Here is a 132732-nt window from a genome sequence, read left to right on the forward strand (position 1 = left end):
CTCCCGTGCCCCGGACACTCAGCCCCGGGTTTACCCCACTTCCTTGTCTCCAGCATGTGCTCTGACCACGGAATGTACTTCCCTGCTCTGCAAGGCTCTACGGTTCGCTCACTGACCCCTGGCTCAGGCTACCAGTAGAACACCCTACTCTGTATCCCAGAGGCCTAGAAGGCTCTCTCAGGACTTTGGAGAGGTCGTCCTCTAGACGCCAGGGCCTCGGCAGGCTCCACAATCAAGTCTCTGCTCAAGAGGTGCATCCGCAGACAGTCTTCGCGCAGAGTCGCCGCGGTTTCCTGCTTCAGCAGTGCTTGAACGGAACCCGGCTGCTCGTCCCCCCCTCATCCTGGCCGGCCACTCAGAGCCAGCCCTCGTCACCACTTGACAGCACCCTCCGACCGGCCCAAGGTCCCCACCGCGACTCCAGCGCCGCTCAGCCATCGCCACCGCCACCACCACCTCCCCTTTTCAGCCGCCCACCATGACGACAGCATCCCCCTCGCAGGTGCGCCAGAACTACCACCAGGACTCGGAGGCTGCCATCAACCGCCAGATCAACCTGGAGCTCTACGCCTCCTATGTCTACCTGTCCATGTCGTACTATTTTGACCGTGATGATGTGGCTTTGAAGAACTTTGCCAAATACTTTCTTCACCAATCTCATGAGGAGAGGGAACATGCTGATGAAGCTGCAGAACCAGCGAGGCGGCCGAATCTTCCTTCAGGATATCAAGAAACCAGACAGTGATGACTGGGAGAACGGGCTGAATGCAATGGAATGTGCGCTGTGCTTGGAAAGAAGTGTGAATCAGTCGCTACTGGAACTGCACAAACTGGCCACTGAAAAAAATGATCCCCATCTGTGTGATTTCATTGAGACTCATTACCTGAATGAGCAGGTGGAAGCCATCAAAGAATTGGGTGACCACATAACCAACCTGCACAAGATGGGGGCCCCTGGATCAGGCATGGCAGAGTACCTCTTTGACAAGCACACCCTGGGACACAGTGACAGCTAAGCCTCAGGCTGGCTTCCCACAGCCACACGGGTGACTTCCCTGGTCACCAAGGCAGTGCATGCATATTTGGGTTACCTTCATCTTTTCTATAAGTTGTAACAAAACATCTACTTAAGTTCTTTCTTTAGTACCATTCCTTCAAATAAGGTAATTTGGTACCCCAAAAAAATAAAAATAAAAAGGTGCATCTGCAGACCACAAGGCTGTCCTCAGCTTCCCCTTCTTCCCTTTGCCAGACCAGCTTTGATAACTAGGATAACACTAAATCTTGGGTTAAGGGGAGATGGAGAATTTCCTGGCCCATACTTGGTGTGAACTGCACTGATGCATGCTTTCTTAATCTAGAGTTTCCTGGTGCAAAGACCTCTACACCAACACCTCCCGCCTCCTTGTTGCATTGCCCCAGCACTTGCTCACCCTGATGTAGGCATCTGGTCACTGTTACTCAAGGACTGTTCACACGGAGAACAGGAGTGATCCACAAAAGCTGGATGTCCTGACACCACAACAACCCACTCTGACATCTGCCATTCTATAAACATCTTTCCACTGCTAACTGGGCATCCCTGGTAAATCTTCCTGTAATGTGGGAGACCTGGGTTTGATCCCTGGGTTGGAAAGACCCCTGGAGATAGGCATGGCAACCCACTCCAATATTCCTGCCTGAAGAATCCCCATGGACAGAGGAGCCCGGTGGGCTCACAGAGTCGGACACAAATGAGCAACTAATCACAGCATTGCTAACTAGTGTCCAAAGGCAGCCTTTGCTAGAGAAGAATTTCAGAAAAGAGCCTTTACTTTCCGTAGTCAGGTCCTTCTGGGAACTGTTATCATGGCAGTCAGATTCTTCCTACAGCAAAAATGTCACCGCCACCAATCCTAACTCACTCCATGAATCCTGTCCACAAAACCCCTCTGCCCCTAATGTTGAATAACCCTTCTTTTGAAGTGTCCTGAAACTGCTCATTTGTCCCCTGGAAGCCAACCAAGAACAACCAAATGTACCAAAGATTTACAGTTACAATTAGGAAGATTTTGATCGCACAAGCCTCACCTCAGAAGGCTTACCAACTAACACTCTCTCAGATTTCCCCTTTTAATCACATAAAATTATTCTCCTTTCTAATACATTTGAACCCTTGTTGAAACAAAAGTGGCAGAAGATGGTTCTTCACCACAAGTTTGGTTTGTTTTTGACATTTCATTTATAAGGGGCACAATTTTCTCAAGAGTGTGTCACAGGCTTGTCGCTTCCCCAGGTTGATACCATAACCACTCAAATGTCTCCTGGAGATCAGCTGAGGAGTCTAAGAACTTTTAGATCTGATGCTCAACTTTCTAATAATACTCTGGTGGTTAATGGAGAAGGAGCTTCAGGAAGGCATCTGAGAGCTGCTGTTCTCTGGACTTCAGTTCCAACATCTCACCCTCAAACTCCTGCTGCTGCTGCTGCTGCTGCTGCTGCTGCTGCTGCTGCTGCTAAGTCGCTTCAGTCGTGTCCGACTCTGTGCAACCCCATAGACGGCAGCCCACCAGGCTCCCCCGTCCCTGGAATTCGCCAGGCAAGAACTCTGGAGTGGATTACCATTTCCTTCTCCAATGCATGAAAGTGAAAAGCGAAAGTGAAGTCGCTCAGTCGTGTCCTACTTTTAGTGACCCCATGTACTACAGGCCACCAGGCTCCTCCGTCCATGGGATTTTCCAAGCAAGAGTACTGGAGTGGGGTGCCACTGCCTTCTCTGCAGACTTGACCCTTAATCTGCTGCCAAACAAGATGGTATCAGTTCTACCCAGACCCCAGAGGGCTCGGCCTTCATGTCCCTCTTCTTCCATCTTCCAGGGAAAGAATGTTATAAGGCAATGGGAATAAATCTCATAGGTCCTTAGATATGTGAGAGAAGAACAACAGAATTAGGCATTTATAGTGCTTGGACATGTCCTCATAATAAGTAGCTGCAAAACATTACAGAGAACCACCTCCTGAGGATTCATCTGACAGCATCGTGCTGTTGAGGGCCCCTTCTGGAGCAAGCCAGAGGATATTTCTCACAATGTGAGAGTAAATAAATTCAATGAATAAACTTGCTCATTTAAATGGGATACAGCTTTCTTCCTGAAAGAGAAAAATAATTCTTCTTAAGACTGCTGCACAGGAAAAGTTAGATAATCATACCCCTTCCTAAGCTCTCTTATATAATTCAGGGCAAAGGCTAATATGTAGCAATAATATCTTTAAGAATTTTTTTTTTTTTAAGACAAAAGCATTCATCTTTCTCCCATGTAACAGTCCAGCCAGTCTGAACCGGTAGCTCTGCTCCATGGGTCCTTATGGGATCTGTGTTCTTCCATATTTTCACTCCAACACACTCTAAGAGTTGTGCTCATCTGCAGGGTTGAAGCTGGGTCACAGCTACTTCCATTCCCAAGTCAGAGTAGAGGGGAAAAAAGAATACCAGAGTCAGCCATTTTCTCTTAAGAAAATGCAGTATGGACTTCCCTGGGGGTCCAGTGGTGAGAAATCCACCTGCCAATGCAGGGAACACAGGTTCGATCCCGATTCCAAGAATATTTCACATGCAAGAGGCAGCTAGACCCACGTGTCACAGCTCCTGAAGCCCGTGTGCCATAGAGACTGTGCTCTGTAATGAGAGCAGCCTCCATAATGAGAAGACCCTGCACCACAACTAGACAGCAGCCCCCACTCACTGCAACTAGAGGAAGCCCACACCAACAAAGCCCCAGCACAGCCAAAAATGAGTACCTACATGGTTTTTAAAAAGAAAGCAGCGTAAGGTTTACACAGCTTTATTCAGATTTCATCGGTGAAAATTCAGTCACCAAGTAACACCTAGCTGCAAATAAGGCCAGGTGATAAAATTTCTAGCTGGGAAGCCATGGTGAAGGAAAAAACAGAATTGGAATGAAAGTCATGTCTGTTTCTCTGGCCATCTAAATTCTGTCAGTACCCTTGTTCTACAAACGACAACTCCCCTCGGACACAACCCAGGATCCCACTGGATATCCAGCTTAAAGTCCAGACCCTTCAAGTGATGTACTATCCAGGGATAAACAGACTAAAAGAAAGTGACCCGCTCTCCATATACTCACAACAGATATATGAACCAGAAACACCATGATAAAACTGCCATTCAGGAAGTGAAAGTTTAGAAAGTACACAGAAGTACACTTTGGTTCCATAGTGTAAACATGGAAATTAACAAAAGATTACTGGGCATCCTTTCAATCTGAGAAGTCCAGCAGGCCCTCCTGCAGTCACCAGATTCTATAAGTCTGTGTTCTTAGACTGTCTGACTAAGCCTTTTACAACCCTGTAAGGATAAGGTCCGTCTAGTCAAGGCTATGGTTTTTCCTGTGGTCATGTATGGATGTGAGTTGGACTGTGAAGAAGGAGTCTGACTGAACTCCGGGAGTTGGTGATGGACAGGGAGGCCTGGCGTGCTGCGATTCATGGGGTCGCAAAGAGTCGGACACGACTGAGCGACTGAACTGAACTGATGACAAACCCCAGCTAATATTACACCCAATGGTGAAAAGCTGAGCACTTTTCCTCCAAAGACAAGGATACCCATTCTTAAATACAATACTATTTAATAAAGTATTGTAAGCTGCCGGGGGCCAGCGTGAGGAACTCCGCCCATGGCAAAGGTCATGAGGAAGGAGGCTTGGCATGCACAAAGGCATGATCAAGCCTCAGGAAACCCCTGTTCCCGAGCATCTAACCCCAAAACCAGAGTCTGTCTTATGCTCTCACCTACACCTCTGACTTTACGGGGGGCTCTCCCCATAACCGTTTCTCTCGGAGAAGGAATAAACGTGCAGCTCCAAGGCAATAAAAATTCCTGGGTGTGACAAGAGTGTTTCAGCTTACAGACTCCTCTGAAAGTTATCTAGCCCACCTGTATAGGTTCCTCCGGCCACATGTGATTGTTTACAGCCACCCAACCTGAGAGGCACGAGATGTTTTAGACTTACTAAAGGCAAATTCTTTTGGGGAGTTAGAAATTATTAGTATAGTGGGTTGATTAGGAATTATATTGGTGAAGGGTTTTTCATTTGTTGTGCCAATAATTGCTGCTAATTCCCTGCTCTGGGTGGGACAAGGATGTCTCAGGTCAAACCTCTCTGCTGACAGACTAGCTTGTGTGACAGGATTATCCATACTCCTGCCACATGATTGTTTACTACCTCTCAACCATAAACAGCACAGAGAGTTTTGGAGTATTTTGAGAGTCTTAATTAGCATAGGGCTTTTTCTTCTTGTTGAGTCAATGATTGCCGCCAAGCCTCCATATCCTTAGGCACCTGGGAATATATTAATCAATGTATTTGGACTATAGAAAAGGAAATATAGTAGTTTTTAAGGTTAGCAATACTAGACTTTTTGAGTTAATGGATTTTCTCTTTTGTAATAGATCACTGTACTTTGTTATAAATCACTGTGTCCTTGCTACATAAAAATGTAACTGTATCACTATCTTAAGACTAAATAGATCTTAAGGGGAGCATTGGTGAAAGGATTTTCATTTGTTGGGTTGATGTTTGCTGCTAAATCTCCATATTCCCTGCCCTTATAATGAATATAACTATCATATAGGAGAAATAAGTATTAACCTTTAAACATGTAGGAGAAATAAGTATTAACCTTGAAGATTAATCATGTTAACCTTGGGTTAAATAAATTCCTTTCTTGATTGTAACTCACTACACCCTCACCCTATAGGAATGTAACTTTATTTGGAGGGTGGTGCCTGTTTTAAGAAAAAACACCCCTGGAAGAAATAAGTTTTTTGGTTATCAGAAAGAAAGGATCATAAAATCCCTAAGACCTTTTTATGTGAAGCACCTGATTTTGATAAAGGTCAGACTGCTGATCCCCCGCATGACTCTCTATTCATCCCTATATGTAACAAAAGATATATAAGCAAACCCAAAAATAAAGAAATAGGATCAGTTTCCAGAAAGACTGATTCCCCCATGTCGCTTCTTTCTTGTCCCCGTTTTTCTGGCTGAATTCCCATCTGGAGCATGGATGCTATTCCATGTAATCCAAGTTATTCAGCCTCTTTTTTTCCACTAATCTTCCTACTACACTATCCGTTTCTGATCTCTCTTTATATCTGTAATTAAATATGTATTTTTCCAAAGACGCCGACGCCATCCCCCCACCTTTGAATCACCCTGGATCCACCGGGGCTGGGCCCCGGCAGTAAGCCCTAGCCACAGCAGTCAAACAGGAAAAAGAAATATTAAGAACAGGCATCCAAATCAGAAGGGGAAAAGTAAAAGTGTCACTATTTGCAAGTGACATGATACTATATATAGAAAATCCTAAAGTCTCCACAAAAAGACTATTAGATCTAATAAATGAATTCAGTAAAGTTGCAGGATACAAGATTAATATACAAAAATTTATTGTATGTCTGTACACTAATAATGAATTATTAGAAAGAGAAAATAAGAAAACAATTCCATTTACAACCACATCAAAAAGGACAAAACCTAGGAATAAATTTAACCAAGGAGATGAATGACCTACACTCTGAAAACTAGTAGACATTGTGAAAAGAAACTGAAGATGATAAAGATAAATGGAGAGAAATTCAGTGTTAATAAATTGTAAGAATTAATCTTGTTAAAATATCCATACTGCCCAAACTAATCCACATATTTAATGTAATCCCTATCAAAATACCCATGATAATTTTCACAGAACTAGGACAAATAATCCTAAAATTTATATTGAATTACAAATACCCCAAATTGCCAAAACAATCTTGGGAAAAAATAACAAAGTTGAAGGTATCATGGTCCCTGACTTCAGACCCTGCATCCGAGGTCAGTGGCGGCGGCTGGGAGGAGCTACCCCGTATCCGAGGTCAGGGGTGGCCGGGAGGAGACACCCCGCGTCCGAGATCAGGGGCGGCCAGGAGAAGCCACCTCCCGCCTGAGGCCAGGGGCGGCAGCTGGGAGGAGCCAGCCATGCCAGAGTCTAGGGCCTGCTGCAGGGAGGAAGAACCCGAGGAGTGGTGGCTGCGCAGGCACAGGAGGGCCTAGAGGAGCTATACTACGTTGAAGATCAGGAATGGTGACGGTAAGGAGATACTCCTCGTCCAAGGTAAGGAGCAGCAGCTGTGCGTTGCTGGAGGAGCCATGAAGAGATACCCCACACCAAGGTGAGAGAAACCCAAGTAAGATGGTAAGTGTTGCAAGAGGGCATCAGAGGGAAGACACACTGAAACCATACTCACAGAAAACTAGTCAATCTTATCACACTAGGACCACAGCCTTGTCTAACTCAATGAAACCAAGCCATGCCTGCGGGGCAACCCAAGACAGGCAGGTCATGGTGGAGAGGCCTGACAGAATGTGGTCCACTGGAGAAGGGAATGGCAAGCAACTTCAGTATTCTTGCCTTGAGAACCCCATGGACAGTAGGAAAAGGCAAAATGATAGGATACCAAAAGAGGAACTCCAAGGTGATTAGGTGCCCAATATGCTACTGGAGATCAGTGGAGAAATAGCTCCAGAAAGAATAAAGGGATGGAGTCAAAGCAAAAACAATACCCAGTTGTGGATGTGACAGGTGATAGAAGCAAGATCCAATGCTGTAAAGAGCAATATTGCATAGGAACCTGGAAGGTCAGGTCCATGAATCAAGGCAAATTGGAAGTGGTCAAACAAGAGATGGCAAGGGTGAATGTCAACATTCTAGGAATCAGCAAACTAAAATGGACTGGAATGGGTGAATTTAACTCAGATGACCATTACATCTACTACTTCGGGCAGGAATCCCTCAGAAGAAATGGAGTAGCCATCATGGTCAACAAAAGAGTCTGAAATGCAGTACTTGGATGCAATCTCAAAAACGACAGGATGATATCTATTCATCTCCAAGGCAAACCATTCAATATCACAGTTATCCAACTCTATGCCCCAACCAGTAATGCTGAAGAAACTGAAGTGGAACAGTTTTATGAAGACCACAAGATCTTTTATAACTAACACCCAAAAAAGATGTCCTTTTCATTATAGGGGACTGGAATGCAAACGTAGAAAGTCAAGAAACACCTGGAGTAACAGGCAAATTTGGCCTTGGAATGCGGAATAAAGCAAGGCAAAGACTAAGAGAGTTTTTCCAAGAAAATGCACTGGTCATAGCAAACACCCTCTTCCAACAATACAAGAGAAGACTCTACACATGGACATCACCAGATGGTCAACACTGAAATCAGATTGATTATATTCTTTGCAGCCAAATATGGAGAAGCTCTATACAGTCAACAAAAACAAGACCAGGAGCTGACTATGGCTCAGATCATGAACTCCTTATTGCCAAATTCAGACTGAAATTGAAGAAAGTAGGGAAAACCGCTAGACCATTCAGGTATGACCTAAATTAAATCCCTTATGATTATAAGGTAGAAGTGAGAAATAGATTCAAGGGCCTAGATCTGATAGATAGAGTGCCTGATGAACTATGGAATGAGGTTCATGACATTGTACAGGAGACAGGGATCAAGACCATCCCCATGGAAAAGAAATGCAAAAAAGCAAAATGGCTGTCTGGGGAGACCTTACAAATAGCTGTGAAAAGAAGAGACATGAAAAGCAAAGAAGAAAAGGAAAGATATACCCATCTGAATGCAGAGTTCCAAAGAATAGCAAGAAGAGATAAGAAAGCCTTCTTCAGCGATCAATGCAAAGAAATAGAGGAAAAGAACAGAATGGGAAAGACTAGAGATCTCTTCAAGAAAATTAAAGCTACCAAGGGAACATTTCATGCAAAGATGGGCTCGATAAAGGACAAAAATGGTCTGGACCTAACAGAAGCAGAAGATATTAAGAAGAGGTGGCAAGAATACACAGAAGAACTGTACAAAAAAGATCACAACCCAGATAATCATGATGATGTGATCACTAATCTAGAGCCAGACATCTTGGATTGTGAAGTCAAGTGGACCTTATAAAGCATCACTACGAACAAAGCTAGTGGAGGTGATGGAATTCCAGTTGAGCTGTTTCAAATCGTGAAAGATGATGCTGTGAAAGTGCTGCACTCAATATGCCAGAAAATTTGGGAAACTCAGCAGTGGCCACAGGACTAGAAAAGGTCAGTTTTTATTCCAATCCCAAAGAAAGGCAATGCCAAAGAATGCTCAAACTACCGCACAATTGCACTCATCTCACACGCTAGTAAAGTAATGCTCAAAATTCTCCAAGCCAGACTTCAGCAATACGTGAACTGTGAACTCCCTGATGTTCAAGCTGGTTTTAGAAGAGGCAGAGGAACCAGAGATCAAATTGCCAACATCCGCTGGATCATGGAAAAAGCAAGAGAGTTCCAGAAAAACATCTATTTCTGCTTTATTGACTATGCCAAAGCCTTTGACTGTGTGGATCACAATCAACTGTGGAAAATTCTGAAAGAGATGGGAATACCAGACCATCTGACCTGCCTCTTGAGAAATCTGTATGCAGGTCAGGAAGCAACAGTTAGAAATGGACATGGAACAACAGACTGGTTCCGAATAGGAAAAGGAGTACATCAAGGCTGTATATTGTCACCCTGCTTATTTAACTTCTATGCAGAGGACATCATGAGAAACGCTGGACTGGAAGAAACACAAGCTGGAATCAAGATTGTTGGGAGATATATCAATAACCTCAGATATGCAGATGACACCACCCTTATGGCAGTAAGAGAAGAGGAACTCAAAAGCCTCTTGATGAAAGTAAAAGAGGAGAGTGAAAAAGTTGGCTTAAAGCTCAGCATTCAGAAAACGAGATCATGGCATCCAGTCCCATCACTTCATGGGAAATAGATGGGGAAACAGTGGAAACAGTGTCAGACTTTATTTTTTTGGGTTCCAAAATCACTGCAGATGGTGACTACAGCCATGAAATTAAAAGACGCTTAATCCTTGGAAGGAAAGCTATGACCAACCTAGATAGTATATTCAAAAGCAGAGACATTACTTAGCCGACTAGGGTCCATCTAGTCAAGGCTATGGTTTTTCCTGTGGTCATGTATGGATGTGAGAGTTGGACTGTGAAGAAAGCTGAGCGCCGAAGAATTGATGCATTTGAACTGTGGTGTTGGAGAAGACTCTTGAGAGTCCCTTGGACTGCAAGGAGATCCAACTAGTCCTTTCTGAAGGAGATCAACCCTAGGATTTCTTTGGAAGGAATGATGCTAAAGTGAAGCTCCAGTACTTTGGCCACCTCATTTGAAGAGTTGACTCATTGGAAAAGACTCTGATGCTAGGAGGGATTGGGGGCAGGAGGAGAAGGGGACGACCGAGGATGAGATGGCTGGATGGCATCACTGACTCGATGGACGTGAGTCTGAGTGAACTCCGGGAGTTGGTGATGGACAGGGAGGCCTGGCATGTGGCAATTCATGGGGTTGCAAAGAGTCAGACACGACTGAGCGACTGGACTGAACTGAACTGACTTCAGACTATACTACAAAGCTACAGTAATCTAAACATCATAGTACTGGCATAGAAACAGATACATGGATCAATGCAAAAAATAGAGAGCCAAGAAATAAACCCACATATCTACTGTTGATTAATCTACAATAAATGAGGCTAGAATATACAATGGAGAAAAGATAGTCTCTTCTTTAATAAGTGGTGCTGGGAAACCTGGATAGCTACATGTAAAAGAATGAAATTAGAACATTCCATCATACCATATACAAAAATAAATTCATGTTTAAAGACATAAGTGTAGGGCCAAAAGCCATAATAATTCTAGAACAGAACTTAGGTATAGCACTCTTTGATATGTCATAGCAATGCTTTTTAGACCTATCTCCTCAAGAAATGGAAGCAAAAGCAAAAATTAATAAATTTTACCAAATTAAACAAAGATTTTGCACAGCAAAAGAAAGCATTGGTAAAATGAAAAGACAAGCTACAGGATGGAAGGAAACATTTGCAAATTATATAACCAATAAGGAGATGAGATCCAAAATATAAAAACATCTCATGCAAATTAATATTATAAAAACAACTTGATTTTAAAATTGGCAGAAGACCTGAATAGACATTTTTCTAAAGAACACATACAGATGGCCAACAGGCACATGAGAAAAATGGTCAACATCACTAACTTTCAGGTAAATACAAATCAAAATCACAATGAAATATCAACTCATTGTCAAAATGGCTATTGTCAATAAGACAACAAATAAATGTTGATGAGGACAGAGTAAATGGAACCTTGATACATTGTTGGCGGGAGTGTAAATTAGCACAGCCACTATAGAAAACAGTATGGAGGTTCCTCAAAAGACTAAAAATAGAACTACCATCAGTTCAGTTCAGTTCAGTCCAGTTGCTCAGTCGTGTCTGACTCTTTGTGACCCCATGAATCACAGCATGCCAGGCCTCCCTGTCCATCACCAACTCCCGGAGTTCACTCAGACTCATGTCCGTCGAGTCAGTGATGCCATCCAGCCATCTCATCCTCGGTCGTCCCCTTCTCCTCTTTCCCCCAATCCCTCCCAGCATCAAAGTCTTTTCCAATGAGTCACCTCTTTGCATGAGGTAGCCAAAGTACTGGAGTTTCAGCTTTAGCATCATTCCTTCCAAAGAAATCCCAGGGCTGATCTCCTTCAGAATGGACTGGTTGGATCTCCTTGCAGTCCAAGGGACTCTCAAGAGTCTTCTCCAACACCACAGTTCAAATGCATCAATTCTTCGGCGCTCAGCTTTCTTCACAGTCCAACTCTCACATCCATACATGACCACAGGAAAAACCATAGCCTTGACTAGATGGACCCTAGTCGGCTAAGTAATGTCTCTGCTTTTGAATATACTATCTAGGTTGGTCATAGCTTTCCTTCCAAGGATTAAGCGTCTTTTAATTTCATGGCTGTAGTCACCATCTGCAGTGATTTTGGAACCCAAAAAAATAAAGTCTGACACTGTTTCCACTGTTTCCCCATCTATTTCCCATGAAGTGATGGGACTGGATGCCATGATCTCGTTTTCTGAATGCTGAGCTTTAAGCCAACTTTTTCACTCTCCTCTTTTACTTTCATCAAGAGGCTTTTGAGTTCCTCTTCTCTTACTGCCATAAGGGTGGTGTCATCTGCATATCTGAGGTTATTGATATATCTCCCAACAATCTTGATTCCAGCTTGTGTTTCTTCCAGTCCAGCGTTTCTCATGATGTCCTCTGCATAGAAGTTAAATAAGCAGGGTGACAATATACAGCCTTGATGTACTCCTTTTCCTATTCGGAACCAGTCTGTTGTTCCATGTCCATTTCTAACTGTTGCTTCCTGACCTGCATACAGATTTCTCAAGAGGCAGGTCAGATGGTCTGGTATTCCCATCTCTTTCAGAATTTATGATCAGGCAATTCCACTCCTTGGTATATATGTGAAAAAAATGAAGACACTAATTCAAAAAAGCTATAAGTACCCGAGTGTTCATAGCAGCATTATTAACACAGCCAAGATATACAAGCAGCATAGGTATCCATCAGCAGATGAATGGATAAAGAAAATGTAATATAACTACACAATTAAATACTACTCAGCCACAAAAAACATAAAATTTTGCCATTTGCAACAACATGGATGGACTTGGTGGGTATCATGCTTAGTGAAATGAGATAGAGCAAAGCAAACACTGTATATTTTCACTTACACGTGGAATCTAAACTATAAAACTAATGAATCAATACCAAAAAAAGGCAGAAACAGACTCACAGATACAGAGAACAAACTAATGATTATCAGTGGGGAGAGAGGTCATGGGATAAGATAAAGAAGGGAATTAAGACATATGAACTACTGTGTATAAAATAAACAAGCTACAAGGATACATTACACAGCACAGGAAAATGTAACCATTATTCTGCAACAACTTTAAGTATAATCCATAAAAATATAATCACTATATCATACACATGAAATTAATGTTAATACTATAAATCAACTATACTTCTAATTTAAAAAGTAATGTTTGGGTCATCCCCATGCACCAGCCCCAAGCATGCTGTATCCTGCGTCAGACATAGACTGGTGATTCAATTCTTACATGATAGTATACATGTTAGAATGCCATTCTCCCAAATCATCCCAGAGAGATATTATGGGGAGGGAGGTGGGAGGGGGGTTCATGTTTGGGAATGCATGTAAGAATTAAAGATTTTAAATTAAAAAAATTAAAAAATAAAGTAATGTTTGCTATCGAAATCAACAGAAATTATTCTTGTTCGTAAAAAAGCAAATGAATTTTGTCCCTTTATAGGATAAAAATCTCTGCAAAAAAAATTGTCAGTTCAGCTCAGTTCAGTTCAGTCACTCAGTCACATCCAAAACTTTGCAACCCCATGGACTGCAGCACACCGGGCTTCCCTGTCCATCACCAACTCCCAGAGTTTACTCAAACTCGTGTCCATTGAACTGTTGATGCCATCCAACCATCTCATCTTCTGTCAGCCCCTTCTCCTCTTACCTTCACTCTTTCCCAGCATCAGGGTCTTTTCAAATGACTCAGTTCTTCTCATTAGGTGGCCAAAGTATTGGAGTTTCATTTCAGCATCAGTCCTTCCAATGAATATTCAGGACTGATTTCCTTTAGAATGGACTGGTTGGATCTCCTTGCTGTCTAAGGGACTCTCAAGAGTCTTCTCCAACACCACAGTTCAAAAGCATGAATTCTTCCATGCTCAGCTTTCTTTAGAGTATAACTGTCACATCCATACATGATTACTGAAAAAACCATAGCTTTGCCTAGATGGAACTTGTTGGCAAAGTGATATCTCTGCTTTTTAATATACTCTCTAGGATGGTCATAACTTTTCTTCCAAGGAGCAAGTGTCTTTAATTTCATGGCTGCAGTCAACATCTGCAATGATTTTGGAAGCCCCAAAAGTAAAGTCTCACTGTTTCCATTGTTTCCCCATTATTTGCCATGAAGTGATAGGACCAGCTGCCATGATCTTAGTTTTCTGAATGTTGAGTTTTAAGCCAACTTTTTCACTCTCCTCTTTCAGATTCATCAAGAGGCTCTTTAGTTCTTCTTCACTTTCTGCCATAAGGGTAGTATCATCTGCATATCTGAGATTCTTGATATTTCTCCTGGCAATCTTGATTCCAGCTTGTGATTCATCCAGTAAAGCATTTCTCATGATGTACTCTGCATGTAAGGTAAATAATCAGGGTGACAATATACAGCCTTGACATACTCCTTTCCCAATTTGAAACCAGTCTGTTGTTCCATGGCCAGTTCTAACTGTTGCTTCTTGACCTGCATACAGATTTTTCATGAGGCAGGTCAGGTGGTCTGGTATTCCCATCTCTTTCAGGATATTCCACAGCTTGTTGTGATCCATACAGTCGAAGGCTTTGGCATGGTCAATAAAGACAGAAGTAGATTTTTTTCTGGAACTCTCTCGCTTTTTGATGGTCCAATGGATGTTGGTAATTTGATCTCTGTTTCCTCTGCCTTTTCTATATCCAGCTTGAACATCTGGAATTTCACAGTTCACATAGTGTTGAAGCTTGGCTTGGAAAATTTTGAGCATTACGTTCCTAGCATGTGAGATGAGTGCAATTGTGCAGTAGTTTGAACATTTTTTGGCATTGCCTTTCTTTGGGATTGGAATGAAAACTGTCTTTTTCCAGTCCTGTGAGCACTGCTGAGTTTCCCCAATTTCCTGACATATTGAGTGCAACACTTTCACAGCATCATCTTTTAGGATTTGAAATAGTTCAACTGGAATTCCATCACCTCTACTAGCTTTGCTTGTAGTGATGCTTCCTAAGGCCCACTTGACTTCACCTTCCAGGATGTCTGGCTCTAGGTGAATGATCACATCATCGTGATTATCTGGGTCATGAAGATCTTTTTTGTATAGTTCTTCTGTGTATTGTTGCCACCTCTTCTAAATATCTATTGCTTCTGTTAGGCCCATACCATTTCTGTCTTTTATTGTGCCCATCTTTGCATGAAATGTTCCTTTAGTATCTCTAATTTTCTTGAAGAGATCTCCAGTCTTTCCCATTCTATCCTCTATTTCTTTGTATTAATCACTGAGGAAGGCTTTCTTACCTCTCCTTGCTATTCTTTGGAACTCTGCATTCAAATGGGTATATCTTTCCTTTTCTGCTCCATCTATTGCTTCTCTTCTTTTCACAGCTATTTGTAAGGCCTCCTCAGACAATCATTTTGCCTTTTTGCATTTGTTGTTCTTGGGGATGGTCTTGATCCCTGTTTCCTGTACAGTGTCACAAACATCCATCCACAGTTATTCAGGCACTCTGTCTATCAGATCTAATCAGACAGTGAATCTATTTGTCACTTCAACTGTATAATCATAAGGGATTTGATTTAGGTCATACCTGAATGGTGTAATGGTTTTCCCCACTTCAATTTCAGTCTGAGTTTGGCAATAAGGAGTTCATGATCTGAGCCACAGTCAGCTTCCAGTCTTGTTTTTGCTGACTGTGTAGAGCTTCTCCATCTTTGGCTGCAGAGAATATAATCAATCTGATTTTGGTATTGACCATCTGGTGATGTCCTTGTGTAGAGTCTTCTCGTGTTGTTGGAAGCGAGTGTTTGCTATGACCAGTGTGTTCTCTTGGCAAAATTCTATTAGCCTTTGCCCGGCTTCATTGTGTATTCCAATGCCAAATTGCCTGTTACTCCAGGTATTTCTTGATTTCCTATTTTTGCATTCCAGTCCCCTATAGTGAAAAGGACATCTTTTGGGGGTTAGCTCTAGAAGGTCTTGTAGGTCTTCCTAGAACCATTCAACTTCAGCTTCTTCATCATTACTGGTCTGGGCATAGACTTGGATTACCATGATATTGAATGGTTTACCTTGGAAATGAACAGAGAACATTCCATCGTTTTTGAGATTGCATCCAGGTACTGCATTTCAGACTCTTTTGTTGACTGTGAGGGCTACTCCTTTTCTTCTAAAGGATTCTTGCCCACAGTAGTAGATATAGTGGTCATGTGAGTTCAGTTCACCCAATCCAGTCCATTTTCGTTCACTGATTCCTAAAATGTCAATGTTCAATGTTATCAGTTCAAATCATTTTAATGTTTTATGGGTTACCTCGCAATGAGTTAAATGAAATCTTTGACATGTGCTCATTTTATATGAGTGTTGTGATTTTTATTGAAGTTTACCTCTTGAAAATAGTGGAATCTGGGCTCTGCCTGAAGTATGTTCTTTGCTCTGCCCTGCAGTACCTTCCAGGAGGAACATCTCTGCCCACTGTGCAGGTGGTCAGTGAAGATGCCTTCTGTTTCCTGTCCCTACTCAGTGTCCACATCTGAGGTGGACGTTAGAGTATCTGCTCTCTTCGGTGCTGTAGGTTTTCCATCTCCCCACCATCAGTTCAGACTAGGGGAGCCTCAGGGCATTTTGGAGGGCTTCTCAGGTGGCTCAGCAATAAAGAATCCACCTGCCAATGCAGGAGACATGGATTCCATCTCTAGGTAGGAAAGATCCCCTGGAGGAGGAAATGGCAACCCACTCCAGTACACTTGCCGAGGAGATCCTATGGATAGAGGAGCCTAGCAGGCTACAGTCCATGGGCTTGTAAACAATAGGACATGACTTAGTGACTGAACAATAAAAACAACAACAATAGGGCTTATTGAAGCTAGTATCTGAGTTTCTTTGGCAATAAAAGTCCCCCAGGAACTTGGGAAGTTTTGTGTATTGATTTTGAACCAGCATTATGTACTTGGAGCCTTAACTGAAGTTGTATTCCAGAGCGAATATTTACACCTGTCTTGTGTTTACTAGTTCATTGCTTGTGTCAAGGATTTCTCCCCCATTTTTTGAGGACTACCTTGATGCCCACAATATTATCTGAAATAATAGGCTTGAGCTGGGATAACAATCTTTTAGCCTGATTTTGCTATAAAGCAGGAGTGTTTTATTTAGCTGATAAGACACTGAGTAAGTTTTGTCTCCAAAGTTTGAATTTGGAAGCATTTGGATTTCAAACCTAAGCCCATTTGCTTCCAAATATGCTTCAAAATGAACCAGTTCTTGCCAGCTCATCCCATTTTTATTACACCTTGTTAAATGCAACTAGGACAGGCTCCTGGCAACCCCTTCCGCTAAGCAATAGGCACCAAAATCTCATGATCTGACTTCCAAATTATCATGGGTGGGAGCCACATGCACCAACTGACTTAAGTCATCTGATTCCAGTTTTCCAGAAATAATGTTCCTCACCATCCACTGCCCAACCATTAAGCCAATGCCATATGGCTTTAACTTTTTATTACAGCAACACTCTGCCTGCAGAATTAATTTCTGTATTAGGGTTAAAAGGCTGTCATAATTGTTTTTACTGGAGTCACTTAAGTAAGATAATGGTCTAGCCCCTCATGTGGTGTAGTAGCTTTGCTTTCATGGACATTTAAGGTCACAAATTCATTTTATTTTTTGTTTAGCAATATTCTAAGTAGATGTGGGCAAGTTTTTCCCTGGAAAGGGCTAGATAGTAAGTATTTCACACTTTGCAGGCCATAGCATCTTTGTTACATCTATTCAACCCTGCTGCAAAGGCAACCACGTAAGTGAAAAAAAATAATGAGTATGGCTAATGGGTATGGCTAAAATAATGAGTTCCAATAAAATTTTATTTATAGACACTGAAATCTAAATTTCATATAATTTTCATGTGTTGAAATATTATTATTCTTCTGAGTTTTTCCAACCATTTAAAAACATGAAAATAATTCCATAAAGAGCCAAGGGCTATAGTTTGCTGACCCCTATATGACCAGGTTGTCCTCCTCTGCATGGTTGAACCTGGGTCATGGGCATGGCAAGGATCAAGCTCATGTGATAGGAAAAGAGGGACTTCAAAGCAAGCAATATTTTTATTGTTGTTGATAATAAATAGAAATGTATATCTCACAGAGGCTGAAAGTCTCAGATCAGGGTGCCAGCATAGTTGGGTGACATCCTCAGCCAGGGGGCAGATTTTTCACTGTGTCCTCCATGGTGGAAGGGCTAGGAAACACTCTGGAGTCTCTTTTATCAGGACACTAATCTCATTCATGAGGTCTCTACCCCCTTGACCTAAGCACCTTCCAAAGGCTGCATCTCCTACCATCACTTTGGAGATTAGCATTTCAGCACATGAATGGGGGGAGGAGGGGAGGGGAAGCAGACACAGACATTCAGTCTTTAGCACACAATGAACTATGACTAGACACTTGCCAGAACAGTTAAGTTTTTAGAAGGAGAAATCCCCAAAGTTGATAAGGTGGAGCATCTGGAATTCTCATGCACTGCTAATGAAAAGGTAAAGTAGCAAATAACCACTTAGGAAAATTATTTGATTGTTTCTATCAACACAAAATATGTATATATCCCGCCTGCATGCTAAGTCACTTCAGTCGTGTCTGACTCTTTGTGACCCTAGGGACTGTTCCCCACCAGGCTCCTCTGTCCACAGGATTCTCCTGACAAGAATACTGGAGTGGGTTGCCATGTGCTCCTCCAAGGGATCTTCCCAACCCAGGGATCTAGCCCACATTTCTTATGTCTCCTGAATTGGCAGGCAGTTCTTTACCATGAGCACCACCTGGGAAGTCTTAGCAATTTCATCTCTAGGTATATATCCAAAATATATATGTATTTTCACCAAAAGATGTGTACAATAATGTTCTTGAATGCAACACTCTTAGTTGCCAAATAGTAGAAACTTTCCACATGTTCATGAACAGTACAAGGGATACACGGTCACATACAAGATGCTACAGTCGTATGCTGGAATGCAGCAACAGGACTGAGTAAAGTACTGCTACTAACAATGTAAGTAAATCTCTCAACATGATGTTGTCGAAAAGAAAACAAAGTGAGGCAAACTGCCTGGTTCCATTTTATATAAAGTTCAAAAACAGGCAGAAGCGACCTGCAATATTCGAAGTCAGGACAGAAATCAATTTTAGAGAAGAGGGAGGAAGTAGTCACTGAGGAAGGAGTGGGGAGTGCTTCTGGGGTCCTGGGAAGAGCCCGCTTCTTGACCTAAGTGGTGATGACACAGATCTGTTCCCCGTGACTGCATCCTCACCTCTCAGCTGAGCCATCATCCAGAGTAGGCCTTATCTGCACCCGTCTCCTTACAGACTCTTCTTACGTAAGGAGCTCAGGTCTGCCTCCTGGGTTACACTTCCTCCTTCCTCGTGTGGGAAGATCTTCCAGTCCAGGTGGTACACCTGCTTCGCTTCATCAATCACAGTCAGTAACTTGAGGGCACGTCTGAGCCACATTTCTAACTGGTCCATCCCTTCCAGCCCTGAGTGAAAGCCCCTGCCCGAGAACAGGCTCCACACTCCCGGGACAGTGCCTCTCTAGTTGAACATGTGCACCCTCCTTCATCCCATCGGATCAGAAAAACTGTGTGGCTTTGGAGGCAATCAACCCAAATTTGTTTTGAACGAACACATGCACCTGGGACAACAGATGCCCTTGGCATGGGACCACTGCCCCAGCTCACTCCACTGAAGCCACGAGGGACAACAAGCTGAGCTAATAGATTTCACAGGTTCAAGACAAGAACATGGGTGCAAAGCCAGTGCTCTGGTTCTAAGGCCACAGGCAGAAGAGCAAAAGTGCTAGGGAAGAGCATGAGCACAAGCTGTTACGTCTAATGCAGGCATCATACCCAGTTATGCCAGCAGAGAACATCACTTTCCATTGGCTAGAACTGGGTCACATGGCCCCTGGTCACAAAGGACACTGGAAAACAAAGATAAAGCTAGGTGTCCGTGTGCTCAGAAGACCAGAAGAATATCTGATAATCAGCTGTCCCCACTCACCCGCAAGATGACTTCCTAAGAGCATTGTTAGGGTCACCAGCCTGATGTACTTCCTATAAAGTTGCTTGAGACCCATGGCCTGAATTCTATAGGTCCCTAGCTCTAGTTTTGCCTTAATAATATCTCTTCCATTCTCCCAGCTAAAAGACCACAACTATGCGAGGTGAAATTCTCTCCACCTCTATGTGTCCATCTTCTAACAACCACATCCATCCAGAGAGAAGCTAAAGATTCTTGGCTCTAGTCTAAGAATATACTATACACAGAAGGCAATGTTAAAGCTATGAAGGTTGACAGATTTTCATGTCCTAGATGAGCCCTCACATATAGCAGTTAAAACTGCATAATAGCTACTACATACGAGCTAGTGACCCATGGGATCGTGTGTTCCCATGCAGTAACCTCTGCTTTGGCACCCCAAATACAGCTGGATTTTTTTCCTACCCGCCACGCACTAGGAGTCCTACTCCCACAGCCTTTGAAGTATGAAAGTATTAATTGCTCTACCGTGTCTGACTCTGCAACCCCATGGACTTTAGCCTGCCAGGCTCGTCTCTTCATGGAATTCTCCAGGCAAGAATACTGGAGTAGGTAGCCATTAACTTCTCAAGGGGATCTCCCTGACTCAGGGATCTAACTCAGGTCTCCTGCATTGCAGGTGGATTCTTTACTGTCTGAGCCACCAGGGAAGGCTGCAACTTTTGGACTTACAAATATCCTGGAACAAGTTTCCACATACAATACAGAAAGGTGTCCCACTGGCCTGTCAATAGCTGAGATAATGGTGCAGGTGAAGCAGAAGCCCTCCAGATCTTCAACTGGAATATCCCCCAATTGTTGGCTTTGGTAGTGGGGATTCAGGTAATGGGAGGCTGCCAGAACCCACAAAGTCAGCCTCTACCAGACAAGAGCCAGTCTAAGCAGCTGCACTGACATTAGTCTAACTTTGAGAAATTGGATAGAATGTAGATGGTTGGGATCTGATTTTCTGGGAAGGTCACAAATGAGATGAAATCTTCCAAGTGGTAAGAGAACTACTGGTCAAAACTGAATTGTGGCAGGGAGGGAACCCTGAAAGTGTAACTAGTTCATGGAAAGGGCCAGATCTGATGGAATTATATTTAGGAAGCAGATCCTTTTTCCCCCATTTTTCAGCCGTGCCGCCTGGCATGCAGGATCCCAGTTTCCAAACCAGGGACTGAACCCATGCTCCTCACAGTGGAAGTGCAGTTCCAACCACAGGACTGCCAAGGAAACCCTGGAAGCAGGTAAATTTTCTCTTTACTGCCAACAGACAGACTCTGTGGGCTCTCCTTTCCCTGCCCCTTGACAAGACCTGGGGCAGACCTCAAAGTTTTGGGGTCATTTAAGGACAGCCTCATTCTCATATATAGGAAGCTCAGCCTCGTATGACTTGAAACGCTAGTCTTGTCCAGTCAATCCACTACGGCAGGCCAATCCACAGCTGCTGAACACCGGGATGAACAATTCCCTGTTGGGCCCACCACCTCTGACCATCCTGCTCTGGGCTCCCATCCAGCACTGCAGCATGCTCTAGTGAAGTATGTGTCCACTCTCCTCCTGAGCCTTGGCTTTCTTACTTATTTGTAAAGGGTTCAGAGCTTTTTCCTGTCATACCACCCATGCCTCCAACCCTCTCACCCCACTCCTCCTGGCAGATTCTAATTTACTTGGTAAGAGGCAGAGCCCAGGAATCTGAATTTTTAATAAGCCCTTAAAGTGATTCTGATGCAAATAATCCATGGAACAGGATCTGAGAAACAGTGCTCCAGGGAACAGCTGGCATAACAACGAGGACACACATCCCTGTTTTCCTCGGTTCCTGTTCTAACATTAAGCCTTTTGGTTATTTACACACTCTTATCACACAAACGGAGAAGGCAATGGCACCCCACTCCAGTACTCTTGCCTGGAGAATCCCAGGGAGGGTCTGTGGGGTCTCACAGAGTCGGACACGACTGAAGCGACTTAGCAGCAGCAGCACCACACAGATAACCTGTGTGACTACTTCCTTGAGCAACTCACTTCTTTTCCACCTCTCAAGCCTCTGTAATGGCTGGATCATCACAATTCCTTCTGACCTTTAAACTTTGTACCACGCTCCCTGGTCTTACCAGGCTCTGGCTTTGCTGCAGCCTGCGTACCACTGCGGACGGCTACTCCTGTAGCTTCCTTAGGCAACAATTGCCCATCCTCCTACACCCCACTTACCTTGCACTTGAGAAATGAGGTTGGCATCTTCATTTCTCCCAAAACCACGTCCACACCATGGCTCATACACTTTCTTCAGCGGGCCCTACTCCCTGGAGACTCAGGCAATCTGACCCCCCTCTATATCCTGTCTCTGGGCACACTCTGCATCTGCCTTTGCTGCCACTATTATGGGCCAGCTTCCTTCACCGCCAGGGCACCCAGCTCAGAATATTTTTCCCATACCAAGTTCCAGGGAACCTCCCATCTACAGAAGCCTCTGTGTTGTGCTGTGCTTAGTTGCTCAGTCATGTCCAACTCTTTGTGGCCCCATGGACTGTAGGCTGCCAGGCTCCTATGTCCATGGGATTTCCCAGGAAAGAATACTGGAATGGGTTTCCATGCCCTTCTCCAGGGGATCTTCCCAACCCAGGAATCGAACCCAGGTCTCCCATATTGCAGTGGATTCTTTACCATCTGAGCCAGCAGTGAAGCCCAAGAATACTGGAGTGGGTAGCCTATCCCTTCTACAGGGGGATTTTCCTGACCCAGGAATTGAACCAGGGTCTCCTCTATTGCAGGTGGATTCTTTACCAGATGAGCTACCAGGGAAGCCCACAGAAGCCCCTACCTTCATATTATCCATCAGCTGTTTCATTGTGTCCCATCACCTGCACCCTTTTAGATACAATCTCAACTCCTCTCTTCCTAATGTTTGCCACAGACTGCTCATTGCCTCCACATGCAAAACCCTGATCCTGGATAGATACAGCTACCCCTTCTCATCTGTGTTTGCACCCCAAATGCTAAATATTAATAAAGAAGAAACTAATTCATAGTGTAGACTGGTCCCAACCTGTAGTTACCAACCTCAAATGGGCCTATGTCACTGTTCAGGGATGCTATACCACTGTTTTCCATATTAAACATTCAAATCCTGTTCTTTCATATCAAATGCCCAATCCTCCACATCCCCCTTCTCCTTCATCATTTGACCTCCTAATTCTCTAGAAAAATAAATAGATAAGCCCTCCTATACCTGCAACAAGATTTTCCTATTTCCACACATATGTCTGTACACTGGGTGGCAGGTGGTACAGCAAAAGTTAAAAGACCAGAAACTTAAAACAATCTTGGGGTGGGATGGTGTGGGTAGGAGAGAGGTTAAAAAGTGTAGTATGCTTATAGTTGATTTACACTATTATGAAACCAACATAACATTGTAAATAAAGCACTTATTCTCCAATTAAAAATAAGTTTAAATAAAATAAAGGAAAACAAAAAATCAATACATAAAAAATAAAATAATCTTGCTTATATATAGACTGCTCTATCAAAACCTCATGGCAACCACAAACCTAACATCTATGATAGATGTGTGCGTGCATGCCAAGTCGCTTCAGTCATGTCTGACTGTTTGTGGCTCTGTGGACTGTGGCCTGCCAGGCTGCTCTGTCCATGAGACTCTCCAGGCAAGAATACTGGAATGGGTGGCCAGGCCCTCCTCCAGGGGGCCTTCCTGACCCAGGGTTGAACCCACGTCTGTTATGTCTTCTGCATTGGCAGGCAGGTTCTTTACCACTAGTGCCACCTGGGAAGCCCCCTACAATAGATACACACACACACAAGAGAAAGGAATCCACACACAACACTGAAGTCAAATCACAGGAGAAAAGAACAAAAGAGGAAGAGAAGAAAAAAGACCTACAAAAACAAACCCAAAACAATTAACAAAATGCAATATATCTATAATTACTCTAAATGTATTAAATGCTCCAGCCAAAAGACATAGACTGGATAAATGGTACAAAAACAAGACCCATAGGAACTTCACTGGTGATCCAGTGGTTAAGACTCCATGCTTCCAAAGCAAGGAGTGCCTGTTTGATTCCTGGTCAGGGAACAAAGATCCCACATGCTGTGTGGGGAAATAATAATTCATAACAACCTAAAAACAAGAACCATACATGTGTTACCTATAAGAGACCCACTTCCAGTCAAGAGGCACATACAGTCTGAAAGTGAGAGGAAGGAAAGTGGTATCCCATGCAAACAGAAATCAACAGAAAGTTGGAGTAGCAGTATTCATACCAGACAAAATAGACTTTAAAAATAAAGACTGTTACAAGAGAAAAAGAAGGACAGTACATTATGATCAATGGATCGATCCAAGAAAAGATATAACAATTGTAAATATATATGCACCCCACTTAGGAGCACCTCAATATATAAAGCAAATGCTAAAGCTATAAAAGGAGAAATCAACAGTGACACAATAATAGCAGAGAACTTTAACACCTCACTTACATCAATGCACGGATCATCCAGAAAGAAATCTGTAATAACTAACATCATACTGAACACTGAAAATTTTAAATAATTTCCTCTAAGATCAGGAAAAAAACAAAGATGCCCACTCTTGCCACAATTATTCAACACACGTTTGGAAGTCCTAGCAATGATAATTCGAGAAGAAAAAGAAATAAAAGGAATCCAAAGTGGAAAAGAAAAAGTAAAACTGCCACTGTTTGCAGATGCCTGGATTTGAATGTTTACTATCAAGAACCAAGCAGTAGTGCAGTGTCCCCAAGGAGTAACACAGAACCATTTGAGGCTGGTAAGCACAGGTTGGCACCAATCTACACTATGAATTAGATTCTTCTTTATCAACATTTAGCACTTGTATGATACTATATGGGGCTTCCCAGATAGCGCTAGTGTTGAAGAACATGCCTGCCAACGCAGGAGACTTAAGAGACACATCTTCAATACATGGGTCAGGAAGATCCCCTGGAGGAGGCACAGCAACCCACTCCAGTATTCTCGCCTAGAGAATTCCATGGACAGAAAAGCCTGGTGGGCTGCAGTCCACAGGGTCACAGAGAGTCAGACACAACTGAAGTGATTTAGCATGCATGTACACACACATGATACTATACATAGAAAATCCTAAAGATGTTACCAGAAAACTCCTAGAGCTCATCCATGAATTTGGCAGGGTTGATGTATACAAATTAATATGCAAAAATCTGTTGCATTACTATACACTGATAGCAAAACACTGGAAAGAGCAATTAAGGAAACAATCTCATTTACCACTATCATCAAAAAGAATAAGATACCGAAGAATAAACCTGCTAATAAAGCAAAAGAGCTCTATTCCAAAAAACTGTAGACACTGATGAAAGAAACTGAAGACATGACAAACAGAAAGATATACCAGATTCCTGAACTGGAAGTATCAGTGTTGTTAAAATGATCATACCACCCAGGATAATCTACAGATTCAAGGCAATCGCATTCAAAATACCAATGGCATAGTCACAGAACTAGAATTTAAAAATTTAAATTTATGTGCAAACACAAGACTCTGAATAGACGAAAGAATCATAGGAAAGAACTGAGCTGGAGGACTCAGCCTCCCTGACATTATATTGCAAAGCTATAGTCATCAAAAAAAGGTATGGAACTGGCAGAAAAAAGACAGAGATCCACAGAACAGGATAGAAAGCTCAGAAATAGGCGCACAAACTTGCGGTCACCTGACCTATGGCAAAGGAAGCAAGAGTACACAGCAGAGAAGAGACAGTCTCTTCCATAAGTGATGCAGTGAAAACTGGACAGCTACACGTAAAAGAATGACAATAGAGTGTTCTCTAACACCATACACTAAAGTAAATTCAAAGGCATATGAAAATATGGTCAACAACACTAACTATTAGATAAAGGCAAATCAAAACTACAATGAGTTATCACCTCACAGCAGTCAGAATGGCCACCATAAAAAAAAAAAAAGCTACAAATAATAAATGCTTGAGAGCGTGTAGAGAAAAGGGAGCCCTTCTACACTGATGTTAGGAATGTAAATTGGTGATGAACAGTATGGGGGTTTCTTAAGAAGCTAAAATTAGACCCACCATCTACAAAACCCACTCCTGGATATATATCCAGTGAAAACCTAATCTTAAAAGATATGTGTACCCTAATACTAACAGCAGCAAAATTTACAATGACCAAAACACTGAAGCAACATAAATGTACACTGGCAGATGAATGGATGAAGAGAGCGCGCGCGCGTGTGTGTGTGTGTGTGTGTGTGTGTACACACACAGTCAATGGAATACTACTCAGCAATAAAGAAGAATGAAAAAATTCCACTTGCAGTAACATGGGTGAACAGAGGATTATCATACTAAGTGAAATAAGTGAGCCAGCAAAAGACAAATATCATATAATACCACTTATAGCTGGAGTCTTAAAAAATTAAACAGATAAATTTATTCATGAAACAGAAGTAGATTCACAGACATAGTAAAGAAACTTATGGTTACTAAAGCAGATAACATGGGGATAAATTAGTAGTTTGGATCAAAATATACACACTATTATATATAAAATAGATAAAGTTCCAACTGTATAGCACAGGGATCTAAACTCAAAATTTTTTAATAACTTATAATGAAAGCTGTGATACATATACCCAAAGGAATATTACTCAGCCATTAAAAAAATACATTTGAATCAGTACTAATGAGGTGGATGAAACTGGAGCCTATTATACAGAGTGAAGTAAGTCAGAACAAAAAATACCAATACAGTATATTAACACATATATATAGAATTTAGAAAGATGGTAATGATAACCCTATATGCAAGACAGCAAAAGAGACACAAATGTATAGAACAGTCTTTTGGACTCTGTGGAAGAAGGCGAGGGTGGGATGATTTAAGAGAATAGCATTGAAACATGTACATTATCATATGTGAAACAGATCACCATTTCAGGTTTGATGCATGAGACAGGGTGCTCAGGGCTGGTGCACTGGGATGACCCTGAGGGATGGGATGGGGAGGGAGGTGGGAGGAGGGTTCAGGATGGGGGACACATGTACACCCATGGCTGATTCATGCCAATGTATGGCAAAAACCACTATAATATTGTAAAGCAATTAGCCTCCAATTAAAACAAATAAATTTAAAATGAATAAAATAATATTTAAAAAATAACATATAATGAAAAACAATCTGAAAAAGAATATATATGTTTAACTGAATCACTTTGCTATACACCTGAAACTACACAATACTGTAAATTAACTATTTTCAATTTTAAAAAGAAAAGATATTTTGGAGTCTTATCCCCTAGTACTTAGGAGTGTGACCTTCTTTGAACAGAGTCTCCATGGAGGTAACCAAGTTAACATGAGGTGATGCCTTGGTCTAATGAGACTGGTGTCCTTATAAGGAGTTTGACAGCAGGGGCGTGCACACGACAGGGAGACGCCATGTGAAGACGAAGGCCGACATCACAGTGATTAAGCCGCAGGACAAGGAATGTTCAACCATACCACACACCACCAGCATCTAGGAGAGAGACCTGGAACAGATTCAGAGTCACAGGTCTCAGAGAGAACCACCCCTGCCGACGCCTTCATCCTATACTTCCAGCCTCCAGCCCTGTCATTTTTCTCCATCATCACTTTAAACGTGATACAGCTCCCAGAACAGAGGAAGTGAAGTGAAGTCGCTCAGTCGTGTCCGACTCTTTGCGACCCCATAGACTATAGCGTACCAGGCTCCTCTGTCCATGGGATTTTCCAGGCAACAGTACTGGAGTGGATTGCCATTTCCTTCTCCAGGGGATCTTCCCAACCCAGGGCTCAAACCCAGGTCCCCTGCATTGTAGACAGACGCTTTACCGTCTGAGCCACCAGGGCACTCAACAAATATTTAGAGAATGACGGGGTCCAGAACTCTTGGCCTTTTAATTCATTCTGTCCCCGGGAGTCCTAAGCCAAGTCTTTCAAAGACAGCCTGAGCTGCAAAACTTGATCACTCATTCCACACCCTCAGGAGAATTCCTCCTGTGGCTGCTCCTGACAATTTCAAAGTCTGGTCTCTTTGATTTTTCTAGCAACCAATCATCTCTTCAGTTTTCAGCTTCTGATCCTCAGGTGAGCCCTAGATTAGCCCTCACCTACCCTTTCCCACCACACTGGCCACTCTCTGCCTTGAATTTCCAAGCACAGCCTCAGGTCCCCTGCATTCCAGTAGCTGCTCTGATGGGCAGAAGGGGACATGAAGCCTGACCATGTGAGTGGGACTGACCAGCAGCAGAAGAGATCTTTCCTGGGCGAGAATTAGGTGGCAGGACTGATGTGGATCCTTGTTTTGTTTTCCTAGTCTTTAACCACCAAAGGAGGGGCTTGGTACTTGGATCCAGAATGAATTACACACGGTTCATCACAGCCAAGAGTGCAGCCAGAAAACCTTATTCCATCAGAGTCATGTGTGAATCCAAGCTGCCCCCCTCTCCCCCAGAGTGGAAGTGGAGGGGGGGCACCCACACCGCAGCTCCAGGCTGGGTGAACCTGGCTCTGTGCAGACTTGACACAGAAGTCAGGCTGAAATAGGCAGGAGGGCAGTAAATCAGCAACAGAGAGAGACCAGGCTGCGGTGGGCACATCCTGGTTAGGGTCCAGGAGGCTCTTCTGGGCACAGGAGGTGGGGTTCAGTACAGCCTGCAGACATGTGCAGAGCAGGGAAGGTGGGTACACAGGACAAGAAAGGGGCACAGGGAGCCTGGCGAGCCAGGAGGGGCCGAGTGGAGGAGGGTTTTCTGTTACTGTGGCCCCTGGCTTGCCGCCTGATCAGTCGGCCTTCTTAGCTGCACCTGTTGACCCCTTACTTCCTCCACCAGTGAGGTCAGCCCAGAAAAATTCATCTTCTACATTTCTTTCAGACTAGCAATGGCAACTCACTCCAGTACTCTTGCCTGGAGAATCCCATGGATACAGAGCCTGGTAGGCTGCAGTCCATGGGGTCGCTAAGAGTTGGGCATGACTGAGCAACTTCAGTTTCACTTTTCACTTTAATGCATTGGAGAAGGAAATGGCAACCCACTCCAGTGTTCTTGCCTGGAGAACCCCAGGTCGGCAGAGCCTGGTGGGCTGCCATCTATGGGGTCGCACAGAGTCAGACACGACTGAAGCGACTTAGCAGCAGCAGCAGCAGCAGCAGCATTCTATCACTAGACATTATTACACTGTAAAGTTGCATTGCCTTTAACACAACATACTGACCATCTCTGTTTATGAAAGTCTTCACTGAAAGTGTTTCTTCTTCTCTTCCATGTTGTTTAAGATGAGAAATTGGACAAGGCCCTGAAATCTGTCATCTCCTTGGCGACTGGATTACCAAACCCTAACATGTTCCCTTTCAAGACTGCAGTTATCACCATAGAAAACGGGAAAGCTATCCAGTTTGACGAACAGTTGATGAAAAAAGCACTGCAGCATTCTCAGAGTGCTGGGTCCTCATCAGTAGATAATTTAGCTTACTTGATTCATTTTCATCAGCAATGTTCTACAGCCAGCTGACAGTGTTACTTGTGTCTTTTTAATTGGATAGTCAGCAGGTAAGAAGGTCTGAGCAAGCAGCAAGGACACTGACAGCTTAAGAGCCCTACTGATTGCTTCTAAACCATACATAACTAGGAGAAGGAGAGGAGGCTTTTGAAGGAGATTATCATCTGAGCTGAGACTGGGGGCGGGGGTGAGGGGGGCACGTGGGAAATGAAACGGGGTAAAAAAGGAAGATAAGCCAACTGAAGAAGCAGGCTAGGAGAAAGGAGGAAAAGGATGATCCAGGAAGCAGCCATTTTATTTCCCGGGGGAATTTTTCACTAATTATATTCCCATTCTAAACAGGCAGCTGTGCAAATATGTTGCCTGAAGTTCAGATGTGTTTAGTTTCATAAAGGCAAATGGAAAAAACATTCAAAGGATTTACTTAGCGGGTCTTCTTCCAGCAATGAAGGGTAACCTACAGAGTATCAATTATACCTTATTAAAGCCTGTTTCCTCTGTGATTAAAGAACAATGCATGTTGGGTGAATAAGAATTGTATTGTATACAATGTACAGCTAGGTTTTTCTTTTCATGATGCAAAGAACTTAACCTGGGCTTCTAAGTGTACTAAGAAAATCTCCCTAAGGAAAACAAAACAAAAAAGAAAGAAAAATAAATTATACAGGGAGTGCTTAATATAAAAGAAACAGTACAGGCTTTGGAATAAGAAACCTGTGGATTCAAATCTCAGCTGTTTTACACCAATCAATTAACTTTATGTGGATTTCTTAATCTCTGTTACCTTGTCTTTAAAGACATTAATATTGCCAAAAAGCATTTGAAGATTTTTAACTCAAATGTGTAAAGTGCCTGGTATGAAGCCACCATTTAGTTGCTGTCTACTACTATTCTGATTTTCACTACTGTCGATTTTTAAATGCATTTATGCTTTAGAATCCCAGAGCTGTTATCCTGGCTAAAACAGTTACAAGTAAAATTGCATAATCCGCCCACCATCCATTATGCACCCAGCCAAGGACAGATGGACATGTGTGTCACATGTGGCAGCCAGGAAGGTCTCTGTAAGGTAAGACTGGAGGGGAAGGGCACCCGCGGCAAGAATCCAACGTGTGCACCCACACAGCCATCTCTCCCTTAACCACAGAGCAGCATGTTTTGTGGGATACCAAGTCTTCACTAGAATCATAAGTAGAACTTGAAGACATTCACCAACCTGATTTCTCTTAAACAGAGAGCCCAGAGCTCTGAGTCCTTGGGACAAGATTCCCTGCAGCTTAGTGAGCACGGATCAGTTTCATGTGGCTCAGAGATTCAGGCCACGTTGAGTTAGGCCGTGGTTATGTCCACATGACTTTTTAATTCCTCAAGGGTGTGCTCTGACCCTCCTGAGCTGAGGCCTCATCCCTTTGTGTGTCTGCTGCTGTCATCGTCTGTACCAGCTGCCTCTTGTCTCCCTCTTGGCTGTGCTTCTCCAGATCTAAGGGTACGTCTGGTCTGTGGCTGACCTCTCCTCTGGGTTAGTGTCTTCTCTCTCTGTCTCTCTCTCTCTGTTTGTCTGTCTCTCTCCCTGCCCCTCCCCTGGATTCCAGGAAGTCCCCTGAGGTAACCACCACTGGGGGTTCCTCTGATAAAGAGACTGCGTATACAGTTCTCAGTTTCATTTATCATTTATTTTTCTTTCTCTTGAATAATTAGTCTGGGATAAGGAGGTTCTATATTCAGTCTTCACATCGAGATTAAAGTATGACTCTTGTTTCTATCAAATCAGAGTAGTTTTCTTGCTCTTCTTTTTTATGTAAATGTGAAACCTACAATCTAGTTACTTTTAATAAATTTCATTTAAATTATTATTACATAATAACATATTAAAGTAATAACACTTTATCATTTTCCTCCCTCTTTTTGTACTAAACTAGGAAAAAGACAAGGATTAGGTGCTATTTGAGTTTTTCCCTTTTTTTTTTTTTTTTTTTTTTGAGGAGAAATATTTGTGATGCCCGAGACCAGTAGGTAAAAAGTTCTTTTCAGTGAAATACTTATGCTAGGAAATTATACCATGAGCATTTTTTTCCCCCAGAAACATGGTCTGGAAAGTTCCTTCTTTGTCTATCTCAACATTACTCCTGTCAAAAAGGAAGAGAGCATAAAAGGCCAAAAACATTAGTAACTCACTGGCTTATAGCCATGCTATTGCCAAGACCTCCTGGAAATCTGGTTTAATATTTCTTGCTCTTTTCTCTCCAGGATAAATATAATTTTAGGTGCATAAATCTCAAATAATAAACAGCACTCACTCCTCGTTTAAGATATTGGTCTTTGTCATGTCCCCTTGCCAACAAAGGAAATGTTGGTCATGAAGTTTTCATCTGATCCATGGACTATACATGGATTTGCTTGGTCCTAGGAGCTCCTGTAAAATGTAAATCAACTAACTTGTCAGAGGAGGACTGTGTTTGTCATAAAATGCCTAAAGCTCATAAGGAATAGTAAATGGAATATCCTAGGCCAAATCAGGAAAGAAAAGTCAGATCTTCTGTCTCAATGGATACTGGCCATGATGTTTCTCAAGAGCTCTAGGTTGTTAAAATGACACGGAGGAGAGGCTTGACCTGGGGATGATGAAACATCACAGGGAAGGAAAGGATGGTTCTGTGCCTTGTGTAAGATTAGTTGGAACGGACCCTTCTGATTCAGGCCGGGAAAATCTCTGTCTGGCTCTGCTGCTGTCCTGAGGCATCACAGCGTCCTCAAGATCTACTCTGATTTGCAGGCCTGGTCTTCCTTGACCTCCATGTCTCCTGAGCCCTTGCTGAAACCGTCCTTTCTGGAAACTCCCCCATCCTTGCCCTGCCCACCTTGCAGTGTCCATGGTCCTCTTCTCCTTCCTGCACACACCTCCCCTGGGCATCACGCCAGGTGCCCCTGCCCACGCCTCCATCGCCAGGCGGCCTCCACATCTGCGTGTCCACCACCCCCACTGGCCTCACCCCAGACTGTTTCAGTGGCACCTCACACCAAAACACACTCAGCTGCTTCTCCCTCAGAAACAGACAACATTGGGGTGTTTTCCGGTGAATGACGTGCCTCCCATCACCTCCTTACTGTACAGCCAGAAGTCCAGAGGCCCCTCCTTACCGCTCCTTCTCCACTTCCCCTCAGCCCACACTTATGTCCCTGCTTCTGGTTTCCTCAAGCCCCTCAGCTCTCTTCAGCTCCACCACCACCACCCCGTCCAGACCACCCTTGCCTTTCCCTGGGACTGCAGCAAAAACCTCCCAAATGAGCCTAAAATCTTCCCAGACTCCACCTGTATTCTCACTCCTCTCTGATACTTTGATTTTGCGGCCAGAACGACCTTCTCAAATGCCTGTCTGATCTCACGACTCCTGCGTCCCGCCCTCTACTTCAAACTCTCCCTGGCTCGCTTGTCCAAAGGCCTCCAAGGGATGCTCTCTGCCCACTTCCTTCTGACCTCCCTCCACTCTCCTCTTCACACTCCACCTCAAGCCACAGGATTCCTTCAGTTTCTCAAATGTGTACCTATCGTCACCTCTTCCCCAACGCTTCACCTCCTCAAAGAAGCCTTCCCTGATACCCCAAGTCTGCTGAGTGCCCAGGTGCTCCTACAATGAGTGCCAGAACAGTGGCATCCACACAGCAGTGCTTATCACGGATCTTTCATGCATGTTTATCTGAGCAGTGTCTAGCTCAGTGCTCTGGCACCTTCATGAGGGTAAAACCATCCCATACAATCTTCACTTTCTCTCCATACATTACACAGGCCTGGCTTATAACAGAGACAAAATTTTTCAAAGGCATGAAAGTGTTTAGGATCCAAATCAGTTCTGTTATTTTTCAGTGTAGAAGAGAGGTTGGCAAACTATGGCTTGAGAGCCAAAGAGAGTCATCCCTTGTCTGATCCTGTAAGTAGAGCTTTACTGGAACTCAGCTTACATGCTGTCTATGGCTGCACTCTCACCACAGAGGCAGAAATGAGTGGCGGCAACACAGACACCGGGGCCCACAGAACACGCCCCATCTGGCATTTATGGAAAACTTTCCAACTCCTAATCTGGAACCCTGAAAGTGAAAGTGAAAGTCGCTCAGTCATGTCCAGGCAAGAATGCTAGAGTGGGTAGTCTTTCCCTTCTCAGGGGATCTTCCCAACCCAGGGATCAAACCCAGGTCTCCTGCACTGCAGGTAGATTCTTTACCAGCTGAGTAACAAGGGAAGCCCAAGAATCCTGGAGTGGGTAGCCTATCCCTTCTCCAGGTGATCTTCCTGACTCAGGAATCAAATCAGGGTCTCCTGCATTGCAGCAGATTCTTTATCAACTGAGCTATCAGGGACACCCACTCTAGAACCCTGCTGCTGCTGCTACTGCTAAGTCGCTTCAATCATGTCCGACTCTGTGCGACCCCACAGACGGCAGCCCACCAGGCTCCCCCGTCCCTGGGATTCTCCAGGCAAGAACACTGGAGTGGGTTGCCATTTCCTTCTCCAATGCATCAAAGTGAAAAGTGAAAGTGAAGTTGCTCAGCTGTGTCCGACTCCTAGCAACCCCAAGGACTGCAGCCTACCAGGCTCCTCCATCCATGGGATTTTCCAGGTAAGAGTACTGGAGTGGGGTGCCATTGCCTTCTCCTAGTGAGCTCAAAAAAAAAAAGAGCTGGAGAGGGTGTTCTAAGACTTGAAACTATATTTTCCAAGCTAACCTGTGTTTCTTTTGTTAGGTGTTTGAAATGATCGGTAATTTGGAGATAATATCCTTGTAAACAAACCTGTTTATTCAGGAACAATTCATGCTGTGAGTACATATTCTTACAAAATGCAAGTCTCTTTCTTATAATAAAGAAAGAGAAACCACTGCACCTTTAAAATTATCTGCCCCGTGAAAAATAAAATAGCATCTTTCTTTTGTAAAGAAGAGAAGTTTTAGCATAAGGAAAATATGCTAAACATACCCTCTGATTATACATTTCTTTTGACAAAATCTAAATGTAGATGTGCTAAAATTCAGTCAGGAAAATCATGTCCCATTTTCTTAGTATTTCACTTGAAATGCCTCTTAATTTACAAAGACATTTTTCATTACTGTCTATATTACCACATGTCTAAGACAAATCATGTGTCAATGTAATATAACTAAACCTATCAATATGACCAGGACTTTCATATCTAGTGTTAATTATGGGACTCTAGACCCAGAATAAGGAGGTGGATCATCTGCTCTGCTGGGCCCTGGTCAGAATTCAGCACTGTCTGAGGCACAGTACTTTGCGCTGATGTGAACACAGTCAGAGAAGCAACCCACAGTCACAAAGAAGTAGAAATGAGACCATACGTTGAATGCTTTTAGGAACCATGCTCTTTCCCGCAGAAAGAGGAGATCCACGGGGACGTGAGGATTGTCCTCAACCATATAAAAGTTAGCCGTGTGACGGAGGAGTTGGATTTGTCTGTGTGTGTCCTTAGGTGGGCAGAACCGGAACCAAAGTGTGGAAACTGCAGGGAAGCAATTTCAACTCAACGTAACAACTTTCTAACCACCAGTCTTACCCACTCTCTGAGGAATAAGGCAGGCCCATCACTGCAGGTGCTCAGAGAAAGCAGCCAGACACAAAAGAACAAACATTGTATGATTTCCCCTTATTCAAAATATATAAAACAAGCAAATTCATAGAGACCAGAGTTGATTAGAGGTGACCAAGGACTGGGGAGGGGAATGGGGAGTTCTTGCTTAGTGGGCGCAGGGTTTCTGTTTGGAGTAATGAAAAGATTCTGGAATTAACAGCGATGAGAGTTGCACAGACTGAACACAATTATTGCCCCTGAATCACACACTTTAGAATGGCATGTTTTTTAGTAATATATATTTTACCATAACTTTAAAGTGAAAGTTTTAGTTGCTCAGTCATGTCTGCCTCTTTGTGACCCTATAGACTGTAGCTCCCCAGGCTCTTCTGTTTATGGGATTATCCAGGCAAGAATACTGGAGTTGGTTGCCATTTTCTCCTCCAGGGGACCTTCTTGACCCAGGGGTTGAACCTGTGTCTCCCACATTGTAGACAGATTCTTTACTGGCTAAGCCACCAAGTGTGCTGTGCTTAGTCACTCAGTCATGTCTGACTCTTTGCGACCCCATGGACTGTAGCCTACCAGGCTCCTCTGTCAATGGAGATTCTCCAGGCAAGAATACTGGTGTGGGTTGCCATGCACTCTTCCAGGGGATCTTCCTAACGCAGGGATCAAACCGGGGTCTCCTGCATTGCAGGTGGATTCTTTACCATCTGAGTCACCAGGGAAGCCCTCAATGGAAGCCCTTTTAAAATGAAAGCAAAATAATTGCCTTTTCTTTGTGATTGGAAATTAATTATTAACTACTTTCCTAAACTCATATGGCATTAGATTAGACAATGCCTATATTAAAAGACGCTTACTCCTTGGAAGAAAAGTTACGACCAACCTAGAGAGCATATTCAAAAGCAGAGACATTAGTTTGCTGACTAAAGTCCGTCTAGTCAAGGCTATGGTTTTTCCTGTGGTCATGTATGGATGTGAGAGTTGGACTGTGAAGAAGGCAGAGTGCCGAAGAATTGATGCTTTTGAACTGTGGTGTTGGAGAAGACTCTTGAGAGTCCCTTGGACTGCAAGGAGATCCAACCAGTCCATTCTGAAGGAGATCAACCCTGGGATTTCTTTGGAAGGAATGATGCTAAAGCTGAAACTCCAGTACTTTGGCCACCTCATGCGAAGAGTTGACTCATTGGAAAAGACTTTGATGCTGGGAGGGATTGGGGGCAGGAGGAGAAGGGGACAACCGAGGATGAGATGGCTGGATGCCATCACGGACTCGGTGGACGTGAGTCTGAGTGAACTCCAGGAGATGGTGATGAACAGGGAGGCCTGGCATGCTTCGATTCATGGGGTCGCAAAGAGTCGGACACGACTGAGCGACTGAACTGAACTGATACACGTAAAACTTGCAATTATGTAAATAACTAGATGCACATACATTGTCACATGCCAAAACACAAATCCGTACCAGCCTCTAAGGGAATAGGCTGAAGTTCCACGTGCATTTATCTCATCACCAATTATCAACTTCTTATATTCATGTAGATGTGTTTGGAAAGTCTAAGATCTTTTAAAGTTGCTGCAAATATGGTCTAGACTATTCTCAGTGCGTAAATATACATTTGACCTCTAGTAACTATATTTGCACCCCACTCCAGTACTCTTGCCTGGAAAATCCCATGGATGGAAGAGCTTGGTAGGCTGCAGTCAGACATGACTGAGCTACTTCATTTTCATTTTTCACTTTCATGCATTGGAGAAGGAAATGGCAACCCACTCCAGTGTTCTTGCCTGGATAATCCCAGGGACAGTGGAGCCTGGTGGGCTGCCGTCTGTGGGGTCGCACAGAGTCAGACACGACTGAGGCGACTTAGCAGCAGCAGCAGCAACTATGTTTGCTTATCCCTTGAAAACTATTTTTCTGAGAAGCTAATCTCAATTATTATTATTTTTAATTTTATTGAAATATAGTTTATTAACAATGTCATTTTAGTTTTAAGTATGCAGGAAACTGACTAAGATATATATATATATATATGTGCATATATATACATATTTATATATACTATAATACATATCTGTTCTTTTCAGATTCTTTCCCATTATAGGTTATTATGACATTGAATATAGTTACCTATGCTATAAAGTAGGAAATTGCTGTTGATTTTATATATTGTAGTATGTATAAGTCAAACCCAAATTCCTACTATATCCCTCCCCACATTTCCCCTTTAATAATCATAAGTTGCTAAAATATGTCTATAAGTCTATTTGTTGTGTAAAATAGTTCAAAATAGTTAATTTGTATCATTTTTTAGATTTTTTTATATAAGTGATATCATATAATACTTGTCTTTCTTTGATTTACTTCACTTAGTATGATAATCTCTAGACCCGTCCATGTGACTACAAATGGCATCATCTCATTCTCTTTTTATGGCCAAGTGACATAGACGTGATCAAACAGGAGATGGCAAGAGTGAACGTCAACATTCTAGGAATCAGCGAACTAAAATGGACTGAAATGGGTGAATTAAACTCAGATGATATTATATATACTCATTATATCTACTACTGCGGGCAGGAATCCCTCAGAAGAAATGGAGTAGCCATCATGGTCAACAAAAGAGTCCGAAATGCAGTACTTGGATGCAATCTCAAAAATGACAGAATGATCTCTATTCTTTTCCAAGGCAAACCATTCAATATCACGGTAATCCAAGCCTATGCCCCAACCAGTAATGCTGAAGAAGCTGAAGTTGAATGGTTCTATGAAGACCTACAAGACCTTTTAGAACACACACCCAAAAAAGATTTCCTTTTCATTATAGGGGACTGGAATGCAAAAGTAGGAAGTCAAGAAACTCCTGGAGTAACAGGCAAATTTGGCCTTGGAGTACAGAATGAAGCAGGGCAAAGGCTAATAGAGCTTTGCCAAGAGAACGCACTGGTCATAACAAACACTCTCTTCCAACAACACAAGAGAAGACTCTATACATGGATATCACCAGATGGTTGACATTGAAATCAGATTGATTCTATTCTTTGCAGCCAAAGATGGAGAAGCTCTATATCGTCAGCAAAGCAAGACCAGGATCTGACTGTAGCTCAGATCATGAACTCATTATTGCCAAATTCAGATTTAAATTGCAGAAAGTAGGGAAAACCACTACACCATTCAGGTATGACCTAAATCAAATCCCTTATGATTATACAGTGGAAGTGAGAAATAGATTCAAGGGCCTAGATCTGAACTATGGAATGAGGTTCGTGACATTGTACAGGAAACACGGATCAAGACCATCCCCATGGAAAAGAAATGCAAAAGAGCAAAATGGCTGTTTGGGGAGGCCTTACAAATAGCTGTGAAAAGAAGAGAAGTGAAAAGCAAAGGAGAAAAGGAAAGATATAAGCATCTGAATGCAGAGTTCCAAAGAATAGCAAGGAGAGATAAGAAAGCCTTCCTCAGCGATCAGTGCAAAGAAATAGAGGAAAACAACAGAATAGTAAAGACTAGAGATCTCTTCAAGAAAATTAGAGATACCAAGGGAATATTTCATGCAAAGATGGGCTCGATAAAGGACAGAAATTGTATGGACCTAACAGAAGCAGAAGATATTAAGAAGAGGTGGCAAGAATACACAGAAGAACTGTACAAAAAAAGAGCTTCATGACCCAGATAATCACAATGGTGTGATCACTCACCTAGAGCCAGGCATCCTGGAATGTGAAGTCAAGTGGGCCTTAGAAGGGATCACTACGAACAAAGCTAGTGGAGGTGATGGCATTCCAGTTGAGCTATTTCAAATCCTGAAAGATGATGCTGTGAAAGTGCTGCACTCAATATGCCAGCAAGTTTGAAAAACTCAGCAGTGGCCACAGGACTGGGAAAAGGTCAGTTTTCATTCCAATCCCAAAGAAAGGCAATGCCAAAGAATGCTCAAACTACCGCACAATTGCACTCATCTCACATGCTAGTAAAGTAATGCTCAAAATTCTCCAAGCCAGGCTTCAGCAATACATGAACCGTGAATTTCCAGATGTTCAAGCTGGTTTTAGAAAAGGCAGAGAGGTGGGAGGGGGGTTCAGGATGGGGATCACGTGTACACCTGTGGTGGATTCATGTTGATGTATAGCAAAACCAATATAATATTGTAAAGTAATTAGCCTCCAATTAAAATAAATAAATTTATATTTAAAAAAAAAGAAAAGAAAAGTCAGAGGAACCAGAGATCAAATTGCCAACATCTGCTGGATCATCGAAAAAGCAAGAGAGCTCCAGACAAACATCTATTTCTGCTTTATTGACTATGCCCAAGCCTTTGGCTGTGTGGATCATGATAAACTGTAGAAAATTCTGAAAGAGATGGGAATACCAGACCACCTGACCTACCTCTTGAGAAACCTATATGCAGGTCAGGAAGCAACAGTTAGAACTGGACATGGAACAACAGACTGGTTCAAATAGGAAAAGGAGTACATCAAGGCTGTATATTGTCACCCTACTTATTTAACTTATATGCAGAGTACATCATGAGAAATGCTGGGCTGAAAGAAGCACAAGCTGGAATCAAGATTTCCAGGAGAAATATCAATAACCTCAGTTATGCAGATAATACCACACTTATGGCAGAAAGTGAAGAGAAACTAAAAGCCTCTTGATGAAAGTGAAAGAGGAGAGTGAAAAAGTTGGCTTAAAGCCCAACATTCAGAAAACAAAGATCATGGCATCTGGTCCCATCACTTCATGGCAAATAGATGGGGAAACAGTGGCAGACTTTATTTTGGGGGGCTCCAAAATCACTGCAGATGGTGACTGCAGCCATGAAATTAAAAGACGCTTAATCCTTGGAAGAAATGTTATGACCAACCTAGATAGCATATTCAAAAGCAGAGACATGATTTTGCCTACTAGGTCCATCTAGTCAAGACTATGGTTTTTCCTGTGGTCATGTATGGATGTGAGAGTTGGACTGTGAAGAAAGCTGAAGGCCGAAGAATTGATGCTTTTGAACTATGGTATTGGAGAAGATTCTTGAGAGTCCCTTGGAATGCAAGGAGATCCAACTAGTCTATCCTAAAGGAGATCAGTCCTGGGTGTTCATTGGAAGGACTGATGCTGAAGCTGAAACTCCAATACCTTGGCCACCTCATGTGAAAGACTCATTGGAAAAGACCCTAATGCTTGGAGGGATTGGGTTCAGGAGGAGAATGGGATGACAGAGGATGAGATGGCTGGATGGCACCACCGACTCGATGGACATGAGTTTGAGTGAACTCCGGGAGTTGGTGATGGACAGGGAAGCCTGGCGTGCTGTGATTCTTGGGGTTGCAAAGAGTCGGACACGACTGAGCAACTGAACTGACCTGAATATAGAAGTAGGCCTTCTTCAATGAACAATGCAAAGAAAAAGAGGAAAACAACAGAAGGGGAAAGATTAGAGACATCTTCAAGAAAATTGGAGATATCAAAGGAATATCTAACCCAAAGAAGGGCACAATAAAGGACAGAACTAAAGACATTGTAGAAGCAGAAGAGATGGAAAGAGTAAACAGAACTGTGCATAGAAGGTCTTAATGACCCAGATAACTCTGATGGTATGGTCACTCACCCAGAGCCAGACATTCTGGAATTTGAAATCAAGTGGGCCTTAGGAAAGCACTGCTATCAATAAAGCTAGTGGAAGTGATGAAATTTCAGCAGAGTTACTTAAAATCCTAAAAGATGATGCTATTAAAGTCATGCACTCAATATGTTCGCAAATTTGGAAGACCTAGCCATGGCCACAGGACTGGAAAAGCTCAATCTCCATCCCTGTTCCCAAGAAGGGCAGTATTAGACAAGGTTCAAGCCATCAGACAGCTGCACTCATCTCCCATGCTAGCAAGGCTAGGCTCAAAATCCTGAAAGCTAGGCTTCATCATTATGTGAACCAAGAACTTCAAGATTTCAAACTGAGTTTAGAAAAGGCAGAGGAACCAGAGATCAAAATGCCAATACTGCCTGGATCATAGAGAAAGCAAAGGAGTTCCAGAAAAACATCTCTCTGTTTCATTGACTATGCTAAAGCCTTTGACTGTGGATCATAACCAACTGTGGAAAACTCTTAAAGAGATGGGAATACCAGACCATCTTACCTGTCTCCTGAGAAATTTGTATGCTGGTCAAGAAGCAACAGAACCTTGTACGTAACAACTGACTGGTTCAGGATTGAGAAAGGATCGACAAGGCTGTTTATTGTCATCTTGTTTATTTAACTTATACACAGAGCCCATCATGAGAAAGAGCAGCCTGGATGAGTTACAGACTGGAATTGAGATTGTCAGGAGAAGTATCAACAATCTCAGATATGTGATGACACCACTCCAATGGCAGAAAGTGAAGAGAAACTAAAAAACCTCTTGATGAGGGTGAAGGACAAGAGTGAAAAAGCTGGCTTAAAACTAAATATTAAGTAAACCAAGACCATGGCATCCAGCCCTATCACTTCATGGCAAATAGAAGGGGAAAAAGTGGAAGCAGTGAGAGATTTCCTGTTCTTGGGCTCTAAAATCACTGCAGATGGTGACTGCAGCCATGAAATTAAAGACGATTGCTTCTTTAAGCAATGAAAAGCAATGACAAACCTGGACAGTGTGTTTAAAAGCAAAGACATCACTTTGCCAACAGAAGTCCATACAGTCAAGGCTATGGTCCTTCCAGTAGTCATGTACGGTTGAGAACGCTGAGTGCTGAAGAAGTGATACTTTCAAACTGTGGTGCTGGAGAGTCCCTTGGACTGCAAGGAGATCGAACTAGTCAATCTTAAAGTAAATCAACCCTGAATACTCATTGGAAGGACTGATACAGAAGCTGAAGCTCCAATACTTTGGCCACCTGATGTGAAGAGCCAACTCACTGGAAAAGACCCTGATGCTGGGAAAGATTGAAGGCAGAAGCAAAAAAAGGTAACAGAGGATAAGTTGGTTGGATGTTATCACTGATGCTATGAACATGAACTTAGGCAAACTCCAAAAGATGGTGAGGGACAGAGAAGCCTGATGTGCTGCAGGCTATGGGGTCACAAAGAGTCGGACACACCCTGGTGATTAAACACACAATATTCCACGTATATATGTACCACATTTTCTTTATGCATTCATCTCTCAGTGGACATTAGGTTGCTTCCATGTCCTGACTATTGTAAACAGTGCTGAACATTGGTGTGGATATATATTTTTGAATTGTCCAGGAGTGGGATCACTGGGCCACATATGTAACTCTGTTTTTAGGCTGTTAGTGAACCTCCATGCAATTCTCCATAGGATCTATATGATTCACATTTCCATCAACAGCGTAGGAAGTTTCCATTCTCTCCAAACCCTCTCCAGCATTTATTGTTTACAGACCTTGATCATAGCCATTCTGACTGGTGTGAGATACGCCTCATTGTAGTTTTCATTTGCTTTCTCTATAATTAGCCATGCTGAGCATCTTCTCAAGTGCACGTTGGCCAACTGTGTGTCTTCTTTGGAGAAATATCTATTTAGGACTTCTGTCTACTTTTTGACTAGGTTGTTTTTGTTTTTTTGATATGGAATTGTGTGAGTTGTTTGTATAATTTGGAAATTCATCCCTTGTCGGATGCATTGTTCTAAATATTTTCTCCCAATCCATAGGCTGTCTTTTCATTTTGTGGATGGTTTCCTTTCCTTCTTATTTACTAAGTCTCATGTTTTTTCTTTTGTTCATCCATAAACATAAAATATGAAAACACAAGTCTTTCGCAAAACTCTGTCTATAAGTAAGGCCACTACTTTTGACTTCAGCCTCTGTAGTCGGTACAGTATTGAAATACTTGCACACCCTTTGCAGAGCCACAGCCCTGATGCTCCTTGGTGCCCCAGCACCACCCTGCCCCACCCCCCCGACCCGTCTACTGAGACCACCCTGAACCCCATACAGTGCAGAGCTAATGCTGGCATGGCAGGGGTCTCCAGGACCCCATTCCACCCTGCTCTGTGTCTGTTGCTCCCATGCTACACCGCTTGTCCAATATTTTGAGTATCACCTCTGCTTATAACTTCTTATGTATTAGCACCACAGGTGCTATCTAAGTTGATTTCCTCTCAAAATCATTCCCTAATAAACACCTATTTTATGAACCAGTTCTAATCATAATTGTGAAGATAATGCAGCGTGGGCATAGAGCTGAGGGCAGGCTTGTGTTTAAGGGTGTAAATGGTAGCATTCTCCTTAGTGTAAGAACCCTTGGCGCTGATGTTTTATAGTCATGTCTCCATCTCAGACTTGGTTTCCTCTCTGTACTTGACAGCTGCAACCCCTGGGCTGCAACATGATTAATGTTTCCAGTGATGAGCACGGGATTATCCCAGACTCCCTCAGAGAAACACTCTCCAGATGGGAGCCGGGAGATTCAAAGGACCCCGAAAAAAACTGCCCCAAATTTCTTTACACTGTCCCAAATGGCAACAACCCTGCTGGGAACTCAATAACAGCTGAGCGCAAAAGGGAAATCTATGAGGTATTTTCAAAGAAGGTGTTACGTACTTGTGTTCTTGATTCCTTCTGACTCTAGAAGAGTGCTCTTAAGTTCCTTCTCTTATTAGCCTCTTGCTCTCAATGAAGATGGTTTTTAATAAAACGAAGTCATCTATATCAGTGTTGCCACAAATTTAAACACAAGAATTTACTACAGTCTTGTTGACTATGATATGTTTCTTTCCCTTTAATTGATATTTCCACTGCAAGAGATGCTTTTCTTGGTGGGCTGTTACAGTCACCTCTTACACCCATCTCTTCCTTCTGTCTTCTCTTCATCCCCCGCCTGCAGCCCATACAGTGGCTCCCACCACCCACGTTACTCAAGCCCACCATCTCCTTGCCCACGCTCCCTCCCTGACCTGTGAGCCCCTCGGAGTCGCCCACCCTGACCCCCACGCCAGCCCTTGACATCCTTCCTGCTCTCGCGTGGACCTGCAGTGCCTCCTCCTGCCGCTTCACCCCACACTGCAAACAGTATCAAAAGTCCTTCACCTGCCGCACACGATGATGGAACCTGGGCCTCTGTATAAGGCTAGGGTCTCTGATATCCTTCCTTCTGTCCGTTAAACATCTTGCCTTCTAGAAACTTCTGTCCCTAAAACATGCCAAGCATTTTCTGACTCCAGGGCCAATGCTCCCTGCTCTCAGTCTAAACATCTTCTCCCCCAGCATCTGCACAACTGAGGCTTCCAGTCAGCCTGAGCTCTCCTGCAGCTTCCCTATCTCTCTCTCTCAAACATCAGCCTCCTCAACCATCTGCCGGGCCCTCAGAACCTCCACCTAATCCTCCTCTGGTCATTATCTAGGAGCTCAGGTTCTGTCTTTACCACCAGAATGAAAGTTCTGTGGGGACAGAACGTTTGGGGCTGGTTCCCCCTCCTAGGACAGCGGGGACTCAGTAGTTGCTGGGATGATTGAATGAGTGAGTACAAAGAATTCTGATTCCAAGTGATTTTCATCTTAGATAACTCTTAAGAAATAAATATGCTCCTTTAACCTTTTTGTAGCTCGCAAGAAAATATGACTTCCTCATCACAGATGATCCTTACTATTTTATGCAGTTCAACAAGGTAAGTGACGGTGTCAGCTCCACAGACAATCAGTAGATAAGTGGTTGTAAGTTATTGCACTGTTTTGATTTTAACCTGGGTCCTGAGTGTTTTCATCTCTGGAGCCTTACTCTTTTTCCAGAAATTCCCTACTTTTAGAATAGTGGCTGGCTCTCTGTGTCAGGCACACGAAGGAACATGTGGGTCAAGGTGAGTGTCGTCTTGACTCCACATCCTGACCGTAGTTCCACAGACATGGCACCAGGGATGCGCAGTGGGTGCCTCCTGGGGTGTCAGCCTCAGTCTCTGAGGGGAGGCTGATGGGCTGCGGGACTTGGGAGCCATGGTCAGAGAGAAGGCGGAGGGCTGTGCTCAGTCAGTGATGTCCTGTGAGCAGAGGAGGGCATTCCTAGCATCATGCTCCCTGCCTGCCATCCCTGTCGCGTAGGGACGGGAATGCACCTGCACAATAAAGGACTTCCAGATCCTTCCCCAGTGTCCACGTGCACCCCTGTCCCCGAGCATTGTTCCCTAGGAGACAACAGTAACGGCACAGACGCCAACGCCCAGTTCCTCAAAATCTAACACTAGAAATGCTCTCAGGGCTGCAGAGAACAGACACACGGATTCAGTCCCCACTACAAACCTACTGCAAAGAAACACAACTCTTGGCTTTTTATCTATTTGCCTGACTGTCATGTCTGCCTGCCACCCACCGTAAACACAACCATGGCCCCCTTCCCTGTGGGCATTTACTTTGAAATAAACATGGAAGGTTCAGCATTGCACGCTGAAAACATGGCTCATCTTCATTTATACTTTTTCAGGGCTTCTAGTTTTTCTAAGGGTCAGCATCCCCTTTCTAAACAGCCCTGCATGCTGATGACCCTCTTCCTTGTGGTCTTTTCCAAACTAGTTTTCCTGGAATCCTTCCTAGAAAACTGTTCATCCTGGATCTCAAGCCTTGGGACAAGGAGGTCCTATGTGAAGTTTCCCCACTCTGCACAAAGTAGGGATACAGACTCTAACAGATGTAAATATTGTATTTACCTTCCATTTCAAGCCCTGGGCACCAACATTTCTCTCCATGGAAGTGGATGGGTGTGTCATCCGAGCTGACTCTTTTTCCAAAGTCCTGTCCTCGGGGTAAGGCCCTGGCTCTGCCTTCAGGCTGCAGATAAAGGTGACAGGGGCTGCCGCTCAGCATCGTTAGTGCAGACAGTGCTTCTCACCTAAGATGCTTGCATACACTCACCCTAACACATATGTTTGATTATTATTATTACTACCAGACTTTCTCCCAATCCATCCCCACTGGTCAAATTAAGTTATAGGTGTAGGGGGACTGGTCAGGTTTTTGGTTGCATGTATGAAAAAACACATTTAGAAATATATGGTCAGATATGCATTCTATTTTAAGTGTACAATTAAATTTAAATGTGTATTTTAAGTAAGAAGTAGTGTCACTAGAAGGTGTTAACTGTCTAGATTCCTCTGTCCCCAGGTTACAGCCTCCTTCCACATGAAATCAGCAATATGATGTTAACTGATGTAGCAGGATTGGGAATATGCCTTTTCTATCTCTGTGCAGGTTGAGAGTAGGGTTTATAACTGGTCCAAAGCCCTTGATCAAGAGAATTGTTTTACACACACAAGTTTCAGCAATGCACACCAGCACTTTTACTCAGGTAAGGACAATTTAGGAAACAGAAATGTTTAAAGTCAGATCATAAAATGGATGCGGGCAAATAAGACAATGTGAAGGTGTCAGGGAGCGAAGTCACTGACTGCTTCTCTATTTCCCTATGGGCTGAATTAGAAGATCAGATACCACAGATGTTTGCTCCAAAAGGCAAAAGAGATTTAAATATACCTGAGCTGTTTCAAGCTGTAGACCCAGCTCCTAGAGTCAGAGATCTTATTCATGTTGTATCTTGGCATCTAGCCCAGGAACACCATAAAAACTCATCAGGACGGAAGAGGTTTGATGAAGTAACACACCATTATTTTGAGAAGCCATGCAGAGTGGCAGTTATTGAATGGATCTGGGCCTGGACATTCTGACTTGAGTCCAGGATTTGCGACCAGCAGTGATCACAGGAAATTTAACTTCACCTAATGCCTCAGTCTCAATATGAGTAGAGAGAAATAATGGCCTGTCTAATAAGGGTATTGCAAAGACCAACATTGCTGAAATATATGGTACAGCAGTTTCTCGCATATACCAAGGACCATATAGATATTTGTTATTTTCAGTATTATTGTTGTCACTGTTATTAAGCAGCATTGTTATAAGTCATTGGCCCTATAAAGCTTGGTGCAGCTTATTGCATCCTCTTAGTGTGGTTTGTACATAATCAAGAGTGATTTGCTGTTATATTTGACAAAAAGTACATTTTAGAGGATGAACCTTGTTACTGTCTCATGCCTTTTAGCTCCTGGTATCACAACTTCTACATCAGTGGGGAGAAGAGGGCTTTCTAGCTCACGTCGACAGGTACTGTATTTTAGGTTCCATAGTTTATATAGAAATGGACTTCACTTGATTAATTTTCTATTTTGAATTATTCCAAAATAATGGAAAAATCACAATGATACAAAGTTTACTACCTGACAGGTCAAACAAATGTGCTCTGTTCCTTCATTGAGTTTCAACATTTTCATCAAAATACAAAACAGGTTCTTATAGACTGGACTCCAGAGCCTTTTGGTTTCTGCAATCAGTGTAGCAAACACATATTTTTCATTGTTTTCTTCCTCTAGGGTTATCGATTTCTACAGGGAACAGAGGGATGCATTACCAGCAGCGGCAGACAAGTGGTTAAGTGGTGAGTGGGACACACATCCTGTCCTGGGATGAGCAGTCGTCCTTCTATGAGTGAGTGATACCACAGAGTATCGTTAATAACCCTGGGGAAGGAAATAGGGTCCAGGCCTATTCTGGTCAAGAAAATGTTACTCTAGGGTTTCCCTGGTGTGCAGTGGTTAAGAATATGCCTTGCAATGCAGGGGACACCTGTTCAATCCCTGTTCTAGGAAGATCCCATATGCCCCAGGCAGCTAAGCCCAGGCACCACAACTGTCAAACTGGCACTCCAGAGCCCATGCTCTGCAGCATGAGAAGCCACCACAGTGAGAAGCCTGTGCACTGCACCCGGAATAGCCCCTGCTTACCACGACCAGAGAAAGCCCACTCGCAGCAGCAAAGAGGCAACACATCAGAAATAAGTACTTTTTCAAAACGAAAGTGGTACCCTATAAACAATGTCAGAAGCAACAGCAATAACCCTGCCACAATTACAGCATTTCTACTACACCTAACTGCTGCACAGAGTATGTGGTTTAAGGAAGAAAAGACCAATCAATCTAACAATCAACCAGCAATAACCTACTGAGAGCCAGATAAAACCTTTTGGTTCTCTGTACCAAAAAGGTTTTCAAATGTTGCTCCAAAGAGAAGAGGAATTGTGAGATCAACAACATAATTCTTTCCTGACTCTATAAAAACAAAATACTACAATCTTTGGCAGGTTTTTCATTACGTATGATTTGCCTTTTAATCATTAACTTCATTTATCTACTATCTAATCTTTTCTATTGCTAATTTGATTTCAGGATGGTTTAGATTTAATTTTCTATTAAGGAAAAAAGTAAAATGAATTTCATGGCTTTAATTACACCACTAAAAATGCCTTTGGCAAAAATAACAGTAAATACGCAGTGAAGTGAAAGTGGCTAAGTCCAACTCTATGAGACCTTGTGGACTATAGCCCACCAGGCTCCTCTGTCCATGGGATTCTCCAGGCAAGAACACTGGAGCGGGTTGCCATTCCCTTCTCCAGGGATCTTTCTGACCCAGGGATCAAACCCAGGTCTCCTGCATTGCTGGTGGACTCTATAGGACTCAGCCACCTGGGAAGCCCTAATATAAGGTATCAATTCCTTATTTCCATCATACCTTCTTCCCTATGAAGTCCTGGTAAAAATACAATTAGTATTTTTTATAAAGTACTATTTTACCACACTGTAAAGTTGAAAAACGGTTTTAATCAACAGCAAGTTCTTTTTTTTTTTAATGGTAACAATTAAAACCAAAATAATTTTGTTCCTTGGTTTCTCTATCCTTATATTCAATGAAACATAAAGCCTACAAATGCACCCAGAATTCCTTAATTTTAAGTATTACTTTTATAACTAATTATATTCTGATAAAAATGTCAATTCATTACACTTCTGAACGATTTACTGAAACACTAGTAATATTCTGGAAGGAGTTGAGGAATCCTCTCCTACAATTTGAAGGAGACATGTGTGTCTTAGGGACAGCTCTAAGGAAGAGAGATGGGCATGACACAGGAGTTCCTGCATGGCCCTCAGTTCAGTCCAGTTCAGTCGCTCAGTCGTGTCCGACTCTTTGCGACCCCATGAATCGCAGCACGCCAGGCCTCCCTGTCCATCACCAACTCCCGGAGTTCACTCAGACTCACGTCCATCGAGTCCGTGATGCCATCCAGCCATCTCACCCTCTGTCGTACCTTTTTCCTCCTGCCCCCAATCCCTCCCAGCATCAGAGTCTTTTCCAATGAGTCAACTCTTCGCATGAGGTGGCCAAAGTACTGGAGTTTCAGCTTTAGCATCATTCCTTCCAAAGAAATCCCAGGACTGATCTCCTTCAGAATGGACTGGTTGGATCTCCTTGCAGTCCAAGGGACTCTCAAGAGTCTTCTCCAACACCACAGCTCAAAAGCATCAATTCTTTGGTGCTCGGCCTTCTTCACAGTCCAACTCTCACATCCATACATGACCACAGGAAAAACCATAGCCTTGACTAGACGGACCTTAGTCAGCAAAGTAATGTCTCTGCTTTTGCATATGCTATCTAGGTTGGTCATAACTTTTCTTCCAAGGAGTAAGTGTCTTTTAATTTCATGGCTGCAGTCACCATCTGCAGTGATTTTGGAGCCCAAAAATATAAAGTCTGACACTGTTTCCACTGTTTCCCCATCTATTTCCCATGAAGTGATGGGACTGGATGCCATGATCTTCATTTTCTGAATGTTGAGCTTTAAGCCAACTTTTTCACTCTCCACTTTCAGTTTCATCAAGAGGCTTCTTAGTTCCTCTTCACTTTCTGCCATAAGGGTGGTGTCATCTGCATATCTGAGGTTATTGAGATTTCTCCTGGCAATCTTGATTCTAGCTTGTGTTTCTTCCAGCCTAGCGTTTCTCACGATGTACTCTGCATCGCCCTAAAACCCACTAAAATCCTATACATACACGAGTCCTCTTTCTCCCTTTCTTCTTTCAAAACTTCCCGTCACTTTTTGAAATAAAACTCAGAACATCCAATTTCAGGACTCATAAAAATATATTTTTTTAAATTCTGTCACTGAAGGAACTTTTTTGGAAATGCTAGTTTATAGTTACTGTCACTTGTCATTTAAGTGATATAACTGACATCATGAAAACTGGACTCAGAAAATATTTCTTCTCTTCTTTGTAGGTTTGGCAGAATGGCAAGTTCCTAATGCTGGAATGTTTCTGTGGGTGAAAATTAAGGGCATTCATGATGTAAGAAAACTGACTGAAGAAAAAGCCGTTAAGAATGAGGTAAGACAGGAGGAAAAGTTAAACTTTTTCTGTAATTTCTTAATAAAAATTATAAGATGTTTATCGTTGCCAACTAGCACAAGGCATTACATTTGCTTATCAGATACATTATCTCATTAAGATCACAATAGATTTTGGGTTACAGAATTAGTCTCCTAAGTAGGGGAAATACAGTCATTCAGCTCAGCTACTGGTTAGCTTAGTGGCCAAGAGCACAGTTTCGGGAGCCACAGTCCTTGGGTGTGCACCCCAGCTCCAGCCCTTCATGATATGTGGTGTTGAGTGAGGCGTCCTCCTTGAGTCTCATCTGAAAAAAAGAAGAGAACAGGAATCTCTCCTTCTTACAATTGTTATGATGAAAGGAGTCAACGTGGAGAAAACTCCTAGACTAGTGCCTGGCACATAGTAAATACTTGATAAGTGTTCGCCATTACTATTTAAAATAGAAGGGTTTTTCCCTTATGAAAGTAAAGCATACTCAGGGTGGCACTGTCCTTCATTAAAGAATAATGTCCCTTTTTAATCTTTATTTTATATTGAGGTATAGTTGACTTACAGTGCTGTGTTAGTTTCAGGTACACAGAAAATTGATTCAGTTATACATACGCATATATTTATGCTTTTCAGATTCTTTTCCCATATAGGTTATTCTAAGATACTGAGTCAATTGCTTGTGCTATACAAGTAGGTTCTTATTGATCATTTTACATATGGATTGGAGAAGGAAATGGCAACCCACTCCAGTGTTCTTGCCTGGAGAATCCCAGGGATGAGAGAGCCTGGTGGGCTGCCGTCTACGGGGTCGCACAGAGTCAGACACGACTGAAGCGACTTAGCAGCAGCAGCAGTGTGTATACGTTAATTCCAACCTCCTGATTTATCCTTTCCACACACACCCCCAACATTTCCCCTTTGGTAAACTTTACTAAATCTTCAAGTCTGTTTCCGTTTTATAAATAAGTTCATATGTATCATTTCTTTTAGATTCCACGTACAGTTTAATCACGTATTTGTTTTTCTCGGTGTGACTTCACTTAGTGTGACAATCTCCAGGTGTGTCCATGCTGCAGATGGCGTTATCATACACATTTTTAGGGCTGAGTAATAGTACCACGTCTTCTTTATCCATTCGTCTGTTGATGGATATTTCGGTTGCTTCCACATTTTGACTACTGTCTATAGTGCTTCAGTGAACAGGGAGGCACATATAACTTTTTGAATTTTGGTTTTCTCCAGACATTTTCCCTGAAGTGGGACTGCTGAATCATACAGTAGCTCTATTTTCAGTTTTTTAAGGAATCTCAATACTATTCTCCATAGTGACTATACCAATTTACTTTCCCACCAACAGTGTAGGAGTGTTCCTTTTTCTCCACACCCTCTCTACCACTTATTGTTAGTAAAATTTTTGATGATGGCCATCCTGACCTGTGTGAGGTCATTCCTTACTGCAGTTTTGATTTTTCATTTCTCTAGTAATTAGTGATGTTAAGCATCTCTACATGTATTTTTTGGCCATTCGTATGTATTCTTTGGAGAAATGTCTATTTAGATCTTTGGTCCATTTTTTTATTGGGTTGTTTGATCTTTCTGATACTGAGCTCACGTGTTGTTTCTATATTTTGGAGATTAATCCCCTGTCAGTCACATTGTTTGAAAATATTTTCTTTCATTCCATTGACTGACCTTTTATTTTGTTAATGGTTTCCTTTGCTGAAAAAGCTTTAAGTTTAATTAGGTCCTATTTGTTTATTTTGCTTTTATTTCCCCTACTGTAAGAGGTGAATCCAAAAAGATATTATTGAAATTTATGTTAGAGAGTGTTCTGCCTATGTTTTCCTCTCAGAGTTTTATAATTTCTGGTCTTACATTTAGGTCTTTAATAAATTTTGAGTTTATGATTGTGTATAGTGTTACAGAATGTCCTAATTTTGTTTCTTTATATTTATCTGTTTGGTTTTCCCAATATCATTTATTGAGGAGACTGTCTTCTCTCCATTTTATAGTCTTGCCCCTTTTGTCATAGATTAATGGATCATAGGTGCATGAGTTTATTTCAGGGCTTTCCATACTGTTCCACTCATCTATATTTCTGTTTTTTTCACCAGTACCACATTGTCTTAATTACTGTAGCTTTGCATTATAGTCTGAAGTTAAGGACCCCAAGTCCTTGATCTCCCTTTTTCTTTCTCAGGATTGCTTTGGCTATTTGGGGTCTTTTGTGTTCCCATATATATCTTAAGATTTATTCACTCTATGTCTGAAAAAAAAAAATGCCACTGGCAATTTGATAGGTATTGCATTAAACTTGTAGATTGTCTTCGGTAGTATAGTCATTTCAACAATATTGATTCTTCTAGTCCAAGAACATGGTGGTGTATCTTTTTACCTGTTTGTGTCATCTTTGATTTCTTTCATTTGCATCTCATACTTTTGGAATTCAGGTCTTTTGAGGCCTTGGTTAGGTATGTTGCCTAGTCATATCCGACTCTTTGCAACCTCATGGACTGTGCCCGCCAGGCTCCACTGTCCATGGGGATTCTCTAGGCAAGAATACTGGAGTGATTTGCCACACCCTCTTCCAGCGGTTAGGTATATTCTTATGTATTTTATTCTTTTCAATGAGATGGTAAATGTGATTAATCCTTAATTTCTCTTTCTGATCTTTCATTATTAGAGTATGGAAGTTAACAGATTTCTATGCATTAATTTGTACCCTGCAACTTTACCAAATTCATTGATGAGCTCTAGTAGTTTTCTAGTAGCATCTTTAGGATTTTCTATATATAGTACCATGTCATCTGCAAACAATTTTAGTTTTACTTTTTCCTTTCCGATTAGGATTCATTTCTTTGTCTTCAATTTGATTACTATGTATCTCATTGTGTTCCCCCTTGGGTTTATCCTGTATGGGACTCTGTACTTTCTGGACTTGGGTGAATGTTTTCTTTCCTACATTAGGGAAATTTTCTGCTAATTTCTCTTCAAATACTTTCTCGGGCCCTTGCTCTCCCGCTTCTCCTTCTGGAACCCCTATAACACTAATGCTAGTGCATTTAAAGTTGTCCCAGAGGTGTCAAACTGTCCTCATGTCTTTGCATTTTTTTTCTTTAATCTGTTCTGTGACAGTGATTTTCACTGTCCTCTCTTCCAGCTCACTTATTCATTCTTCTGCCTCATTTATTCTGCTATTGATTCCTTCTAGTGTACTTTTCTTTTCAGTTATTGTATTGTTCAACTCACTTCTTTATGTCTTCTAGATCTTGGTTAAACATTTTTGCATCTTCTTGTTCTGTGCCTCTATTCTTTTTCTGAGATCTAGAATCATCTTTAGTGCCATTCCTCTGAATTTTAGCGGGGTAGATTGCCTATCCCCACTTCACTTGGTTGTTCTGAGGTTTCATCTTGTTCCTTCATCTGGAGCACATTCCTCCACCATCTCACTTTGTCTAACTTTCTGTGTTTGCAGTTCTCATTCAGCAGGTTGCAGGGTTGTAGTGCTTCTTTGCTTCTGGTGTTAGCCCTCTGGCAGATGAGGCAGGTATAAGAGACTTATCCAGGCTTCCTGCTGGGAGGGGATGTTTCCTGCCCACTAGCAGACAGGGCCATGTAAAGGGGTGTGTTCAGAGGTAGTTGTGAGCTGAGAAAGATTTTAGGCAGTCTGTCTGCTGATGGGTGGGGCTGTGTTTCCATCCTATTGGTTCTGTGACCTGAGGTGTCCCAGCACTGGAGCCACTGTTGGGTGGGGCCAGTCTTGGTGTCAAGGTGACAACCTCCGGGACAGACCATGCCAATGAGTACTCCCCGGTACCACTGCCACCAGTGTCTTTGCCCCCACATTAAGCTACATCTGCCTCCCACTCACCACCCCCCAGTAGACCTCCCAAGACATACAGATAGGTGTAGCCCAGGCTCCTGTGAAGTCACTGCTTTTACCTCTGGGTGCTAGTGCGCCTGAAACCTTCTTTGTGCCATTCAAGGGTGGAGTTTCTGTCCCCTTCAAAGCTGTGGAACTCCTGCAATCATGCCCTGCTGGCCTTCAAAGACAAATGCTCTAGTGGAGCTCCTCCCGCTGATGCTACGGAGAATCTGGTGGGGGTCTCAGAACTCTCACTCCTGTGGGAGAACCTTTGAGCTGTCATTATTTTCCAGCTTGTGGGTCACCCACCTGGCAGGTTTGAGATTTGATTATCTCACAAATGCGCCCCTCCCAGCATCTTGTTGTGGCTTCTTCTTTGACTTTGAATATGGAAATATCTTTTTATTGTGGTCTCCAGTCCATTCTGTTGATGGTTGTTCAGCAGTTAGTTGTGATTTTTGTGTTTTCATGAGAGGAAGTAAACTCAAGTCCTTTTATTCCACCATGTTCTGTGTTACTTCTGAATTTTTTTAAATCGCCCATAATTTTACCACCCAGGGTTTTTGACCATTTATGGTACATTTTCTTGAAAAGCTTGTACGTATCTAATTTTTTTTAATGAAAGGAAATTATTTTTTTACTAAAGTATAGTTCATTGACAATATTACATTGGTCTCAGGTGCACAATATGGTGATTCAAGACTTCTAAAATCATACTCTTTGTAAAGTTAATATAAAACATCAGCTGTATTCCCTATACTGTATAATATTTTTTTTTGAAACCATGTATTTAATATTTTCATTAAACTGTGTCAATACAATTTCAAGCAAATGCCAACTGGAAGACCAGGCCCAGAAATTCATAAAAGAAACAATCTTCCAAACAACAAGGAATGCCAAGGTGCTCTTCCACTCCAGCTGCACCATCAGCGGCCATGCTGGTGCCAGTCAGACCGTGTTAACCAGATTACCGAGTGTTTACCACATCATCAATTTTCAGAATGCTCCGGACAGTTTCAGTTGCTAGAGTCAGTGCACTGACTGAAACCAACAGAGGCTGGACAACCAGTTCCTCCAATATGTTGGAAATACCACCCTTTCGGACATTAATGCCTGTAGTTTTTTCTCCCTGGGCATGCCGGTTTCTTAGTTCTGTTACAGTAGAAATGGGATTCAGGCCAGCATTTTCAGCTAGTGTAGATGGAATGACTTCCATAGCATCTGCAAAAGCACGAATGCAGTAGGATTCCATACCACTCAATGTTCGTGAGTATTCAGTTAACCGTAGGGCCAACTCTATTTCTGGAGCACCACCTCCTGCAATAAGAGCTCTCTTCTTCACTAAACAGCGAATAACACAGAGAGCATCATGGATGGAGCGCTCAGCTTCTTCAATCACCAATTTGTTAGAACCACGAACAACAATTGTAACTGTTTTTCCAGGGCTTGCACAACCTGTAATCTTGATCAGTTTGCCAGAACCATTTAAGCTGACTTCCTCAGCTAACTCAGCAGATCCCAGCATGTCAGCAGTGAACTGGTCAACATGAGCAACTGGTTTGGTTCCAATCGTCTTACAAATGAATTCAATGTCTTCTCTTTCAATATCCTTTACCACCATAATCTTCATTTTGTTCAGGAAATGTAATGCAAGATCACTAAGAGCATCTCTTAGAATAGACTTCTGTATGAGAAGAACATTACATCCTGTTTTTTTAATTTGCTTCACTAAATTTAAAATATAAGCTCTCTCTTCTCTTAGCACTCGATCCATTTGAACATAGTCAGAAACCACTATTTGATTGTCCATATCTGTTTTGGGAGCAGATAAGCAGAACTGAATAAGCCCAATTTTAGCCTTTTCAACTCTGGTTATGCCAGAATTTGCTACCTTTTGAGTAAGAACCAGACCTTCCACCAACTCACAGTCATCAATTGTCCCACCAAGCTTCTTAACTATTTTAATATCTCTAAGATCTACACTAGTAGCTGTGGCTGGGTCAATCACTTTCATCACTGCATCTACACTCATTGGAGAAAGGAGACTTGAATACTGGGACACAACCTTTGAGTTCAATGAAGTGGCCGCACTATTTAACAAAGTTTCTCTGTCACTCAGTTCCACAGGTCGAGACATGTCAGTCAAGATGTCAATGCCCTCTTCCAAAGCCTTCTGGAATGACTCAGAAATGATGGTGGGATGAATCCCTTTCTGAAGAAGCTTGGTACAGGAGTCCAAGAGAGAGCCAGCAATAATGACCACTGATGTGGTGCCATCTCCTGCTTCTATATCCTGAGCCTTGGACAGCTCCACCAGCATTCTGGCTGCTGGATGTAACACCTGCATTTGTTTCAGAATGGTGGCACCATCATTTGTAATGGTCACATCACCTTTTCCATCTTGAATCATTTTATCCATTCCTTTTGGTCCGAGGCTTGTTCTAATAGCATCAGCAACAGCTTTGGCTGCGGAGATGTTGCTGAAGCGGATCTGGGCCGGCTTATCGCGGTCCTGATAGGCGCTCTTCCCGCGGCCGCCGGCAGCCCCGACAGCCCCGGCGGGCGGCCCGGTCCGGGGTGCTACGTTCTCGGGCATGGCAACCTTGGATGGGTCTGCGTGAGCTTGGGAAGGACGGATGGACACGGATTGCGGCTGACCAGGGACCAACCGTAAGCGCCCACCGCCTTCACGAACCTTCCAGAAAGCGGCGCCGCCGCCGGGAGGAGGAGGAGCCGGGGCTATACTGTATAATATATCCTTATGTTATTTCTTTTATACATGATAGTTTATACCTCTTAATCCTCTACTCCTATCCTGCCCCTCCTCCCATCCCTCTCACCACCAGTAACCACAAGTTTGTTTTCTATATCTATGAGCTTATTTCTTTTTGTTATATTTATTCATTTGTTTTAGGTTCTGCATAGAAGCGATAACATACGGCATTTTTCTATCTCTGACTCATTTCACTAAGCATAATACTCTCCAAATCTGTCCATATTGTCACAAATGGCCCGGTTTAATTCCCTTGTATGGCTGAGTAGTATTCCATCATAGGCATATACCACAAATTCTTTATCCATTCATCTGCAAATGGATATTTATGTTGCTTCCATATCTTGGCAATTGTAAATAATGCTCCTATAAATATAGGCGCCCATGTATCTTTTATTTTTTTTTTAGAAAGAAAATCATTTTATTCTAATCAATTCACAAACAATAACATCAGAAAAGCACGCTTAAGAGGCCACAACCGCCTCTTCTGCCCAATCCCAAACTCAATACCATCTCAATGAACTTCTATATAGTGACAATGCCCTCTTCCACTGCAATCGTGAAGCACAAAAGCTATTAATGATTAAGGAGAGGTTTAACAGGTGGTCTCACACTTCACATCTTCACTACTAATTATACTTTAAATGCTAAATCAACATGGTCACGAGAGGTGATTTTTCATATCATGTCTTCAATTGGAACTTCTTGATTAAGCTAATCCGTTGGCCAATCTGCACTGTTTCAGCACCTCGCTGAAACCCTCGCAAAGTTTAAGGTCACCCTGGCTCTGGGCACACTCCAAAAACTGTTTCACCTCATATAAGCAGGGGCCATTCTGCTGCAGTTGTGCCGGCTGGGTTCCCTGAGGCTCCTGGTAAGTGATGTCAGGCCTTGCGGGTTCAGCACCGCTTCCTCCACTGAAGCCCCCAGTGATGGCGTGACCCAGAGTGTGGCCGACGGCAGAACCCACAGCCACGCCGGCAGCAGTGGTTGCCATCTGGGCCATCAGGCCTGGCTGCCGGGGAGCAGCAGCAGGGGAGCCTACGGCAGACGGTGGAGCCACTGCTGGTGGCTGAGCTGCGGGCGCTGGCCTGGGCGCTGCTCTCATCTGAGGCGCGCGGCTGGCAGGAGGGGCCACGCGGGAAGTGCGGCTTCGGCTTCCACGAGGCATCTCGACTGCACGCCTAAGCGACGTCCACAAGCCGCAGCCCATGTATCTTTTAAAATTAATATTTAAATTATTATATATATACCCAGGAATAGAATTTCGGGATCATAGTATAGGTCTATTTTAGTTTTTTGAGAAATCTCATACAGGTTTCTAAAATAGCTACTCCAGTTGAAATTTCTACCGATAGTTTACGACAGTTCCCTTTTCTCCACATCCTCAACAACAGTTTTTATTTGTGGTTTTTTTGATGAGAGCCATTCGGAGAGGTATGATATGATATTTCATTGTGCTTTGATTTGCATTTCCCAGATGACTAATGATGTGCAGCACCTTTTCATGTGCCTATTGGCAATCAATCAGCATATCTTCTTTGGAAAATGGCTATTTGGGTCTACTGCTGTTTTTTTAAAAGGACTTTTAATTTGTTTGTTATAGCTATACATTTATTTTACACGATTAAAATTACATGGAAAGATTTTCATCCACCTTTTTTCACTTAATTAGTCTGCAAGGATGTCTGTACATTTTGTACTTAAACCATAAATCTATTGAGATTTCATTTAGGGGCATTGATAAAGCTGAAAAATCTAAAAAATTTTTGTGCAGCTTCCCAATTTATCAAATAAATCATCCTTTCAACATTAATTTTTTAACATATTCATCAGTCTTATGTAAACACTAAGATATGTTTCTAGTATCATGTTTGTCTTGAGGTACTAAGTGCAAGAGAAAAACCATGTTGATGCTAGCAAAATCCTATGCTAGAACATAAGCGACAAGGCAGGCTAGCAGTCAGAGCAGGAAAATGGCTGTCTGGAAGCAAAAGCAAATCCACTGTCCTGGGAAACTCACTCACCCTCTCTAAGCATCATCCTTGAGTGTAAGACCCATGCTTTATCAATTTTTATAATGCTAATGACAGCACATGGTAATTGCTTAATAAATACTTACATGACTTGAAGAATTGCATTTTAGTTTAATAAGTCATTTTGGACCTCTCACAGGAGAAGATGAGCGCATGTCCTTCTAATCTGCATTCTCATTGTATCAAATTGAAGAAAGTAGGGAAAATCACTAAACCATTCAGGTATAACCTAAATCTAATCCCTTACAATTATACAGTAGAAGTGACAATTATATTCAAGGGATTAGATCTGATAGACAGAGTGCTTGAAGAACTATGGGCAGAGGTTCATGACATTGTACAGGAGGCAGTGATCAAGAGCATCCCAAGAAAAACAAATGCAAAAAGGCAAAATGAATGTCTGAGGAGCCCTTACAAATAGCTGTGAAGAGATGAGAAGCTAAAGGCAAAGGAGAAAAGGAAAGATATATCCATCTGAATGCAGAGTTCCAAAGAATAGCAAGAAGAGATAAGAAAGCCTTCCGTGGTGATTAATACAAAGAAATAGAGGAAAACAATACAATGGCAAAGACTAGAGATCTCTTCAAGAAAATTAGAGATACCAAGGGAACATTTCATGCAAACATGGGCACAATAAAGTAAAAGATTGTTTCGGACCTAATGGAAGCAGAAGATATTAAGCAGAGGTGGCAAGAACAATCTTCATGGCCCAGATAACCTAGAGCCAGACATCCTGGAATGTGAAGTCAAGTGGACCTTAGGAAGCATCACTACAAACAAAGCTAGTGGAGGTGATGGAATTCTAGTTGAGCTATTTCAAACCCTAAAAGATGATGCTGTGAAAGTGTTGCACTCAATATGCCAGCAAATTTGGAAAACTCAGCAGTGGCCACAGGACTGGAAAAGGTCAGTTTTCATTCCAATCCCAAAGAAGGCAAGGCAAAAGAATGTTCAAACTACTGCACAACTGCACTCATCTCACACGCTAGCAAAATAATGCTCAAAATTCTCCAAGCCAGGCTTCAACAGTATGTGAAGCGTGAACTTCCAGATGTCCAAGCTGGATTTGGAAAAGGCAGAGGAACCAGAAATAAAATTGCCAACATCCATGGGATCATTGAAAAGGCAAGAGAGTTCCAGAAAAACATCTATTTCTGCTTTCTTGACTATGCCAAAGCCTTTGACTGTGTGGATCACAACAAACTGTGGAAAATTCTTAAAGAAATGGGAATACCAGACCACCTTACCTGTCTCCTGAGAAATCCATATGCAGCTGAAGAAGCAACAGTTAGAACTGGACGTGGAACAACAGACTAGTTTCAAATTGGGAAAGGAATACGTCAAGGCTGTATATTGTCACCCTGCTCATTTAACTTCTATGCAGAGTACATCATGCAAAATGCTGGGCTGGATGAAGCACAAGCTGGAATCAAGATTGCTGGGAGAAATATCAATAAGCTCAGATATGCAGATGACACCACACTTATGGCAGAAAGTGAAGAACTAAAGAGTCTTTTGATGAATGTGAAAGAGGAAAGCGAAAAAGTTGACTTAAAACTCAACATTCAGAAAACTAAGATCATGGCATCTGGTCCCATCACTTCATGGGAAATCTATGGGGAAATAGTGGAAACAGTGTCAGATTTTATTTTGGGGGGCTCCAAAATTACTGCAGATGGTGATTGCAGCCATGAAATTAAAAGACGCTTACTCCTTGGAAGGAAAGTTATAACCAACCTAGATAGCATATTAAAAAGCAGAGACATTACTTTACCAACAAAGTTCCATCTAGTCAAGGCTATGGTTTTTTCAGTGGACATGTATGGATGTGAGAGTTGGACTGTGAAGAAAGCTGAGTGCCAAAGAATTGATGCTTTTGAACTGTGGTGTTGGAGAAGACTCTTGAGAGTCCCTTGGACTGCAGTGAGATCAAACCAGTCACTCCTCAAGGAAATAAGTCTTGAATATTGTGTGGAAGGACTGATGTTGAAGCTGAAGCTCCAGTACTTTGGCCACCTGATGTGAAGAACTGACTGAATGGAAAAGACCCTGATGCTGGGAAAGATTGAAGGCGGGAGGAGAAAAAGGGATGACAGAGGACGAGATGGTTGGATAGCATCACCGACTCAATGGACATGAGTTTGAGCAAGCTGTGGGAGCTGGTGATGGACAGGGAAGCCCTCTGTGCTGCAGTCCATGGAGTCGCAAAGAGTCAGACACGACTGAGCAACTGAACTTATAATAAGTCAGTTTTATTACATTTTGTTTGCTTTCTTATCAATGCCATTATCATCCAGAATATTTGATAAGTGGCTATTTCTGCATATCCCTGAACTAAGAGCTAAGGATAGAGACTTCCTATTTTATAGTCGTTTTCTTCAGTCCCCTTCACTTATTCCATTAACCCTGCGGCATGTACTTTAACTTCTAAATAATCTGGAACTTTATCACTTCTGCCTTAGACCAGATTTGTGCCATCATTCAAAGAGATTACCACCACTTCCTCCTTCTCTACAGAAACTTGCTTCTGTCACATCCCATAACAAACATTTTCATTGTTAATGAGGACAAAAAACTCTTCTTCCACCTTGAAATCTTCTTCCCTTAGTTCCCCAAATCATTTCATTCCCAGTTCATCAAACTTCAGTGACCAGAGCCCAGATTTATAACAAGTAATAACAGTTACTTGAACTTCGAGTATCATGATTTTACTAGACAACAATTCCAAAGACTTAACACAAGCCAAGTTTTATTTCTTTCTCCGGCACAATTTTCAGAGGCACGGTCTACAGGCCCTTCTGCTCCCTCCTTGAGTCGGAGACCTGGGCTCCTGCCACCGTCTTGCATGGCATTTCAATTCATGGACCACAATGAAAACAGCATGCAGAGGGTATGGTGGGTCACATGGGGAGATGTTCACAGGCCAGGCCAAAAACTAGCACCAAGACTTCCCCTCCCTGGTTGGGATTCAATCACTTGGCCAAGAGCATCTAGAAAGAGGCTGGGAACAGTGTGTTTGCATGCCTAGGAAGCAGAGGACACTTGCTTGGGGGCAGCAAGCTGGCAGCCACAGAAGTCACAGAAAGGAGACGGTGTCCCAGAGTTTTGACAGAATTACTTGCCATTTTATTCCTCCAGTCTAAGTATTGTTTCCACCTCTTTGAGTGACCCATTTTCTTTGCATCTTCGGGCCTCTACACTCTGTATCTTCTCCCTAAAGGACTCTTTCCTTACATTTTGTTTGGTCAATACCTACTTATCTTTGAAGTCCCAACTTAAAGGTCACTTCCAAACTTGATATCTCATAAAGAATATTTCATTGTTAGAATTCATTTTACTTTTCTAGTTACATTAGATGGTTACTATGTTTATTACAATTTCTGTTGCCTGTAGGATCTGTCCTTCATCCATTAAAGCTAAAATTTAGTGTTTTCCTTCTGCTTCTGTGCATTATTTTAGGGTACAGAGAAGAGACAGGACTGTCATATTTATCCTAAATACTTTTCCTGTTTCTGTGCTTTTAGTTTTGTTTATTGTATGACATGCAGAATTTTTCTGTAAGTTGTTTTTTCTCTTGAAATTTCTTTCATTGCTTTTAAACTCAGAAAGTCCTCTGACACTCTGAGGTTAGATTTACCTCTATTTTTATTTTTCCTTTAATTACCTATTTTCCAAAACTCTCTCAGATATTCATGCTTCCAGGATATGGTTTCTGCATTGATAGTTCAGCTCCTTGCCCCTACTTCAGAGCATCCTTCTCTTCAGCTTCTCCAGAACAGATGGACATGGTGAGTCATCAATTTATTTTTTGTGTTCATTTTGTGAGTTACAACATTTTTTGATGTCTCCTTTGGTTTCTGAAAAATGGGAATAATTGGAAGGTCGTGAAGTACAGCTCAAAGAAGTTGCCAGACTTCTATGGAAAGGTGATGAGACCAACTTGGAGTTGAATTTTATTGATTCTGTGAGTAGATTTCAGACCTAACTCAACAGTGTTGACAGTTCATCAACATGTTATAAAGACAACCTCTTTCCCCCCTGCATAAAATTAACATGTCAGAGTACAAATTCATGAAGCCATCGGACTCTTTCCCTGAAGAAAAAATATCAACAAGGGTCAAGATTAGCTCAACTTATAGAAGAACCTCTATGAAGAAATCAAACTCTTTGTAGCACTCATGGATTTCAGACAAATTATTTCTATGTTTTAGCAAGAAGAAATGATCATTGGTGTAAGACTTACAGATTGGGTTTCAACAAATATGTCACATTTGTAATAATTTAACTACACAACTTTTAAAGTGCCCTTGAAACCTTCAGAATGCCAAAATATATTTATAATCATTTTGATAAAATTTCAACCCCCAAAATGTTATCCTTATCATGGGTTTTATTGTAAAGAACTCTATAGTCACTTTGTGCCTTTTCATACTTATTGTAGTAAAATGCCAGGCTGGATGAAGCACAGGCTGGAATCAAGATTGCTGGGAGACATATCAATAACCTCAGATACACAGATGACACCACCCTTATGGCAGAAAGAGAAGAGGAATTAAAGAGCCTCTTGATGAAAGTGAAAGAGGAGAGTGAAAAAACTGGCTTAAAACTCAACATTCAAAAAACTAAGATCATGGCATCTGGTCCCATCACTTCATGGCAAACAGATGGGGAAACAGTGGAAACGGTGACAGTCTTTATTTTCTCAGGCTCCAAAATCAGAGCAGATGGTGACTGCAGCCATGAAATTAAAAGATGTTTGCTCCTTGGAAGAAAAGTTATGACAAACCTAGACAGCATACAATAAAGCAAAGACACTACTTTGCCAACAAAGGTCTGCCTAGTCAAAGCTATGGTTTTTCCAGTAGTCGTGTATGGATGTGAGAGTTGGACTATAAAGAAAGCTGACCACCAAAGAATTGATGCTTCTGAACTCTCAAGAAGACTCTTGAGAGTCCCTTGAACTGCAAGGAGATCCAACCAGCCCATCCAAAGAAAATCAATCCTGAATATTCATTGGAAGGATGGATGCTGATGCTGAAACTCCAATACTTTGGCTACCTCATGCAAAGAGCTGACTCATTTGAAAAGACCCTGATGCTGGGAAAGATTGAAGGCAGGAGACGAAGGGGACAACAGAGGATGAGATGGTTGGATGGCATCACTGACTCAATGGACATGGGTTTGAGCCAGCTCTGGGAGTTAGTGATGGACAGGGAAGCCCTGCATGCTGCAGTCCATGGGGTCGCAAAAAGTTGGACAAAACTAAGCAACTGAACTGAACTGATAGTCGCTTTATAATTTCCAGTAAATTTTCTTTGAAACTAATATTTTACAGTAAGTTATTTGTAAGAATATAATTGAATTCAAAATGGTATATCATATAAACTCTATTTTTAATTAAATTTAATTAAAATGTATTGCAAAAGTTGTTAGAATTTGACCATTAGGCATAATTCTCAATAAGAGGATCACAGACATTATGCTATGGCATAGGAATCTCTTTAAAATAAAATTCAAAAACAAAACATACATAAAGGTCTGCTTGCTAATTCTAAATGAGGATGAGAGATCCAGGACATAGAAAAAGGTACTAAATTGTATTTTTATGATACTACATAACATAGAGGAAAACAACAGAATGGGAAAGACTGGAGATCTCTTCAAGAAAATTAGAGATACCAAGGGAACATTTCGTGCAAAGATGGGCTCGATAAGGGACAGAAATGGTCTGGACCTAACAGAAGCAGAAGATATTAAGAAGAGGTGGCAAGAATACATGGAAGAACTGTACAAAAAAGATCTTCACGACCCAGATAATCATGATGATGTGATCACTAATCTAGAGCCAGACATCTTGGAATGTGAAGTCAGTGGGCCTTAGAAAGCATCACTACGGACAAAGCTAGTGGAGGTGATGGAATTCCAGTTGAGCTGTTTCAAATCCTGAAAGATGATGCTGTGAAAGTGCTGCACTCAATATGCCAGCAAATTTGGGAAACTCAGCAGTGGCCACAGGACTGGAAAAGGTCAGTTTTCATTCCAATTCCAAAGAAAGGCAATGCAAAAGAATGCTCAAACTACCACACAGTTGCACTCATCTCACATGCTAGTAAAGTAATGCTCAAAATTCTCCAAGCCAGGCTTCAGCAATACGTGAACCGTGAACTCCCTGATGTTTAAGCTGGTTTCAGAAAAGGCAGAGGAACCAGAGATCAAATTGCCAACATCCACTGGATCATCGAAAAAGCAAGAGAGTTCCAGAAAAACATCTATTTCTGCTTTATTGACTATGCCAAAGCCTTTGACTGTGTGGATCACAATAAACTGTGGACAATTCTGAAAGAGATGGGAATACAGACCACCTGACCTGCCTCTTGAGGAATCTGTATGCAGGTCAGGAAGCAACAGTTAGAACTGGACATGGAACAACAGACTGGTTCCAAATAGGAAAAGGAGTACGTCAAGGCTGTATATTGTCACCCTGCTTATTTAATTTCTATGCAGAGTACATCATGAGAAACGCTGGACTGGAAGAAACACAAGCTGGAATCAAGATTTCCAGAAGAAATATCAATAACCTCAGATATGCAGATGACACCACCCTTATGGCAGAAAGTGAAGAGGAACTAAAAAGCCTCTTGATGAAAGTGAAAGAGGAGAGTGAAAAAGTTGGCTTAAAGCTCAACATTCAGAAAATGAAGATCATGGCATCCAGTCCCATCACTTCATGGGAAATAGATGGGGAAACAGTAGAAACAGTGTCAGACTATGTTTGGGGGCTCCAAAATCACTGCAGATGGTGACTGCAGCCATGAAATTAACAGACGCTTATTCCTTGGAAGAAAACTTATGACCAACCTAGATAGTATATTCAAAAGCAGAGACATTACTTTGCCGACTAAGGTCCGTCTAGTCAAGGCTATGGTTTTTCCTGTGGTCATGTATGGATGTGAGACTTGGACTGTGAAGAAGGCTGAGCACCAAAAAATTGATGCTTTTAAACTGTGGTGTTGGAGAAGACTCTTGAGGGTCCCTTGGACTGCAAGGAGATCCAACCAGTCCATTCTGAAGGAGATCAACCCCGGGATTTCTTTGGAAGGAATGATGCTGAGGCTGAAGCTCCAGTACTTTGGACACCTCATGAGAAGAACTGACTCATTGGAAAAGACTCTGATTCTGGGAGGGATTGGGGGCAGGAGGAGAAGGGGACGACCGAGGATGAGATGGCTGGATGGCATCACGGACTCGATGGACGTGAGTCTGAGTGAACTCCGGGAGATGGTGTTGGACAGGGAGGCCTGGCGTGCTGCGGTTCATGTGGTGGCAAAGAGTCGGACACAACTGAGCGACTGAACTGAACTGAACTGAACTGAACACAACTTCAAAAATGTATTCATAACAGTTACATGATTTCTGGCTACTACACTCCTTTCAGGTACTTAGAACTTACTTTTTAATGATTTTCTTTCTCACCTTTATGATCGTAATTTTCCTCATCTGATTATTAAATATATGCTGATCTAAATGTTTTCAAACAATCCAGGAAGAATAAGCAATAAAGTTAACGTTGCTGGCTGTCTCAGCCTCAGCATTCATCATCCAGCCTTTTAGATGTTTCTGTGCATGTAAGCATAATGTGTACAAGAATAGGATGTCATTAGGACAGTATCAGAAATACCCCGTATCTCTTTTATGTTGCTGTAGAAAACTTTACCTACGTTCCATGATCTAGTCCTTATAAAGTTATCAGGTTCTTTGAGGAATTAGGACACTTATGTCACTGTTATTCCCACCCTCCTTATATATATAAATATCTCCATCATGGCTATTATTTCCCCAGCATCTGAATGAGCTGGAGCATTGAGTCCTGGTGAGAATCACTATGGTTATTTCAAGCTAACCTAAAATTAAGAGTTGTCAGGAGGTTCAGAGAGCCCCAGGCAGGATAAACCCAGGGAGGAACACACTGAGAAGCATAGTACTCAAATCGACAAAAGTAAAGAAAAAATATTTAAAGTAATAAGGGAAAGGCAATAAATAATGTGCAAAGGAATCCCCATAAAATTGTTGGCTGGTTTCTCAACAGAAATTGTTCAGGTCAGAAGGGAGTGATGAAAGGGAAGGACTTACAACTGAGAATACTATACCCAGCAAGGCTCTCATGCAGATTCTACAGAGAAATGAAAAGCTTTACAGACAAGAAAACGCTAAGAGAATTCAGCACCACCAGACCAACTTTACCATCTGAGCCACCAGGGAATTCTTGGTGGCTCAGACGGTAAAGAATCTGCCTGCAATACAGGAGACCCAGGATGAGGAAGATCTCTTGGAAAAAGGAATGGTTACCTACTTCAGTGTTCTTGCCTGGAGAATTCCATGAACAGAGGAGACTGGTGGGCTACAGTCCATTTGGTCACAGAGTCAGACACGACTGAGCAGCTAACATCTTTTTTTCACTTTCAGACCAACTTTGCAACAAATGCTAAAGGAACTGCTCTAGGTGGAAAAGAAAAGGCCAAAACTAAAAACAAAGAAATTATGAATGGGAAAGCTCATCGGTAAAGGCAAACATACAGTAAATGCTTCTCACCAGCAATCATGAGAAGAGTACAGCATAGATGTAGGATACTGGAAATACCTTTGAAATTAAAAGACCAGTAACTTAAAACAATCTTGTATATAGATGGTATGTCAAAACCTCATGATAACCACAAACCAAAAATCTAAAATAGATACACACAAAAAAGAAAAAGGAATCTAAACACAACACCAAAGTTAGTCATCAAATCACAAGAGAACAAAAGAAGAGGGGAAGAAAAAAGGTCTACAAAAACAAACCCCAAAAAATTAATTAAATGTCAATAAGTTAGCATATTCAAAAGCAGAGACATTACTTTGCCAACTAAGGTCTGTCTAGTCAAGGCTATGGTTTTCCTGTGGTCATGTATGGATGTGAGAGTTGGACTGTGAAGAAGGCTGAGTGCTGAAGAATTGATATTTTTGAACTGTGGTGTTGGAGAAGACTCTTGAGGGTCCCTTGGGCTGCAAGGAGATCCAACCAGTCCATTCTAAAGGAGATCAGCCCTGGGATTTCTTTTGGAAGGAATGATGCTAAAGCTGAAACTCCAGTACTTTGGCCACCTCATGTGAAGAGTTGACTCATTGGAAAAGACTCCGATGCTGGGAGAGATTGGGGACAGGAGGAGAAGGGGACAACCGAGGATGAGATGGCTGGATGTCATCACCGACTCGATGGACGTGAGTCTGAGTGAACTCCGAGAGTTGGTGATGGACAGGGAGGCCTGGCGTGCTGTGATTCATGGGGTCACAAAGAGTCAGACGCAACTGAGCAAGTGAACTGAACTGAACTGAAGAATATATATACTGAAAATTACCTTAAGCCTAAATGGATTAAATGCTTCAACAAAAAGACAGACTAGCTGAATGGATACAAAAACAATACCTTATACATAAGAGACCCACTTCAGATCTAGGGACACACACAGACTGAAAGTGAGGAGACAGGAAAATGCATCCTATGCAAATGGAAACCAAAAGGAAACTGGAGTAGCAATATTCATATCAGACAAAATAGACTTTAAAATAGAGACTGTTACAAGAGACAAGGAAGGACAGTACATTATGATCAAGAGATCAATCCAAGAAGAAATAACAATTGTAAATATATACGCACCCAACCTAGGAGTACCTCAATATATAAGGCAAATAGAACAGCTGTCACTCTGCAGGGTTTCCTTCGGATTTAAATTTAAATATTGACTTGTCAATTACGAGTCCCTCCTCTGGCCCCATGTAAAAAAGTCTTTAATGCTTCCCTGTAGATCACTGAAACTGAAAGCTGCTGCTGCTGCTGCTGCTGCTGCTGCTAAGTCGCTTCAGTCGTGTCCGACTCTGTGCGACCCCACAGACGGCAGCCCACCAGGCTCCCCCGTCCCTGGGATTCTCCAGGCAAGAATACTGGAGTGGGCTGCCATTTCCTCCTCCAATGCATGAAAGTGAAAAGTGAAAGTGAAGTCACTCAGTCATGTCTGACTCTTAGTGACCCCATGGACTGCAGCCTACCAGGCTCCTCTGTCCATGGGATTTTCTAGGCAAGAGTACTGGAGTGGGGTGCATTGCCTTCTCCAGAAACTGAAAGCTAGTTCTTTGAAAAGATAAACAAAATTGATAAACCACTAGACACACTCATCAAGGGAAAAAAAGGAGAGGACTCAAATCAATAAAATTGGAACTGAAAAAGGAGAAGTTGCAACGGACACCACAGAAATACTAAGGGTCATGAGAGACTACTACAAGCAACTAGAATATACACCAATAAAATGAACAGCCTAGAAGAAATGGACAAATTCTTAGGAAGGTACCAAGACTGAACCAGGAGGAAAGAAAAAATATGAATAACCAATTACATGTATTGAAATTAAATCAGAAATTTAAAAGCTCACAACAAGCAAAAGTCCAGGACCAGATAGCCTCACAGGTGAATTCTATTAAATATTTACAGAAGTGTTAACACCCATACTTCTGAAACTATTCAAAAAATTGCAGAGGAAGGACACTTCTGAATTCATTTTATGAGGCAACCATCACTCTGATATCAAATCAGACAAGATACCACAAAAATAGAAAATCACAGGCCAATATCACTGATGAACACAAATGCAAGAAATCCTCAACAAAATACTATCAAATCAACTCCAACAAAACATTAAAAAGATCACACACCATCATCAAGGGGATTTATCCCAGGGAAGATAGGATATTTCAATATTAAGAAAATAATCAATGTGATATACCACATTAACAAATTAAAGGTGTTTTTTATTTTTAATTTGGATCATCTCAATAGATGCAGAAAAATCTTTTGATAAAATTCAACATCCATTTGTGATTTTAAAAAATCTCTTCAGGAAGTGGGCATAAAGGGACCATATGGGCTTCCCTGGTGGTTCAGATGGTAAAGAATCTGCCTGCAATGCAGAAAACCTGGGTGCAATCCCTGAGTCGGGAAGATCCCCTGGAGAAGGAAATGCCTACCCACTGCAGTATTCTTGCCTGAAGAATTCCATAGACAAAGAAGCCTGGTGGTCTACAGTCCATAGGGTCACAAAGAGTCAGACATGACTGAGCAACTATCACTCACTTACTTTGATGTCAACATAATAACATGATATATAACAACCCACAGCTCATACTATACTCAACTGTGAAAAGCTGAAATTATTTCCTCTAAGTAAAACTCTCACCGTTTGCAGATGACATGACGCAGTACATAAAAAATCTTAAAAATGCTACCAGGAAACTTCTGGGGTTCATTGGTGGATTCCATAAGCTTGCAGGACACAAAACTAATATATAGAAATCTGTGGCATTTCTATACACAAACAAAAGAAAATATCAGAACAGAAATTAAGGAAACAATCCAATTCACTATAGCAAATAATAATAATAATAATAAAATACCTGTGACTAAACTTACCTGAGAAGGCAAAGACCTAGATTCTGAAAACTATAAGATTTGATGAAAGATATTGAAAACATAGATGACACAAACAGATGGAAAGATACAGTGTGTTGTTGGACTGGAAGTATCAGTATTATTCAATTGACCATATTATCCAAGGCAATCTACAGATTCAATGCAATATCCATTGAAGGCATTTCTCATAAAACTAGAACACATAATTTTAAAGTTTTTTATGGAAATACCAAAGATCTCAAATAGCCAAAACGATTTTGAGAAAGAGGGATGGAGTTGGAGGAAGCACGCTTCTTGTCTTCAGCCTACGCTACAAGGCTACAGTCATCAAAACAGTATAGTACTGGCAGAAAATGGGACATTAGACCAGTGGGACAGGACAGAAAGTGCATAAATAAACTCAAAGCCTGTGTCACCTCGGCTATGACAAGGGGGGCGAGAATATACAATGGCAAAAGACGGTCTCAACAGGTGGTGTTGGGAAAACTGGACAGCTACACATAAGAGAATAAAATTAGAACAGTCTCTAATACCATACACAAAAATAAGCTGAAAATGGCTTATAGACCTAAATGTAAGAAAGGCTACTATAAAACTCCAAGAGGAAAACACAAGTAGAACATTCTTGACATAAGTGGCAGCAATGTCTTTTTGGATCCATCTTCTAGAGTAAATGTAAATAAAAACAAAACTAAACAAATAGGACCTAATTAAACTTACAAGGCTTTTGCACAGCAAAGGAAACCATAAATAAAATGAGAAGATAACTTAGGGAATTGGAGAAAATATTTTAAAAGACGTTCCTGACAAAAGACGAATTTCCAAAATATTCAAAGAGCTCATATAGCTTAATATCAAACAAAAAAAATCCAATCAAAAAACGGAGAGAAGACTTAAATAGACATTTCTCCAAAGAAGAGATACAGGCTACCAACAGACACATTAAAAGATGCTCAACATTACTAATTATTGAAAGTGAAAGTGAAGTCGCTCAGTCATGTCCGACTCTTTGCAACCCCATGGACTGTAGCCTACCAGGCTCCTCTGTCCATGGGATTTTCTAGGCAATAGTACTGGAGTGGATTGCCATTTCCTTCTCCAAGGGATCTTCCCAACCCAGGGATTGAACCCAGGCCTCCCGCATTGTAGACAGACGCTTTACCGTCCGAACCACCAGGGAAGTGAAATGCTAATCAAAATTACAATTAGGTATCACCTCACAAGGGCTGCCCAGGTGACTCAGTGGTAAAGAATCCACCTGCAAAGCAGGAGACATAGGTTCCATCCCTGGGTCAGGAAGATCCCCTGGCAGAGGAATTGGCTACCTACTCCAGCATTCTTACCTGGGAAATTCCATGGGCAGAGGAGCCTGGCAGGCTACAGTCCATGAGGTCACAAAAGAGTCAGATACGACTTAGCAACGAAACAACAACATCACATCACAGTGGTCTTTATTAAAAAGTCTACAAAGCATAAATGCTGGAGATGGTGCGGAGAAAAAGTACCCCTCCTGCGCTGCTGGGGGGAATGTAAACTGGCACGACCACTATAGAGGATAGTCTGGAGGTTTCTTAAAAAACTAAAAATAGATCTACCATGTGATCCTGCTGTCCCACTTCTTGGCATTTACCTGGAGGAAACTCTAATTCAAAAAGATACATGCCCCTCACTGTTCATTCCAGCACTACTGTCAATAGACAAGGCATTGAAGCCTAAATGCCTGTTGACAGATGAATTGATAAAAAAAAGATATGGTACATAGTATTCAGCCATAAAAAAAGAATGAAATACTGCCATTTGCAACATGGGTAGATTCAGAGATTATGATATTAAGTGAAGTCAGACAAAGACAAACATTATATGATAGTACTTATATGTGGAATCTTATTTTTAAAAAAAATACAAATGCACTTATATACAAAATAGAAATAGACTCATAGACATAGAACATAAACTTGTGCTTACCAAAGTCACTGGGAGGAGAAAGGAGAGAGAAGTCAAATTAGGAGCTTGGATTAAAATAAACAAAGTATGTTATATATAAAACAGATAAGTTCCAACTGTATAGCACAGGGATCTATACTCAATATCCTTTAATAATGGAAAAAATCTGAAAAAGAATATAGATCTTTAATTGAATCACTTTGCTGTACACTTGAAACCACACATTACAAATTAACTATACTTTAATTTTTAAAAAGAGACATTTTGGAGTCTTAACCCCTAGTACCTAGGAGTGTGACTTTATTTGAACACAAAGTCCTTACGGAGGTAACCAAGTTAACATGAGGCGATGAAGGTGAGCCCTGATCTAATAAGACTGGTGTCCTTATAAGAAGTTTGACAACAGGGGAGTGCACACAACAGGGAGACGCCATGTGAAGACAAAGGCCGACATCACGGTGATGCAGCCACAAGGCAAGGAACGTTGAAAATTACCACACACCACCAGCATCTAGGAGAGAGGCCTGGAACAGACTCTGGGTCACAGGTCTCAGAGAGAACCATGCCTGCCGATGTCTTCATCCTGTACTTCCAGCATCCAGACCTGTCCTTTGTCTCTATCATCACTTTAAACAACATACAGCTTCCAGCATAGAGGAAGCACTCAACAAATGTTTAGAGAATGACTGGGTCCAGAACACCTGGCCTTATAATTCATTCTGTACCCAAAAGTCCTAAGCCAAGCCTTTACAAGGCAGCGTGAGCTGCGAACCTTGATCACTCATTCCACACCCTCAGGAGAATTCCTCCTGCGGCGACTCCTGACAGTTTCAAAGTCTGGTCTCTTTGATTTTCTAGCAACCAATCATCTCTTCAGTTTTCAGCTTCTGATCTTCAGGTGAGCTGTCCCTAGCTTAGCGCTTGCCTACCCTTTCCCACCACACTGGCCATTCTCTGCCTTGAATTTCCAAGCACAGCCTCAGGTCCCCTGCATTCCAGTATCTGCTCTGATGGGTCACTTCTCTGCCTGTCTCCCTGAACTCAATCGTCACCACCTCACAGTGAAACAGCACCCTCAACTCTCACCTGTCCCACTGCTGCAGCCGAGTGGAAAATTCAGCAGAAACTGATGAAAGTTCAGAGCCTGCATCTTACGAAGAGAAAGCTCTTTAGTTTTGGCTCCCTTAGTTTTGTTACCATTGATTGGGAATGTGGGTGGGGATTATTTCCATACTTTAAAAAATAAAATTCTGTATGTAATCAATACTATAAGAAGCACAGACCTGTACAAGAATATGGCTGCAAAGGCTAATGTTCTCCTTGGCCCAGAACACCAAACACCTTTCACCAAACAGGTTCCTACTGACGAAGGGAAGATGTTTAAGTTTGTATTAAGTATCTAAGGGAATCACACTAATTAAATGTGAGGGGGGAGTCCTGAATCTCTAGTCACATAACATCTCCATCTTATCGCCCCGGCTATCCTGCTCCAGGAGTGACTCCAGGTCCCGATTCAAGCTGCTAATGCGGGGCGCCAGCTCCCCATGCTGCCTGCCCCAGGACACAGGACCAAGCTAGAGGGTATGGCCGGGCCTCGGATTGGAGGGGCGGGCCGCCAGGGCGGGGCCGGAGCGGAGGCGTGTCCTCGGGCGGGGGCGGGGCTGGAGGCGAGGACCCGTCTAGAGGCGTGGCCAGGGGTGGGGTTGACTTGCACCCACAGGGACGCCGGGGCTCCTCACCGGTTGGAGGCGGAGACCAGACCCGAGGCGCGGCGCGCAGCCGCTACGGGGGTGGAGGCGTGGTCTCGGGGCGAGAAACCGGCTGGGAGTGGTGGCCATTGGCTCCAGACCGGGTCACGCGGGGAGGGAGGGGGCACGCGTCGTGACCCTGTGAGTGGACTTGGCCAGGCCCGCCACCCGCCAGCCGAGTCCTGACCAGGCCCGAGCGCAGCCTGCAGCCGGGACTCTGGCCCTGCACGCCAGAAACCAGTACCCAGAGGAAGTGCCTTTCTCGGGCGAGGGTTAGGCGCCCGGACTGAGGAAAACCTCCAGTCCGAGAAGGAGAATGAATTACGCCCGGTTCATCACCGCCACGAGCGCGGCCAGAAAGCCTTCTAGTATCCGAGTCATGAGTGAGTCCGAGCTGTGCCCCTGTCCCATGGGGCTGGAAGTGGGGGTGGGGTGCCCGCCAAGCGCCTCCAGCCTGGGTGAACCTGGCTCTGCGCAGACTTGGCGCAGAAATCAGGCCGGAATAGGCCCAAGGGCAGTAAATCAGCAACAGAGAGAGGCCAGGCCGCGGTGGGCATGTCTCAGTTAGAGGCCAGGGGGCTCTTCTGGCACAGGAGCCAGGGTTCAGCACAGCCTGCAGGCGCGTGCAGAGCGGGGAGGGCGGGTACACAGGACAGAAGGGCGTGCAGGGAGCCTGGCAGGCCGGGAGGGGCCGAGCGGAGGAGGGTTTTCTGTCACTGTGGCCTCTGCTTGTCTGGGTGATCAGTCCGCCTCCTCAGTGGCACGTGTGGATTCCTCAGTTCCTCCACTAGTGAGGTCTATGTTTCTTTCAGACTAGCATTCTATCACTAGACATTATTACACTGTCAAGTTTTATTGACTTTAATGCAACATACTGACCATCTCTGTTTATGAAAGTCTTCACTGAAAGTGTTCCTTCTTCTCTTCCATGTTTCTTGTAGCTGAAATATTGAGCAATGCACCGAAATCTGTCATCTCCTTGGCAACCGGGGCACCAAACCCCAGCATGTTCCCTTTCAAGACTGCGGTCGTCACCATAGAAAATGGAAAACCCATCCAATTTAATGAACAGATGATGAAGAGAGCGCTGCAGTATTGTCAGAGTGCTGGGTACTGATCCGTAGTTCAGCCGCTAACTTGTGTCGACTCTGTGACCCCGTGGACCGTAGCTTGCCTGGCTTCCCTGTCCTTCACTATCTCCCAGTTACTGAGTGGGCGATACTATGGAACCACCTTCTGCTCTGCCGCCCGGCTCTCCTCCTGCCCTCAATCTGATCAGTAGATAATTTAACGTAGTTGGTTCATTTTCATAAGCAATATTTTACAGCCAGCTGATAAAGCATCTTGTGTCTTTTTAAACTGAATATCAGCATTTAGGAAGGTTTGGGGAAGAGTTTTCAAAGAGTAATTAAGAGCAGCAGTGTTTCCCACTGCTTAAGATCCCTAGTGACTGATTCTCAACCTTATATGACTAGGAGAGGGAGAAGATTTTGGAAGTAGGTACGATTTGTGCTCAGACTGGAAAAAATACAGAGTGAAAATAGATAGGTAAAAAAACAGGATAGGGGAAAGGAGGAGAGGATGACACAGGAAGCAGACATTTAGGTCCTGAGAAAAAGTTTTAATGATTATGTTTCCATGCTAACCAGGCAGCTATGGAAATGTGTTGCCTACAGTTCAGATGTATTTAATTTCATAAAGTCAAATGGAACAAATAGTCTAAGGCTTTCCTTAGCTGGTCTTTTTCCACTGATGAAGGGTAACTTACAGAGTGTCTATTAGTTATATTTTATTAGTCCATTCCTTTGTGATGGAAGAATAATTCATGTTAGGTACATAACAATTGTATGTAACGTATGCCTGGACACGCCTGCCAATGCAGGAGACATAAGAGATGCAGGTTCAATCCTGGGGTTGGGAAGATCCCCTGCAGAAAAAAATGATAACCCACTCCAGTATTCTTGCAAGCATAATCCCATGGACAGAAAAGCCTGGCAAGCTACAGTTCATGGTGTTGGAAAGAGTAGGACACGACTGAGCAACTAATACATAGAGGCTTTTCTTTCCATGATGCAAAGGCCTTAGTGAACCTGAACTTCAGGTATCCTACAAAATCTCCCAAAGGAAAACAAAAAGTCAGTAACATAGTGAATGCGCTAACGGAAAAGGAAAACTATAGGCTTTGGAATAAGGAAGCTTTAGATTCAAGTCTCAACTAATTTAACAAACAGCTGATTAATTTCTTACTCTGTAAGATTGTTGCCTTGTATTTTAAGTAAAGATAGTAATATCAGTGAAAGGCATTCAAAGATTTTTAAATTAAATATAGAAAGTGCCTGGTATGAAGTCACCATTTAGTTGCTGTCTACTACTATTCTGATTTTCACTACTGTCGATTTTTAAATGCATTTATGCTTTAGAATCCCAGAGTTGTTATCCTGGCTAAAACAGTTACAAGTAAAATTGCATAATCCGCCCACCATCCATTATGCACCCAGCCAAGGACAGATGGACATGTGTGTCACATGTGGCAGTCAAGAAGGTCTCTGCAAGGTAAGACTGGAGGGGAAGGGCACCCACGGCAAGAATCCAACGTGTGCACCCACACAGCCATCTCTCCCTTGACCACAGAGCAGCATGTTTTGTGGGATACCAAGTCTTCACTAGAATCATAAGTAGAACTTGAAGACATTCACCAACCTGATTTCTCTTAAACAGAGAGCCCAGAGCTCTGAGTCCTTGGGACAAGATTCCCTGCAGCTTAGTGAGCACGGATCAGTTTCATGTGGCTCAGAGATTCAGGCCACGTTGAGTTAGGCCGTGGTTATGTCCATATGACTTTTTAATTCCTCAAGGGTGTGTCCTGACCCTCCTGAGCTGAGGCCTCATCCCTTTGTGTGTCTGCTGCTGTCATCGTCTGTACCAGCTGCCTCTTGTCTCCCTCATGGCTGTGCTTCTCCAGATCTAAGGGTACGTCTGGTCTGTGGCTGACCTCTCCTCTGGGTTAGTGTCTTCTCTCTCTGTCTCTCTCTCTCTGTTTGTCTATCTCTCTCCCTGCCCCTCCCCTGGATTCCAGGAAGTCCACTGAGGTAACCACCACTGGGGGTTCCTCTGATAAAGAGACTGCGTATACAGTTCTCAGTTTCATATATCTTTTTCTTGAATAATTAGTCTTGGATAAGGAGATTCTGTATTAGTCTGCACATCTAGCTTAAAGTATGACTCTTGTTTATATTAAACCAGAGTAGTTTTCTTGTTCCTCTTATGTAAATGTGAAACCTATAATCTGGTCACTTTTAATGAATTTTAATTCAATTATTATTACAGAATAATGTATTGAAGCAATAACACTTTAAAACTTCCTCCCTATTTTATGACTTAATTAGGACAAAGACAAGGATAAGCTGCTGTTTGAGGTGGTTTTTTTTTTTTTTTGAAGAGAAATATTTGTGATGCCCCAGACCAGTAGGAAAAAAGTTCTTTTCAGTGAAATACCTTTTCTAGAAAGGTACAGCATAAGCCTTTTTTTCCCCTACAAAAGATGCTGGAAAGTTTCTTCTTTGTCTGTCTCAACATTGGTCCTATCAAAGAGGAAGACAGCACGTGTGGCCAAAAGCATCAGTAGCTCACCGGCTTGCAGCCATGCAGCTACAGAGGCCTCCTGGGAATCTGGTTTAACATTTCTTCCACTTTGCCCTCCAGAGTATATATTATTTTAGGTGCACAAATCCCAAATACTAAACAGCACTCACTCCTCATTTATGATATTGGACTTTGTCATGTCCCCTTGCCAACACAGGAAATGTTGGTCATCAGGTTTTCATCTGATCCATGGACTATACGTGGATTTGCTTGGTCCTAGGAGGGCCTGTAAAATGTAAATCAACTAACTTGTCAGAGGAGGACTGTGTTTGTCATAAAATGCCTAAAGCTCATAAGGAATAGTAAATGGAATATCCTAGGCCAAATCGGGAAAGAAAAGTCAGATCTTCTGTCTCAATGGATACTGGCCATGATGTTTCTCAAGAGCTCTAGGTTGTTAAAATGACACGGAGGAGAGGCTTGACCTGGGGATGATGAAACATCACAGGGAAGGAAAGGATGGTTCTGTGCCTTGCGTGAGATTAGTTGGAATGGTCCCCTCTGATTCAGGCAGGGAAAATCTCTGTCTGGCTCTGCTGCTGTCCAGAGGCATCACAGCGTCCTCAAGATCTACTCTGATTTGCAGGCCTGGTCTCCCTTGACCTCCACGTCTCCTGAGCCCTTGCTGAAACCGTCCTTTCTGGAAACTCCCCCATCCTTGCCCTGCCGACCCTGCAGTGTCCATGGTTCACAGGAGCCCCGCAAGACTGGGCCTCAGACCTCTTCCCTTCCCACACACACCTCCCCTGGGCATCACGCCAGGTGCCCCTGCCCACGCCTCCGTCGCCAGGCGCCCTCCACACCCGCGTGTCCACCGCCCCCACTGGCCTCACCGCAGGCTGTTTCAGTGGCACCTCACACCAAAACACACTCAGCTGCTCTCCCTCAGAGACAGACAGCACTGGGGCGTTTCCCGGTGAAGGGCGCGCCTCCCATCCCCTCCTTACTGCACAGCCAGAAGTCCAGAGGCCCCTCCTTACCGCTCCTTCTCCACTTCCCCTCAGCCCACACTTACGTCCCTGCTTCTGGTTTCCTCAAGCCCCTCAGCTCTCTTCAGCTCCACCACCACCACCCCGTCCAGACCACCCTTGCCTTTCCCTGGGACTGCAGCAAAAACCTCCAAATGAGCCTAAAATCTTCCCAGACTCTACCTGAATTCTCACTCCTCTCTGATACTTTGATTTTGCGGCCAGAACGACCTTCTCAAATGCCTGTCTGATCTCATGACTCCTGCGTCCCGCCCTCTACTTCAAACTCTCCCTGGCTCGCTTGTCCAAAGGCCTCCAAGGGATGCTCTCTGCCCACTTCCTTCTGACCTCCCTCCACTCTCCTCTTCACACTCCACCTCAAGCCACAGGATTCCTTCAGTTTCTCAAATGTGTACCTATCGTCACCTCTTCCCCAACGCTTCACCTCCTCAAAGAAGCCTTCCCTGATACCCCAAGTCTGCTGAGTGCCCAGGTGCTCCTACAATGAGCGCCAGAACACTGGCATCCACACAGCAGTGCTTATCACGGATCTTACATGCATGTTTATCTGAGCAGTGTCTAGCTCAGTGCTCTGGCATGTTCATGAGGGTAAAACCATCCCATACAATCTTCACTTTCTCTCCATACATTACACAGGCCTGGCTTATAACAGAGACAAAATTTTTCAAAGGCATGAAAGTGTTTAGGATCCAAATCAGTTCTGTTATTTTTCAGTATAGAAGAGAGGTTGGCAAACTATGGCTTGAGAGCCAAAGAGAGTCATCCCTTGTCTGATCCTGTAAGTAGAGCTTTACTGGAACTCAGCTTACATGCTGTCTATGGCTGCGCTCTCACCACAGAGGCAGAGATGAGTGGTGGCAACACAGATACCGGGGCCCACAGAACACGCCCCATCTGGCATTTACGGAAAACTTGGCCAGCTCCTACTCTGGAACCCTAGTGAGCTCAAAAAAAAGTTGGGGTGGGTTCTACGACTGGAAATCTCACTCTCCAAGCTAACCTGTGCCTCTCTTGTTAGGTGTTTGAAATGATCGTTAATCCTGGAGATAATATCCTTGTAAATGAACCTGTTTATTCAGGAACAATTCATGCTGTGAGTACGCATTCTTACAAAAGGCAACTCTTTTTTATAGTAAATAAGGAGAAAGCACTGCACCTTTAGAATTATCTGCCCACTGAAAAATACAATAGCATCTTTGTGAAGAGGAGAAGTTTTAATAGAAGCAAAATATGCTAACCATAACTTCTGATATATACATTACTTTTTACAAAATCTAAGTGTGGAGGTGCTAAAATTCAGTTGTGCAAAATCCTGTCCAGTGTTCTTAATATTTCATTTGAAATGCCTCTTAATTTACAAAGACATTTTTCTTTACTGTCTATATTACCACATGTCTAAGACAAATCATGTGTCAATGAAATATAACTAAACCTATCAGTATGACCAGAACTTTCATGAACGTGAACGTGACGTTGCTCAGCGACCCCACGGACTGTAGCCTACCAGGCTCCTCTGTCCGTGGGATTTTCCAGGCAGTAGTACTGGAGTGGATTGCCATTTCCTTCTCCAAGGGATCTTCCCAACCCAGGGATCGAACCCGGGTCTCCCGCATCATAGACAGATGCTTTACCATCTGAGCCACCAGGGAAGTCCAGGACTTTCATATCTAGTGTTAATTATGGGACTCTAGACCCAGAATAAGGAGGTGGATCACCTGCTCTGCTGGGCCCTGGTCAGAACTCAGCACTGTCTGGGGCACAATACTTTGGGTTGATGTGAACACAGTCAGAGAAGCAACCCACAGTCACAAAGAATTAGAAATTAGACCATCCATTGAATGCTTTTAGGAACCATGCTCTTTCCTGCAGAAAGAGGAGATCCACTGGGACATGAGGATTGTCCTCAACTACTTAAAAGTTAGCCGTGTCACAGAGGAGTTAGATTTGTCTGTGTGTGTCCTTAGGTTTACAGAACAGGAACCAAAGTGTGGAAACTACAGGGAAGCAATTTCAACTCAGTGTAACAACTTTCTAACTATCAGTCTTACCCACTCTCTGAGGAATAAGGCAGGCCCATCACTGCAGGCGCTCAGAGAAAGCAGCCAGACAAAAAAGAACAAATATTGTATGATTTCCCCTTATTCAAAATATATAAAACAAGCAAATTCATAGAGACCAGAAGTTGATTAGAGGTGACCAAGGACTGGGGAGGGGGATGGGGAGTTGTTGCTTACTGGGTACAGGGTTTCTGTTTAGAGTGATGAAATGATCCTGGAATTGATAGTGTCACGAGATGCACACGTTGCAAACACAGTTATTGCCACTGAATCACACACTTTAGAATGGCACAGGTTTTAGTAATACATATTTTACCACACTTTAAAAACTAAAATAAAATAATTCCCTTTGCTTCATGATTGGAGATTAATTATTAATTACTCTCCTAAACTATACAGATAAAACTTGCATCTACGTAAATAGCTGGATGCACCCGCACTGTCACATGCCCAAACAGATCTGTGCCAGGCTCTGAGGGAGTAGGCTGAAGATCCGTGTGCAAGACTTCTATAAAACTATGTTCATGAACAAGGCCACTACTATCAACTTCAGCCTCTGCAATCAGTACAATATAGAAATACTTGCACACTCCTTGAGGAGCCAAGGCCCAGATGCTCCTTGGTGCCCAGCACCACCCTGCCCCCCCACCGACTCCTCTCCTGAGACCACCCTGAACCCCATACAGTGCAGAGTTAATGCTGGCATGGCAGGGGTCTCCAGGACCCCATTCCACCCTGCTCTGTGTCTGTTGCTCCCATGCTACACCGCTTGTCCAATATTTTGAGTATCACCTCTGCTTATAACTTCTTATGTATTAGCATCACAGGTGCTTTCTAAGTTGATTTCCTCTCAAAATCATTCCCTAATAAACACCTATTTTATGAACCAGTTCTAATCATACTTGTGAAGATAATGCAGCGTGGGCATAGAGCTGAGGGCAGGCTTGTGTTTAAGGGTGTAAATGGTAGCATTCTCCTTAGTGTAAGAACCCTTGGCGCTGATGTTTTATAGTCATGTCTCCATCTCAGACTTGGTTTCCTCTCTGTACTTGACAGCTGCAACCCCTGGGCTGCAACATGATTAATGTTTCCAGTGATGAGCACGGGATTATCCCAGACTCCCTCAGAGAAACACTCTCCAGATGGGAGCCGGAAGATTCAAAGGACCCTGAGAAAAACAGCCCCAAATTTCTTTACACTGTCCCAAATGGCAACAACCCTGCTGGGAACTCATTAACAGCTGAGCGCAAAAGGGAAATCTATGAGGTATTTTCACAGAAGGTGTTACATACTTGTGCTCTTGATTCCTTCTGACTCTAGAAGAGTGCTCTTAAGTTCCTTCTCTTATTAGCCTCTTGCTCTCAAGGAAGATGATTTTTAATAAAAAGAAGCCATCTATGCCAGGGTCGCCACAAATTTAAACACAAGAAATTACTACAGTCTGGTTGACTATGATATAGTCGTTTCCCTTTAATTGATATTTTCACGGAAAGAGATGCTTTTCTGGGCGTGATGTTACATTCACCTCTTACTCCCTTTTTTCCGTCTGCCCCTCATCTGCCACCTCCAATCCATCCCGTGGCCCCACCAACATTACCCAAACCCACCATCTCCTCAGCCACCCTCCCACCCTGACCCTGGGACTCCTTCGTGAAGCTCCTCCCCACACACAGCCCGGCCCCAGCGCCGGCCCCACCACCAGTCACTGAAACCCTTCCTACTCAAGTGTGGATCGACAGCCCCTCCTCCAGCCCCTTCCCAACCACACACAGCAAATAAAGATAAAAGTCCTTCACTTCCACACACTGACAGGACCTGGGCCTCTGCTCCCAAACTGGGGGCTCTCACATCCTTCCCTCTGTCCTTAAACAGCCATGCCTTCTAGAAACTTCTGTCCCTAAAACATGGCAAGTATTTTCTGACTCCAGGGACATGGCTCCCTGCTCTCAGTCTAAACATCTCCCCCAGCATCTGCACAACTGAGGCTTCCAGTCAGCCTGAGCTCTCCTGCAGCTTCCCTCTCTCTCTCTCTCAAACATCAGCCTCCTCAACCATCTGCCGGGCCCTCAGAACCTCCACCTACTCCTCCTCTGGTCACTATCTAGGAGCTTAGGTTCTGTCTTTACCACCAGAATGAAAGTTCTGTGGGGACAGAACGTTTGGGGCTGGTTCCCCCTCCTAGGACAGCGGGGACTCAGCAGCTGCTGGGATGGATGAGTGAGTGAGTGAATGAGTACAAAGAGCTGTGAGTGATTTCAAGTACTTTTCCTCTTAGACAGTTCTTACCTTTAACTTCACTCTTACTTTATTTAACGTGTTGTAGCTCGCAAGAAAATATGATTTCCTCATCATAGAAGATGATCCTTACTATTTTATGCAGTTCAACAAGGTAAGCGACGGTGTCAGCTCAGCCCACAATTAGAAGATGAGGTGTTGTCAATGCACTTGATTGAATATTAGCCTGGCTGCTAAATATTTTCTTCTGTGGTGTTAACTGCTTCTTCCAGAAATTCCCTACTTTTAGAATAGTGGCTGGCTCTCTGTGTCAGGCACACGAAGGAACACGTGAGTGAAGGTGAGTGTCGTCTTGACTCCACATCCTGACCGTAGTTCCACAGACATGGTACCAGGGATGTGCAGTGGGTGCCTCCTGGGGTGTCAGCCTCAGTCTCTGAGGGGAGGCTGATGGGCTGCGGGACTTGGGAGCCGTGGTCAGAGAGAAGGCGGAGGGCTGTGCTGTCAGTGATGTCCTGTGAGCAGAGGAGGGCATTCCTAGCATCATGCTCCCTGCCTGCCATCCCTGTCGCGTAGGGACGGGAATGCACCTGCACAATAAAGGACTTCCAGATCCTTCCCCAGTGTCCACGTGCACCCCTGTCCCCGAGCATTGTTCCCTAGGAGACAACAGTAACGGCACAGACGCCAACGCCCAGTTCCTCAAAATCTAACACTAGAAATGCTCTCAGGGCTGCAGAGAACAGACACACGGATTCAGTCCCCACTACAAACCTACTGCAAAGAAACACAACTCTTGACTTTTTATCTATTTGCCTGACTGTCATGTCTGCCTGCCACCCACCCTAAACACAACCACCCCCTTCCCTGTGGGCATTTACTTTGAAATAAACGTGGAAGGTTCAGCATTGCACGCTGAAAACATGGCTCATCTTCATTTATACTTTTTCAGGGCTTCTAGTTTTTCTAAGGGTCAGCATCCCCTTTCTAAACAGCCCTGCATGCTGATGACCCTCTTCCTTGTGGTCTTTTCCAAACTAGTTTTCCTGGAATCCTTCCTAAAAAACTGTTCCTCCTGGACCTCAAGCCTTGGGACAAGGAGGTCCTATGTGAAGTTTCCCCACTCTGCACAAAGTAAGGATACAGACTCTTAACAGATATAAATATTGTATTTACCTTCCATTTCAAGCCCTGGGCACCGACATTTCTCTCCATGGACGTGGATGGGCGTGTCATCCGAGCTGACTCTTTTTCCAAAGTCCTGTCCTCGGGGTAAGGCCCTGGCTCTGCCTTCAGGCTGCAGATAAAGGTGACAGGGGCTGCCTGTCAGCATCTTTAGTGCAGACAGTGCTTCTCACTCAAGATGTTTGCATACACTCACCCTAACACATCTGCTTGATTATTACTGTTACTACCAGACTTTCTCCCAATCCATCCCCACTGGTCAAAGATCCTTGACCTTTAAGCTATACTTATAAGGGAACTGGTCAGGTTTGGGTCATGTACAGAAGAATTTAAAAATACCTTGTCAAATATTCATTCTATTTTAAGTGTACAATTAAGTTTAAATAAGAAGAAGTTTTACTAGAAGGTGTTAACTGTCATGAAATAAGTAACATGGTATTAATTAATAATGCATGATTGGTAATGTGCCTTTTCATTTTGAGCAGGTTGAGAATAGGGTTTATAACTGGTCCAAAGCCCTTGATTGAGAGAATTGTTTTACACATACAAGTTTCAACAATGCAAACCAGCACTTTTGCTCAGGTAATGACAGTTTATGAAATATGAATTTTTTGAATCAGATCATAAAAGAAATAGATGTTGGCAAATAGAGTCACTAAGAGAGATATCACTGACTGCATCTCTAGCTCCAGATGGACTAGCTAAACAGCACATATTTGCTCTAAAAGGCAGAAGAGATTTGAATGGACCTGATGCTGTTTCAAGTATAGACGAAGCCCCTTGAGAGTCAGAGATCTTATTCATCTTGTGTCCTGGCATCTAGCCCAGGAATCCCATAAAAACAGTGTTAGACTCAACAGGATGGAAAGGGTTTGGTGAAGTAACACACAGTTAGCTCCATTGTCCTGGAGTCTAAGAGCAAGGCTTCCAAACCTGCTAGTGGCCAAGTGTCTGCCTTCACTGCCCATGTGCTAACCTCCCTATAGACACCAGCTGGAATGTATTTTAATTAAAAGATAGTAAAATTATTTTTGGAGACTGTATAAATTTCATCATAAGCTTTGAGAAATGATTGGACCCCTCCCTAAGGCAACCTTGAAAATCAAACCTTAAGGATAGAACTGCTACCTATGAAAGCCAAAAGGGTAGTTTATGTAAAATGGACATTTGTTTGATATTATATATTCCACAAAGTGCAGATGCCCGCATGTTTTATCACCTTGGGGACTTTTTCCATATTTTCTGTATCTGTTATCAATCAGATTTCACTGTCCATTTATAACATTTAGAACATCTATTCTGGATTTTAAAAAATCTCTGGAAATATTATATAACTTTATGCATCAACTGTATGTGTTTATACTTAGGCCATCTAGGGCAGCATTTATTGGGTAGATCTGGGACTGGACAGTCTGACTTGAGTCCAGGCTCTCTGATGAGCTGTGACCTCAGGAAAGCTCACCTCGTGCTTCAGTCTCTTCCTCAGTAGAGTGGAGACAATGACCTGCCTAATAAGGGTATTACAAAGGCCAACTAATCTGAAATATTAATATATTCACATGGTACAGCAGTTTCTGACACATAGTGAGAACCTGATAAACATTTGTTATTTTTAATATTGTTGTGCGATAATGTTATTATTGTCACTGTTGTTAATCAACATTGTTATAATAAAGCTTGACTCTAAAAAGCTTGGTGCAGCTTGGTGCCTCTTATTTAGGATGGTTTGCAAATAGTCAAGAGTGATTTGCTTTCATTTCTGGCAAAAGCACATTTAGAGAGTGAACCTTGTTACTGTCTCATGCTTTTCAGCTCCTGGTGTCACACCTTCTATACCAATGGGGAGAAGAGGGCTTCCTGGCTCATGTAGACAGGTAATGTGCTTGAGGTTTCCATACTTACAGAGAAGTGGACTTCACTCTATTAATTTTCATTTTTTAATTATTCCAAAATAATGGGAAAACCACAAATTAGAAAGTTTACCACTGGATGGGTCAAAGAAATACGGTCTATTCCCTCATCAAGAATTCAACATCTTCATCAAGATATAAAATAGATTCTTATAGACTGGCACCACAGAGCCTTTCGGTTTCTGCAATCAGTGTAGCAAACACTTATTTTTCATTGTTTTCTTCCTCTAGGGTTATCGATTTCTACCGGGAACAGAGGGATGCATTACTGGCAGCAGCAGACAAGTGGTTAAGTGGTGAGTGGGGCGCACATCCTGTCCTGGGATGAGCAGCAGTCCTTCTATGAGTGAGTGATACCACAGAGTATGTTAATAACCCTGGGGAAGGAAACAGGGTCCAGGAGTATTCTTGACAAGAAAATATTACCCTATGAATACTCCTAGTAGTAATAGCACAACGAAATAAAGGAAAACAATAGAATGGCAAAGACTAGAGATCTCGTCAAGAAAATTAGAGATACCAAAGGAACATTTCATGCAAAGATGGGCACAATAAAGGACAGAAATGGTAAGAACCTAACAGAAGCAGAAGAATTGGGAAGAGGTGGAATGAATAAACAGAAGAACTTTACAAAAAAGGTTGTAGTGACCTGGATAACCACTATGGTGTGGTCACTGGCCTAGATCCTGCAGTGTGAAGTCAGGTGGACCTTAGGAAGCATCACTAGGAACAAAGCTAGTGGTGGTGATGGAATTCCACCTAAGCTATTTCAAATCCTAAAAGATGATGCTGTGAAAGTGCTGCACTCAATATGCCAGCAAATGTGGAAGACTCAGCAGTGACCACAGGACTAGAAAAGGTCAGTTTTAATTCCAGTTCCAAAGAATGGCAATGCCACAGGATGTTAAAACTACCACACAATTTTGCTCATTTCACATGATAACAAGGTAATGCTCAAAATCCTTCAAGCTAGGCTTCAACAGTACGTGAACCAGGAAATTCCAGATGTTCAAGCTGAATTTAGAAAAGGCAGAGGAACCAGAGATCAGATTACCAACATCTCCTGGATCATTGAAGAAGCAAGAGAGTTCCAGAAAAACATCTATTTCTGCTTTATTGACTATGCCAAAGCCTTTGACTGTGGATCACAATAAACTACGGAAAATTCTGAAAGAGATGGGAATACCAGACCACCTGACCTGCCTCCTGAGAAATCTGTATGCAGGTCAGGAAGCAACAGTTAGAACTGGACCTGGAACAACAGACTGGTTCCAAATAGGAAAAGGAGTACATCAAGGCTGTATATTGTCACCCTGCTTATTTAATTTATATGCAGAGTACATCATGAGAAACATTGGACTGGAGGAAGCACAAGCTGGAATCAAGATTGCCAGGAGAAATCTCAATAACCTCAGATATGCAGATAACACCACTCTTATGGCAGAAAGTGAAGAGGAACTCAAAAGCCTCTTGATGAAAGTGAAAGAGGAGAGTGAAAAAGTTGGCTTAAAGCTCAACATTCAGAAAATGAAGATTATGGCATCCGGTCCCATCACTTCATGGGAAATAGATGGGGAAACAGTAGAAACAGTGTCAGACTTTATTTTGGGGGGCTCTCAAATCACTGCAGATGGTGATTGCAGCCATGAAATTAAAAGACACTTACTCCTTGGAAGGAAAGTTACGACCCACCTAGACAGCATATTGAAAAGCAGAGACATTACTTTGCCAACAAAGGTCAGTCTAGTCAAGGCTATGGTTTTTTCAGTGGACATGTATGGATGTGAGAGTTGGACTGTGAAGAAAGCGGAGCACGAAAGAATTGATGCTTTTGAACTGTGGTGTTGGAGAAGACTCTTGAGAGTCCCCTGGACTGCAAGGAGATCCAACCAGTCCATCCTAAAGGAGATCAATCAGTCCTGAATATTCATTGGAAGGACTGATGCTGAGGCTGAAACTCCAATACTTTGGCTACCTCATGCAAAGAGTTGACTCATTGGAAAAGACCCTGATGCTGGGAGGGATTGGGAGCAGGAGGAGAAGGGGACGACAGAGGACGAGATGGCTGGATGGCATCACCAACTCAATGGACATGAGTTTGGGTAAACTCCGGAAGCTGGTGATGGACAGGGAGGCCTGGTGTGCTACGATTCATGGGGTCGCAAAGAGTTGAACACAACTGATCGACTGAATTGAATGGTTTCTCCAGTAGTCGTGTATGGCACCATAAAGAAATCTGAGTGCTGAAGAACTGATGCTTTTGAACTGTGGTGTTGGAGAAGACTCTTTAGAGTCCCTTGGACTGCAAAGAGATCCAACCAGTCCATCCTAAAGGAAATCAGTCCTGAATATTCACTGGAAGGACTGATTCTGAAGCTGAAACTCCAATACTTTGGCCACCTGATGCGAAGAACTGACTCAATGGAAAAGGCCCTGATGCTGGGAAAGATTGAAGGCAGGAGGAAAAGGGCATGACAGAGGATGAGATGGTTGGATGGCATCATCTACTCAATGGACACGAGTCTGAGCAAATTCCGAAAGATAGCGAAGGACAGAAAACCCTGCTTGCTGCAGTCCATGGAGTCACAAAGAGTCAGACACAACTGAGTGACTGAACAATAGCACAAACCCTAACACAACTCTACATATGTCTATATATGAAGTCTATACCTGACTTCAGCAAAGGATCTATGATTTTAAGAAAAAAAGATCAATTAGGCTAACAATCAACCAGCAATAACCTACTTAAAGCCAACATCTGTATTGAAAGGTTTTCAAAATGTTGCTCCAAATAGAAGAGGAATTGTGACATAAGCAATATATCCCTTTTCTAACCTGACTCTGTAAAGACAAAATAGTACTATGCTTCTGCTGCTGCTGCTGCTGCTGCTGCTGCTAAGTCACTTCAGTCGTGTCCAACTCTGTGCGACCCCATGGACGGCAGCCCACCAGGCTCCCCCATCCCTGGGATTCTCCAGGCAAGAACACTGGAGTGGGTTGCCAGTTCCTTCTCCAATGCATGAAAGTGAGAAGTGAAAGTGAAGTCGCTCAGTCGTGTCCGACTCTTCACGACCCCATGGACTGCAGCCTTCCAGGCTCCTCCATCCAAGTACAAACTAAATGCAATCTAAGGTGGATTTCTCATTACAGATGATTTGCCTTGTAACTATTAACTTCATTTATCTAATAGTTTCTATCACTAATCTGATTTCAGAATAGTTTAGATTTACTTGTCTATTAACGAAGAAAGTAAAATGAATTGCATGACTTTAATTATACCACTGAAAATGCCTTTGGCAAGAATAATAGTAAGTACAAAGTATCAATTCCTTGTTCCTATCATATCTGCTTCCCTATGAAGTCTTATCTTTTTGATAAGAGTACTATTGTATCACTTCTAGTGTGTGGGAAAAAAGGTTTTAATCCTCATCCATATTTTGTTTTGTTTTGTTTTTTTTCCTAAAGAGTAATGACTAAAATCAAAGTAACTCTTGTTCCTTCTTGGTTTCTCTATGCTTATATTCAATGAAACAAAGCCTACAAATATACCTGGAATTCCTGAATTTTAAGTACTTCTTAATTGTGTATACATGCTGAGTTGCTAAGTCATGTTCAACTCTTTGGTACCCCATGGACAAGGGATTTCCCAGGCAAGAATACTGGCATGGCTTGCTATTTCCTTCTCTAGGGGATCTTCCCAAACCAAGAAATCGAATTTGCATCTCCTGCATTGGCAGATGGATTCTTTATCACTGAGCTACCTGGGAAGCCCATACTTCTTACTTATTAGTACATTCTGATTTAAAAAAAAAAAAAAAAACTTCACTGGACTTCTGAACAGCTATATAAATGATAGGATTTGTTGAAACACTAGAAGACTCTAGAAAGAGTTGAAGAATCCTCTCCTAAAATTGAAAGCGTGTCTTAGGGGAAGCTCTAAGGAAGGGAGGTGAGCATGACACTGGAGTTCCTGAATGGCCCTGAGACCCACTAAAATCTTAAATATACATGAGTCTCCTCTCTCCCTTTCAAACGTTCCCCTTGCTTTTTGAAATAAAACTGCAACACTCATTTTCAGGACTCATAAAACTATGTTTTTTAAAAAAATGCTATCTCCGAGGGAACTTTTCTGGAAATACTAGCTAACAGTTGCTGCAGTACATCATTTAAGCAATATAGTTGACATCATCAACAATGGCCTTAGGAAATATTTCTTCTCTTCTTCTCTTTGTAGGTTTGGCAGAATGGCATGTTCCTACTGCAGGAATGTTTCTGTGGGTTAAAATCAAGGGCATTCATGATGTAAGAAAATTGATTGAAGAAAAAGCCTTCAAGAAAGAGGTAAAACAGGGAGTGGGGGGAAGCTGTACTTTTTCTGCAAGGTAATATCTTAACAAAAACAGCGAGAGATGTTTATTGCTGCCTACCAACTCAAGGATGATTTTGTGTATCAGTTACAATATCTTATTATTAAGATCATAATAGATGGGGGGAGGCTGTTTTTTTAATATTTACTTATTTACTTGGCTGTACCTGTCTTAGTTTCAGCATAAAAACGTCACTGTGGTATGTGCAATCTCGTTCCCCAACCAGAGATCGAACCCAGAGCCTGTCCGTTAGGAGTGCAGAGTCTGAGCTCAGGACCCCCAGGGAAGTCCTGAGATCATGATAGATTTGGGGTTGCAGAATTAGTCTCCTGGTCTGAACTAGGAGAAATACAGTCATTCAGCTCAGCTACTGGTTAGCCTGGTGGCTAAGAGCACAGCCTCTGGAGCCACAGTCCTTAGGAGTGAACCCCAGCTCCAGCCCTGCCCTGATATGTGGTGCTGGGTGAGGTGGCCTCACCAAGTCTCATTGGAAAATGCAGATAACAGGACTCTCTCCCTCTTAGAGTTGCTATGATGATGACAGGCATCAACACGGAGAAAACACTTAAACTAATGCTTGGAACATTGTAAATGCTAAGTATTGGCCATTATAATATTTAAAGTACATTTTTTTCCTGACTATGAAAGTAAAGCATATTCACTGTAGCATCATAATTCATTAAAGCATAATGAAAAATTTTAAATATCCCATAGTTTTACCACCCAGATTTTATTACCATTTGTGATATATTTTCCTGAAGAGTTTGTATATACCTAGTGTTTTGGCTATGAAACTATTTTTTTAAGTATAGTTGATTTACAATATTACAGTTTCAGGTGTACACCATACTGATTCAAAATTTTGAAGGTTAGACTTCATTTAAAGTTATTATAAAAGATTGGCTATATTCCCTAGCCTGTATAATATATCCCTGTATCTTATTTATTTTATACACAGTAGTTTGCACATCTTGTTCCTCTACTTCTATATTGCCCCTGCCTGCTTCTCTCTTCCCAACAGTAACCACGAGTTTGTTCTCTGTAGGTATGGGTCTGTTTCTTTCTGTTGTATTTATTCTGCATATAAGTGCTAACATGGCATTCCTTTTCTTCTGAATCATTTCACTAGGCATGATACCCTCCAAGTCCATTCTTGTTGTCACAGATGGCAGGACCTCGTTTTCTTCTGGCTGAGTTCCGTGTATATGTGTACCACATCTTCTTTATTCCTTCATGTTTGATGAACACTTAGGTTTTCCTTTATCTTGAATATTATAAATAATATTGGGGTGCATGTATCTTTTTGAATTTGAATTTTCTATTTTTCCAGGTATATGATTGGATTGGAATTGCTGAATCATATGGTAGCTCTATTTTTAATTTTTTGAGGAACCTCAATGTTGTTTTCCATAGTGGCTGCACCAGTTTACTTTTCCACCAACAGTACATGAGAGTTCTCTTTTCTCCACATCCTTGCCAACACTTGTTATTTGTGTTCTTTTTGTTTGTAGCCATTCTGATAGGTGTGAGGTGATATCTCATTGTGGTTTTACTTTGCATTTCTCTGATGATTAGTGATGTTGAGCATCGTCTCATGCATTTGTGGGTGATCTGCATTTTTTAATCAGTTTTTTAATATAGCTATGCAATTGTTTTAAATGATTAAAATTACACAAAAAAGTTTACATCCTGCTTTTTTAACTTAAACTTGTCCTGCAAGGGTTTCTTCTGGGTTTTTCTCTCCTTTTATACTTAAATCATCGGAGAAGGCAATGGCAGCCCACTCCAGTACTCTTGCCTGGAAAATCCCATGGATGGAGGAGCCTGGTAGGCTGCAGTCCATGAGGTTGCTAAGAGTCGGACACGACTGAGCGACTTCACTTTCACTTTTCACTTTCATGCGTTGGAGAAGGAAATGGCAACCCACTCCAGGGTGCTTGCCTGGAGAATCCCAGGGACGGGGGAGCCTGATGGGCTGCCAACTGTGGGGTCACACAGAGTCGGACACGACTGAAGCGACTTAGCAGCAGCAGCAGCATACTTAAATCATAAGCATACTTAGATATACATCCTCTTTCATTCAGAGACATTGATTACACTGAGAAATCTAAACTTTTTTCATCTGGCTTTCTAATTTACCAAATAAATTATCCTTTCTCTATTAATTAATTCCTTCATGGTTTTTGTCACTCTTTTCTGAACACCCGGATCTGTCTCTAGTATACCTCTTTTTTGAAGCAGTGCGTACAAAAGAACAGACTGTTGATAGTGGCCAACTCCCATGCTAGAGCATAAGAGAAGAGGCAGTCTAGAGGTCAGAGCTGGGAACTGGCTGACTGGACCTGAGACCAAATCCACTCCCCTGGGAAAGGCACTCACCTTCTTTAACTGCTGTACTTGAGCGCAGGGCTCATGCTTTATGAATTTTTTAATGCTAATGGCAGCACACAGTAAATGCTTAATAAATACTTACATGACTCATTTTAGTATAAGTCAATTTTGTAACATTTTGTTTGCTTTCTTTTCAATGCCATAATCATCTGGAACATTTGATGAATGGCTATGTGTGTGTATCCCTGAGCTAGGAACTAAGGATACAGACTTCATATTTTATGATAGTTTTTTCAGGCCCCTTCATTTATTCCATATTCCCTGTTGCATGTACCTTTAACTTTTCTAAATAATCACCACCTTTTCACCACTCTCTTAGTCTAGATTTTGACCATGTTGGAAGGAAATTACTACCACTTCCTCCTTCTCTACAGAAATTTGCTTCTGGCACGTGTCAAGAGTCCCACAATATTGAGAGAAATTATGGTTTTCATTCTAGATGCTTCCCAGGAGGCACTAGTCGTAAAGAACCTGCAGGAGACACGGGTGTGATCCCTGGGTCGGAAAGATCTCCTGGAGGAGGGCATGACAATCCACTCCAGTACTCTTGCCTGGAGAATCCCATGGACAGAGGAGCCTGGTGGGCTACTGTCCATAGTGTCACACAGTCAGACACAACTGAAGCAAGTTAGCACGTTAATCCTGACACAAAACTCATCCTCTGCCTTGAAATCTTCTGCCCAGAATGCCCCAGATCATTTCATTCCCACCTCATCTAACTTCAGCACAGAGGTCCCACATTTACACCATGTAACAACAAGCAGTTACTTAAAACTTTGAATGTCATGATTGTACTAGGCAACCATCTCAAAGATTTTATTTCTTACTCGGGAACAATTTTCAAAGACATGGTCTGCAGGCTCCTCTGCTCCTGCCATGAGTCAGAGACCTGGGTTCATGCCGCCACCTCGCTCTGCATTTTCCAACACACAGATCCATGATGACTGCACACTGCAGAGGCCATGGTGGGTCACCCAGGGAGATGTTCAGGGGCCAGGCTGAGAAGGAGCACCTAGACATCCCCTCTCCTGGCTGGGATTCCAGCACTCAGCCGCAGGCATCCAGAAAGAGGCTGGGAACCGTGTTTTCATGGCCAGGAAGCAGCGGACATGTGCTTTAGGGCAGTGAGCTGTCAGCCAGAGGTCACCAAGTAGAGCAGGTGTCCCACCATTTGGGCACAATTACTTGACGTTTTTATTCCATCACTCTATGCATTAAGTGTTACCACCTCCTTGAGGGATCAGTTTTCTCTCCACTCAGGCCCTCCACACTCTATATCTTCTCCTTGAAGGAGTCTTCCCTTACTTTTGCTTGACCAACACCTACTTATCTCTCAAGTCCCAGCTTAAAGGTCACCTCCAAATTTGATACCTTAAAAAGAGGTTTGGACTTATTTCACTTTTCTAGTTACATTAAATATTTATGCACTTTTCCAGTTTCTATGCTTTTAGTTTTGTTTATTGTAAGGCATGCAGAATTTTTCTATAAATTGATTTTTCTCTTGTGATTTCTTCAATTGCTTTTAAACTTAAAAAGTCTTCCCCTACTCAGGTTAAATTTTCCTCTATTTTTATTGTCCCTTTAATGGAATATTACCCATTTTCCATAAACTCCCTCAGATATTCATGCTTCCGGGATGTGGTTTCTACCTTGATAGTTCAGCTCCTTGCCCCTACTTCAGAGCATCCTTCTCTTCAGCTTCTCCAGAACAGATGGACTTGGTGAGTACCATTTTCTCCTTAGAGAAACACTAGATATCAGTTTATTTTTTGTGTTCATTTTGTGAGTTACAACATTATTTGCTGTCTTCCTTGTTTTCTGAAAAGCGAGAATAATTGGAAAGTCATAAGTTACCATTCAAAGAAACTGCCAAACTTCTCTGGAAGAATGATTGAGAGCAAGTTGCAGTTGAATTTTTATTGTCTTCATGAAGTTTTCAGACTTACTCAAACATTGTTTGCAGATTATCGACATGTTACAAAGAGAAACTCTTTCATTCCTTCATGGAATTAACATGAGCCAAAAGTACAAATTCATTAAGTCATCACCCTCTATCTCTGAAGGAAAAATTCAGCAAAGGTCAAATAAAATAATATTAATGATTAGAGTTAATTAATTGATTAATCAAAAAGTCCATCTTCAACCAAGATAACAGAAAGCAAGCTCCTAGGCACTGACTGATGCGTCGGGAACTCACAGAAGAGCCATATGCTGAGATCCAGTAACTGTGAGAAGAGTATATACTTATCCCTGGAGATGGGGTGCCTCTGGGTGTGTTCTTGATTTACTTGCTTTCTCACATTATTAAATATGCTTTTCATAAGTTATAGTGAATAGAGTTGGACAATTGAAACCATACAGAAGGCATATGCAAGTGAGCGAGTATACACAAAAACCAATTTGTGCTGTGACAGAAAAAGGTGACCTTGAGGGAATAAGAATTTTTAAAAATTCCTGGGACTCTGATATGCTTCCATCTTCATATATGAGTGGAGATGATGGCGTCTGACTCAGATAGAGCTGAGGTTAAGCCTGACCTTCCATTGTCTGATCTCAACCTAAGGATGAACTCTCTTTGTTTGAATTTTTTAAGTTATGACAGACTTTTCCTAAATGGCATCCTAACTTTCTTAATTCTTCTCTCTGTTCTATTTTAGGCCTTTCAGAGACTGGCCCAACTTATAAAAGAATCTTTATGAAGAAATCAAACTTCATAGCACTCATGGATTTCAGATAAATTATTTCTGTATTTCAGCAAGAAAAAACAATCATTGGTGCTAGATTTACAGATAAGGTTTCACTAAACAGGTCATGCCTGCAGTAATTTAACTACACAGCTTTCAAAGTGCCCTTGAACCCATCAGACCTCCAAAATATAATTCATCCATAGCTTTTGATAAATATTCAACCCACACAGTTAATTTTATCCTGGATTTTATTGTAAAGAAGTCTGTATTCACTTTATAATTTCCCATAAATCTTCTTTGAAACTGACATTTAATAGTAAATTATTTATAAGCCAATAAGTTAAAAATGGCATATAATGTGAACTTTATCTCTTTTTAAGGAAATGTTATGAAAGCTTCCACCTGGAGCAGTAGTAAAAGAATCTGCCCACCAATTCAGGAGACTCAGGTTCAATCCCTGGGTTGGGAAGATCCCCTGGAGTAGGAAATGGTAACCCACTCCAGTATTCTTACTGGGAAATCCCATGGACAGAGAAGCCTTGCGGGTTACAGTCCGTGGGGTCACAAAGAGTCTGACATGACTGAGCACTCACTCACTCAGTGAAAGCTTACTGCAAAAGTTGTTAGCATTTGACCATTATGCATAATTTTCAGTAAGAGTATCACAGACATTATATAATATAAAAATCTCTATAACATGAAATTCCAAAACTAAACATACCTGAAGATGTTCCTATTTATTCTGAGGAGAGACTGAGGACTTTGAAAAACATTCTACATTGTATTTTATAATTCTACACACCTTCAAAAACACATTCTTACCAGTTATGTGATTCCAAGCTACTACATATCTTTGAGGTACTCAGGATATACTTTTTAATGATTTTCTTTCTCATCTTTTACTATCTTTGTTTTCCCATCTGATTATTAAAAATATGCTCATGTAATCTTTCAGATAATCCTGGAAATGTAAAGGATAAAGTAAAAGCCACTGCCTGTCTCACTGCACCGTTTACCATCCCTCCTTTTAGATGTTTCTGTGCGTGTACATGAGCATAGGATGCCATTAGGACAGTATCCTAAACCCCCGTATCCATTTTCTGTCACTATAGAGCAATTTACCAGCATTCCAGTGTAGTCATTGTGAAGTTATCAGGTCCTGTAGGGAATGAGGACGTATTGGTCACTGTCATTCCCAAGATTTAACATAAATACCTCCATGACAGTTATTATTTTTCCACCATGTGAATGAGCTGGAGCGTTTGGTCCTGGTGCTCATCACTATAGCTATTTCAAGCTGACTTAAAATGAACAGTTGTCAGGAAGCACAGAGTCACAGGCAGAATAAATCCAGGGGGAGCATGAAGATACACATAGTAATCAAATTGACAAAAATTAAAGACAAAGGGAAAATATTAAAAGTTTAAAAAGGGAAAGCAAAAAATAACACGCAATCTAATTCCCATAGGGTTATCAGCTGATTTCTCAGCAGAAACACTGGCCAGGAGGGAGTGACATGATAGCTTTAAAGTGAAGAAAGGGAAGAAATGGAATACCCAGCAAGGCTTTCATGCAGATTTGACAGAAAAATCAAAAGCTTTACAGATAAGCAAAAGCTAAGTGAATTCAGCACCACCAGACCAGCTTTACAACAAATGCCAAAGGAACTTCTCTAGGTGGAAAAGAAAAGGCCACAACTAGGAAAAAGAAAATTATGAATGGACAAGCTCACTGGTAAAGGTACATAGGAAGTCAACCACTCCTAAACATGATATCAAAAGCATCAATCATGAGGAGAGCACAAGGTGGGGTATTGGAGATGCATTTGAAATTAAAAGACCAGCAACTTAAAATAATCATGTTTATATATAGATGCTATATCAAAACCTGCTGATCACCACAAACTGAAAATCTACGATAGACACAAACATAAAAAGGAAAAAAGGACCCATTTACAACACTCAAGTTAGCTATCAAATTATAAGAGAGGAGAACAAAAGAGGAAGGGGGAAAAAGGACTCATAAAAACAATTAACAAAGTGGTAATAAGGACATACCTGTGGATAATTACTTTGAATGTAAATGAATTTAATGCTTTAAATGAAAGACACTGAATGGCTCAATGGATAGAAACATAAGACGCTGTCTACACAAGCACCACTTCAGATCTAGGGACACATACAGACTGAAAATGAGGAGTTCGAGAAAGGTATTCCATGCAAATGGAAACCAAAAGAAAGCTAGAATGGCAATACCCAGACAAAATAGACTTTAAAGACTGTTACCAGAGGCAGAGGAGGACACTATATAATGATCAAGGGATCAATCCAAGATGAAGTTATACATGCATAAGTATATATGCAACCAACACAGGTACACCTGAATATATAATGCAAATAGAAACAGCCATTAAAAGGGAACAGTTGTCATTCAGCATGGTTTCCTTCACATTTAACTTTAAATATTGACTTGTCCACTTTAGAAGTCCCTCCCCCCAGTGTAAGAAAGTCTTTAATGCTTCCCTATGGATCAATGAAACTAAAAGCTGGTTCTTTGAAATGAAGAGAAAAATGGATAAACCGCTGAAGTCACTCAGTTGTGTCTGACTCTTTGTGACCCCATGGACTGTAGCCCACCAGGCTCCTCCATCCATGGAATTTTCTAGGTAAGAGTACTGGAGTGGGTTGCCATTCCCTTCTCCAGGGGATCTTCCCAACCTAGGGATCAAACCCAGGTCTCCCGCACTGCAGGCAGACGCTTTACCACCTGAGCCACCAGGGAAGCCCACTAGCCACACTCATAAAGAAAAGAAAAAAAAAAAGGAAGAGGATTCACATCAATAAAATTAGAAATGAAAAGAGAGACTCTACAACTGACACTACAGAAATAAAAAGGACATAAAAGACTACTGTGAGCAACTATACACCAAAAAACTGGAAAGCCAGAGGAAATGGGACAGATTATTAGGAAGGTTCCAAGACTGCATGAGGACCAAGTAGAAAATATGAGCAAACCAATTATCAATACTGAAATTGAATCAGAAAATTTAAAACTCCAAGCAACCAAAAGCCCAGGACTAGAGGGTTTCACAGGTGAACTCTACCAAGCATTTAGAGAAGAGTTAACAATCATCCTTCTAAAACTATTTTGAAAAAATTGCAGAGAAAGAAACAGTTCCAAACTCATTCTATGAGGCCACGTCACCCTAATAACAAAACCAGACAAAGATATCACAAAAAAAGAAAATTACAGGCCAATATCACTGATGAACACAGATACAAAAATACTCAACAGAATACGAGCAAATCAATTCCAACAATACAATATAAAGATCACACACCATGATCAAGGGAATTTATCATAGGGGTGCTAGAATTTTTCATTATTTGGAAATCAATCAGTGTGTTGCATTATATTAACAAACTGAAAAATAAAAACCATATTATCATCTCAATAGATGCAGAAAAAGCTTTTAATAAAATTCAACATCCATTTATGATTAAAAACTCCTCAGAAAGTGGGCATAATGGGACCATATCTCAACATAATAAGGCCACATGTGACAAACCAGTAGCTAATCTCATATTCAACAGTTGAAAGCTGAAAGCATTTCCATTAAGTTCAGAAATAAGAGAATGCCCCCTTAACATTTTTATTCTACATAGATTTGGAACTCCTAGCCATGCAGTCACACAGGAAAAATAAAAAGAATCCAAGTTGGAAAAGAAGACAGTAAAACTATCATGGTTTGCATATGACATGCTGCTATACATAGAAAATCCTAAAGACCCTACCAGGAAACTATTAGAGTTCATTAATAAATTCTGTAAATTTTCAGGACACAAAATTAACATACAGAAATCTGTTGCATTTCTATATACAAACAAGGAAACATCAAAAGAGAAATTAAGGAAACAATTTCATTTACTACAGTATCAAAAAGAATAGAATACTTAGGATTAAACCTGTCTAAGGAGGCAAAAGCCTTTGATTGTGTGGATCATAATAAACTGTGGAAAATTCTGAAAGAGATGGGAATACCAGACCACCTGACCTGCCTCTTGAGAAATCTGTATACAGGTCAGGAATCAACAGTTAGAACTGGACATGGAACAACAGACTGGTTCCAAATAGGAAAAGGAGTACATCAAGGCTGTATATTGTCACCCTGCTTATTTAACTTATATGCAGAGTACCTCATGAGAAACCCTGGACTGGAAGAAACACAAGCTGGAATCAAGATTGCCAGGAGAAATATCAATAACTTCAGATATGCAGGTGACACCACCCTTATGGCAGAAAGTGAAGAGGAACTCAAAAGCCTCTTGATAAAAGTGAAAATGGAGAGTGAAAAAGTTGGCTTAAAGCACAACATTCAGAAAATGAAGATCATGACAACTGGTCCCATCACTTCATGGGAAATAGATGGGAAACAGTGGAAACAGTGTCAGACTTTATTTTTGGGGGCTCCAAAATCACTGCAGATGGTGACTGCAGCCATGAAATTAAAAGACGCTTACTCCTTGGAAGAAAAGTTATGACCAACCTAGATAGCATATTCAAAAGCAGAGACATTACTTTGCCGACTAAGGTCCGTCTAGTCAAGGCTATGGTTTTTCCAGCAGTCATGTATGGATGTGAGAGTTGGACTGTGAAGAAGGCTGAGTGCTGAAGAATTGATGCTTTTGAACTGTGGTATTGGAGAAGATTCTTGAGAGTCCCTTGGACTGCAAGGAGATCCAACCAGTCCATTCTGAAGGAGATCAGTCCTGGGTGTTCTTTGGAAGGAATGATGCTAAAGCTGAAACTCCAGTACTTTGGCCACCTCATGCGAAGAGTTGACTCATTGGAAAAGACTCTGATGCTGGGAGGGATTGGGGGCAGGAGGAGAAGGGGACGACAGAGGATGAGATGGCTGGATGGCATCACTGACTCAATGGACATGAGTCTGAGTGAACTCTGGGAGTTGGTGATGGACAGGGAGGCCTGGCGGGCTGCGATTCATGGGGTCACAAAGAGTCGGACACGACTGACCAACTGAACTGAACTGAAGGAGGCAAAGACTTATACTCCGAAAACTGTTAGATAATGATAAAAGATTTAGAAGACGACACAAGCAGGTATAAAGATACACTATGTTCTTGGATTGGAAGCATCAGTTCAGTCGCTCAAGCCAGTCTACAGATTCAATGCAATACCACTCAAATTACCAAAGACATTTTACACAGAACTTGAGAAAATAAAATATGTATGGAGGGCTTCCCTGGTGTTCGGTTAGTGATTAAGAATCTGCCTACCAATGCAGGGGACACAGGTTCGATGCTTGGTGGGAATATCACACTTGCTGAGGGGCAACCAAGCACCCTGGGCACAACTAGTGAGCCCACGTGCCGGGAGCCCGTGCTCCACAGCAAGAGAAGCCACCACAGTGAGAAGCCCGCGCGCTGCAGTGACGCATAGCCGCTGCTTGCTGCAGCGAGAGAAAGCCCTCACACAGCAGCCAAGACCCAGTACAGCCAAAAGTAAACAAATAAATAATGTTTTTAATGTATGGAAACACAGAAGACCCCCAAATACCCAAAGCAATCTTGAGAAAGAAGAATGGGGCCAGAGGCATCATGCTCCCTGACTACTGATATAAGGGAGTCATCAGAACGCTACAGAACTGGCACAAAAACAGAAATACAGATCAGTGGAACAGGACAGAATGCCGAGAAATAGACCCACAAATGTATGGTCAAGCGATCTGTGACAAAAGAGGCAAGAATATGCAATGGAGAAGAGACAGTCTCTTCAACAGCTGGTACTAGGAAAAGTGGACAGCTACATGATAAAGAATGAAATTAGAAAATTTGCTAATACCATAAACAAAAATAAATTGGAAATAGCTTACAGATCTAAATGTAAGAATAGATACTATGAAACTTCTAAAGGAAATCCTAGGGAGAATATTCTTGGACATAAATGGCAGCAATATCTTTTTGGATCAATCCCAGACTAATGAAAATAAAAACAAGAAATGGGACCTAATTAAACTTAAAAGCTTTTACAGAGCAAAGGACACCATAAAAATGAGAAAAGACCACTTGGGGAATAGGAGACAATATTTGCAAAAGATGCTACTGCTGTTGCTGCTGCTAAGTCACTTCAGTCGTGTCCAACTCTGTGCAACCCCATAGATGGCAGCCCACCAGGCTCCCCCATCCCTGGGATTCTCCAGGCAAGAGTACTGGAGTGGGGTGCCATTGCCTTCTGCTACTGACAAAGAATTAATTTCCAAAATATATGAAGAACTATTAGAGTTTAATATGAAAAAAACAACCCAATCAAAAAAAAAAAAAAGGTCAAGAGACCTAAATAGACACTTCTGCAAAGAAAAATACATGGCCAACAGGCACATGAAACATCACTATTTATTACAGAAACGAAAATCCAAATTTCAATGAAGTGCCATGCCACATTGCTCAGAATGGTCATCGTTTAAAACTCTACAAAATAAAATTTTCCAGAGGGTGTGGAGAAAATGGAAGCCTTCTACACTACTGGTGGGAATGTAAGCTGGTGTAGCCATGTGAAAAATTCTGTGTAGCTTATTTTCAAAACTAAAAGTAGAGTTTCTATATGATCCTGCAATCCCAATCCTGGGTGTATATATATACGGAGAAAATTCTAATTCAAATACATACATGAATCCCAATGTTCACAGCAGCCGTATTTACATAGCCAAGACATGGAAACAACTTAAATGGACATCACAGATAAATGGAAAAAGAAAATCTAGTACATATTCAGTTCAGTTCAGTTCAATTGCTCAGTCATGTCTGACTCTTTGTGACCCCATGAATTGCAGCACGCCAGGCCTCCCTATCCATCACCAACTCCCGGGGTCCACTCAAACTCACGTCCATCGAGTTGGTGATGCCATCCAACCATCTCATCCTCTGTCGTCCCCTTTTCCTCCTGCCCCCAATCCCTCCCAGCATCAGAGTCTTTTCCAATGAGTCAGCTCTACACATGAGGTGGCCAAAGTACTGGAGTTTCAGCTTTAGCATTATCCCTTCCAAAGAACACCCAGGGCTGATCTCCTTTAGAATGGACTGGTTGGATCTCCTTGCAGCCCTAGGGACTCGCAAGCGTCTTCTCCAACACCACAGTTCAAAAGCATCAATTCTTAAGCACTCAGTTTTCTTCACAGTCCAACTCTCACATCCATACATGACCACTGGAAAAAACCTTGACTAGACAGACCTTTGTTGGCAAAGTAATGTCTCTGCTTTTGAATATACTATCTAGGTTGGTCATAACTTTTCTTCCAAGGAGTAAGCGTCTTTTAATTTCATGGCTGCAATCCCATCTGCAGTGATTTTGGAGCCCCCCAAAAATAAAGTCTGACATTGTTTCCATTGTTTCCCCATCTATTTCCCATGAAGTGATTAGACCAGATGCCATGATCTTCGTTTTCCAAATATTGAGCTTTAAGCCAACTTTTTCACTCTCCTCTTTCACTTTCATCAAGAGGCTTTTCAGTTCCTCTTCACTTTCTGCCACTCAGCCATTAAAGAAAAAAAATAGAATGAAATAATGCCATTTGCAGCAACATAAGCAGACCTAGGTATTATCATATTAAATAAAGACAGAGAAGCAAATATCACATATCACTTATATATGGAATTCTTTTAATGATACAAATGAACTTATTTACAAAACAGGAAAAGAGTCACAGACATAGAACATAAAATTAGCATTTCTGATGGGGACGGAGAGATGACAGGGAGAAGAAGAAGCTTAAACAGGAGTCTGAGATTAAAAAATAAATGGCCAACCCACTCCAGTATTCTTGCCTAGAAAAAATCCCATGTACAGAGGAGCCTGGAGGGCTACAGTCCATGGGGTCACAAAGAGTCAGACACAACCGAACAACTGAGCATATGTAAGATAGATGAACAAGAACCTACTGTATAGCACAGAGAACTATATTTAATATCTTGTGATAACCTATAATGGAAAAAATCTGAAAAAGAATACACATGTATGTATACATAACTGAAGCACTTTGTTGTACACTTGAAACTAACAGAACATTGTAAATTAACTATGCTTCGATGTTTGAATAAAGATACTTTGGAGCCTTAACCCCTAGTACCTAGGAATGTGACTTTATTTGAACACAAAGTCCTTATGGAGGTAACCAAGTTAACATGAGGCAATGAAGGTGAGCCCTGGTCTAATGAGACTGGTGTCCTCATAAGGAGTTTGACAGCAGGGGCGTGCACACGACAGGGAGATGCCATGTGAAGACGAAGGCCGACATCACGGTGATGCAGCCACAAGCCAAGAAGTGTTGAAAATTGCCACACACCACCAGCATCTAGGAGAGAGGCCTGGAACAGACTCTGGGTCACAGGTCTCAGAGAGAACCACCCCTACCGACGCCTTCATCCTGTACTTCCAGCCTCCAGACCTGCGGCTCGTCTCCATCATCACTTTAAACGTGATACAGCTCCCAGCACAGAGGAAGCACTCAACAAATATTTAGAGAATGACGGGGTCCAGAACTCTTGGCCCTTTAATTCATTCTGTCCCCAGGGGTCGGTCCTAAGCCAAGCCGTTAAAAGGCAGCCTGATCTGTGAAGTTCGATCCCTCATTCCACACCCACAGGAGAATTCCTCCTGCGGTTGCTCCTGATAATTTCAAAGTCTAGTCCCTTTGATTTTCTAGCAACCAATCATCTCTTCAGCTTCTGATTCTTAGGCAAGCTGTCCCTAGCTTAGCCCTTGCCTACCCTTTCCCACCAGGCTGTGCGACTTCATAGACAGCAGCCCACCAGGCTCCTCTGTCCCTAGGATTCTCCAGGCAAGAATATTGGAGTGGGTTGCCATTTCCTTCTCCAAGAACATTGTTACTAGTCATAATAACAGCTAAGAGTCACTGGCCATTCTCTGCCTTGAATTTCCAAGCACAGCCTCAGGTCCCCTACATTCAGTATCTGCTCTGATGGGCTGCTTCTCTGCTTCTCTGCATGACCTCAGTGATCACCACCTCACAGTGAATCAGCACTCCTACAGCCAAGTATAAAATTCAGCAAACTGATAAAGGTTGAGTGCTCGTATGCTATGACAAGCTGGCCTAAAATCTAACTCTGGACTCCTTTAGTTCTGTTATCATTGACTGAAAGTGTAGGTGGGGATTAATTCCATACTTTAAAAAATATATACTGTATTTAATAAATGCCGGGAGCCAGCACGGGAGATCCCACCCATGACAAGGTCACACAGGACTTGAGGGACTCCCTGGGCCATGCCACCCATGACAAGGTCAAGTGGAAGAGTCCTGATAAGCAAGGCCTCAGGACTCGATGGACCCCCTGGACCCACTCGAGCATCTACCCCCAAACCAGAATCTGTCTGTCTTACTATTTTATGTCTTTCACCAGCTCTTCTGACATTAGCAGGGGGCTGTCCCACGACCACCTTTCTCTGGCAAGAGTTAACTTAGGGCTTTAGTCAATAAATCTCCTGGGCATGAAAGGAGTGTTTCAAACCCTCTGTTAGCATTCTAGCTTACTTGACAGGTTTATCCAGACTCTTGCAACGTTGTTGAGCCTATGCTTGCTGCCAAGTTCTCACATCCCTTATCCATTGTGTTCCTGGGAGTGCATATAGTTAAGATATAGAAATAACAAGCAGTAGCTTTAGCATTAGCAACATTAGACTTTGAGTTAATAAGTTCTTTCTTTGCTGTAACCTGCCGAATCTCTGCTCCATAAAAATGTAACTCTGTACTTTAAGGGTGACGCAGGCTAAAAATTTAAGAAGAAACACTTAAAGGGAAAATTATTGTTCTGGCTGACCAACATTTATCAAAAAGAGGTCATAGACTATCAACAGGCCTCCGGAACAGAAGATGATGTACAAAAAATAAGGCTCTTACAAGAAGGAACCTGATGTCGATAAAAGTTATTACTGATGGAATATTGAGTTGACTTCATTTTTCACCTTGCTGTATGTGCAACTCAGGGTATAAAAGCCCCGAGGAAAATAAAGGAAAGGGGGCCTCGCTCATTGAAGCTTGGTCACCCTGTGTTGTTCTTTCCTTATCTATTTCTCTATCTTTCTTCATTCGCTGACGTCCATCCTGAGGATATCCCTGGACTCTGCTGAGGCTGGACCTCAGCAAATAAATATTATAAGAAGCACAGACCCATGCAAGAATATGGCTGCAAAGGCTACATTCTAGTTTTCTTCTTGGCTCAGAACACCAAATACCTTTCACCAAACACCTTCCTACTGTCAAAGGGAAGAAGTTTGAACTTGTATTAAGTATCAAGGGAATCACACTAATGGGGTGGGGGAGGATCCTGAATCTCTAGTAACATCAGTATCTCCAGTTTTGTTTCATAATTAACTATTGCTTATAACTTAGTTAACTTTAAAAGTTAGAGCTTCTTGAGCTAATTTCTAGAAACATTCAGAGGCAACACTTTTCTAAATAGGTAACCTCACAAAGATTCTTAATTGCATATTTGAATTAACAAAGGACATAATTTTCCTTAAAAGTTGCCATATAGTTTCTCTGGCCAAAACCATCAGCAGACTGAGTTCTTAAGTTTGTTTAGAACATTGTTGTTGCTGCTGCTGCTGCTAAGTCACTTCAGTCGTGTCTGACTCTGTGAGACCCCATAGACAGCAGCCCACCAGACTCCTCTGTCCCTGGGATTCTCCAGGCAAGAATACTGGAGTGGGTTGTCATTTCCTTCTCCAAGAACATTGTTTCTAGTCATAATAACAGCTAAGAGTCACTGAGTATTTTATAAGATCAGCCCACTGTGCTGATAAGCCTCAGAGATTCTCTGATTTAATCCCGCTCACAGCAGGAGCAAACTAATGCACAGCAAGATGAAGTAGCTTCACTAAGTGGGATTTAAACCACTTGAGGTCTCTGAATCCAGAACTCCATCATTGCTTTTTAGGTTTCTAGCAGCTTTACTTCTATTTTCCCTCATGTCCCTAAACTAGGGGCTTCCCCAGTGGCTTAGCAAGTAAAGAATATGCCTGCAAGGCAGTAGATTCAGGAGATGCAGGTTCGATCCCTTGGTCGGGAAGATCTGCCATTTCCTGGAGAAGGAAAGCAACCCACTCCAGTATTTTTGCCTGGAAAATCCCATGGACAGAGGAGCCTGGCAGGTTACAGTCAATAGGGTCACTAGAGTCAAACATGACTGAGCACACAAGCTGGGGGCATAAAGGTTTTCCAGGGCTATCTCATCCTGCTGTTGCCAGGACCTAGATAAGGGCAGAAGGGACTCCAAGATCAAACCATTATGTCTAAGAAAGCCCTTTGGCAGAGGGTCAGTTCTCACTCATTCAGGAAGAACTCCACACTGTTTACCAAATGAATGAATCCAGTTAGGAATTTGGTTAAAAAGAAATGACTTAATACACATTTGAGAACTTAAAAGAAAGAGACTGTTTACAAGTCTCTCACTAAGGGCTCCTATGGAAGCCTGTGCATTCCATTTTGATGATTCAGAAAAGAGAAATCAGAGAGAAAACTGGTAGAGGGTGGGGAGGAGAATTATTCTATAAGAAAAGGGGACAAGGTGCTAGCCTCGAAGTCCTGAACCTTTTTGGATCTACACTTCCAACCTAAATCTATAATGGATGGTCAGAGGACCCAAGGGAAGAGGAGATAGTAAAATCTGAGGAGACCCTCAGAGTGGTTCCTGCAAAGTTTGCGTCAACACTGAATCCTCACTCTACAATACTCTGGTTGCGATCTCCCTGGTGGTCCTAGGCCTTCCAGTGAAGGCTGCTTGGGGGAGCTCGGGTTAGATTAGGGAACTAAGATCCCACCTGCCCTGGGAAACTAAGCCCACCAGGCCACAGCTGCCTAGCCCAGGGGCCAGGGTGCCTGTGCTTTGCTACAAGAGAAGCACCCCCACATCAAGAAGACTAGGGCAACTAGAGACAAGCACCCACGGCCGAAAACCAGGGAAAGACGTACACTCGGCAGAAACAGAGAATTTAAAATGAGGTTTGAAAACTGTAAAACTCTCAGGTCTTGGAGACAGAGGCCCTGGAAATCACCGGTTCACTTTGGTGACCTGCCAGGAGAGGGTCTACAGTCTGCGCTGCTGAAAGGAGAACTTTGCATCGGACTGGTCACGGTGCCAAGCCAGGCAGGTGGCCTTCCTCCAGGACCTGAGCAGGGCAGACTAAGAGCCCTCCACCAGCCTCTCGCCTGGATCCAGGCGGCTCCCCAATCAATCCACCACTTTCTTCTGCGACTCCAGCTGCAGAGTCAGGAATCTGACTGGATTTTTAACCCTGGTTAGGGCTGCAATGCTGGAGGGCCAGGTTCCCGCACTGCCTGTGCCAAGACTGATTACCAGGCTGGAGGCACAGTCAGGACCTAGACCAGGATGGAGGCAAGGCCAGGGGCGGTGGCCAGAGGATGGGAATGATGAGGGGAGGTACCAAAGGCCGCAGGGCAGGAAGGGGTATGTATATTGCCACTGCCAGTGGGCTTTGCCAGTCCTGCCATCTGCCACAGCCGGTTCCTAACCAAGTTCGAGCAACACCTGTAGCCAGGGCTTCCCAGCCTCTCCTGCTCCATGCACCAGACTCAGACTCAGGGGACAGAGGTGGTGACATTTTCAGGGCAAGATTTAGGAGGAACGATTGAGGTGGATCCTTAGCTTTCCTAGTCTTCAACTACCAGAAGCGGGGCTTGGTGCTTGGAATCAATAATCAGGAAGTCTTTTGCCCTTTGAGTCATTGGTGAGTTGGGGTGCAGCTCTGCACTAGGAGGGAGGGGTCCCCGCAGAGCTGCTCCAGGAGGTCTGAACCCAGTTCTGAGAAGACTTGGGACAGGTACTGCCCTCGCTCTCAGAGAACTCAGTTGGAAATGGCACGGAGGGCAGTAAATCAGCAACAGAGAGAGGCCAGGCCACGGTCATGGTTAGAGTCCAGGGGGCTCTTCTGGCACAGGGGTCAGGGTTCAGCACAGCCTGCAGGCGCAGGCAGAGCGGGGAGGATGGGTACACAGGACGGAAGGGCGTGCAGGGAGCCTGGCAGGCAGGGAGGGGCCGAGCGGAGGAGGGTTTTCTGTCACTGTGGCCTCTGCTTGTCTGGGTGATCAGTCCGCCTTCTCAGTGGCACGTGTGGATTCCTCAGTTCCTCCACTAGTGAGGTCAGTCCAGACAAAGTCATCTATGTTTCTTTCAGACTAGCATTCTATCACTAGACATCGTTACACTGTCAAGTTTTATTGACTTTAATGCAATATACTGACCATCTCGGTTTTCAAAACACATGTTTCTTACTCTCTTCCCTTTGCTGAAGGTGAGAAACTGGTCAAGGCACCGAAATCTGTCATCTCCTTGGCAACTGGGGCACCAAACCCCAACACGTTCCCTTTCAAGACTGTGGTTATCACCATAGAAAATGGAAAACCCATCCAATTTAATGAACAGATGATGAAGAGAGCACTGCAGTATTCTCAGAGTGCTGGGTACTGCTCAGTAGTTCAGCCGCTAAGTCATGCTGACTCTATGGCCCCGTGGACTGCAGCACGCCTGGCTTCCCTCTCCTTCACTACCTCCCAGAGTTTGCTCAGACTCATGTCCACTGAGTCGGCGATGCTATCCAGCCATCTCATCCTCTGTCGCCACCTTCTCCTCCTGCCCTTAATCTGATCAGTAGATAATTTAACTTAGTTGGTTCATTTTCATGAGCAGCATTCTGCAGCCAGCTGATGGATATTCAACAGTTAGGAAGGTTTGGGGAAGAGTTGTTCAAGAGAAATTAACAGCAGGAATGATACTGACTGCTTAACTCTCCTCAGTGCCTGCTTTTCCACCTTAAAAGTAGTCACCTGGAGAAGGAGAAGTTTTCAAAGGGAGGTACCATTTGAGCTGAGACTGGAAAGAAAGAAAGACAGAAAGAAGATAAACTAGGAGAAGAAACAGGGGAGAAGAGAGGAAGAAAAAGATGACCCAGAAAACACTTTAGGGCCTCGGAAAATTTTCACTAATTATATTCCTATTCTAACAGGCAACTATGGAAACACATTGCCCACAATTCAGATGTGTTTCATTTCATAAAGGAAACAGAACAAATATTATAAAGCTTTCTTCAGCTGGTCTTCTTCCAGTGATGAAGGGTTACAGAATGTCTATTAATTATACTTTATCAGAGTCTGTTTCCTCTGTTATTGAAGGATTAATACACTTTGGGGACATAACTATAGTATTGTACATAATGAATACCTAGGCTTTTCTTTCTGTGATACAAACAACTTTCTGAACCCAAACTTCTAGGTATCCTATAAAAATCTCCCTAAGAAAAACAAAAAATCATATACACAGTGAATTCTCTAATGTAAAATAAAAAGTACAGGCTTTGGAATAAGAAAATAGTAGATTCAAGTCTCAGCTCATTAAACCACCAGCTGATGAACTTTATGTGGATTTTCTTAATCTTTAAATTTGTTGCCTTATATTTTAAGTAAGATAGTAATATCAGCAAAAAGCATTTAAGGATTTTTAAACTGAATGTATAAAGTTCCTGGTATGAAGCCACCTGAAGAAGGAAATGGCAACCCACTCCAGTATTCTCACCTGTGAAATCCCATGGACAGAGGAGCCTGACAGGCTATAGTCCATGGAGTCGCAAGAGTCAGACACAACTTAGCAAGAAAACCACCACCACCATGAAGCTACCATATGATTGCTGTCTACTACTATTCTGATTTTCACTACTGTCAATTTTTAAATGCATTTATGCTTTAGAATCCCAGAGTTGTTATCCTGGCTAAAACAGTTACAAGTAAAATTGCATAATCCGCCCACCATCCATTATGCACCCAGCCGAGGACAGATGGACATGTGTGTCACATGTGGCAGCCAGGAAGGTCTCTGCAAGGTAAGACTGGAGGGGAAGGGCACCCACGGCAAGAATCCAACGTGTGCACCCATACAGCCATCTCTCCCTTAACCACAGAGCAGCATGTTTTGTGGGATACCAAGTCTTCACTAGAATCATAAGTAGAACTTGAAGACATTCACCAACCTGATTTCTCTTAAACAGAGAGCCCAGAGCTCTGAGTCCTTGGGACAAGATTCCCTGCAGCTTAGTGAGCACGGATCAGTTTCATGTGGCTCAGAGATTCAGGCCACGTTGAGTTAGGCCGTGGTTATGTCCATATGACTTTTTAACTCCTCGAGGGTATGTCCTGACCCTCCTGAGCTGAGGCCTCATCCCTTTGTGTGTCTCCTGCTGTCATCGTCTCTACCAGCTGCCTCTTGTCTCCCTCTTGGCTGTGCTTCTCCAGATCTAAGGGTACGTCTGGTCTGTGGCTGACCTCTCCTCTGGGTTAGCGTCTTCTCTCTCTGTCTCTCTTTCATTCTTTCTGTTTGTCTCTCTCTCTTTCTGCCTGTCTCCTGGGTTTCAGGAAGTCCACAGAGGTAACCACCACTGGGGGTTCCCCTGATAAAAAGACTCCATATACAGTTCTCAGTTTCATCTATTTTTTTCTTTCCTTTTTCATGAATAATTAGTCCTGGATAAGACTCTAATTCAGTCTTTACCTCTAGATTAAAGTCTCACTCTTGTTTATATCAAACAAGATTTCTTACTCCTTTTTTATGTAAATGTGAAAGACATAATCCGGTTAGTTTCAATGAATTTTAGTTAAATTATTATTATTACAGAATAATATATTAAAGTAATAAGACTTTACATTTTTCCCCTTTTTGGACTTAATGAGAACAAAATAAAAGGATTAGCTGCTGTTTGAGTCTTTTTCTTGAAAACAAACATTTGTGATGCCCCAGAATAGTAGGAGAAAAAGTTCTTTTCAGTGAAATTCTTTTCTGAGGAAGATATACTGTGAGCCTTTTCTTCCCCCCCAGAAAGATGCACAAGAAAGTTTCTTCTTTGTCTGTCTCAACATTAGTCATGTCAAAGAAGAAAGACAGCATAGGCAGCCAAATACACCGGTAACTCACTGGCTTGTCGCCATAGTGTTACCAAGATCTCCTGGGAATCTGGTTTAATCTTTCTTCCACTTTGTTCTCCAGGATAGACATTATTTTAGATGCCCATGTCTCAGATAATAAACAGCCCTCCCTCCTCATTTAGGATATTGGACACTCTCATGTCCCGCATCAACATGGGAAATGTTTGTGATGAGGTTTTTCATCTGATGCCTGGATAATACACAAGCCACCCTAGTGACTTGTTTGGCCCCTAAAGGTCCTGTGTGCTTCCCAGGTGTCTCAGTGGTAAAGAATCTGCCTGCCAGTTAAAGAGATGCAGGTTTGATCCTTGGGTCGAGAAGATCCCCTGGAGGAGGCAATGGCAACCTTGCCTAGAAAATCCCATGGACAGATGAGCCTGGCAGGCTACAGTCCATGGAGTCACAAAAGAGTCAGATACAACTTACTGACTACACAACAACAGCAAAGGAGGCCCTGTAAATCCTGACTCAGAAACTTCTTGGAGAAGGACACTGTTTTTGTCTTAAAATGCCAAAAGCTCATGAGGAATAGTAAATGGAACATCTGAGACCATATCAGGAAACTAGTCAGATCTTCTGTCTCAATGGATAACAGCCGTGCTGTTTATCAAGAGCTCTGGGCTGTTAAAATGATACAGAGGAGACTCTTGACCTGGGGACTATGAAATATCCCAGGGTAGGAAAGGACGGTTCTATGAGTGCTAAGGTGCTTCAGAGTGTCCAGCTCTTTGCCAACCCATAGACGTAGCCTGCCAGGCTCCTCTGTCCACGGAATTATCCAGGCAAGAATACTGGAGTATTCTTGGGCATGGGTTGCCATGCCCTCCACCAGGGGATCTTCCCCACCCAGGTATCAAACCAGCATCTCCTGTGTCTCCTGCATTGGCAGGTGGGTTCCTTACCACTAGTGCCACCTGGGAAGCCCATGTGTCTGGGACTTCTGCAAATTTAGTCATCATGGTGGACTAGCACTTCCATAAGGGTAAAAACTATACCATTGTTCTCATCACTTTATCTCCATCGTTTACACAGATGTGGTTTCTGGCAAATATTTAAAATGTTTACAGATAAGGAAGAAATGAATTTTAGGAACCAAATCAGTTACGTTTTGTTTTTCAACCTAGAACACAGGTTGGCAAACTATGGCTTGAGGGCAAAACCAGCCCTTGTCTGATCCTGTAAGCAGAGCTTTACTGGAACTCAGCCACACCATCGGCTTACATGCTGTCTACGGCTGCATTCTCACAGAGGCAGAGGTGAGTAGTGGCAACACAGACACCAGGGCCACAGAACATGCCCCATGTGGTATTTACAGAAAACCTGCCAATGCCTACTCTAGAATACTAGTGAGCTCAAAATTTAAAAATAAAAAGAATGTCGTGGGGGTCTCTATGACTGGAGATCCTACTCTCCAAGAGGAGGCGGTGCTCCTTTTTCAGGTGTTTGAAATGATCGTTAATCCTGGAGATAATATCCTTATAAATGAACCTACTTTTGTTCAGGAACAATTCATGCTGCGAGTACACATTCCTACAAAAGGATACTCTCTCTCTCATAATAAATAAGGAGAAAACACCACAACTTTAGAATTATCTGTCCACTGAAAAATAGAATAGCATATTTCTCCTGTAACAGAATCTTTAACATATGCAACATATGTCAAATGTGTATACCCTCTATTTATATACGTCTTCAACAGTCTACGTGTAGAGGTGCTAAACTTGGATTGTACGAAATCAGGTGCAGATTTCTTATTATCTCACTTGAAATGTGACAATTGACGAAGACGTTTCTTATTACCACCTGTATTCCCACTAGTCAAAGTATAAGTGTATGTCAGTATGACTGGAAACTAATATGTGAAGTCTAGTACTGTCATATCCAGTGTTCACTAATGGACCCTAATATCCAGAATAAGGAGGCGGATCGCCTGCGCTGCTGGGCCTTGGCCAGAACACAGCACTGTCTGGGGCACAGTGCTTTTGGGTCGATATAAACACAGACTGGAGCAGTCAGAGAGAAGCAATCAGAGTGAACAATGAATTGGAAACACATGAAGAATGGCTTTAGGAACGACTGTTTCCCAGAAAAAAACTGCATAGAGATATGACAATTGTCCTCAACTACATTAAAGTTAGCTGTGTCACAGAGGAGACAGATTTGTCTGTGCATGACCTTAGGTTGATGGAACTGGAACCAAAGGGCGAAAACTACAGGGAAGCAGTTTCATGTCAGTGTAACTTTCTAACCACAGCCTTACCTGCTCTCTGAGGAGGAGAGCAGGCCCACCACTGCAGACGCTCAAAGTAACTTACGGCCATCTCACACAAATGCTAGCAAATAATTCCAGCTTAGACTAGGTGACATAATGACATGATTCTTATGCTTTACTGATCTTAATTTCATGGATTATCTTTTTTCTAATTTAATATTGTCTTTGTAAAACTGAATATGTATAAAGCAATTAGCTTGTCTTGATGAAAGGCACAGTTCCTCAACACTCCTATGTAGAGGTAAAATTATTTCTAAACATTGCTTTTCTAATGAACAAACTGAAAAGGAAATTAAGAAAACAATTCCATTTATAACAGCACCCAGAAGTTTACTCCTTGGAAGAAAAGTTATGACAAACCTTAGATAGTATATTCAAAAGCAGAGACATTACTTTGCTGACTAAGGTCCGTCTAGTCAAGGTTATGGTTTTTCCAGTAGTCATGTATGGATGTGAGAGTTGGACTGTGAAGAAGGCTGAGCGCAGAAGAATTGATGCTTTTGAACTGTGGTGTTGGAGAAGACTCTTGAGAGTCCCTTGGACTGCAAGGAGATCCAACCAGTCCATTGTGAAGGAGATCAGCCCTGGGATTTCTTTGGAAGGAATGATGCTAAAGCTAAAGCTCCAGTACTTTGGCCACCTCATGTGAAGAGTTGACTCATTGGAAAAGACTCTGATGCTGGGAAGGATTGGGGGCAGGAGGAGAAGGGGACGACAGAGGATGAGATGGCTGGATGGCATCATGGACTCAATGGACGTGAGTCTGAGTGAACTCTGGGAGATGGTGATGGACAGGGAGGCCTGGCGTGCTGCGATTCATGGGGTCGCAAAGAGTCGGACACGACTGAGTGACTGAAACGAACTGAACTGAACTGAAAAGAATAAAATATCTGGAAATAAATCTAACAAAGTAGGTGAAAGACTTCCACATTAACAACTATAAAACATTGATGAAAGAGATTAGAAAAGATTCCCATAAACAGAAAGCCATCACCGTCTCCTGGATTGGAAGACTTAATATTGTTCAGATGTCAATACTACCAAAGTGGAACACACATTCCACACAGTCCCTATCAAAATTCCAATGGCTTTTTTTGCAAAATAGAAAAGCCAATCTTCAAATTATTTTGGGCTTGGAAGATGTCTAAATAGCCAAAACATTCCTGAAAAAGAGCAAAGTTAGTGGACTCAAGGTTCCCAATTTCAAATCAACTGCAAAGCTACACTAATCAAAATCAGGTGGTACTGGCATAAGTATAGACAGATATTCTAATGAAATAGAACTCAGAATCCAGAAATAAACCATACAGCTGTGGCCAACTGATTTTGACACGGGTACCACTCAATAGGGGAAAAAAATAATAATCTCTTCAATGCATTGTGCAGGAATAACTGGATTTCCATCTACAAAAGAAAGAAATCAGACCTTTACCTCACCCTGTATAAAAATGCAACTCAAAATGGATCAAACACGTAAATATAAGAGCTAAAACTACAAATTCTTAGAAGAAAACATAATGGCAAATCTTGACTATGGATTTGGCACTAAGACAGAACAACAAAAATCCAAGCAACAACAACATAAATATAGATGAATTGGACTTCATCAAAAATTAAAATCTTTTCAGAATCAAAGGACATCATGAAAACAGTGAAAAGACAGCCGAGAGAGTAGCAGAAAACACCTGCAATTCATATATATGATAAGAGTTCAATATCCAGAGTCTATAAAGACCTCTTACAACTGAATAACAAAAGACAAAGAAATTAATTTAAAAATAGACGAAGGACTTGAATAGACATTTCTCCAAGGAAGATATATAAATGGCCAATAAGTACATGAAAATACGCTCACCATCACTAGTCATTAGAGGAATGAAAGTCAAAACCACAGTAAGATACTACTTCACACCAACCAGGATGTCTATTATATTTTATAATGGGACATAGCAAGTAATAGAAATTGCTGGTGAAAATGTACATTGCTGGTTAAAGTGCAAAATGGTGCACCCCCTGTAAAAAACAGTTCATCAGTGCCTCAACAGTTTACTCCTAGTTCAGTCCAGTCGCTCAGTCGTGTCCGACAATTTGCGACCCCGTGAATCGCAGCACGCCAGGCATCCCTGTCCATCACCATCTCCCGGAGTTCACTCAGACTCACGTTCATCAAGTCCGTAATACCATCCAGCCATCTCATCCTCTGTCGTCCCCTTCTCCTCCTGCCCCCGATCACTCCCAGCATCAGAGTCTTTTCCAATGAGTCAGCTCTTCGCATGAGGTGGCCAAAGTACTGGAGCTTCAGCTTTAGCATCATTCCTTCCAAAGAAATCCAAGGGCTAATCTTCAGAATGGACTGGTTGGATCTCCTTGCAGTCCAAGGGACTCTCAAGAGTCTTCTCCAACACCACAGTTCAAAAGCATCAATTCTTCAGCGCTCAGCCTTCTTCACAGTCCAAATCTCACATCCATTCATGACCACAGGAAAAACCATAGCCTTGACTAGACGGACCTTAGTCAGCAAAGTAATGTCTCCGCTTTTCAACATGCTATCTAGGTTGGTCATAACTTTTCTTCCAAGGAGCAAGCATCTTTTAATTTCATGGCTGCAATCACCATCTGCAGTGATTTTGGAGCCCCCCAAAATAAAGTCTGACACTGTTTCCACTGTTTCCCCATCTATTTCCCATGCAGTGATGGGACTGGATGCCATGATCTTCGTTTTCTGAAAGTTGAGCTTTAAGCCAACTCTTTCACTCTCCTGTTTCACTTTCATCAAGAGGCTTTTGAGTTCCTCTTCACTTTCTGCCATAAGGGTGGTGTCATCTGCATATCTGAGGTTATTGATATTTCTCCAGGCAATCTTGATTCCAGCTTATGTTTCTTCCAATCCAGCATTTCTCATGATGTCCTCTGCATATAAGTTAAATAAGCAGGGTGACAATACACAGCCTTGACGTACTCCTTTTCCTATTTGGAAGCAGTCTGTTGTTCCAGGTCCAGTTCTAACTGTTGCTTCCTGACCTGCATACAGATTTCTCAAGAGGCAGGTCAGGTGGTCTGGTATTCCCATCTCTTTCAGAATTGTCCACAGTTTATTGTGATCCACACAGTCAAAGGCTTTGGCATAGTCAATAAAGCAGAAATAAATGCTTTTCTGGAACTCTCTTGCCTTTTCCATGATCCAGCGGATGTTGGCAATTTGATCTCTGGTTCCTCTACCTTTTCTGAAACCAGCTTGAACATCAGGGAGTTAACAGTTCATGTATTGCTGAAGCCTGGCTTGGAGAATTTTGAGCATTACTTTACTAGCGTGTCAGATGAGTGCAACTGTGCGGTAGTTTGAGCATTCTTTGGCATTGCCTTTCTTTGGGATTGGAATGAAAACTGACATTTTCCAGTCCTGTGGCCACTGCTGAGTTTTCCAAATTTGCTGGCATATTGAGTGCAGCACTTTCACAGCATCATCTTTCAGGATTTGAAAGAGCTCAACTGGAATTCCATCACCTCCACTAGCTTTGTTCATAGCGATGCTTTCTAAGGCCCATTTGACTTCACATTCCAGGATGTCTGCCTCTAGATTAGTGATCACATCACCATGATTATCTCCTAGTACATACCAAAAAACACTGAAAAACTGGGGGTCAAACAGAAATGTAAATGTTCATAGCAGCAATATAATAGCCAAAATATGGGTGCTTCCCAAGTGTACATCAGTGAATGAATAAATGTGGTCTATCCATACAATGTAATATTTTTCAGCCAGAAAAAAGAAGGGAGTTCTGATACCTCCTACAACACGGATAAACCTTGAAAACATTATGCCAAATGAAAGAAGCCAGACACTAAAGGACAAACATTGTGTGATTCTATTTATATGCAATATCTGAAATAGGCAAATTCATAAAGACTACCCAACCGGCGCAATAAGCGCGGCCGAGAGGAGCTACCCCACGTCGGAGGCAGGGGCAGAAGCCGGGAGGACCCCAAGTCCGAAGGGCGGCAGCCAAGAGGAGTTACCCCAGGTGTGAGGACAGAGGCAGCGGCCAAGAGTGCAAGGCTGCAACAGCGCAGGAACGGCCAAGAGGAGCTACCCTGCGTCCAAGGCCAGGGGCGGCAACTGGGAGGAGCCACACCATGTCCAAGGAGCTGTGGCTGCATGGTCACAGGAGGGCCTAGAGGAGCTATCCCACGTTGAAGGTCAGGAAGGGCAGTGGTGAGGAGATACCTTTCATCCAAGGTAAGGAGCAGAGGCTGTGCTTTGCGGGAACAGCCATGAAGAGATACCCCATGGCCAAGGTAAGAGAAACCCAAGTAAGATGGTAGGTGTTGCAAGAGGGCATCAGAGGGCAGATACACTGAAACCATATTCACAGGAAACTAGTCAATCTAATCACACTAGGACCACAGCCTTGTCTAACTCAATGAAACTAAGCCATGCCTGCCGGGCAACCCAAGACAGGCAGGTCATGGTAGAGAGGTCTGACAGAATGTGGTCCACTGGAGAAGGAAATGGCAAACCACTTCAGTATTCTTGCCTTGAGAACCCCATGAACAGTGTGAAAAGGCAAAATGATAGGATAGTGAAAGAGGAACTCCACAGGTCAGTAGGTGCCCAATATGCTACTGGAGATCAGTGGAGAAATAACTCCAGAAAGAATGAAGGGATGGAGCCAAAGCAAAAACAATACCCAGCTGTGGATGTGACTGGTGATAGAAGCAAGATCCGATGCTGTAAAAAGCAATATTGCATAGGAACCTGGAATGTCAGGTCCATGAATCAAGGCAAATTGGAAGTGGTCAAACGAGAGATGGCAAGGGTGAATATCGACATTCTAGGAATCAGCGAATTAAAATGGACTTGAATGGGTGAATTTAACTCAGATGACCATTATATCTACTACTGCGGGGAGGAATCCCTCAGAAGAAATGGAGTAGCCATCATGGTCAACAAAAGAGTCTGAAATGCAGTACTTGGATGCAATCTCAAATATGACAGAATGATCACTGTTCATTTCCAAGGCAAATCATTCAATATCACGGTAATCCAAGTCTATGCCCCAACCAGTAACACTGAAGAAGCTGAAGTTGAACAGTTCTGTGAAGACCTACAAGACCTTTTAGAACACACACCCAAAAAAGATTTCCTTTTCATTATAGGGGACTGGAATGCAAAAGTAGGAAGTCAAGAAACACCTGGAGTAATAGCCAAATTTGGCCTTGGAGTACAGAATGAAGCAGGGCAAAGGCTAACAGAATTTTGTCAAGAGAATGCACTGGTTATAGCAACCACCCTCTTCCAACAACACAAGAGAAGACTCTATACATGGACATCACCAGCTGGTCAACACCAAAATTATATTCTCTGCAGCAAAAGATGGAGAAGCTCTATATAGTCAACAAAAACAAGACCAGGAGCTGACTGTGGCTCAGATCACGAACTCCTTATTACTAAATTCAGACTTAAATTGAAGAAAGTAGGGAAAACCGCTAGACCATTCAGGTATGACCTAAATCAAATCCCTGATGATTATACAGTGGAAGTGAGAAATAGATTTAAGACACTAGTTCTGATAGATAGAGTGCCTGATGAAGTATGGAATGAGGTTCGTGACACTATACAGGAGACAGGGATCAAGACCATCCCCATGGAAAAGAAATGCAAAAGAGCAAAATGGCTGTCTGGGGAGGCCTTACAAATAGCTGTGGAAAGAAGAGAAGCGAAAAGCAAAGGAGAAAAGGAAAGATATAAGCATCTGAATGCAGAGTTCCAAAGAATAGCAAGAAGAGATAAGAAAGCCTTCCTCAGAGATCAATGCAAAGAAATAGAGGAAAAGGACAAAATGGAAAAGACTAGAGATCTCTTCAAGAAAATTAGAGCTACCAAGGGAACATTTCATGCAAAGATAGGCTCGATAAAGGACAGAAATGGCATGAACCTAACAGAAGCAGAAGATATTAAGAAGAGATGGCAAGAATACACAGAAGAACTGTACAAAAAAAGAGCTTCATGACCCAGATAATCACAATGGTGTGATCACTCACCTAGAGCCAGGCATCCTGGAATGTGAAGTCAAGTGGGCCTTAGAAAGCATCACTACGAACAAAGCTAGTGGAGGTGATGGAATTCTAGCAGAGCTATTTCAGATCCTGAAAGATGATGCTGTGAAAGTGCTGCACTCAATATGCCAGCAAATTTGGAAAACTCAGCAGTGGCCACAGGACTGGAAAAGGTCAGTTTTCATTCCAATCCCAAAGAAAGGCAATGCCAAAGAATGCTCAAACTACCGCACAATTGCACTCTTCTCACATGCTAGTAAAGTAATGCTCAAAATTCTCCAAGCCAGGCTTCAGCAATACGTGAACCATGAACTTCCAGATGTTCAAGCTGGTTTCAGAAAAGGTAGAGGAACCAGAGATCAAATTGCCAACATCTGCTGGATCATGGAAAAGGCAAGAGAGTTCCAGAAAAGCATCTATTTCTGCTTTATTGACTATGCCAAAGCCTTTGACTGTGTGGATCATAATAAACTGTGGAAAATTCTGAAAGAGATGGGAATACCAGACCACCTGACCTACCTCTTGAGAAATCTGTATGCAGGTCAGGAAGCAACAGTTAGAACTGGACCTGGAACAACAGACTGCTTCCAAATAGGAAAAGGAGTACGTCAAGGCTGTGTATTGTCACCCTGCTTATTTAACTTATATGCAGAGTACATCATGAGAAATGCTGGACTGGAAGAAACACAAGCTGGAATTAAGATTGCCTGGAGAAATATCAATAACCTCAGATATGCAGATGACACCACCCTTATGGCAGAAAGTGAAGAGGAACTCAAAAGCCTCTTGATGAAAGTGAAAGAGGAAAGTGAAAAAGTTGACTTAAAGCTCAACATTCAGAAAATGAAGATCATGGCATCCAGTCCCATCACTGCATGGGAAATAGATGGGGAAACAGTGGAAACAGTGTCAGACTTTATTTTTTGGGGCTCCAAAATCACTGCAGATGGTGATTGCAGCCATGAAATTAAAAGATGCTTGCTCCTTGGAAGAAAAGTTATGACCAACCTAGACAGCATATTCAAAAGCAGAGGCATTACTTTGCCGACTAAGGTCCGTCTAGTCAAGGCTATGGTTTTTCCTGTGGTCCTGTATGGATGTGAGAGTTGGACTGTGAAGAAGGCTGAGCGCCGAAGAATTGATGCTTTTGAACTGTGGTGTTGGAGAAGACTCTTGAGAGTCCCTTGGACTGCAAGGAGATGCAACCAGTCCATTCTGAAGGAGATCAACCCTGGGATTTCTTTGGAAGGAATGATGCTGAGGCTGAAACTCCAGTACTTCGGCCACCTCATGCGAAGAGTTGACTCATTGGAAAAGACTTGATGCTGGGAGGGATTTGGGGCAGGAGGAGAAGGGGATGACAGAGGATGGGATGGCTGGTTGGCATCACCGACTCAATGGACGTGAGTCTGAGTGAACTCCAGGAGTTGGTTTTGGACAGGGAGGCCTGGCATGTTGTGATTCATGGGGTCGCAAAGAGTCGGACACGACTGAGCGACTGAACTGAACTGAACTCCCCTTTTACAGGTGGCTTAGAGGGTAAAGCGTCCACCTGCTATGAGGGAGACCCGGATTCAATCCCTAAGTCAGAAAGATCTCCTGGAGAAGGAAATGGCAACCCATTGCCGTACTCGGCTGGAAAATTCCATGGTGGGAGGAGCCTAGGAGGCTGCAGTCCATGGGGGTCACAGATTTTCAGATTATTTTCCATTATAGGTCATTACAAGAGGTTCAGTATATTTCCCTGTGCTGTAAGCTCTTGTGGGTTATCTATTTTATATATAGCAGTGTGTATATTTTAATACCAAACTCTTAATTTATTTCTCCCCTCCTCTTTCCCTTTAGTACTCATAAGTTTATGTTGTATGTCTGTGACATCTATTTCCTTTGTAAATATGTTCCTTTGTATCATTTAGATTCCATGTGTAAGTGATATCATGATATTTGTCTTTCATCATCTGACTTACTTCATATGATAAACTGTAGGTCCATGAATGTTGCTGAAAATGGCATTATTTCACTCTTTTTCATGGCTCAGTAATATTCCTGTGTGTGTGTGTGCATGTGTGTGTGTGTGCACCGCATCTGTAGGTGGTACTAGTGGTAAAGAACCCGGCTGCCAGTGCAGGAGATGTAAGAGACACAGGCTCAATCGCTGGGTTGGGAAGATTGCCTGGAGGAAGGCATGGCAACCCACTCCAGTATTCTTGCCTGGAGAATCCCCACGGAGAGAGGAGGCTGGTAGGCTACAATCTACAGGGTTGCAGAGAGTCAGACATGACTGAAGCGACTTAGCACGCACTCATGCACCACACCTATATACATGTATCTGTCGATAGACTTTTAGGTTGCTCCCATGTCTTGCTATTGTAAATAGTGCTGCAAAGAACATTAAGTGCCTGTATCTTTTCAAATTATGCTTTTCTTCAGATATATGTCCAGGAATGGGACTGCTGGATCATATGATACTCTTGTTTTCAGTTTTTTAAGGAACCGCCACACTGTTCTTCAGAGTGGCAACACCAGTTTACTTGCTCGCCAACAGTAGAGGAGGGTTCCCTTTCTCCCTATGCTTTCCATCATTTGTTATTTGTAGACTTTCCAATCATGGCTATTCTGACAGGTGTGGCTGTCACTGCAGCTTTCATTTGCCTTTCTCTAATAATTGTGATGTTGAGCATCCTTTCATGTGCTGTTGGCCATCTGCATGTCTTCTTTGAAGAAATGTAGATTTAGCCATGAAATTAAAAGACTCCTTGGAAGGAAAGTTATGACCAACCTAGATAGCATATGCAAAAGCAGAGACATGATTTTGCCAACAAAGGTCCGTCTAGTCAAGGCTATGGGTTTTCCAGTGGTCATGTATGGATGTGAGAGTTGGACTATGAAGAAAGCTGAGCACTGAAGAATTGATGCTTTTGAACTGTGGTGTTGGAGAAGACGCTTGAGAGTCCTGTGGACTTCAAGGAGATCCAACCAGTCCATTCTGAAGGAGATCAGTCCTGGGTGTTCTTTGGAAGGAATGATGCTAAAGCTGAGGCTCCAACACTTTGGCCACCTCATGCGAAGAGTTGACTCATTGGAAAAGACTCTGATGCTGGGAGGGATTGGGGGCAGGAGGAGAAGGGGATGACAGAGGATGAGATGGCTGGATGGCATCACAGACTCGATGGACATGAGTTTGAGTGAACTCCGGGAGTTGGTGATGGACAGGGAGGCCTGGCGTGCTGCGATTCATGGGGTCGCAAAGAGTCGGACAAAACTGAGTGACTGAACTGAACTAAACTGATACTTAGATCTGGGCTTCCCTGGTAGCTCAGCTGGTAAAGAATCCACCTGCAATGCAGGAGACCCCAATTAGATTTCTGGGTCAGGAAGATCCCCTGGAGAAGGGATAGGCTACCCACTCAAGAATTCTTGGGCTTCCCTGTTGGTTCTGTCAATAAAGAATCCGCCTGCAATGCAGGAGAGCTGGGTTCGATCCCTGGTTGGGAAGATCCCCTGGAGGAGGGCAGAGCAACCCACTCTAGTATTCCTGCCTGGAGAATCCCCATGGACAGAGGAGCCTGGCAGGCTGCAGTTCATGGGGTCGCAAACAGTCAGGCACGTTGGGTGCCTCTTGGCATTGGCAGGTTGGTATAAACCCCCGACAGGTTTCTGCCATAGCTGTATGAGGACGACAGAGTAAGGCTCCTCACTTGCTTCGCGCAGGGCATTTCATTCATTCACACAAGCACACCATAGAGTTAGTAGAGCACAGCAGAAAACGTGTTCACTAGGAGAATAAAGAACTAGAGCTCCAAGCATCCTTACCTTGTCCTGAAGAATCCCGGACGAGCCCCCAAGGTGAAAGGTTGTTGCTGAACCATGCAAAGACGCTGGGATTTGTGGCCTCCAGAGAAGAATTCAATCCGGGGCCAGAGATGAGGCTTGATCGCTCAGAGCTTTTGTGTAATTAAGTTTTATTAAAGTATAAAGGAGATAGAGAAAGCTTCTGACATAGACATCAGAAGGGGGTAGAAAGAGTACCCCCTTGCTAGTGTTAGCAATGGAGTTATATACTCTCCAATGAATCCAAAGACTGTCTGGAGGTTGTTAAGATCTCACCAGACCTACTCCCATAATTTACATTTTAAGATAACAGTATTAGCTAGAAGGTTTAGTCCAGAGACTGCCTTCAGACAGGATACATTATTGCTATATAATCCCTGTAAAGACCAGACCTGCTCCCATAATTTACATTTTAAGATAACATGATTAGCCAGGTTTAATCAAGAGACTGTCCTCAGGCAGGATACATAATCCTAAGGAATGTGAGGGAAAAAAAGTTTGTCCTTCCTTCCTCCTTGAGAATTCCAGACCTCTCTCTCCTTGGGGACCCCTAGACTTCTTATCAACCTGCCTAGGAAATGACTCTCTCAGGATCCGTTACCTAAGGGTGTCCCCACCCCAATTAGAAAATTTGAATTACAACTGTGTAAAAGCTAAGACATTTACCAAAAAAAGGAGGAGGCGGTTGGAGGGTAACAGTGGGGTCACTTTTTTTCTTTATTCACAAAATCTTCTCTAACATGGTTCTTTACTTTAATGGTTGAAACAATGAATTTACTTTTTCATACTGTAAGCAAGTCAATCACACTTCTCTCACTCAAATAAACAGACGTTCTGAAAGGCAGTGGTACAAAGCACCTCTGGAGCCAGCAAGTGGGCGCAACCACTGCCGCCGCTGCTGCTGCTACTGCTAAGTCGCTTCAGTCGTGGCCAACCCTGTGCAACCCCACAGATGGCAGCCCACCAGGCTCCCCCGTCCCTGGCACTCTCCAGGCAAGAACACTGGAGTGGGTTGCCATTTCCTTCTCCAATGCATGAGAGTGAAAGTGAAGTCGCTCAGTTGTGTCCGACTCTTCGCGCAGCCTACCAGGCTCCTCCGTCCATGGGATTTTCCAGGCAAGAGTACTGGAGTGTGGTAACCACTACCGCAAGGAAAACCAAATGCACGGTCGCACCTGTGGTCTGTGTGGGTTTCCTGCTGTTGGTGCCCAGAGCTTCCGTGGCAGCCCCAGGGCCACCACCCTGGTCCACGACCACCTAAAGAGCCAGAGCTGTTAGGTCCTGGTGGGAATTAACAGGACTGATTCAAATTGACCTGAAGTCAACAGTTGTCACTCTGCATGGTTTTCTTCTCATTTAAATTCAAATACTGACTTGTCCACTTAAGGAATTCCAGACTCCCACCACACTTCCTTAAACTTTTCATGCTTTCCTACAGTACTTCTACAGCATGGTATATCTTCAAATTCCTTTCCAAATGGAGTGTAGCTGGCCAGGCTCCCCTGTCCATGGGATTCTCCAGGCAAGAATACTGAAGTGGGTTGCCATGCCTTTAGCCAGGGGATTTCCCAACCCAGGGATTGAACCCAGATCTCCTGCATTGCAGGCAGATTCTTTACCATCTGAGCCAACAGAGAAGTCCAGTTAAATCTTCAGGGGGTAGCAATTACTGACTTTAACAAAAGTAGGTTTCATTAAAAATTTTGGAGAATCTAATCTCCATGAAAATCAAATATTGACTAAATATCTCATTTTAACTGGTAATGTGTATTTATCAAGATTCCTGAAGTCATGGACCTTAACTCCTTTTTCTGAAACCCCCCACCAACTAGGAGAATATTATGTTTAAATGCATGTACTGGGCCTTCCTTGGTGGCTCAGATGGCAAACCCATACCATTGACTGGTGTGCCTGTACAGGCACCTTACTTCTACGCTTCCCAACTTAACATTCCACTTGCTCATTTTATTCATTCAGGCAGGAAATATTTATCGAATGCCTACTGATCGGTCTACTTGGGGGCCCATGATTGAAATGGCTCATTATGTTGACCTCAAAAACAAAGAATAAAGCCACAATGACCCTTGAGACGGACCAAATTGCCCAAAGGACATTCTGTTTTCCCACTGGCACTTACCTTTTCAAGGCTACGAGACCATTGGATTCCAGACCTCTGGCTAGAATGACGGCAGGACTCAGCTACAGGCTAAAAATCAACCATCCCTTCAGAGAATTTTTCACTGGAGGGGTGTTAAAAAAGACCCTGTCAGAAAGGGTGGACATGGGCTCTTCTCAAGGGCCAGTCATCCTCTCATTTTCCCTCTAATAAATTCCCCTTTCTTGCCTGATTGCTTGGCTCACTCTCTTTTCCTCTGCACTCACCTTACACCTACTACTCTAGGCACTCAACCGAAAGCAGTGAACAAAACAGAGAGATCCTCACATTTAGGGCAAGAGCTGGCAGAGGAAGATGGAGAGTGAAGAAACTTATTAGTGTTCTATGCAGTGCTAAGCACAACAAAGAAAACAATTCAAGATAAAGGGTGACATAAAGCTGGGGTGCGCCTGTAATGGGGGCTAGAGAAGGCAGGTGAGACTGGCAGAGAGCAGGCTGCACGCATCGTGCATGGTGGCCGTGGGGCCCAGGGCCTGAGAAGTAACTGTGAAGAGCTCAGAGAGGCTGCAGGGTCAGCAGAGGCGGGGAAAGCCCCGCAGATGGCCGGCTTCAGCAACAGAAAGGGAGCCCGGAAGTCGGAGACCCAGGGCCAGCAGGGGCGTTTCTTCCGCGGCCTCCCCCTGCGGTTTATGGCTGGACAGCCGCCTCTCCCTTTGTGTTCAAGTGGCCTTCCCTCTGTGCATGACCATGTCCTCACCTCTCCCTATAAGGACCACGGTCACAGGTGTCCTAAGGGACCAGGACCCACCCTAATGACCTCAGTTTAAATTAACCCCCTCTTTAGAGGCTTTCCAACCAAATACAGTCATATCCTAAGGTCCTGGGGGTTAGAACATCAACATATGAATGCCCCAGCCCAACTCAGCCCAAAAGAAAAGTGATAAGAGACAGAGAGCAGGTGAAGGGGTGCTCAACCAGGTAAGGCCTTACAGGCCCTGTGAGATCTGGAATTAGCCCAAGAACGACGGAGCCACTGCAGGGTTCTAAGCAGGAGAGCGGCGGAACTGACTTGGCTTTCGAAGGCCATTCTGACCCAGAAAGTGGGGCACCATGAAGCAGGAGAAGCGCTAGGGGAGCCCCGAGGAGCCTGCAGATGGGATGTTCCGTCTCAGCTGGGGGGTCAGGACAACTCTGGCAACGCAGCATCTAAAGCGAAATCTGAATAAAGGGCAGACACTTGAGGAAGAGAAGCACAACGGCTTTTCAATACAAATGAAATGTAAAAAGGCTACTTAAGGAGATCAAACCAGCCAATCCTAAAGGAAATCAACCCTGAGTATTCATTGGAAGGACTGATGCTGAAGCTGAAGCTCTAATACTTTGGCCGCCTGATTTGAAGAGTTGACTCACTGGAAAAGACCCTGATGCTGGGAAAGATTGAAGGCAGGAGAAGGGGACGACGGAGGATAAGATGGTTGGATGGCATCACCGACTCAATGGACATGAGTTTGAGCGAGCTCCAGGAGACAGTGAAGGACAGGGAAGCCTGGTGTGCGGTCACAAAGAGTCGGACATGACTAACTGAACAACAATGAACCGAGGGTGAAACAAGTACTGCGTGGCTCCTGCTCTCATCTGCCTTGAATACGTAACTCATTTTCTCACTTACTAGCTTGGTTTGGCTCATTTGCTTTTCTTTTGTATTCCTGCTTTCATGGGTTTTTATTAGTATTATCATTTCTTTATTTCATACTTCTCGTAAATGTTTCATGTCCTTTTTAAAGCTTGAAATTTATAACTGACACTGAAAATTTAAGTACTAACTTGTAACACAGTCATAATTCCAGTAACACTGAGTATTTACAAGCTGGATTGCCCAGACACTATAGTCATATGTTTATTAGAGTCATTGAAAAAGCACTTCAGATGAGAACCTCACGGGGCTTAGTGATTTTACATTCAAGGAAGAAACCAGAAGAAAATAAAAACAAGTCTGGCTACAATTCAGGAACACTGGGGCCTGGACTGAGAGTCCAGGTTGTATGCTGCCCCTGGGACAGCCTCCACCTGCAAAGACCTGCCTTGGGGCTTCTCCCCAGGTGCCTTGAACCCCCTCTGAACAGTCCCAGGAAGGAGGCAATGAAGCCACAGGGACACCAAAGATTCCCTAGATACCCTCCCAGCAATTCTTCTTAAAATTTTCAGAAAGCAGGGGAAGAACGAAGGCAGGAAGGGCAGACCTGCATATGTCTTGTCGGAGCACCTGGAGCTCCGAGTTCAACAGCACCTTATGAAAGAAGCGGCCCAGGCGGCCAGCCACAACTTCCTCCCAGTGCCCCCGTCCCCCCGCCCATCCCCGCTCATGCTGAGCACTCGGGTCCTGCGGCCCCATGCTCGTGGAGGGGAGGCCCAGGTCGCCTGCTCACGCTGAGCACTCCGGTCCTGCGGCCCCATGCTCGCGGAGGGGAGGCCCAGATCGCCTGCTCATGCTGAGCACTCCGGTCCTGCGGCCCCATGCTCGTGGAGGGGAGGCCCAGGTCGCCTGCTCTCCGGTCCTGCGGCCCTATGCTCGTGGAGGGGAGGCCCAGGTCACCTGCTCACGCTGAGCACTCCGGTCCTGCAGCCCCATGCTCGTGGAGGGGAGGCCCAGGTCGCCATCACCCTGCACTGGCCAGGACAGGGCCTCCATCAAGCAGCACCGCTTTTCTCTGCAGCTCTTCCCATGGGCAGTGATTCTCCCTGCTATTGTTAATCATGTTCTCCTCTCAGGCCCTGAGGACAGGAGCCAAGCCACCCTCCTCGGGGCTGCATCCCCAGGGCTCATCCTCAGCACCCGGCCCAGGGGCTGCCTCCCCAGGGCTCATCCTCAGCACCCGGCCCAGGGGCAGGTCTTCAGTAAGTGCCTGCTGGCATTGGATTCTGCACTTTACTTGGGACACTAATTAAAAGACGCTTTTATACTCCTTAGAAGAAAAGTTATGACCAACCTAGATAGCATATTCAAAAGCAGAGACATTACTTTGCCGACTAAGGTCCGTCTAGTCAAGGCTATGGTTTTTCCAGCAGTCATGTATAGAAGTGAGAGTTGGACTGTGAAGAAGGCTGAGCGCAGAAGAATTGATGCTTTTGAACTGTGGTGTTGGAGAAGACTCTTGAGAGTCCCTTGGACTGCAAGGAGATCCAACCAGTCCATTCTGAAGGAGATCAGCCCTCGGATTTCTTTGGAAGGAATGATGCTAAAGCTGAAACACCAATACTTTGGCCACCTCATGCGAAGAGTTGACTCATTGGAAAAGACTTTGATACTGGGAGGGATTGGGGGCAGGAGGAGAAGGGGACGACAGAGGATGAGATGGCTGGATGGCATCACTGACTTGATGAATGTGAATCTGAGTGAACTCTGGGAATTGGTGATGGACAAGGATGCCTGGCGTGCTGTAATTCATGGGGTCGCAAAGAGTCAGACACGACTGAGCGACTGAACTGAACTGAACCACTGGACCTCCAGGGAAGTCCCTTGGATCGTACACTTTAAATGGGGAAGTTTGTGCTGCGTGAATTACATCTCAACAAAGCTAGTTTTAAAAGGTTACCATTAAAACAAATTAATTAATTAAACAGTAAACTAATGGTGGCTCAGATGGTAAAGAATCTACCTGCAATGCAGGAGACCTGGGTTCAATCACTGGGTATGGAAGATCCCCTGGAGAAGGGAATGGCAACCCACACCAGTGTTCTTGCCTGGAGAACCCCATGGATGGAGGAGCCTGGCAGGCTACTGTCCATGGGGTCACAAAAAGTCAGACATGACTGAGGGACTAACACAAGTGAATTACCATACAATGGCATTCAATGTAGTTAAAAAAAATGAGGTGCATGTTTATTGACACGGGAAAATATTCAAGAAATACTATGCAAAAGAGTTTTGATAAAGCTGTTTGTTTTACAATATAACCCTGATATTTTGTTGTTGTTTTTGATTGCCTTTTTTTTTTCTTTTTTCTTTTTTTTTTTTTTTGCTTAACAAAGGGATATATCCACATATTTAACTAGTCTTTCTGAATGCCTATATTTGTGGGCACAGTTCTAAGTGCTTGTGACCCATCAGTGAATGAAGATCCTTGTTATGCAGCTTACTTTCTCACATGGGAGGCTGACCATAAGTGATAAGCACAACACACAAGTCTATCATATAGCATCTTAGATGGGACAAAGGGCCATGTGGGTGCGGCCTGGTAGAGAGGGCTGAGGTGCAGGCAAGGAGCGTGGTGCAGGGTGAATTCAGGACGCTAGCCTGGACCCAAACGGGTATCCAGTGGAGCAGTAAGAACTCAGATTTGAGCCTTTTCATTCAGGGGGCAGCTAAAGGACCAGGGTGACTGCAACAGAGCAAACAAGAGGGACCCACTGGGAGAGGAGGGTGGGGTGGCCAGACCGTCTTGTTGCCCCGCTGAGGACTCTGGCTTTTACCCTGCAAGCGGGGGAACCGTGGTGGGATTTCGACCATGAAAAAGAGGAGGCTTCCAGCTTGAGATGGCAGCTCTGGCTGCTGAGTTGAGGGAAACAGGAGAGGCAGGGAGGCCTGTTGAAGGGCTACAGCACTAACTCAGACTTGGGAGGACAGTGACTGAGACCCAGGAGAGGACAGCCAGGCGGTTAGGAAAGGCTGGTGTCCAGATTTTTCAAAACAGAGCCAAAAGGGTCTCCTGTTAACGGGACGGGGGTTTGCCAGGTGGCTCGGGGTGTGAGGCCCCATTGGGGTCCTCCATGACGGGGACATGGTGAGTCCACCAGCGCGTGTGCGGTGCGGTCAGAAAAGAAGAGGCAGAGGAGTGCAATCCTGAAGGATTGGGAGAACTTACAGTTAGGTTCTTGGCACATAACTGCACAAGAGAAAGAAGCCTGAACTGTACCTGGACTCTGTATCAAAGGCTCAGAAATATAGCCCTAGATTTATCATCAGTGGTCATCAAGAAGGAAGAATAAACATAAAAGGCTTGTGGGAATGAAAATTGTTGGGATGTTCAAGCTTCCGTAATTCATGACAGCTTGGGAAGTTTCAAAAGTCCACATGTAGGATTGCTTCAAGTTGCATTATATTCTTTTGTGATGAAAAATGCCCAGATTATTTGAAATGAAGACTGAAGTAACAAGTCATTGACAGCAGGTGGCAGGCTTGCCTCATGGTTTCTTCAAAAGCTTGAAGCCAGATTACAGTAAATTTTTGATTGAGTCAAAAATCCAAATATATCTCATATTTAGCAGGAATTATGAATGCAACATTATTCAATCATACTATGGCCTGGAGTTCCATGAATAATGTTTTTAAATTTGTTCATTCAATTAACTGTAAGAATACAAGATAATACATGTAGCTATTAAGAGAATCAAGACAATTCTGCACATTTCATATAAAGCATTAACATCTAGGCCATTCTAAGTCATAGTGGGGGAAGTAATATATTGAAACATCGGTTTTCCCATTAAGATATGTAATCTATTGTCTCCCTGCGTAAGGCCTGTCCATAATTGTACGCGGCATGCTCCTGTGTCTCATTCAACTTTTTAAAAGATGTGCATTTTCACTCATTGTAGAGAAATAACAAAATTTACCTTTAACTTTTTGGGAAGATTAATGTGGCTGTAATTTTTACAATATTTAAAAGTATATTTCACATTGTATTCAAAATTCAAATGGCAAACCCCATAGGATAATCATGGTAAATACATTTACTCTCAAAATATTGGCTGGGTCTAGTCCAGTGAGACAACACCTTTTCCTCCATTGACCTTATTTACATTAAGACGACCTCTGGCTTCCCTAACTACGGTGACAGGTCCCCAAGCACAGCCCTGCCCCTGCAGGAAGTCATCACCAAGCAGGAAAGAGAACGCTTATGCTTTTGAGGAGCACACAGCCTTGTTATAGAGATAAGATCAACAGAGTCTGTGCCCCTGCGGACTCCCTAAAGTTCCTAAACATGTGATTGCACATACAGTCCCAAAAAAAGACCTGCCATTGTCAAAGTGCAAATGAGCAGCACGTTTCACGTATGGGTGAGGAACGGCCAGCCAGACACTCATTACCGTCCACTCCACAGCCCAGCCGCACACATCCACTCTTCAAAATCCAAGTGACTAACACTTGTATTTCAGGGGACTTCCCTGGCTGTCCAGTGGTTGGGACCCTGTGCTTCCAATGCAGGGGGCTTGGGTTTGATCCCTGGTCCGGGAACTAAGATCCCACATGCTACTCAATACAGCTAAAAAAAAAAAAAAATCTATATTTCAGGAAAATTTCATGTGCCTAAGTATCAGAGTTCCTTTTAATAACAGAACCAGAAACTTCCATGGACAAATGCACAGAGCCTAAAAATGCACAATATTATTAAAACATAAGGTGGTGTGTACATTGAAAACTTCAGTGAATAAAAATCAGGAGACAGAATGGACCTAGTTACTACAGGCTGGTGGCGCAGGGTTGGGTGGGGAGAATAAGCTGGCAAATGTTTCCTGGGGGCAGTGGAGGTGGGCTGGAACCAGAAGGATGGGCAGTCGGAGAAAGAGAATGCCCACTGGGGCTGGAGAGGAGACACGGGCAAACAGCAGGGAGCTTTCATTATTTTGGAGCATTTGAAGGACGGTTTACTTGATTGAGGAGTTCCCTGGTAGCTCAGAAGGTAAAGAACCCACCTGCCAATGCAGAAGATGTAAGAGACACAGGTTCTATCCCTGGCTTGGGAAGATCCCTTGGAGGAGGACATGGCAACCCACTCCAGAATTCTTGCCTGGGCAATCTCATGGACAGAGCCTGGCGGGCTACAGTCCATGGGGTTGCAAAGAGCCAGGCAGGACTGAATGATTAAACAATGACAAACCACCTGATTT

General features: G+C 42.9%; 4 protein-coding genes and 1 pseudogene across 5 annotated transcripts; 3 read left to right on the plus strand and 2 right to left on the minus strand.

The window, feature by feature from the left end:
- The first annotated feature begins 259 nt into the window (after positions 1 to 259).
- Positions 260 to 1195, plus strand: LOC101121401 (ferritin heavy chain-like; annotated as a pseudogene).
- A 27104-nt stretch (positions 1196 to 28299) lies between these two features.
- LOC114113035 (kynurenine/alpha-aminoadipate aminotransferase, mitochondrial-like) lies at positions 28300 to 62737 on the plus strand. The gene is given in 13 exon segments (XM_027964632.2): positions 28300 to 28366; positions 29219 to 29387; positions 30379 to 30511; positions 34180 to 34198; positions 34201 to 34253; positions 43339 to 43548; positions 44576 to 44638; positions 45681 to 45763; positions 46209 to 46305; positions 47053 to 47114; positions 47381 to 47445; positions 50121 to 50227; positions 62582 to 62737. Coding segments are annotated over 13 exon segments (1284 nt in total).
- LOC105608622 (T-complex protein 1 subunit delta) lies at positions 54856 to 56788 on the minus strand. Its single transcript, XM_015093282.3, has one exon. It carries the CDS (start codon positions 56680 to 56682, stop codon positions 55054 to 55056), a length of 1629 nt encoding a protein of 542 aa, XP_014948768.2. The 5' UTR covers positions 56683 to 56788; the 3' UTR covers positions 54856 to 55053.
- LOC114113036 (coiled-coil-helix-coiled-coil-helix domain-containing protein 2) lies at positions 57251 to 58065 on the minus strand. The gene has a single exon (XM_027964633.3). It carries the CDS (start codon positions 58028 to 58030, stop codon positions 57569 to 57571), a length of 462 nt encoding a protein of 153 aa, XP_027820434.1. The 5' UTR covers positions 58031 to 58065; the 3' UTR covers positions 57251 to 57568.
- An 11482-nt stretch (positions 62738 to 74219) lies between the features above and the next one.
- Positions 74220 to 96555, plus strand: LOC101121661 (kynurenine/alpha-aminoadipate aminotransferase, mitochondrial). 2 transcript variants are annotated; one of them, XM_012129529.5, is made up of 13 exons: positions 74220 to 74467; positions 75026 to 75194; positions 76505 to 76637; positions 79734 to 79808; positions 81829 to 82038; positions 83096 to 83161; positions 84197 to 84279; positions 84678 to 84774; positions 86005 to 86066; positions 86334 to 86398; positions 90337 to 90443; positions 94480 to 94581; positions 95518 to 96555. In XM_012129529.5, exons 1-13 carry the CDS (start codon positions 74401 to 74403, stop codon positions 95557 to 95559), a joined length of 1278 nt encoding a protein of 425 aa, XP_011984919.3. In that variant the 5' UTR covers positions 74220 to 74400; the 3' UTR covers positions 95560 to 96555. The 2 variants fall into 2 exon arrangements, with proteins under 2 accessions (XP_011984919.3, XP_011984925.3); XM_012129535.4 differs by lacking the exon at positions 74220 to 74467 and adding an exon at positions 76940 to 77054 and having other exon boundaries at positions 75079 to 75194.
- Positions 96556 to 132732: the final 36177 nt, after the last annotated feature.

The sequence above is a fragment of the Ovis aries genome, chromosome 2 (assembly GCF_016772045.2).
Source record: "Ovis aries strain OAR_USU_Benz2616 breed Rambouillet chromosome 2, ARS-UI_Ramb_v3.0, whole genome shotgun sequence".
In the NCBI taxonomy this organism is placed as follows: Eukaryota; Metazoa; Chordata; class Mammalia; order Artiodactyla; family Bovidae; genus Ovis; species Ovis aries.

Coding starts and splice junctions, on each gene's coding strand:
- LOC105608622 (XM_015093282.3), bottom strand. CDS start 56,682: ATGCCCGAGAACGTAGCACCCCGGACCGGGCCGCCCGCCGGGGCTGTC.
- LOC114113036 (XM_027964633.3), bottom strand. CDS start 58,030: ATGCCTCGTGGAAGCCGAAGCCGCACTTCCCGCGTGGCCCCTCCTGCC.
- LOC101121661 (XM_012129529.5), top strand. CDS start 74,401: ATGAATTACGCCCGGTTCATCACCGCCACGAGCGCGGCCAGAAAGCCT. Junction 82,039..83,095: donor GCAAAAGGGAAATCTATGAG/GTATTTTCACAG, acceptor AACGTGTTGTAG/CTCGCAAGAAAATATGATTT. Junction 94,582..95,517: donor CTCCAGAACAGATGGACTTG/GTGAGTACCATT, acceptor GTTCTATTTTAG/GCCTTTCAGAGACTGGCCCA.